General features: G+C 49.3%; 4 protein-coding genes, 1 long non-coding RNA gene, 1 other non-coding gene and 1 pseudogene across 14 annotated transcripts; 3 read left to right on the top strand and 4 right to left on the bottom strand.

Annotated features, from left to right (window-relative positions):
- Nucleotides 1-4,570: 4,570 nt before the first annotated feature.
- Nucleotides 4,571-8,469, top strand: LOC129150801 (uncharacterized). The gene is made up of 3 exons (XR_008557535.1): nucleotides 4,571-4,639; nucleotides 6,348-6,429; nucleotides 8,445-8,469. It is a non-coding gene; the product is annotated as an uncharacterized LOC129150801 (long non-coding RNA).
- Nucleotides 8,470-15,055: 6,586 nt separating this feature from the next.
- Nucleotides 15,056-15,219, bottom strand: LOC114230505 (U1 spliceosomal RNA). Its single transcript, XR_003616431.2, has one exon. It is a non-coding gene; the product is annotated as a U1 spliceosomal RNA (small nuclear RNA).
- A 1,087-nt stretch (nucleotides 15,220-16,306) lies between these two features.
- On the top strand, nucleotides 16,307-27,229 carry BOK (BCL2 family apoptosis regulator BOK). Its single transcript, XM_028140855.2, has 5 exons — nucleotides 16,307-16,573; nucleotides 17,098-17,349; nucleotides 19,852-19,980; nucleotides 25,568-25,731; nucleotides 26,565-27,229. The coding sequence occupies exons 2-5, from the start codon at nucleotides 17,127-17,129 to the stop codon at nucleotides 26,688-26,690; spliced, it is 642 nt and encodes a 213-aa protein (XP_027996656.1). The 5' UTR covers nucleotides 16,307-16,573; nucleotides 17,098-17,126; the 3' UTR covers nucleotides 26,691-27,229.
- Nucleotides 27,230-31,677: 4,448 nt separating this feature from the next.
- LOC114230514 (U4 spliceosomal RNA) lies at nucleotides 31,678-31,850 on the bottom strand (annotated as a pseudogene).
- Nucleotides 31,851-33,159: 1,309 nt separating this feature from the next.
- THAP4 (THAP domain containing 4) lies at nucleotides 33,160-67,162 on the bottom strand. 5 transcript variants are annotated; one of them, XM_054723094.1, is made up of 6 exons: nucleotides 67,043-67,162; nucleotides 63,602-64,707; nucleotides 43,948-44,107; nucleotides 42,338-42,447; nucleotides 41,305-41,408; nucleotides 33,160-33,449 (listed from the first exon to the last, which is right to left on the bottom strand). In XM_054723094.1, exons 2-6 carry the CDS (start codon nucleotides 64,170-64,172, stop codon nucleotides 33,330-33,332), a joined length of 1,065 nt encoding a protein of 354 aa, XP_054579069.1. In that variant the 5' UTR covers nucleotides 64,173-64,707; nucleotides 67,043-67,162; the 3' UTR covers nucleotides 33,160-33,329. The 5 variants fall into 5 exon arrangements, with proteins under 5 accessions (XP_054579069.1, XP_008136705.2, XP_054579068.1 ...); XM_008138483.3 differs by lacking the exon at nucleotides 67,043-67,162 and adding an exon at nucleotides 66,571-66,728; XM_054723093.1 differs by lacking the exon at nucleotides 67,043-67,162 and adding an exon at nucleotides 66,140-66,309.
- Nucleotides 67,163-67,264: 102 nt separating this feature from the next.
- ATG4B (autophagy related 4B cysteine peptidase) lies at nucleotides 67,265-93,877 on the top strand. 3 transcript variants are annotated; one of them, XM_054723110.1, is made up of 13 exons: nucleotides 67,265-67,308; nucleotides 76,526-76,627; nucleotides 76,780-76,851; nucleotides 78,509-78,607; nucleotides 78,945-79,046; nucleotides 79,611-79,683; nucleotides 82,134-82,213; nucleotides 87,479-87,672; nucleotides 88,154-88,232; nucleotides 88,499-88,644; nucleotides 89,083-89,139; nucleotides 89,827-89,920; nucleotides 91,400-93,877. In XM_054723110.1, exons 1-13 carry the CDS (start codon nucleotides 67,299-67,301, stop codon nucleotides 91,471-91,473), a joined length of 1,182 nt encoding a protein of 393 aa, XP_054579085.1. In that variant the 5' UTR covers nucleotides 67,265-67,298; the 3' UTR covers nucleotides 91,474-93,877. The 3 variants fall into 3 exon arrangements, with proteins under 3 accessions (XP_054579085.1, XP_054579084.1, XP_054579087.1); XM_054723109.1 differs by lacking the exon at nucleotides 67,265-67,308 and adding an exon at nucleotides 67,669-69,211; XM_054723112.1 differs by lacking the exons at nucleotides 67,265-67,308; nucleotides 76,526-76,627 and adding an exon at nucleotides 77,381-77,533 and having other exon boundaries at nucleotides 76,789-76,851.
- A 1,544-nt stretch (nucleotides 93,878-95,421) lies between these two features.
- DTYMK (deoxythymidylate kinase) lies at nucleotides 95,422-104,854 on the bottom strand. Of its 3 annotated transcripts, none has more exons than XM_008138735.3 (5): nucleotides 104,649-104,854; nucleotides 103,648-103,756; nucleotides 99,360-99,450; nucleotides 98,217-98,414; nucleotides 95,422-95,869 (listed from the first exon to the last, which is right to left on the bottom strand). In XM_008138735.3, exons 1-5 carry the CDS (start codon nucleotides 104,776-104,778, stop codon nucleotides 95,759-95,761), a joined length of 639 nt encoding a protein of 212 aa, XP_008136957.2. In that variant the 5' UTR covers nucleotides 104,779-104,854; the 3' UTR covers nucleotides 95,422-95,758. The 3 variants fall into 3 exon arrangements, with proteins under 3 accessions (XP_008136957.2, XP_054579235.1, XP_054579236.1); XM_054723260.1 differs by having other exon boundaries at nucleotides 104,709-104,853; XM_054723261.1 differs by lacking the exons at nucleotides 103,648-103,756; nucleotides 104,649-104,854 and adding an exon at nucleotides 100,075-100,265.
- Between the last annotated feature and the right edge of the window lie 7,523 nt (nucleotides 104,855-112,377).

Genomic DNA, 112,377 nt, shown 5'->3' with positions numbered 1-112,377 from the left:
CACTCAGTGCATTAAGCCAGACAGAAGGACAAATGCTGTGTGACTCCACTGATCTGAGGTTCCTGGAGGAGTCAGGTTCACAAAGACAAATGAGTAGACGGTGGGGAACAGGGGTGGGGAGAGGGGGAGAATTAGTGTTTAATGGGGACAGAGTGTCAGTTTTGCAAAATCAAGAGTTATGGGGATGGATAGTAGTGATGGCTGCACAACCATGTGAATGTGCTTAACACAAATGAACACTATTACCATGGTAAATTTAGGGTTATGTGTATTTTACCACAGTTATAAATAAATTAAATGAGATTGAAAAAGGAATTAAGTTCTGCTCTGGAGTGTTGGCTCCTTTGTTTGAATGTCATGTACACCAAAAGGTGGCCAGTTCCATCCACGTCAGGGGACATACCCAGGTTTCAGGTTCAGTCCCTGGTTGGACCTCGTGCAGGAGGCAACCAATGGATGTTTCTCTCTCACATTCCTCTCTTTCTCTCTCTCCCTCTCTTCCTTCCTTGCTCTAAAAATCAATACAATTTTTTTAAAAATTTTTAAGCCCTGTTCAGTGTGCTCAGTTTGCACGCATGCACACACACACACACACACACATACTCCTGCGCAGGGAAGGGTCATGGGTTTCCATTCCCCACCAAGGGTCAAGGGCACGGTCAAAGGCACAGTACTGGGTTGCTGGTTCCATCCTCTGCCCCCTTGGGGCACGAGGAGGAGGCAACCAAAGGAAGTGTCTCTCTTACCTGATCTCTCCCTCCTTCCCTCCTTCCCTCCCTCCCTCTCTCTCAGGAGAAAAAAAATCAATGAGAAAAATATCCTCAGGTGAGGATTAACAAAAAAAATTTTTTTAAGGAATTAAGTTCTGACACATGCTACAACATGGAAGAACCTTGAAAACATTATGCTAAGGGAAATAAGCCAGTCACAACAAGACAAATACTGTATGATTCCACTCATATAAGGTGTCAACAATAGTCCCATTCAAGAGATAGAAAGTAGAATAGAGGTTTCCAGGGGCTTGGGGGTGAGGGAAATGGGGAGCTATTACTTAGTGGGTGCAGAGCTTCTGTTTGGGGTGATAAAAAGCCCTGGATATGGATAATGGTGATGGTTACACAACACTGAATATACTTAATGCCACTGAATTGTACACTTAAAATGTTTCAAATGGTAAATTTTATGTTATATAGATTTTACCACAAATAAAGAAAACCAAAGGTCCGGGTGAGGCCGTGCACCCCTGGATCCGGGTGAGGCCAGGTCCCGGGTCCGGGTGAGGCCGCGCCCCTGGATCTGGGTGAGGCTGGGTCCCGGGTCCGGATGAGGCTGCTCCCCTGGGTCTGGGTGAGGCCACGCGCCCCTGGGTCCGGGTGAGGCCACGTGCCCCTGGGTCTGGGTGAAGCTGGATCCCGGGTCCGGGTGAGGCCGTGCACCCCTGGATCCGGGTGAGGCCACGCGCCCCTGGGTCCGGGCGAGACCAAAGCAGAGGGAGTCGGACCTGCATTACCACCATTTGTCCACCATCCAGAGCTGAAAAGTCAGTGCCGACATGTACACATAAGGAACTGGTGGACATTGAAATTGGGTCTCAAAAGAACTGTTGGTCCAGAAAGAAACTCACTACAGACTGATTCATTTGCCTGTCAGCATAACTATTATTGCTCGTCTCACATTCAGTTCTTATAAGTATATTTCTAGTAACACATGATCTCACTCATCTAGGGGAAATGATGAACAACATAGACTGATGAACAAGAACAGACCCAGAAACAAGGAGGCATCGATCGGACTGTCGGGCCTCAGAGGGAGGGTAGGGGAAGGTGGGGGTAGGGGGAGAGATTAACCAAAGGACTTGTGTGCATGCATACGAGCCTAACCAATGGTTAAGGACAACAGGGGGGTGGGGGCATCCGTGGAGGGGTGTGGGATGGTAATGAAGGGATGAGGACAAATATGTGACACCTTAATCAATAAAGAAATTTTAAAAAAAAGAAAGAAAACCAAAGATAACTGGAGTTTCATCAACATTTTAAAACTTTGCTTTCAAAATGACTGTTACCAGAATGAAAATACAAGCAACAGACTGGGAGACAAAATGTGGAAATCACGTATCCAACTATATATAGAGAGGGGATATATAGAAAGCTCTCAAAACTCAGCAGTTAAAAGACAATTCAACAAGCAAAAGTTGAGACTAGATTTAAAGAGATAGTTCACCGCCGAAACCAGTTTGGCTCAGTGGATAGAGCGTTGGCCTTCGGACTGAAGGATCCCAGGTTCGATTCTGGTCAGGGGCATGTACCTTGGTTGCGGGCACGTCCCCTGTGGGGGGTGTGCTGGAGGCAGCTGATCGATGTTTCTCTCTCATCGATGTTTCTGGCTCTCTATCCCTCTCCCTTCCTTCCTCTCTGTAAAAAATCAATAAAATATATTTAAAAAAAAAAAAAAAAAGAGATAGTTCACCCAAGAGGATACCAGTATATGGATGGCAAACAGTGCATGAACAGATGTTCAACATCATCAACTCTCAGGGAAATGCAAATTAAAATGATGAGATACTAACTACACACATTAGAATAGCTAAAGTAAAAAATAATGCCCAGTAGTGTGGCTCAGTGGTTGAGCATCGACCCATGAACCAGGGCACATACCCAGGTTGTGGGCTCAATCCCCGGGGGCGGGGGGGGGGGTGCATGCGGGAGGCAGCCGATTAGTGCTTCTTTCTCATCAAAGTTTCTCTCCTCCCTTCCTCTCTCTCTCTAAAATCAATAAAAGCACATTTTTTAAAAAAAAACTGACACTATCAAGTGTTGACAAGGATAGGGTGACCAATCATTCTAGTTTTCCCAGGAGTTTCCTATTTTAACACTGCAAGTTCCACATCCCGGGAAGCCCGCTGCCCCACTCAGTCCTGGGCTAAGTAGGTGGTGGGTCACTAGGTCACTCCAGTGAGGAGGCCCAGGACTCTGGTGCATTGTAAATTGTGCAAATGCTACGTAGTGCAGCTCTCTAAACTTCAGGGGATTTATTGTGTTTTTATTTATTTGTTGTTGACAGCGTTGCAGATGTCCCCCATTTTTCCCCCCTTGCCCCCTTCACCCAGTCCCCATCCCACCCCAGGCCTTCACATTATTGTCTGTGTCCATGGGTTATGCATACATGAATATACATTCTTTGGTTAATCTCTTCCCGTCCTCTCCCCTGAGATCTGTCAGTCGGTTCCACGCATCCATGCCCTCTGGACCTATTTTGTTCATCAGTTTATTTTGTTCATTAAGATTCCACATATAACTGAGATCATGTGATATGTGTCTTTCTCTGGCTTATTTCGCTTAGTATAATAATCTCCAGGTCCATCCATGCTATTGAAAGGGGTAAGAGATCCTTTTATACCCAGCCTGGCATTTTTTTTAAAAATCGACTAGATACTTGACACATGAGCCAGTGTTCCCACTCTTGGGTATCCCCAGAGAAGAGAAAACTGGCCTTCACACAAAAGCCTGTGCATAGATGTCCACAGCACGTCTATCCCGGAGCCCCACGCCAGGAGGGACTTCCCGGAGGTCCTTCAGCCACAAGTGGGTAACCTGAGGTTCCGAACCGGAAATCGGCCACTGGTGCAGCCACTTCGGGTAACCTGAGGGACACGTGTGAGAGAAAGAGGCCAGTCCGAAAGGTCACGCAGTATGTGGTTCCATAGAGGAGACATTGTCAAGAGGACAAAAGCTGCGAGGGAACTGACCAGTGGTTCCCAGGGGTTAAGGAGCAGCCTGTAGCGGAGTGGCATGAGGGGCTCTGCCCTGGGTCCCACAAAGTTATCTGTATGTTGAACTCAGAGCTGAACACTAAAAAGGGCAATTTCACTGTACGTATTTTTAAAACAAAAATTAAAATAATTCCTCCATATCACAGATGGAGTCAGCATTCCACGTTCATACATGGGTGCCTGTACATAGACATATGATTTCATGTCTATGACTGCACACATAGACATATGATTTCATGTCTATGACTGCACACATAGACACATGATTTCATGTCTATGACTGCACACATAGACATATGATTTCATGTCTATGACTGCACACATAGACACATGATTTCATGTCTATGACTGCACACATAGACACATGATTTCATGTCTATGACTGCACACATAGACATATGATTTCATGTCTATGACTGCACACATAGACATATGATTTCATGTCTATGACTGCACACATAGACACATGATTTCATGTCTATGACTGCACACATAGACATATGATTTCATGTCTATGATTGTCAAGATCCCAATAAGGTCCGTGTGTCACCATTGGTTGGCTTGTTTCTTTTTTCCCCTTGCTATTTAGGTGCTAAAAAATCCCTCCCCTGTCCTGTGGAGGACCCCAGGCTGAACTTTGTAGATACACCCCCACACCCGCAAACCCTCTCCCCGCTCCCCACACCAGTTCACCTCTCAGACCCCTTCCTGTGACATCACAGTCAGACTTGAGGCTCTATTGTTTCCGCGAGGGGGCCCAGGTGACCTTTGTCAGGCTGCTCACACACCTCCAAGTGGGGGCACAGCAGCATGTCTTCCTGGAAAGTCCTGGAAACCAGGGTGTGCGAGGATGCCCAGCAGGCGCCCAGGGTGAGCCTGGCTCCGTGGCTGAGTGGTGCTGCCCTGAGGTTGTGCAGAAGACAGAGCCCACGATCCTGACCACGACCCCAACTCCCTTAGTCACCATGATTAATGACTTCCTCCCCCTGGAAGTCATGGGGAGCCAAGTCCTTGAGCACGAGCTCCACGGTGATCCGGGCGTGGCACCTTTACTTCCTAGCCCAGTGGTCGGCAAACTCATTAGTCAACAGCCAAATATCAACAGTACAACGATTGAAATTTCTTTTGAGAGCCAAATTTTTTAAACTTAAACTTCTTCTAACGCCACTTCTTCAAAATAGATTCGCCCAGGCCGTGGTATTTTGTGGAAGAGCCACACTCAAGGGGCCAAAGAGCCGCATGTGGCTCGCGAGCCGCAGTTTGCCGACCACGGTCCTAGACCACAGACTCCTGTTCTTGCTTGCTGGGGCTTTGATGTGACAGGGTAACAGACCCCTTTAGTTTGGAACACCTGCAGGGGAGAGAATGGTGAGGAGAAAGTCGGGCAGGGTGGCCCCCAGGGGTTGGGGGACACAGGTCCTCATGAGGGGCTGGCAGCAGGCCCAGGTTGGGGTGGGGGCTGCAGCTTGGAAGAGGCCAGGTGCAGGGTGAGGGGTGGGAAGAGCCAAGGGTACCAGGTTCTCAACACCTGGGTGGGAAAGAAAAGATGCCTGAGGGGGACCTGGGGCGCCTTCTGAACTTCAGAGGCTGGGCACCCCCCAGGCCCATCTCCACCACTGAGCCCAGCTGGAGCCCTGCTTGTGGGGGCGGGGCCAGGAGGTGGAGGCTTACCGCTGACCCCCTTGGAGGGCTTCTCTGCCCCCAGAGTTCAGGTTCTCCAGGGCCTCCCCAGTCCCAATGGCCCCAGGTAAAGCACAGTGTTTTCTCTCCCTGCCGCTCCCTCCAGCTCTGTGGCTTTTAATGATCCCAGTGGCTCAGTGGCCCTGGGGTCAGAACGCTGCTGGGAACCCGGGTTTGGGTCTGCGGTTGGATGAGGCATCCTGGAAGTTTCTGCCCAGAAGAAGGCTCTTCCCACCAACACTGGGGTTGAGCTGTCTCACCTTGGGAGTCAGGAACACAGCCTGTGGGGGGAGGCAGGCTAGGAGAAACCGCCTAGTCCTCGGACTTCCCCTTCCCCCTGGGAGTGGGTCCCCAAGGGTAAGGTGACCAGACATCCCGCTTTTGGCGGGACAGTCCCTATTTTTAACGTCCCGCGGCGTTTTTAAAAAGTCCCGATTTTTGGAAAGAATGCACGACAAGCTAGGGAACGGCGGGAGAACGGGAAGGGAATATACGGTTTTCGGCGGCCATGTGGCCATTTAGCCAGGATATGAGTTTTATATTATTTTTGTTAATTTTATAATGTTAAACTTTAATAATAACAAATAATTGTTGAGAACTGATTATCGAGAACTGCTTATCAAAGTTCGCATTGTTGATCAGTTGTTAGAATTCGACCACCATTGTTTGGACTTAATGAACAATGGCATTTTTTGGGATTGGCAACGACGAAAACATGTTGTAACTGTCTCTTAGATGATACACATCGTACTGTGTGCTAGTAAGCTAGTTAAACAAGTGATGTCATTACAAATCAGCTATTCAGATAATTTAGGTAAGTAATTTATTTATTTATTTCATAAATACATAAATTTTCTTGAATTTAGCAGACAGTACTCGTATTATTTATATTTTATAGTGGCGGCAAAAAGTCTAGCGCCGGCCTTGAAAGTGACACTTACGACTTACGTTACGGCAAATTCAGAGGAAAAATAATACAAGTTAGTATTGTTATTATTTAGAAAGAAATATAGGATTAAAATTAAAATAATTTTTAAAATATAGTTACTTTATAACAATCAAATTAATTTAATTTATAAACTAACAATAAAATATGTTCATGTAATTATGTACCTACTTACTGTGTTTTTAAGCAATATGTATATAATAATTTATAATATAATTTTAAATTATTTTTTTAGATTTTTAACATAATGAGTAAGAAAAGAGGATGCAAATTCAACGATGATCTAAGAAGTGAATTTCCTTTTTTTAAAAAAACCAAAAGCGATTACAATATAGACCAAATTTTTAATCAAGAACCTCCCCCCCGACCCCCCCAGTCAATGGTGTCCCGCTTTACCAATGTTAAAATCTGGTCACCTTACCCAAGGGACATCCCTGAACCAGGACCCTGAGACCCTGAACCAGGCAGGGGTACGTGGGGTGTGTCAGGAGGTCAGGAGCGTCCCTTGCATGTGTGACTGTGGACGAGGATGGGGGTGTGGTCTCATTATGGGACAGATGACCGCACAGCCACTGCGAGTGTCAGGGCGCCAGGGAAACACGCCCAGGACCCAGTGTTAGGTAAAAACCAGGTTTCAGGGCTGCACGGGAATTCTGTATAAATGTGTGCACATTATTTTGAGCTGAGAGGAAATAGGCCAAAATATTCACATTCCTTATCTCTGCACAGCACTCTGACTTTAAAATTTTTCTTCTTATATGCTTTTCTGATTTTGCAAGTATACTTTAGTGACCAGGTTTTACTGTTATAGTCACAAAAATATGTTGTCTTTGGCTGCTGGCCATGACTTTGAAATCTCAGAACAATACAGAGTGTTTCCAAACAACATATTTGTGCAGAAAGGCCTCCAGATCTCAGGAAGGGGGAAAAGGCAACAGAAAAAGAGCTCGTCGGGGGAAAAACAAGCATCCGACAGGAGGAAAAGGGCCCACTGGCCATTGTCCCTGCGGTGTCTGAACAGGGCCTGCTCCGTCCCTCACGCCCACGCAGGCTGCCGGCTGCCGGCCCCCGCGAAGGGGAGCCTTGGTCCCCAGTTCAGCCTCAGGGGGATCGTCAGGCTTCCACTACAGGAACCACGGCTTTGTGGGTTTGGGACACAGAATGTACAGCTGCCCCCCACCTGTGTCTCTCTCTTCGGGTACTTGTGACAGACTGGAGAGAGCTGGGTTAACCGGGGTCTGAGATTGCAGCCACGGGGAAAACCCTGTATGGTTTTTAGGGCCTTGTAAAGGGCAGCCTGAGGTCGCGGGGCCAAGACCAGGGGCCTTGCCACACTGCAGCCAGTGCAGGAGGCAGGTGGGTGCCCAGAGGTCTCCAGCCCTGGAGGGGTCAGTGCTGCCCTCTCTCAGGTCAGGCCCTGCGTTCCCGGCCCACCTGCTGCCCATGCCTCCTCCTCCTGCTCCCCGAACCCCCTCTCCCTGCTTGTCCCCGCCCCCGCCCCCCGGATCCCAGCCTCAGGGTCTCCCTCCAGCACAGTCTCTGCTGCCTCAAGCACAGGTGCTGAGGAGACAGCGCTGCTCTGGAGGGTTTGGTAGCTTTGGGGGATGGTGCCCAGTGCCCCCTCTCGGGTCCTCAGAGCTCACAGCAGCCTCAGGCCCTGCCCTGCACGGGAGAGCCAGGTCCCCAGCAGACCGCAGCCCCTTTCCTAGAGAGCCGTGTAAGCCTGGGAGAAGTGTTTGCCCCGCCCAAGGGCACTGTGCCCCTGCCAGTGTGCCGGCCGCCACGCCTCCAGTGTCCAGTGAGGCCCTGCAGAGTGGGCACCTCATGAACGTTCAGCAAAGAGATGAATGAATGACCCAGGGAAGGGGACAGTGTGGCTGCCTAGGCCTCCCTGGGTGCATGGGGAGGTCACCTACCACGGGGAGGGCCGAGCCAGGGTCCTCACAGCCCAGGTTGGGGTGCATTCTGGCACATTGAGGGCAGCACATGCTGGGTCACACAGCGTTTGCCAAGTGTGTGCTCCAGGATTCGCTCGTGTGTCCTTCGCAGAACCAGGGGAGCACGGGCCCCAGGCAGACCCACCCACATCCAGGTGGTCAAGAGGTAAGCCACGCCATCGTCACACCCTGTCATACATCACACTCCTCGAGGCCTCGGTCACATTCTCCTCTAGCCTCACACACAGCAAATCTTCACCTTCTACGACTGAATATACGTTTTGGAGACATTCAAACCCAGGTTAGTGAAGAGTGGGTGCTTTCAGGTGCCGCCCGGCCCCAGCCCCCCAACAGGCTGCCCGTTATATCTCCCTGGCAGCAGACCAGACACTCACTTTGCCGCATGCCCACCCCACGGAGCTCAAAGTCCTTGCCCTGTTCTGGTGCTCAAACCCTTGCAATGGGGTTCCACAGGGATCACGCTGTCCCCCAAACACTTCCTTAAAAATTTCTTTAGTAATTTGGGAGAGAGAGAGAGAGAGATTTGTTGATCCACCCATTCATGCATTCATTGGTTGCTTCTTGTATGTGCCCTGATTGGAGATTGAACCCACAACCTTGGTGTATCGGGATAATTCTCTAACCCAGCGGTTGCCAACTGGTGATCCGTGAGGTCCGAAAGGTTGGCGACCACTGCATCTAACCAACTGAGCTACCCCACCAGGACCCAAACATGTCATGATGGGGAGTTTTAAAAATGCCCCTTCCCATGCTGGCCGGCATGGCTCAATGGTTGAGTGTCGACCTATGAAACAGGAAGTCATGGTTTGATTCCCAGTCAGGGCACATGCCTGGGTTGTGGGCTTGATCCCTAGTGTGGGACGTGCAGGAGTCAGCTGATCAATGATTCTCTCTCATCATTGATGCTTCTATATCTCTCTCCCTCTCCCTTCTTCTCTGAAATCAATAAATAGATATATATTTTTTTAAACACCCCTTCCCACTGACCTGGAAACCACTTCTGGGCAGCAGTGCTAAGGAAGTGATCAGAGGCACATGATTTAGTTCAATAGCGGAAAAGTACAAACAAGTTGAGCATACCCAGTGGTATAAATAACTGAGGAGCAGAGTGCAGTCATCAGACTACCATTGGTGCAGAATCGTAATGAGCTGGGAAAGTTCTCGCAGGCGACAATACAGTGGGAAAAACAGAAACAGCTACAGCCCAGCCCCCTCCTCCTCTTTACCTTTTCCCTCCTGTGGTGGGATAAAAATATATCAGCCATGTACAAGGGTTGCCTGTGAGCCCAATTATGAATCTTTTGTGCAAATTCTTTATGTTTTTTCTATATTTTCCAGAATTTATCACATGAGTTTGTATTACTTCATGACGAGGTCCCACCGGGGGTGCTCAGAGGACCCGCCCCCGAAGCACCCCAGCACACTGTCCCTGCCTTCCAAGCAGGCTGCGGAACCTGAACCCAGGTGAACTCACACGGAGGGCCACGCCTGTGAGTTCCTGTGGCTGCTGCCACAGACGACAACCACCGAATGGCTGCAGACAACACACACTTATCCCGTGTTCTGGAGGGCAGAAGTCAGTCCGACATGGTTCCTCCGGAGAGAGTCTGTTTCCTGGCCTTTTGCAGCTTCTGGAAGTCGCCTGCACCCCTTGATGTGTGGCCCCTCCTTCGTCTTCACAGCCAGCCTGGTGGATCTCTGACCCTGCTTCTCTCTGCGCTACCCCTCATTCCGTCCTGTTACTTCTGTGGCCTTAGGCCCAGGTTGATCTCTTCATCCTGAGATCCGTGACTGGGCCACACCTGCAAAGTCCCTTTTGCTACCTGAGGTGGCACATCCACAGGGAACAGGACAAGAGCACTTTGGGGTGGTCGTTCAGCGAGCACACCGCCTAAGCAGCAGGAAACGCCCGCCCAGCTGAAGGAGGAACGCACTGCTGCCGCCAGGGAGACACAGGTGAGCGGCCAGCTGGAGGCCTGGAATGTGTGGCTCATGTCTCCCAGAGGCAACGCTGTGTCTCCAGGCAGAGACGTGGGCATTAAAACGTGAACTGAAATAAAATAACATAGTAAATAGCCCAAGTAGCAAAATGACCAAAGATGAGGAGAAAACGCATGAGATGAAGACCGATTCCTCCAGACTGTGGAACAACAGCAATGGGGAGGCCTCCCTGGCAGAAGCCCACCCTTCCAGACCCCTATGGGGTGAGCGGGAGTGGGCCAGGTGCATGGGGTGGGGTCCCCCTGCCTGCTGCACTGCCCTCTGGGTCTGTGGGTTCCCAGCTTGCCAAGCACTCAACCAAGATTATACAAAATCCTTCTGGTCTGAGCTCGGATCTCTCCTGAAGAAGAATGAGCTTCTGGCAAAAAATACACGGGAGGGGCTGGCCCAGGGCACGGTCTGGGCAAATGGGGTTGACAGTCCCCCAGGCCTCAGCCCCAGAAAGCTTCCAGGTGCTGCCATGTCACCCAACCCCACCTGATCACGTCCTGTTACTGCAGGAAGAGCCGGGAGGGGACACCCACCTTCAAGAGCAGAGCCACCCAGTCGTTGAGTGTTGACCTATGGACCAGGAATTCATGGTTGAATTCCCAGTCAGGACATATGCCCGGGTTGAGGGCTCCATTCCCAGTGCGGGGCGTGCAGGAGGCAGCCGATCAATGATTCTCTCTCATCACTGATGTTTCTATCTCTCTATCCCTCTTCCTCTCTGAAGTCATTAAAAATACGTATTTTTTAAAAAGAAAAAAAGAGCAGAGCCACCACTCCAGGGGCCCCTGTCCCTCAGCCTCTGCCCCACTCTGCTCTCATGAGGGGGCAGTGAGGGTTCCCTGTCCCTGCGGTAGCCCCTGTGGGAAATTGGGGTGAAGCTCTGACCTGTGTGGGCTATGCATAGTCCTTGCCCTTTGTCCTCAGAGTGGGTGGGGGTTACCCAAGGGGCAACACCCAGGAGCCAGCTTCCCCGCAGCCTCTGAGGTTCCCTCCTGGGCGGTCTGCCCAGGTAGCGCAATGACCTTATCTGAGGTCAGTGAGCCACAGGGATGCAGATCAATGTCCGCTTGAGCACTTGATTAGCTTCGTTTCTGGGACTCTAATGGTCTCCAGAGAGCAAGGACACCATAAATTTTAGGTCAGAATCCCCATCTCCCTCGCTGTGGAGAGGCTGGTGCTGTGAGGCCACCCTCCCTGTGTTCTCTGCGGGGAAGGCCCTCTGGTAGGGGGGAGGGTGTGGGAGTGGTTTTCCGTCACTTCTGGCCAAGCACCCCATTGCTGCTGTGATCGGTACTGGTGGAGGACCAGGACCTCAAGAGAAAAGGGGCAAGAAGGACGTGGGTTTAGAATAAAGCAGATATCTTTGGGGGGGAGGGGCGGTCAGTGAAAGGGGTGGGGGCCACAGTCACAGCAGCCCCCACTCTGGGCTCAGCCCCCAGGGTGCTCAGCACAGGCTCTGCTCTGGGGCTCAGGGGACCCGAGGTGGACATCTGCCCAGAAGGAAGGGCAAACCGATGTGAACTAAGAGTGTCCAGCAGCAGTGAGGTCTGAACTCCCGAGGGCAGACCTGGGGGCTCCAACTCCTGTCTCTTAGCCCATCCAGTCCTGTGCTCCCCCTGCAGGTACCTGCTTTACCTGGAGATGATGTGTGGGTGGGACACCTTAGCAGGTGGGGCAGCAGTGGTCAGGAAGGGCCTCTCTGAGCAAATGGAGGGAAGAAGGAACAGCAAGTTCGAAGGCCCTGAGGCATCTCTGAGGTACTTGGCTAGAGCCCTGAGAGCAAGGGGCCGGGAGCGGAGAGGAGGCTCCCAAGGTGGGGTGGCTCTAGTGTCACTTGGAAGGTGAAACCAGGTGCAGGGGGGCCAGCACTGAGGTATCTGGTTGGCTTTGAAAGAACACAGGGTGAACTGAAGGGGTGGGGCAGAGGGAGGCCATCCAGAGGAGAGGGGTGGTGGCCTGGACCGGGTGCTAGCAGCTCTTGGAACAGATTTTGAAGGCGAGTGAAGATGCTGTGGTAGAGGCTCACCCAGCGATGGGTCCTCGGAGAGTGGGCATCGTGTCCCCAGCCTGCACACAGCGCTCCATGAAGCATGCGGACTTGCCCTACACAGGCAGGCTGCATAACAGCCTGAAAGGCTGGGACCTGATCCAGAGACCCAGATACTCACCAAGAATATGGCCCGAACCTTCCCCTGCACCCACAGCAAGCCCTGCATTCAGCTTTCTCACGTGAACCCTACATGTCCACACCTATCCGCACCCCTTCACTCTAGTCCACACCTCTACAAACTCTGGCCACTCACTTCCCTCTAGGGCCAGGCCAGGAAGAGGCAGCAGTGGTGTAGACAGGGTGTTTTGGGGGCCCGAGTGTTTGCTCTGGGGTAGGGGACACCATCCTGCGTGTGTCTGTCCTCTTGAATGGCCGTAGGGGACCAGGCAGGGACCCCGACCACATCTGAGGTAGGTATTGCCACTCACTTTACAAATCTGGCATCACTGAGTTATAGACCTTCTGCTCCCCAAATTGGGAGCCATACAATAGCCTTGAGCAGGTCTCTACAGAAAGCCAGGATCCTTGTCCTGTCACCTCCCACGGTAGCCCCACCCTCATCCATGCTGATGGGGGCACTGAAGGGCCCCTGTCCCCGTTCCAGGTCCAGGTTTGTGACCAGGCCTGACAATGGGGCACCTGTCCCGCTTCCAGCCACAGCTGGTTCAGTGATGGGTAAAGGACAGAAGCTGCTGGTCGGTCTCAGGGCACCCCCAGGAGCTACCTGGAAAGAGTGGCTTTTTTCCACTGGGAAGGCTGAAAGCGGGGAGGGCGGGCGTGCAGACAGGGAGCCAGAGGCATTAGTCTGTAATCCCTTGGGGACAAGTTGCCTGAGAGCAAAGCCATCAGGAAGGAGCACAGACAGACCCCCAGATGGAAAGAGAGACTCCTGGATCCAGCCATGCCTGAAACCAGGGCACTTCTCCCTGGACATTTCAGTCACACAATTCCGCAAACCTCCTGACGCACAAGTCAATTGGGGCTGTGAGCGCTTAGAAGGCTCCTCACCAACCAGGGACCAAGTTCTACACGGGGTCAACCCCAGAGCAGACAGAAGGGTCAGATACAAGGTAAGAGCGGAGAGCAAGAATTCTAAGAGGCAGAAAATCAGGGCCAAGGTCATTGGAAGAACGTCCAAGTACCCTAGAGGGACTTGGGGGCTGGGATTGGGCTGGGTGGGTCAGGCCAGCCTCCGCCAGCCTCAAGGGACAGTTAGACCTCAACTGACTCTATCAGGGCCTGAGCTTTTAAAGGTCTGGATAAGGCTGTGGTCCCGGTACTACAGATGGGTTTAACTGCCTGCCTCTTGATTAATACTTGGGGCCTGTTCAGTTCCTTACTGCCGTCAATATTCAGTGTTGCATATACTGGGACGAGGCTTTATCTGATCTGGAATGTCCAGGAGACACCCACTGGTTTCAGGCACGGCTGGTCTCAAGCCCACAGCTCCTGGACTGAAGGGGCCCTGTCACTATGGGTTACTCCCAGTGATTTGTCACTTGCAGGTCAGAGCCCAGGAAGTCTTTCTACACCCATCCACAACCTGGGACAAAGGAAACAGAGAGCCAGATCTCATTTCGTCTGGGAGGAAACTGAGGCTGTGAATGGGGCGGGAAGTTCCCTGAGGCCACACTTCCCACCTATGAGGTGGGGTGGGGGGCGGGGGAGGGTGTTATCAGGGATCCATCCACAGGCATAGATTCTTCTCCTGCCGGAGGTGCCTTCCAGGGGCCCTGGCGTCAGACTCAAGTTCACAGTCTGGCTCTGCCCCGTCCTGCAGCCACTCTTTGGGCAAGTCCCATATTTCCATCTATAAAACACAAGGACCCCCAAGCCTGAGCGCTCTTCAGAAACACCAGCGGCAGACTCTGTCCTGGTGCTCTGCGCTCTAAAGAGAACAGGAGCGTGCACGCTCATATTTTAGAGTTCTGCGGCTGTTCTGCAAAAACAGCTGAAAATTACTGAGCACTTACTATACGACAATTTTTTTTTTACACATATTAACTGATTCAGTCTTCTCAATAACCATAGGAGGCAGATGTTGTTATTTTCTGTTCTGTGGGTGGGGGATACCAAGGCAGATAGAGGTTGGTAGCTTTCCTAATATCTTCTAATGTTCGTGACAGGTTTGGGGATCAATGTTACCTTGGCCTTACAAAATAAGCTGGGAAAGGCTCATCGTTTTCGATTCTTTGGACAGATTGTATACAGTCGGTGATAGTTCTTCAACTGTTTAGAAGAATTTGTCAATGAAACCATCTGAACCTAGAATTTTCTTTGTAAGAAAATTTTAAATTATGGATTAAATTTGTTTAATTGGTAGGGGACTATCCAGACTTTCTGTTTCTTCCAGTATCAGTTTGATAAATTGCACTTCATTTAAATTTCAAATTTACTGTCCAAGTTGCTCATACTATCCTTTTGCTATGTTTATAATGTTTGTAATACCTGTGGTGATGTCCTCTTTTTCATTCCTGATATTAGAATTTGTGTGTGTGTGTTGGGGGGGGGGGGAGTTCTTATCCAACATTTCCAGGGGTTTATCATTTCTATTGATCTCTTCAAATAACAATTTTTAGCTCTGTTATATTTTCTCTAATTTTTGCTTTTATTAATTTCTGATTTTTTTTCACCTTTGTGTTGAATTCATTATATTTTTCTAGCTTCTTTTTTTTTTTCCCCCCCCCACTACTACAAATTATGCAGTCGAGTTTCCCACATTTGGGGAAATCGCAGGGGTCAGCACATCCGGAGTGCAATGGATAAGCCTCGCCCTGGGAAAACCACCTTCGTGATCATGGTATCTCCCCTGCCAGGTAAGTTTTTTTTCTAGCTTCTTGAGTTGGAACTTAGAGCATTAATTTTTAGTCTTCCTTCTAAAGCTATAAATTTTCCTTTAAGCATTACTTTACCTGCATCCCCCATTTTCACTATCGTTCACTTCAAAATATTTTGCAACTTCCCTTGTGATTTACTATTTGACCCATTGATTATTTACAAACGTAATGTTTAATTTCCAAGCACTTTGAAGCTTTCTAGTAGTTTTACAATTATTGAGTTTTAAATTAATGCTGAGAGAACACAATTGTATGATTTCAATCCTTTGAAATTTGTTGCAACTTTATAGCCTAGGATTTGGTTTATTTTGGTTAATATCCTATATGTACAGGGAAAGCACATGTATTCTATTGGCTGTACAGGTGTGAATTGGGCAAGTTGGTCAATCCTGTTCTTTGAACTAGGCTGTGTTGGTTCAAGGATAGAGAAACAAATAGTGGGATCGAAGAGTCCAGAACAGATCTTCACATATACATCACTTGTTTATTATGGGGACTCTTTCCCAATTCAGTGGGGAAAATGGTATTTTCAATAAATGATGCTGGGTTAACTGGATACATACATGGGAAATACATGAGCTCTAACCCCTTTCCACACCATTCACAAGAATTAATGTGGCCCATCACTATGTGAACGTTAAAACAATTACACTTAAAAAAAAACCACATACAATATCATTATGAAAAGGCATTAACCATAAGAGAAAGGACTGATAAATTGGACTTCATTGAGAATAACTCCTGTTCGTTATAATCAATAGCAACCACAGAATAGTACAAAGTATTTGCAGTCTCTTCAATACAATGAAAATCCCCGGGCCCATCTCTAACACAAGCCCATGTGTCGGACCAGGGACGCGTATCCAGAATATATAAAGAACTCTAGGAATCAATAAGAAAACGGAGCCGGGTGTGAACGCAGGTGGCTGAGGCCCCAGCTAGGTCCTAATCACTGGGCCCTGCGGGGGCAGCTCCTGCCCTCCGTGAGCGCGTACCGGGAACTCACTCAGGCCTCCTTAAGCGGGGAGGCTCCCGCGCGGCTCCGCCCCGGGGGTTGCCTTTTCCTTAGAAGGCGAAGCCCTAAGCCTCGCCTTTCGCTGGCGGAGAGTCGCGCGGTGCGCCCCGCGCTCCCCTAGCCCCCGACGCCGCCGCCGGAGCCCTAGGAGCGCGCGAGGCCCCGCGCACTCCGCGCTCCAGCCGGGCTCAGGGGCGGGCGCCGGGGCGGGCCCGCGTCCTCGAAGGTTTGAATGTTAGGATCAAGATCGCTGGCGACGGCGGCGAGCAGACCCTGAAGCCAGAACTCCTCCTGGGCCCCCGCGCCCGCGACATGCGGCGGGAGAGGTGAGCCGGGCGCGCGCGGTGTCCCTCCCCTGGCAGACGCGCCGTGGGAACAGCCGGGCCAAGGGACGAACACCGAGGACGGCGCGGCGGGGCGCGGAGGTTGTGGCGGGGCCGGGCTGGGGTCCTGGCCAGCTCGGAGCAGGCTGGGCTGTGCCTCCCGTCCGCGCCTCCGCCGACCGTGCACTCATCTTTGAGCGCGAGCGCGAGCACGGCGACCCCAGAGCAAATCGCCATTTCCCCTCGGCCTTTTTTTATCCCTGGCGGCCGCGGGGGGTCTTTGTTATTTAATCCGGAATCTAAAAGAATGTGACTCCGTGTTTTTAAAGACTTGGGGCAGAGAAACGCACGGTTACACCCTGCTGGCCGCAGCCCTTCCCTGGAGCTGTACCCGGCCGGTCTTTCCGTGCGCCCCGGCCTGGTGCGCGGACTCGATCGAGGTGCACACCGCGCCCCTTCCCGCCCTCCTCGCGCGGCCGGCCTTCCCCTCTGCCAGGCAGGCCGGGCTGAGCGCTGTCTGCCCGCAGGTGCGGCGCCCCCTTCCCGCATCCCCGCCATGGAGGTGCTGCGGCGCTCTTCGGTTTTTGCCGCCGAGATCATGGACGCCTTTGACCGCTCGCCCACCGACAAGGAGCTGGTGGCCCAAGCTAAGGCGCTCGGCCGGGAGTTCGTGCACGCTCGGCTCCTGCGCGCCGGCCTCTCCTGGAGCGCTCCCGAGCGCGCCGCGCTCGCCCCGGGCGGCCGCCTAGCAGAGGTGTGCACGGTGCTGCTGCGCCTGGGTGAGTGTGGGCCCAGGCGGGATGGGTCCCCAGACTGCCCCTCCTGAGCTGGTCCGCTGCGTTGGGCCCACTGCGCCTTAGGGTACAGCTGTCTCCACAGTGACCCGCCCACGGGGTGACCTGGCCGAACCCTCCGCTTCTGGCCTCAATCTCCCTTTGGGGCAGAGAGGGGGCTGGTCTGAGGAGGGGGTGGGGGGAGGCCCGGAATATCCATGCATAGAGGCAGGCTACCCAAGCGATGCTCCCCATCTCTCTCACAGTCCTGTATTTACCCCTCTCAGGGGCTCCCTGCACACTACAGACCTCCCCCAACTTGTCTGCTCAGCCCAGATTTCAGACAGTCTGGCCATAAAGGATAGAAAGCTGTAGGAAGAATAACGTTTTGATGGCTACATTTCCAGTGACCCTTGTACTCAGCTGGGCACAAATATCCTTGGTCGGACCACATGCCGGTGTTTATTTTGGAAAATAGGTCCTTTTAGTTACTGGCTGAAATCCTGCCATCTGCTGCTCTTCTTTCCTCTTGATTTGGAGGCCACCAAGGCCCCTCCCCTGCCTCCCCCGCCCCGCTCCCCCCCCCCCCTGTCTGCAGAACTGGGTGCCCAGGACAGCTGACACCACTGTGGGGCTGGCCCATATTTGTTTCTGGGATCACACCCAACCCAGTAACTGTCTCCACTTTTTCCAGGGTCTGGGCCCCTCACCGTGGGCCCTGAGGTCCTGACCTCCAGCCATTCTCAGTTCTGGGAGTGGGCACTTGGAGAGCAGGAGGCAGCAGAGATGGACCCTGACCAGTCCTCTCCAAGCCAAGGGTGGGGAGATGCTGACACTTGTGTGGCCCCTGGGAGCAGGGTTGTATGTGTATCTGGCCCCCCAGGAGTGTGTGTGAGAGACACCGATTCAATGGGGGCGTGTGCAGGGCTCCAGAAGGGTGGTGTCCCACCTTGGCTGTGGGTGTGGAGAGCAAGTGGGATCAGTCAGGGGTCTAGAGCGCCTGGACTCCCGTGAGGTCAGCTGCCCACTGCTGCTTCTTCTAGCTGGGCTGTGGGGACGACACTGGGGGGCACCTTCTAGACTCTAGAGGACCCCTGGCACGGCTTGGAGAAGTTCTGTCTGTCCTGGCTTGCTCTGCAGCCCTGCCCTGGCCTCGTGGGGCTGCCCCTACCCTAGGCCTGGTGTCCCCGTTGTTTAAGCTCTTCTGAAAAGCCCTGCTTTGCTCTCTGCAGATCTGATGGGCTCATTTTTGTCCCTTCAGTCCTCTGTTCCACTCTGAGAGCCCCATCCTTTGGGCCTGGCCTGGGTAGTTGCACTGGCCCTCTCAGAAACTCGGCCTTCAAGGCCCTTTCCCAGTGTGCAGCCCGGCCACGTCCAGTCCCTGGGGCACAGCCCCTGCCAGATGGCTGAGGGGGCCTTGGAGGGAGGTGACTTGGGTCCCCAGAGCGAGCGTGTATGTCTCATTCCCCGCATCCTGCCCTGGGCCTGATGCTGCCTCCCTGCCCCCAGCCCCTCCTCAGCAGACGCCCAGCTCCGGGGACAGCACACAGGAAGAAGCTGGGTCACTTCCCATGGTCAGTCTCTTGGGATAATTCTCCAGCAGCCCCCAAGGTCTCTGTGGGAACAGCCAGGCCAGCCCTGGGAATTTCCATGCCCCCTCATCACCCCGCCTCAGTTCTGCTTGGTTCCAGATCTTAATTAATTAGATAGTGTGCAGCTGGCTCCAGGGATGACTCTGGCGTCCTTATCGGCCAGGACTGTCCAGTCGGCGTTTCCCTGTTTGCTTTGGCTGGAGAGGTGGGCTGAGAGACACCCAGTACGCGTCTGTGGAATTCCCGGCACGTCACTGCCAGGGGCGCCGCAGGGAGCGCAGGCGGCAGGCAGGGCTGGTGACAGGGCCTGCCCTCCGCAGTGTGGCCGCCCATGCCCACACCCACTTGGCACAAGCGCAGTTGGAGCTCGGGCAGTGCTGGAGGCCCCAGATGATGGCTCAGTTCCTTGGTTCACCGAGCGGTGCTGGGGCCTGAGTGAGAGTGGCCTCGGAGGCAGTGGCCAGGGCTGCCCACCTGTGTGGGTCGAAGTCCCTGCCCTTGTTGGGTCTGGCAGCTTGCCCTGTCTGCCTGCCGCCCGGGCAGCTCGCTGTGGGCCATGAGTCACCCATCAGGCACGGCCCATGCTCCTCCCGGGATTCCCACCCTACCAGCCCAGCCGGATTGGCCTTAGGTTGGGGGTGGCGGCGGGGGGGAGGGGGGGGGGCGCGGTAGGGGGAGCTGGCTCATCAGAAGGGGTGGGCCACGGAGGCAGGTTCTGAGAGTGCCCACCCCAACTCTCTGGTCTTCCTCTCCCCAGGGGCTGAGTGGGGGGTCAGGTATAGGCCAGTCAGTGCAGGAAGGGTTTCCAAGCCAGCTGTGGCTATGGGGCTGAGGAGTGGGCTGGTCCCAGGCCCATGTGACACGGGGCTGGGGTCAGGCAGGTGTGGAGCCCTCTGACCCACTCGTGTGACTGCAGGGGACGAGCTGGAGCTGATTCGGCCCAGCATCTACCGCAACGTGGCGCGCCAGCTGAACATCTCCCTGCACTCCGAGAGCGTGGTGACTGACGCCTTCCTGGCTGTGGCGGCCCAGATCTTTGCTGCAGGTAAGTCTGTGCATCCAGCCCCGGAAGCCAACAATGCCAGTGTGGCCCTGGGGTCAGGGCCAGGGCTGGGGCCGGGGCTGGGGCTGTGCTGCCCTCTTGGTGAAGACGGGGAGCCCGCCAGGCAGCTGGCACAGAACCTCACATGGTTCTTGTTAGACATTAGCTGGGGCTGCAGTGACCTGAAGGCCTGGGAGTCCTGCACATGTCCTGTGGGGCTTGGGTTTCATTCAGCCAGGCGACCAGGGACAGAGCAGGGCCTGAGTCGTAGGCCTCTCTCAGTGGTGGCAAGTGCGGCAGCGAGACACGGGACACAGGACTGGCCCGGACTGGGGGCTGCCAGCTGCAGAATCCAGCCTCCAGGGCCACCAGTGGGTGGGTCAGTGCTGACCTCCCTGGGCAGAAGTTACCATGGTGAAGACGGCATGAGGGGGTGCCTGCGTGGGCTGGGGATGCATTCCTCCAGAATGTTCTCCCAGTGCTGACCTGGATCCTGGGAAGCCCTGGGGGGTGGAGGGACTGTGACCTGTCAGGCACCTTGTGGAGGGTGAGGTGGGTGGGGCCGTGGAGAAAGCAGGAGGGCGAGGTGGGTGTCCTGGGCTGATGCCTGCCCTTGGCCCTTCCTGGACTCCCACGTCCCTGGCCTGATGCCGGCGCGTGGGTGGCCGCCTGTGTCTGTCTCCAGGCTGTCAGGCAGCTGGTTTACGAGCCCAAGGCTGGCTTTAAAAGGAAGGTTCATCTGTGAGAAGGCAGCTCTGGCCTGCTAGTGGTTGGGACTGAGCAGGGAGGCGGGGGCCTGGTCCCTGATGGTTGTGTGTGTGTGTGAGGGGCCAGAGCATCCTACCCTAGCCTGCCCAGCCTTGCCCATTTCGGGGACAGGCCTCAGCGGTGCCCTCCTGCTTGTTGCTTGTGGGCTCCTTGTCACCTCTTGTCCATCCCAGCCCTCGGGGTCCTTAGGCCCTTTCACCACAGGGTGAGCCCAGCCATCAGGCAGCTGCTGGCCCTTGTCCCTTTCTGCCCGTGGCTCTGACCATGCTGCTGCCAGGCCTTGCACAGGCTGACCCTCGGGCTGGGCTCCCCTTCTTTCTCCACCAGGCCTGGCTTCCTCTGGTTGGGGCTGGGGCGGGGGCTGTGCCGGTGCTGTGGGCAGCCCCTGGGCTGTAGGGCAGATTTCCATGGAGGCCCCTGCAGTGGTCGAGCCCCCTCCTAGGGAGAGGCAACTTTGGGCTTCTCAATTCACTTCAGTGGAAAAACTAATTTTTCCCTCCCAGATTAAAAGTTGGCAAGAGTTTGCATTTTTTCCCTTATCACAAGAGCAAATTATTTTACCACAGAAGAATCAGAAAATAAAAACTCTTAGAAATAATACTAAAAAGACAACCCAGTTTAAAAATGAACAAAGAATCGGAACAGACATTTTTCCAGGGAAGATGTACAGGTGGCCAGTAAGCCCACGAAAAGATCAGTCGTTGTCAGTCATTAGGGAGACGCACACCAAAACCACCAGAGACACCGTTTGGCACGTGGGAGGGCTCAGGCAAGAGCATCCGGTAGCACAGGTATTGGTGAGGATCGGAAGAGCTGGAAGCCCCATAGGCTGCTGGCAGGATTGGGAAGAGGGCCGATGCTTGGACGAGTGCCAGAGTCTGTAAGGCAGTTACCATGAGAGCCAGAGAAATGAGAACACGTCCACACAGAAACTGGCGCACACGTGTTCAGAGCAGCAAGACTCCTAAGAGCCAGGAAGGTACAATGACCCGAGTGTTCATCACCTGAGTGGTAGACAGGGCGTGTGGTCCATCCACGGGATGGGATGGATTTGGCCACGAAAGGATGCCCCTCAACCTGGATGAGCCTGGACAGCCTGCTGAGTGAAAGGAGGCAGACACGCTGGAACACACAGTGACTCCATATGTGACGTGTCCACCACAGGCGAGTCCACAGGACAGGTGCCTGGGCCCGCGGATGGGCGTGACTGCTCATGGGGGCAGGTTGCTTTTTGGGGTGATGAGAATGTTCTGGAATGGTTGCACAACTTTGTGAATGTACTAAAACACGATATCTCACTTTGGAGGGATGAGTTTATGGTAGTGATTATTACATCTCCATAAATGGTAAAACACAAAGGAAACAGAATGTCCCTGGAACTCGGTGTCCTCTCACGGGGCAGCTAGCACCTCTCTGCAGACCGCACCACAGAAGCTGCTGTCACGTTCTCAGACTCCAGGCTGTAGTCCAGGCGGCGGGCTCCGTCCCCACCGCCCACATTAAGCCTTCACCTGCCCTCTCTGTGTTGAGCACCTGTGAGTGCCGAGCCTAGGGGTGCCCAAAGCACAGCTGTGAGCAGAACAGGACCAGGCCCGGTGCCCTGTGGCATCTGGTAAGTGGGGAGCATAGTGTGAGGGCCTGAGTGGTGCTAGGAGGGGGACCTGATTAGAGCCCTGGTGGTGGGGGAACTGTGGCCTGAGAGGGACGAGCCAGCTCTGTCATTTCAGACTTGGGCCTATTTTGACAGAGGGAGGTAACAGTGACAGGAGGTTTTTAAGCAGGGGAGTGACATGATTTGATTCATGACGTTTTTATTGAGGTGAAGTTCATATAATACAGCTAGCCATTTTAAAGGGCATGATTCCGTGGCATGTGGTGGGTTCACACTGTGCACCCACACCCTGGAGTTTTTCACCATCAGGAGGAACACACATGCTCATTAGCTGTCCCTCCCCCCACCCCTGTCCCAGTGACCGCGGACCTGCTTCCTGGACATCGTGTAGATGGGCTCATACAGGTGGCCTTGGTGTCACTGCCCTCGCGGAGTGGACGTCGGAGGTGTGTCCAGGCTGCAGTGAATGTCAATGCCTCACTCCTTATGGCCGAGTCACACACCATTGTCTGGATGACTCTAGTGCATTTGTCATTTCCAGCTTTTGGTGATTGGGAATAAGGCTGCTGTGAACTTCGTGAACAAGTATCTACTCAAGCTGATTTCTGATTCGTATCAATAGTTGTGCTGCTGTGGAGGTAGACGGAAGGGCTTCATCTCTGTCCGCTGTGTCCTGTCTCAGCCTGCAGGTGGCTGTGCGTCCATTGCGAGGCTGCAGCTGCCTGGGGCTCACGTTGCCATCTGAGTTCTGATCTCGTGGACTGCGGTCTGCATCCCATTGTAATGCACCCTTGGGTTATTAGTGAGCATTTTTCATGTCTAACGGATTGTTTCTGTTTTTCCTTTTGTGAATCAGCTGTTCATGTTCTGTGCTCATTTCTTTTGAAAGGTTTCGCTTTTTTCTCATCCTAATATATAAAAAGCCAGGGGCCGTCACGACCTAAATGACCGATGGACGACAGCAGCAGGCTGCACGCGCAGCAGGCTCATGTGGGCAGGGACTTGTGGCAGCAGGGATGGGGCCGGGGGAGGCGAGCCCAGCGGAGGACGGCCTGTACTCCCCACGTGGGGGTGGCGGCGGCTGTGAGCGCTCCTGATGGCCCGCAGGCTCTGCTTGGTGCCGCTCACAGCCGCCGCCACATGCTGTGGTATAAAACACATTGTGTAAGTTAACAGAAGCGCAGGCACCACCTCCATGCCACACCCCCACTTCCATCAGTCCCACTGGCCCTGAGGCGCCCTCCCTGAGCTGTTTCCGGTGAGGCCTGTGGGAAGATCCCACCCTCGGAGCGCGCCTGGCTCAAGGAGGCGGGCGGCACCGCAGGCATCACGGTGGGCAGCCCAGCTCCCTGTGTGCCAAGGGCCTGGGAGGACCCCAGCGACAGAGGAAGCACAGGGACCGGTGACGAGGCGGCTGCGATGGCGGTGGCCCCTGCAACTGACGGTGTGCTGGTCGTCTGTGGAGCCCCCTCAGCCGGCTGCCCTCGCTCTTGCCGTTGCCCTTGCTGCTGGCTGATCCCGGTGCAGCCTCCTGGCCCAGAAGGTGCACGATTGCAGGGACAGCCACCGTGGCGGGCCAGATTGACATCCTCCTGCCCGCACCACGCGTGTTTGCAGATCTGCACAGGCGCAGGCCTCCGGTGCACGCATCCCCCCCCCCCATGTGAATGTCCCCCAGATCGCTGTCACCCATGCACGCCCGCAACAGTCCTGGACCACGGTCCACGCACGTTCCCCCCACGCCTCTGCCGCACTTCCGTCAACCCCGGCATGCCTATGTCCCCCACACGACGTGCGCATGTCCCCTCCAGCACGCTCATGTCCTTTGGAGCGTGTCTGGGTGCTCGGGGTGGGCGCCTGTGAGATGACAGTGAGAGGGCGGAGTGGTGACACCCTGTTCCCACGAAGGCCAGTGCGGTGACGAGATTGCCTCCGTGGGGCTAATGCAGATGCTGAGGTGGGAGCAGGTGCGGACAGACACAGCTGGTGGGCACGGGGTGGCCCTCGCTGAGGTGCCTTTAGTCAGCATTTGAGTTCGGGAACCCAGAGGAGGCGAGGAGGTCCGTCCTCTCAGTGAATAGGCAGGAGAATTGGGGCGACTGCAGAAGAGGAATGTGCACTTTGGGTGCCGGCGCCCATGAGCGAAGGCTGCCCTGACTGAGCCTCGCTCGCTCAGGGCCTACCGCGCTCCTGCCAGGCAGCGGGTGACAGGACGTGCTTTTCTGAGTTAATGAGAGAAAACATTGATTCTCCCGCTGCCCGCGAAGGTGGAAAGTGCAGTGGGGAGACATGCGGGGAGTGAGCGATGTTCCCTGTCTGGGGGTTCCAAACCCACCGTTGGTTCCTTTCACTGCTGACTAGAGATATACAGGGTGTCCCCCCAAAATGTATACACACTTTGAATACCTACTAACTCCAATGGGTTTAAGTATGAAAAGAAAGAAACAACAATGGAGCTGTCATCTGTTAAGGTGCGGGCATAAATCATAAACCAGCAGTCGGACATCCCCTGAGGGGTCCTGGATTGGAGATGGTGCAGGCCAGGCTGAGGGACGCCCCCCTCCCCCTGCCCCCCCCCCCCCGCACTCCCAACCCCCCCCGTGCACGAATTTCATGCACCGGGCCTCTAGTTAATTTATAAAATCTCTTTATATATTAAGGGAGTTCATACCATATATTGTGCAAGCGTTCTTCTCTGGGTGGTTCTTCTCAGCTCTGCGTGCGCCCCCCCCACACACACACACACACAGCTTGGGGGTCTGGGAAGGCCCTTCCTCCCATGGAACACCCTGCTGCCCCACAGAGGGGTGCTCAGGGGGATAGACAGGTGGCAGGTGTGGCTCAGAGCTTCTTACTGTCCACTGTGTCCAGTGCAAGTCAGTTAGCACCCTCCACCCCCTCAGCTTCCTCCTCGCTGAATACTTTGCGGTCCCATTGCCTCCTCCAGGAGATGGGGGCTGCGCAGGGTCGTCCGAGGCTCTGGCACAGGTGCACAGCTATGCAGTGGAGTCCAAAGAAGTTTCTGCCTAAGAACTACCCAAAGGGTGGGCAGGACTGACCTGCGGCAGATGATGGCCAGGCACCTGTTCAGGGGTGCTGTGGGTAGGGGCTGGCCCCCTGAGTTTCACCCCCAGCCATCATGTGACCCCGCGGGCTGGACTGGAGCAGGGTTTTGGCGGCCTTCTGCTGACCAGCATCTTCTCTCTGCAGGCATCACGTGGGGCAAGGTGGTGTCCCTGTACTTGGTGGCTGCGGGGCTGGCTGTGGACTGTGTGCGGCAGGCCCAGCCCGCCATGGTTCATGCTCTCGTCGATTGCCTCGGGGAATTCGTGCGCAAGACCCTGGCAACCTGGCTGCGGAGGCGTGGTGGATGGGTGAGTGGGGTCTGGGGGTGCAGGGGTGCTAGGGAGGGGAGTGATGCTAAGGGTGGGAAGATGGGTGAGGGTTGGGCTGCTGGGTCCAGGATTGGCCTGCTGCCCCACCTCAGTGTTGACCTGTCCCTCCACCCCAACTCCAGCTCTAAAGACCCGCTACCCGGTCCCTGCACTGCAGAAGGCGGCCTGGGGAGGGAATTCAGGCCTGAGAGGGAAGGGCCCAGCACTGCCCTGCCCTCCCCACCAGGCTCCAGGGCTTAGTGAGCGACAGCGTTGGTCATTCCCCAACACTGTCTCCGTGCCCCTAACTGCTCACCTGGCCCAGCCAGACCTTGGGGGCTGCTGGGCTCTGGGCATGGGGCGGGGCACCCTCAACCATAGATCTGTTTTCTCTGTAAAATAGGTGGGATATACTGGCAGGAGTGCTGAGCTCAGCCCTCCATTGAGGTTGCAGCCAAGGGCTGTGGTCTCATCTGAAGGGGGCATTGGGCGGGGAGGTATTGCCTCCAGGTGACTCCCGTGGCTGTGGCACCCCCAGCACAGGGACTCTGAGGCCTCTGTCCTCTCCTCCCCCCTCCCACTGGGGCTGGACATGGTGGCTTCCTGGCGTGGGGCCCACCTGCCTTCTCTCCCACCTGAACTCCTCCCTTTCCTTTTCACCATCTGAATCCTCATGGGGAGGTTTGGTCCCTGCTGGAGCTTTCAGTCCCAACCAGACCACAGATCTTCCCTATGTGGCTCAGTGCTCCCTGTCGACTCGGCTGACACGGGTGGAAGGCTCGGGGGGCCTCCGCTCCCCAGCTCTGTTCTCAACTGTCCCTTTCTCCCTGCAGACCGACGTCCTCAAGTGTGTGGTCAGCAGCAACCCTGGCTTCCACTCCCATTGGCTTGTGACTGCACTCTGCAGCTTCGGCCGCTTCCTGAAGGCCGTCTTCTTTGTGCTGTTGCCAGAAAGATGAACCCGGCCCTGGAACCAGGAGGCTCTGAGCCGAGGCATTGCCCTCCTCCCGCAGAGCCCCTCCTCCCGCCGAGCTCCTTCTCTGCACACCCAGACCCTGGGGAAGTGGGGACGCAGGCTCCCCTGGGCCTGGAGCTGGCCTTCAGTGCCCACCTGTGGCCCTGCTCCGCTGTGCCTCCTCTGGAGCCAGAAGGTCAGGGTGACCTCCCGGGCCCAAACGGAAGGCAGCTGGGAACACCAAACTCTCACTTGACTCCAGGGTCCCATCCACGAAGGGTGACCATGTCAGGACATTTGACCTGAAGGTGACTTGGGCCTGGCCAAGGCTAGAGGAGCCGTGGGATCTTACCGACCCCACAGAGCATAAGGCTCCTGTGCTGTTGCTTAATCCATTCCTGGAGGGAGAGTGTTCCCACCTGTGGCAGGAACCAGGCTTGGGCTCCAGGCCGACACACCTGACCTGTGAATGCACAAACTCCTGACCTGCGAGGACGGGGTGTGTGTTCGATTCCAATAAAGTGTCACAGCAGGGGAAGGCGACCGCCTGCGTCTGTGTGCCTATCCTGCGGCTGCCCGGGACCGGACAGGAGGAAGGTGAATCCTGTGATAGGCTGCTTCCCTAATTGGCTGCCTTCTGCTCCTGTGGCCCACAAGCAGGAGCTCACACACCAGCACACACACAGGTGAACAAGAGCAGGGTGCCCAGTCACCCTACTCTGCACAAACCCCGTCTGTCCCTGCCGTTCCCATCCCTTTCTTGGCTGACACAGCCCTTTCCTCACTGCAGCCTGCCCCATGGCCCTGAGCCTGGCTCCCGTCTGTCCCCAGCAGGACCTGTCCCCTGCAGCCCATCTGACTCCCGCTCGAGCCACAGGTACATGGCACAGGAGGCCTGCAATGTGGCTTCTCAGCCTCAGTTTCCCTTTCTGTACAAGGCAGGTTGAGCCAGACAACTGCTAAGGCCTAGCCCTGCTTCCCGTGCAGCCTCAGGAAGAAGGGTCCCGATGGCGCAACTTTCCTCACTGCCCCCATTGCCCCTCCCAGCCCCCTAGCCCCTGCACTGTCCCCTGGGCCTCTGCTCAGCACCCCTTCCCCAGTGGCCTTGCAGTGGCAGGTGGAGAGAAGGAAGGGAGCAGGCAGGAGAAAGGGATGGGGGTGTGGAGAGGAAGAGGACAGCCTCAGACCAGTGCTGCACAAGGCCACCCTGCCTGCCCCGCTTTCTGTCATTCACTTGGACCAAATGTGCTGGCATTTCCAGCATAAAAAGGTAACGTTTCAGACGCTGAGCGCACTCAGGAGCAGCGGGGTGAAGTGACACATCAGTGGTCTATGCACAGGCAGGCAGAAGGGACACTGGGAGCGGTGCCCCATTTCCAACAGCAGCAAAGGGTCACGTTCTAGGTGTGAGCCAGACGGGCAAGGACAGTGAGGACCCTAAAGACACCCAAGTAGACGAGCAGACAGAAACACCAGCTCCCGGGGAGGAAACCCGCGCGAGGAGGCAGTTCTCCACGTTTATGAAGTTAATGTAATCCTTACCAAAAAATACCAGAACGGTTTTTTCCTAAATTTAAACAAGCTAGTTATAAAGTTCATGTGAGAGAAACCAAAAAGCAAAAATAGCCAGAAAAACCCTTAAAAAGAAGAGGAATGAGGAGGGACTGGGCCATCTCTACCAGGCACCAGACCAGACGCAGACGGCAGAGACGCGGGACATCCAGACTCAGGCCCAGCCCGAGGACAAGCCCGGGAGGGGTGGCAGCGCAGGCAGCGGGGAGGATGGGTTTGTCACTGATTGTCGACTCACAATGAGCCACTTGGAAAAAAAACGAAACCAGACCTTACATCCCACTGCACCAGTCAAACTCCAAATGGACCAAAAAGCTAAATATAAAAAATGAAACAGTACTAGAAAAAATAAGTGAACTTCTTTGGAACTGAGGAGTGGGCGAAACACTCCCAAATAAGATTTAAAATCCAGGAACAATAAAAGACAAAATATATACTGGAAGGAAGTGTTTATAACATTTAACATTTTCAAATATATAACTTGAGACAAACCAATAGTGGATGTCAGGGACAATGACAGTGCCTGTCTAATGGGTGGGCACAGGGTTTTATTGAGGGGTGATAAATTGTTTTGGAAGTAGACAGGTAATTGTTGCACAACTTGCAAATAATACTAAATGACACTGAACTGCATAGTTTTTGGATACTTTAAAATGGATAAAGTGATGAACTTTATAACAGTGCGTTTTCTCAATAAAAATTGTAATTTAAATTAGGAATGTTAGAATTAATTTAACATTAATTAAATTAATTAAATTAATTAAATTAATTCAAAAGAGCTCAGCAGCTCCAAAAATCAAGAAGAAGAAGAAAAAAGGAATGCAAACCAAAACTACCCCAAGATCCATGTCTCATGGATCAGATTGGCCCAAATCCAGAACTGACCACAGGGGGTGGGGACGTGGCAAGCAACCCCACACACCCTGCGGGACGCGAAGTGGCGCCATCCCTGTGGGATAGGGGCAATCCCAATTCCAGAAATCTATCCCACGGTTTCACTGGCAAAAATGCAAACCCAGGCTATTCACTCTGACGTTCTGTTAGCACAGACTGGAAACAAAGTAAATGCCCAGAGTGAGGGGACCTGCTGGATAAACTGGCACACGGCTTCTCAGGGGCACCCTACAGCTGGGCTCTGTGAGGGGCAAAATGTACCTTAGCTTACCATCTTTTTTTGTTGTTGTTTGTTTTTGGTTAATCTTCACCGGAGGATATTTTTCCACTGATTTTTAGAGAGAGTGGCAGAGAAGGGGAAAGACAGAAATATTGATGTGAGAGAGACATCGATTGGTTGCCTCCCACATGTGCCCCAACAGGGGTTGGGGATCAAGCCTGCAACCAAGGTACGTGCCCTTGACCAGAATCGAACCTGGGATCCTTCAGTCCGAGAGCCGATGCTCTATCCACTGAGTCAAACCAGCTAGGGCAAACTTACAGTTTTGATTTTGACAATAAAGTAATATAGGATGTTTTACACAAACAAAGCTAACCTAAGAGAACACTCAATTTGTAGAAGTTAAAATAATCAAATTGATGACATAAACAACCAGAGAAATTGCTTATTCTAATTATATATATGAAAGAGAGAGAGAGAAACATTCATCAGTTGCCTCCTGTATGCACCCCGACCGGGACCAAACCCACAACCTGGGTATGTGCCCTGACTAGGAATTGAACCAGTGACCTTTCCATGCATGGGTTGAGCCTCACTGGCCAGGGCTCCAATTATATTTTAACTATATCTTTAATGAGGAAGGCATAAAAACAGTATCAAAAATATCAAACTTTAATCAGTAATCTTACTGTTAATAAGAATATTATTATACCAAAATAACTGTATCCTGTAGAATAAAGCAAATAATTTCAATGCTTTGAAGAACCAAGATTTTCATCTTAAAAGATGTAAAATGAAACATTTTAAGGAAAAAAAATTTTAAATCTTAAATTTTGAATTGGAAACAGTGTGGACACATACTTTTTTTTTTCTTTCTTAAAAAATGTGTATGCCACATGCCTAAGCACTTGAGGGTGAAGGGTCATGTAGCACCTTCATCTTGCATAGTTCAGTGAAAATAAATCAATTATAAAATGACTAGAGGTCCAGTGCGCGAAATTCGTGCACTTTGGCGGGGGGGGGGGGTGTCCCTCAGCTCGGCCTGAGCCCTCGGGGGATGTCTGACTGATGGCAGTTGGACATCTTTAGCGCTGCCTCGGAGGCAGGAGCTCCTCCTACCACCTGTAGGAGCGCACTGACCACCAGGGGGCAGCTCCTGCGTTGAGCATCTGCCCCCTGGTGGTCAGTGCACGTCATAGCGACTGGTCATTCCATCATCTGGCCAAAACGGGCTCTTTGACATCCTCAGAGGGGTCCGGGATTGTGAGAGGCGTGTGTGTGAGGCAACCAATTGATATGTCTCTCTCACATAAATGTTTCTCTCTCTCTCTCTCTCTCCCTGCCTCCTCCCTTCTGTCCACTCTCTCTGGAAATCAATGGAAAAAATATCCTCAGGTGAGAATTAAAAAAAATTAATAACAAAAATAAGGTGTAAAACTGCCATTCTCTGGAGCATTATCTCAATTAATTGAGATTTTGCTTCCTGGCAATTGATAGAGGTCTATGCTAGGAAAAGTCTACATTGCATGAATGGACTGTTTTGGGTGATTCTATTGACTCAGAGAGAAAAGTGGAGAGTGGAGAGAAAGCTTCCATCTTCGTAGAGAAATCTGAGCCACCATGAGCAGAATGTTGCAGAAATACGGATGGTAAAGGCCATTCTGATGACATCTCATATGGAAATGAGGGTCAAGTTCTTAGAAGCTGGAGGGAGGACGATGATTGCTATAAAATGGCAGAGCTCTCGGCTGAACTGCGTCTGTGGCCGAGATCTGTGGATGGTAGAACGTGTGAGTCATGAAACTGGCTATTTGGCAGGAAATTTCTAAGCTAAGTCAAAGTTTTGAAGGAGTCGCCTAATATCTCCTGAATATGATAGTAAAATGCAGGAAGAGAGAAACGACTTACAAACAGAATTGTTCCTCAAAAAGGAAGCAGACTGCCTGGCCAGCGTGGCTCAGTGGTTGAGTGTTGACCTATGAAACAGGTCATGGTTCCATCCCTAGTGTGGGGAGTGCAGGAGGCAGCCGATCAATGATTCTAACTCATCATTAATGTTTCTATCTCTCTCTCCCTCTCTGAAACCAATAATATATATATAAATAAAAAAGGAAGAAGACCTTAAAAATCTGGAAAATTCTCAGCCTATCCACATTGAAAGTAATGAGTAAGCTTGCTCTGAGGAATCATGACAGGTGCGCCCAGATTTGATAAGGAGATTAGTATTAATTGGCCATCTCAAAGAAGTTAGGGTGATTTTCTACAACCCTGGGGAAATTAGCCAGCCCCCTACACAGAAGCCAGGGCCTATAGTCCAAGTCCAAGAAGAATGACTGAAGGCATTTCAGAGAGCATGGGGTGCCCTCCCCTTACAGGCCCAGAGCGAAAGGGCCTGCTATTCATTTTTTTTTTTTTTCAATTAGCAATAATCGTGCCTCAGATAAATCTCACTGGCTACGATAGCCACTGCACAATGCTCCCCCACGTACTTGAGCCACCCCTTTAGGAGGCACAGGCTGTACACATTGGTGGCATGTGTATGAGCCATGGGGGCTGTTACCTCCCCCTAGAGTTTGGAAGTTGCAGTGGTGCAGGGGCTCATGACCCAGGCAGAGAGCCAGGCCCTACATGGGTGAGGCCGCTGCAGAGAGCTCCCCACTAGGATGACCCAGGTGGATAGAGCCACTGGTGTGTTACTGCAGCACAGGAGGGACCTCTACCCCAGGGGGCCCAGAGGCAGACATGAGGACAGAGGATTATTCTGAGGCCTTAAGGTTTTGGTTTTGCTCAGGACCTGTCACTTCCTGCCCACCCCTTTGGAATGGGAATGTCCACCCCATGCCTGTCCCAACACCTTATTTTGGAGGCACATTCCTTGTCTGGTTTCACAGGTTCACAGCCGGAGGGCTATGCCTCAGGATGAATTGTACCTGAGTTTCTGCCGCACCTGATCTGCTCAAAGTGCCCAGCTTCCCTGTGCTCCTGGCACCTGGGGAACCAGCAGAGTTCCTTAACCGCTGGCCATGCTCCTCCCATATGACAGCTCAGCGCCAGCCCTGGTTCCTCCTCTGAGCTTCCAGGTGTGTCACCTGATAATGCCTTTTGTCCTCAAGCCACCACCTGGTAATGTCTTTTGTCCCCAAGCCCTGGTAGGATGCAGCTGCTCTTGCAGGTGCTAATCTCTCAGCTGGAGCACTTCCTTCCACATGTGTCTGTGCTCCTGGTGTGGATTCTGATACCCTGGTGTGTTAAGAAAATAAACAGCTTTGTTTTTAAATGCATATTGAAGCATTTAGGGATCAATGACATTATGTCTGGAATTTGCTTAAAAATACTCTAGCAAAAAGAAGGTGGAAGAACAGGTGAAATCACTGGGACGGAAAAGCTGGAAGGTGTTAAAACTGGGTGACAGGTACACAGGTCAGTGTATGTCTGCAAACTCATAGTCAACAAAGAAAGAAATCCTAGTAATATTATATTACAGAGTAATAAAATAAGATGTACATAATGACACTAATTTCACAACTACCCTCTTGCCTTGGGAACACCCTTTGTCCTTATGGAAATGGGGTCCTCAGGCTCCTTTAGCTCATTAAAAATCACAGCAACCCTTTCTGTCCCGTCTTTGTCTTTAGCTTATGATTGACCACTCTACTTAAGGTTTATACATATTTTAGAGCTTGTAAAAAATGCAGTCTTTTTTTAGGGAAAAGACTCTGGAAAACAGTCACCATCAGATGAGGAGATGGACAGTCCACACACATGATAATATCAAAATGCTCAGCCATAAAAATAAAGGCCTTTTATTTGGTTTTTCTATGCCATTACAGGAACACGGGGCAATACCCTTGATCCCCCTGGGAGCTGCAGCCACACCCACACTTGCTGCTGCGGCGTCTGTGAGAAGCCTAGTGTCACATCCTGACACACATGGCCAGGATGAAGCTCTGCTCTGGGTCATGGGGTCACCTTCTTGTAGGTGATGTGAAGATGCTGAGTCATGGGTTGGGTAGTGGTTGCCATGGAGACTGTCTGTTCAAGTTTGCCTTCAGAATTCAGCCTGAATTTTCGGGTAATCTGAGCAGAACAAAACAAATACAAAACATCTTAGTTTTATCTTCCAAAGATATAACAAATGCTTGAGGTCTCACCACAGGCCAAGTGTTCCTGCAGGGGCTGCGACAAGTCACCTTAGTTGTGAGTCAGATGACAAACTCTGCCCACAGAGCTACAGCACTTGCCAAGATCTAGGTGTCCTCGCCTTTCTCTGTCCCCAGAAGACCATGACTTGGTCCCTCCCATCTTAGGGTACTTAGAAGCCATCTTCTTTTTCTGTCAGTAAATTATACACTTGATCAGGCAAAAGGTGACCTTCCCACTTCACTCTTCAGCTTGCACTGATGTCACACATGTTCCTGGAAAACTTAGTAGCAGCACTTAGGAACAAACTATGGCGGCTGTTCCCAAAAAGGAAGCCTGTAGCAAGCAACCTGTGAGAAAACCTTTTCTGCCTGGGATGTCTGCAGAGTGAGGAACCGCGACAACTGTTGAGAGATACTTCGGATGGTCACCCTTTCTAGTGTTCCAGAACATCCTGGGGGTTCCAGTAGCACATGAAATAGGAGTGTCGCTTTGAGCTGCAGACAACTGTATTGTAATTGGTCAACCCTCTGGCAGAGAAAAAGCCAGATTTTAAAGAGTCTATTTAAAGGAATCAGAGAGTCACCAAGGCTGCAAGGACCAAGGTCCCAGAGAGAAGGGAGTGCAGAGGGGAGACCCAACGTGGCTCCATTACCTGCCACTTCACAGTTCTCTCTCTGCACTGCTGCAGTGGCTTTTGGACACACCACATGCAATCACACCCAGGGACCCAGCGAGCCTGTCCCTCAGGCTTCAGCTCTGTCTGTTTGTGCCAAAATCTGTGAACACCCCATAGCAGCCACCTTGCTCCAAAGCAACTTGGCAGCAAGAAGCAGGTGAGCAAGAGATGGGGAGACAGCCTGGGAGCAGTCACTGTGGCTGAGACGCTGAGGCCACCTCTCCCTGGGTCCCAGGAAGGAGACAGTCTTGGGAAAAGCAGGTGAGGGGCTGCCCCATGCCCCCAGCCCCAGCTGTGCACACTCGCAGAGCGTGGCCTCCTGAGCACTGTCACCCCATCTCAGGGATGGCAGTCAGCTGTCCAGTGGCTGGCTCAGTGCCAAAGCTGGCAATGTCAGTGCCTTGCACAGGCTTCCCAAAAGCCACTTGTCAGTGTCAGGTCCTTGGGACTTTGTATCCCTTTGAACTTCCTTGTGCTATTTTCCTCTTCAAACTGAAGTTATTTGGAAAGATTTAAACTTGAGGCAGATGTACACTGCATCGCTCAGGCTCAACAGACCTCTTCTGGTGCCCGTGGTTCCATCCATCAATCCAGTGAGGTCACTAACAATAACTGTGGGCATCCTGAGACTGCCAGGGGTCCATCTGAGCCACAGACTGGTCCTTATTTCAATAAGGTGGGGCTGGAAGCAACTGTTGGCCTTGCTGACTACAAAGCAGAGCTTGTGCAGGCTGCTGCGAGCCCACATTCTGGAGAGGCCGCCACAGTGGGAGCTCTACTTCTCAGACAAGCGCCACTCCCAGCCTCTGACACTTCAGGAAGACAGTCCATCTCTTTTTTTGGGGGGTAGATTCACTGGTACATTAACGTGTGAGAACTGGTATGAGTGATGAGCAGTTAATTTGCTTAAAGTGTAGCTATCATCACAATATAAGCAGAAGGGCATTTCTGAAGATTCCTGGGTGGAGTAATGAACACAGTGCTTAAAAAAACGGCACTGGGGAGAGATCAAAGGTTGTGGCCACAGGGACCTGGCAGTGTGGCTGTAGCCTGCTATCACTGAGGAAGAAAGGGCAATTCTCTGTGACTCATGGAATGTGGGAGGTAACAGGGAGGAGGAGGTCAAAAACAATTCAAGGCTATGAGCCCTTGTTCATTCAGCTCTAATTCTGTGTTCAAGACCCCAGGAGGGCTTTGCTATTTAATTCAACAGAGATGGTCCTTATTTTTAAGACATTCTTAGCTGTCCTAGTTGGTTTTCAACAGGTTGTCAAGACCATTCAATGTGGAAAAAGACTTTCTTTTCAACTAACAGTGATGGGAGAACTGGATATTCACACACAAAAGAATGAAGTTGGACCCTTATCTAATAGTATATACAAAAACAATAACTCAGATCAAAGACTGGAATATAAAAGCTAAATTTATAAACCTCTTAAAAGAAAACATGAGCAAAAGCTTCATGACACTGGACTGGGCAACGATATTTTGTAACACCAAACGCAGTCAACAACAGAAAAAACAGACAAACTGGACATCATGAATATTTTAAAAATTTACTCTATCGATAGTGCCTTTTGATATATAAATGCCAGCCCACAGAATGAAAGAAAATATTTGCTGGTCAAATACCTGATTGTAGAGGTAATATCCAGAATACATTAAGAACTCTTCCGACCCAACAACAACAAAAACAAACAATCCTGGCCTGGCCAATGTGGCTCAGTGGTTGAGCATAGACCAAGAGGTCACTGGTCCGATTCCTGGTCAGGGCCTATGTCGAGGTAGCGTGGGCTTGACCCCCAGTAGGGGGCGTGCGGGAGGTGGTCGATAGATGTTTTTCTCTCATCATTGATATTTCTTTTCTTTTTTAAAAAAAATATTTTTATTGATTTTAGAGAGGAAAGGAGAGGGAGAGATAGAAACATCGATGATGAGAGAGAATAATTGATCAGCTGCCTCTTGCACACCCCTATTGGGGATCGAGCCCACAACCCGGGTATGTGCCCTTGACCAGAACTGAACCTGGGATCCTTCAGTTCGCAGGCCGACACTCTATCCACTGAACCAAACTTGCTAGGGCTCATTGATGTTTCTATATCTCTCTCCCTTTCCTTTCCTCTCTTTCTAAAAACATATTAAAAAAAAAAAAAAAAAAAGAGTCCCCAACAATCACCAAGATTGCTGGAATTTCATTGTAAAAAACAAGCAAACAAACAAAAAACCCCAAATAACCCTGTTCAAATATGGACAAAGGACTTGAACAGACATTTCTGCAAAGATACATGAATGGCTAACAATCCCATGAGAAGATGCTCAACAGCACTGATCTTGGGAAACACAAATCAAACCACAGTGATGCCTCCTCACTCATCAGGATGGCTGCTATCAAAACCCCAGAAAATATCAAGTGTTGACGAGGACGTGAAGAAACTGGAGCCCTGTGCACATGAGATGGGAATGGAAAATGGTGCAGCTTCTGTGGAAAACAGTATAATGATTCCTCAAACAATTAAACACAGAGTTACCACATGACCCAGCAATTCCACTCCTGAATACAGACTGAAAGAATTGAAATCAGGGTCTGAGATATTTGCACACCCACGGAAGCGATCCAAGTGTCCATGGACGGAGGAAAGGTTAAACAAAATGTGGTCCATTCACACAAGGGAATATTAGCCTTAAAAAGGAAGGAAATCCTGCCATGTGCGACAACATGGATGAACCTTGAGGACATTATGCTGATAAAATAAGCCAGTCATAAAAAGACAAATATTGTATGATTCCACTTATATGAGGTACTTAAGAGTCGTTAAAATCATAGAGAGAGCCGAAACCGGTTTGGCTCAGTGGATAGAGCGTCAGCCTGTGGACTGAAAGGTCCCAGGTTCGATTCCGGTCAAGGGCATGTACCTTGGTTGCAGGCACATCCCCAGTAGGGGGTGTGCAGGAGGCAGCTGATCGATGTTTCTCTCTCATCGATGTTTCTAACTCTCTATCCCTATCTCTTCCTCTCTGTAAAAAATCAATAAAAATATATTTTAAAAAATTTAAAAAAAATAATAAAAAAAAAAATCACAGAGAGAGAAAGTAGATGGTGGCCGCCAGGGGTTGGGGGAGGGGAGAAAGGTGAGTTATGGTTTCATAGATAGTGTTTACAAGAGCTATGGGGATGGATGGTGGGGATGGCTGCACAACAATGTGAATTATAAAAATCACTGAAGTGGACACTTGAAAATGGTTGAGATGATAAATTTTTTGTTATATGTATTTCAACTCAATATAAAAACATTGAAAAAGAAAAAACAGTTGGGTGTGCAATAAACTCAAAGGCATTGTTGCCAGCAGATTCGTGCTATGAGAAACACTGTTAATGCAGGTCTTCAGGATGAAGGGAAATAGTACCACTGGAAACTCAGATTGACAGGAAGGAGGCAAGGGCAACACAGAGAGAAAATAAATGGATAACTATAAGAGATTACTTCCCCTCATTATAATTTGTTTGGAAGTCAGCTGACTATTTAAAGCAAAAGTAACAATACCATGAAGGTTCCTAGTGTAGTGTGTTTGTATGTCCATCCCCCACATGGACCAGGTGTGGTGACAGCAGCACAGAAGGAGAGTAAATGGAGTTACAGAGCTGTGAGGTTAGGACCTGTGAAATGGAAAGGGGAACAGCTGCAAAGTGAGCCCAGGATTATCCAAAATCAGGTGGGAAGTGGGAATGTAATGGTATAACACTGATTATAAGTTAAGATGCAGATAGCCTGAAAGCAGCCATTAAAAAAAGAGTTAAGAAGCTAACAGAAGAAATAAAACAGAATGCTAATAATATTTAACCCAAGAGAACATAGTAAGGGTCAACCCAAGGGGAAAGATAAACTCACAGGGAAAGGCCAACCCAGCGGGGGAAGGTCAACCAGGCATGTGCGACCAGCCTTTGGTCAGCCAGGTCACTGCAGAATGGAGCCGTCCCCTTGTCCCCGCCTCCCACAGGCCTCACCTCTGCCTACTCCCTCCTTTTGCAGAAGAGCACTTTTTGTTTAATTAATAAAACCCAAAGTTAGTTCTCTAGCGAAAATAACCAAAACCCTGATAAAATAGGAAGCCTCTGGCAAGAAGAAAAAGAGAAGACACAGAAAATCCAAGGGGACATATGTGTCACTTCTCCAAACTCTGAAAATCTTGGTACAAGGAGCCGTGAATTTACAAATGAAGTGAGGTAGGGCCTGGAGACGAACAGCGGAGGCAGAAGCAGCATCCAGGTCTGGGTCCCTTTGCTCCCCAGTGCCTGGCCCAGACATGTTCCCAAGGGGGTCACCACTTAGTCCTGTGGGGGCCACCCTTGCCAGGGGGCAGAAACAGCTAAGGAGCTTTATGAATAACTGATACCAAAATGGACAACATCTGAGAAAATTATTTAATTCATTATAACTAGTAAAAGTGATCTTCAAACATGACTCAACATTTAGAGTTATTAATATAATTCACTGCACTGACAGCTTCAAGTGGAAAAAACACAGAATCTTCCCCAAAGAGGCTGCAAGAACATTTGAAGAAACTCAAAACCCTTTCTTGAAAACAATTCTTAGCACACTAGAAACAGGATCTTCTTGACCCGGCCACGGCCTCCAGCAAGCCTCAAACAGGGCTGTGACACAGCAGTACATCAGGAAGTCAGGCCTGAGGTCAACAGGTTCCCCTGTGACCCTGGCAGTGCCATGCCCAGACCCGGTGGTCAGAAACGGACAGATGTGACTTGGATGGACAGAAACACACAAAAACCATGTGTTCCCTTATAACCACCAACAACCAGTTAGAAGATGAAATGGAGACAACCGTCTACACACATAGCAACAGAAACTATCCGGCACTTAAGGCTTCACCCTACCACAAAATGGCCAAGACCTATATGATTTAAGTGATAAAGAAATACACTTTTGATATCTACTGAACATACCACACTAGACCTGAAATCACTGCAGCACACCATCACGCTGCTGTATAGCACTACCCATGGAAAGACTCCAGTTCTCCCCATTTAATTCGTGTATTCACGCAATCTTGATTTATATTTTATGGACCTAGACAAGCTCATTGAACAGCTTATCTCAATGAGGAACTGCTTAAGAATTAACCAAGAAAAGTTAGCATTTTTAAAAAAATCCTCACCCAAGGATATGTGTATTTTTAAAATATGTTTTGATTAACTTCTGAGAGACGAAGGGAGAGGGAGAGAGAGAGAGAAACACTGATGAGGTAAGAAACACCGATTGGCCCTAACCGGTTTGGCTCAGTGGCTTGCGGACTGAAGGGTCCCAGGTTTGATTCCAGCCAAGGACATGTACCTTGGTTGCGGGCATATCCCCAGTAGGGGGTGTGCAGGAGGCAGCTGATTGATGTCTTTCTCTCATCCGATGTTTCTAACTCTCTATCCCTCCCCCTTCCTCTCTGTAAAAAAATCAATAAAATATATTTTAAAAGAAAAGAAAGAAACACCGATTGGCTGCCTCCTGCATGTCCTGTACTGGGGATTGAGCCCGAAACCCAGGCATGTGCCCTAACTGGGAATTGAACTGGCGACCTCCTGCTGCATGGGTCAACACTCAACCAACTGAGCCACACAGGCCAGGTGATGTGTTGTTTTTTTAAGTTGATTTTTCGAGAGAGAGGAAGATAAAGAGAGAGAGAGAAACATCTATCGGTTCCCTCCTACATGTGCCTGAACCGGGGATCAAACCTGCAACCTAGGTATGTGAATCAAACCCAACACCTTTTGGTTTCATGGGATGTCACTCCAATCAACTGAGCCACACCGGCCAGAGCTAATTAAGAAAATTTAAAAAATCAAGAACTTTCCCTAGACATTAAAATATAACAAAGTGGCTGAAACCGGTTTGGCTCAGTGGATAGAGCGTTGGCCTGCGGACTGAAGGGTCCCAGGTTCGATTCCAGGTCAAGGGCATGTACATTGGTTGCGGGCACGTCCCCGGTGGGGGGTGTGCAGGAGGCAGCTGGTCGATGTTTCTAGCTCTCTATCCCTCTCCCTTCCTCTCTGTAAAAAATCAATAAAAATATATTTAAAAAATATATATATATAACAAAGTGTGGTAACTTTAAATTATTAGATGACTTTAAATTACTATTGGGAAAGTAGACAAAAAGAAACAGACCCCTCCCCCTATTTATGGGGGACGTGGCTTGAGATAGGCATGACATTTCAAATCTGTGGGGTCACCGATCATCCATCTGAGGAAAGTCAGAACTATACGTTGCATTCTGTAAAAACAAATCTGAGAGAAACTAAAGGTCTGAGTGTAAAAAGGAAAGCTACAAGAGTACAAGAAAATGGAAGAATAATTTTATCATTTTGGAGAAAACAACTTTCTGAGCATGAACCCAAATCCACACACCACAAAGGAAAAGACCCCCAGAGGCAACCACAGAAAAGCTTACAACCTGTGGGTAGAACACATCATAAACCAAAGTCACACAAGCCACCAAATGGGGAAATGCAGACAATAGATTAATATCCATAGTATATTAAAAGCCCCCATAAATCAATAAAAAAAATGAAAGCCCACAGAAAAACAGGCAATGACTTTAAACATCAAGTACACAGAACAAGAAATACCAATACGAGTGTGGGGAGTCCTCCCTCTCATTAAGTTAAACTTAAAACACGAATGAGATGCAATCTCTTCTTTATCAGATTAAATTCATAAAGTTTGAAGATACATCATATTGATAAGGGAGTAGGGAACCAGGCACTCATGCAATGCTGGCAGGAATTCATTAATAAAAGAATTTATTTGTATCTATCAAAATTTTAAATGTACTTATCCTTTGATCCAACAATTCAACTGGGAGAAATTTATCCAACAGATGTGGATATATCTGCAAAAGTGGACAACACAAATGGAAAAGGATGCTTTTGACAGAAAAACAAGGAACCTGAGAACCTCCCTGCCCACCAGCCAGGACATGTAAGTGAGGAAGAATGATGTGCCTTGGAGACAGACAGGTCCCCAAGACAAAGTGAGAAGTCAGAACAACGTGCAACCAATCCTGCTTACACCACAAAGCGATGTCTGAGAGGGATGACAGGCTTACCTGCTCCACGTGGGGCTCCTTGGCAAAGGAGATCCTGGCGATGGAGTGGGATGCGATGCACAGCTCCTGCCCGTTCACCTCGCCCTCCTCCACCTCCACAATGCCTGCAAGGGAGGACCATCAGTCCATGACAGCCTGCCATGGGCTCTTGGCTGTCCATTTTGCATTCATAGATTGTACAGACCTGAACTCTGCAGCCATCAAGGCCACAAGGCCCCTTGTCTGCAATGAACCTCCTGATATCAAGAGGGGAAAAACACAACTCCTCTTACTAGTACAGCCAGTGCAGGTGATCTACAGAGGGTCGCCCTCTCCAGGGGTGCCCTGACTCCAACTTCCACCCGCCTTCCCCCCGCCTCAAATAGGTCCCCTAGGATCTGAGAGGAGGGAAAGGTGGCCAGGGATGGACATTCCTCTGGATGCCCACTGACTTGCAGTCCACCAATGTCCTGGGCTCCATTCCAGATTGGGCTGGTCCTAACTGTCCACCTGCTTCCAGGAAATGAGACTCACCTGAGCCAGTGAGCAGGTAAAGGTCAACAGCTGGGTTCTGTGTAATTTCTAATTGATGAATCTGGTAAGCTATTTTAGAATGACCTCGTTTTAGGGGCAAAGCAGACTTCCAGACAAGAGCTTTCAGACGGACAGTGAGCCTCCCTGGTCTAGCTCTCTCCCTAGGGCCGCGTCCCCATAGGAAATACCTGTCTGTAGCAGGATTCTGGGAGCCGGGGAGTGTGCTGTCATTGAAGGAACTCAGGTGAGAAAAAAATCAGCCTATCCTCACAGAAACACTCCCTTACCACCTCCTGTGGACCTCAGAGAATGCAGACAGGACCCCACCTGCTGGCTCCCCACCTGCAGGCCCCACTGCACTTGTCCTGATGCTTCCTGCCCTGAAAGGCACCCACAGGATTAGGTCTGTGTCCCAACTCACCCCCACAAAATGTCTGTGAGCAGGGACACCGGAGCGACTGAAAGAACAGAGGCAGACGCTACCTCACCCAGGGCCATCTGGCTGGCTGGCAAGAGGTACCTGTGTTCTGGGCGCTGACGAAGGCCACCTTGTTGGTGTCGGGTTCTAGCCGGATGAAGCCGCACTCTCTGTGCATGGGCTTCCTTGTGTCCGGGTGGAAAGCGTTGAATCTGCATGGGAACCAGGGGGTGAGGACAGGGCAGAGGTGAGGGTAGGAATGCAGGGCCCTCAATGCAGGCTTTGTGTCCATCCTCCCCACTTTATAAGGCCCCCACTGAGCACAAGGTTAATACACTTCTCGCTCACATGGAAAGACACTTGAGCAACCACATTCGTGGGCTGTGGCCACCAGGTGCATTAGGGGTTCGACCTCTAGCCTGGAAGCACCCCCTGGAACCTCCCCACACGCACACTCCGCTTGCTTGGCACCACCTCAAGGACAGCCAACATGTTCTTTATAATTGTGGTTACCCTTCCCAAGGCTCTTTCAGCCCTGCACCTGACATGCTTCAGGCCTCAGCACCAAATCCCACCCTTGCACCAGGCCTGCCCTCCCCAGAGCTATCATCTTGCCTTGGACACCCACGCATCTACACGGTGGGGAAAAGAACAGGCCCTGAGTCAGGACTCCACTTCTTATCAATCAACCTGCATCATGATGCAAGTTCACGGTGATGGAAGAGACAGCTGCGCTGACAATTCTGCACTTAGACTCTAACAGAACTTTGCCAGCACTGCGAGCTGCCGTTGGAATCAATCCCTGAACAGGGCAGCGCTGGCGGCCACAGCACATGCCCTCTCTCCACAACCCTAATGAGAAATACACTCTAGATCATAGTCTAACACACTCACAATTCTATTCACCAAAACAGATACTTTGTACTGTAGTCACAAAATTATCTTTGGGTTGTAGCCCACTGTTTAACAAGACTGTTTTATACTGCCCGTTATTTTTTGTTGTCCAGAGTTTCCTCTTCGGCATTATGTACAGAATATTACTTTGCCCTCATCCATTCAGTCAATAATACAAAAAGGTAAGAGATACTATTTTTAAAAGCAAGATCTTCTAAATCCTTCTGAAGTTTCTAGGCATGACATAAACAGAATCAAGTTAATTTAATAAGATTCTTAATATATAATTAAATGTACAGCAGATATTGGGGAAGGGCAGACTTTTACTTTTTATATTTTTTCATTGCTTAAACTTTAAAAACTGCGTGTTATCTCTGAAATTAAAAATAAAAATATTCTCAGCCACCTCCCCTGGTTCCCTTCTATTTAGCCACCCGACACTATAACCTGCCTCCTGTGGTTGGGGCTGGGGTGAAACGCACACAGCTGGAAGAATTCTGCTTTGTTGTCTAATAAGAACCTGAGAACCACAATATTAACAGCTCCTTTGAGAACTCAATCAACTAAGGGGTAAGTCTAAAAGAAAGTCAAGCTCTCTCCTTTTTAGTAATATTGGGTGAAGGGTTTAGTTAAGCACGAGCACTTATTTTGTGTTTGGGGTAACACGCCTGACATCTTGCCAGCCCAGCATCATCACATACACATGAGCCAGAACGTCCTGTCTCTGGCCACCACATGTTTCAGCTGCAAGTGCAGGGAGCCTCTCTGGGACATGCCCTTCCCACCTGGCATTGTCCAGGAGACTCGGGCGCACTTACGAGAAGTTGAGCATGGGCTGGCCCACGTGGGAGATGTGCACCTCCTCCAGGTACTGGAAGGGCTGCAGTGTTGGGAAGGTCCCAGCTCCCGGCGGGTCTGACAGCCAGGTGCCCAGCATCCAGGACAGCGGCTCCACCACTGGGTTCATCTTGGGAGACTCTAAGGACAAATGGAAAAGACAGTCAGTGGCTCCGTTTCCACTGGTCTCCTTCTGACCAAACCCTGCTGAGCTTTGTGTGGAAACACACTCTGTCAGTACATGCCTCGTAATTTACAGCAGATCCTGCTGATTCTAAACATGCTACCAGCAACCTGTCAAGAGGGGGAGAAAAAGGCCAAACAATGAGTAAATGTCATCTTGCAGATCAGTGTCGGAATGTGGCATCTCCTACATGAAGGGAGACCAGGAGATCCATTGAAGAGATAGGAGTTCTAGAAGCACCTTGGTCTCTGAAATTATACAACCTTTGGCCATAAATTGGAAGCAGCCTAGGAGAATAATATCCAGGAGGAAGGGAAGTGAAGGGCTCTGGAGCTGGAGAAGTGTCCCACCAAGGATGAGACAACTGGGAACTGAAGAGGAGACTGTGTGGCCAGCTGGTGGCAGCCCCAGCCTGAGATAAGAACATAATGGGCAGAACGGGGAATGGCACATAGACTTCTGGGCCCACAGAGGGCAAAGTGGCAGCCTGAACAGGAATGGGGGTAAAAAGCCATTCCTTTCCAATTTAGCAAGCTCCCTTTCAGTGTTTCCTTTTCAAATTGCCTACAGAAAGTTCGACAGTTGAGGATGGCAACAGTAGAACTTTGGCCAATAATACTTTCATAATCCTATATAATAAAAGCCTAATATGCTAAGTGTCTGGTTCCACCAATCAAAGCATAATATGCCTATGAATGCTAAGGACCCTCAACTGCTCGCTATGACATGCACTGACTATCGGGGGCAGACAGTCGACCAGTTGCTATGACATGCACTGACCACCAGGGGGTAGGCGCTCCGACTGGTAGGTTAGCTTGCTGCTGGGGTCTGGCCTGAGCGAGATGGGCTAGACATGCCCTGGAGCCCTCACGCGACCCCTCCCCAGCTGGCCAACCTCTGGCCTGCACCCTCTTGCAATCCGGGACCCCTCGGGGGGGGTGTCTGAGAGCCAGTTTCAGCCTAACCTGCAGGCCAGGCTGAGGGACCTCACTGGTGCACAAATTCATGCATCGGGCCTCTAGTCAATAATAAAAATATTTATAAAAAATAAAAGATGGAAAATTCTATTTTTGTATATTTCAACACATTTTTTAAAAAAAGTTGTGTAATTGCCAATAATCTCAGACATTAAATAAAAAGGCAACACTACAAAAAACTCTATGCCCATAAATGTGCAATTGTAGATGAAGTGACCAAATTCCATTAACATAAACCACATAAATTTATGTAAGAAACAGTTGTATCTCTGAAAAATAAATCAAATTATTAATAGAAGTCCTTCCAATAAAGAAATAAATATGCTCAAATATTTTAATTGGTGATTTTGAATAAAACCCTAAGCGGCTGTTACAACCCAATGTTCTGGTCGACCAGTTACTATGACGTGCACTGACCACCAGGGGGCAGACACACTCAATGCAGGAGCTGCCCCCTGGTGGTCAGTGCGCTCCCACAGTCAACCTCCCATGCTGGCCAACCTCCCACAGTCCCTCCCCCCAGCCGATCCCTCCCTCCTGGCTAAGGCTCCAAGCACTGGAGAATCTGGGTCCGGGAAGCCTGTAGGAGGAGAGCAACCCTGATTGAGATAGAGTAGCAGCTCGGAGGGGGCAGAAGGCGCAAGGCAGCAGCTTAACTGCAAAGACGTAAAGTGAGCACCACCACCATCTTCCTCTGCCACCGAACCGCGCGTGCGCACCACTTGCCCTTCTGCACCCATCAGCTACTTCTAGCTCAGCCCCATGCCTTTCCGGGCTACCAGCCGCTGATTGGCTAGCGCTCCTACGGCGGTGTGCCATCATTGGCCAAAGTTAGCTACTTAACATGCTTGGGGGCAGAGCCCTGAAAAATGTGTGACTGAGGTAGAGAGATAACCTGTCTGTCTGTCAGCAACTCTGCCCTAGGGAGAGTGAGGCGGCCTGAGTGCGGGCAGCAAAGTAGAGCTGTATTTCCACCTCAGAGCATAGCTGGTGTTCAGGCCATTTTGGGGCGCTCTATGGTCTATGTGTGCCGCTACCTCAGCACATCTACACAACTAGATCGGGGCCTGCTGGCCAACCTCCTACGGTCCCTCCCCCCAAACAGCAGGCCCCGATCGACTCCCCCCCTGCCCTGCACGAATTCGTGCACCAGGCCTCTAGTTAGACAATAAAAATTTAAATCAGAATGTCAGTTACAGTCTTTGATGCAGCTAAGGAATAAAAGCTTCAGAATCAAGAGTTCTAGACTAGAAGCTGCTGCTGATGTTTGTGAGCTGCCTGTTATCTTCCTCTCCACAGGAGGCAAACAGCAGCCAGCTAACAAAAGCTAATAAAAGACAAATGTCCCAGCCCACCATGTGGCCTTACATTCCAGTGAGGGAAGACAATACACAAAGAAATAAGGAAGAGGAAGAATTTACCGTACATTAGGTGACAAGCCGGAAAGGGAAATGAAGATTGGTGAGGGTTGCCCTGACCGGTTTGGCTCAGTGGATAGAGCATCGGCCTGCGAACTCAAGGGTCCTGGGTTCGATTCTGGTCAAGGGCATGTACCTTGGTTGCGGGCACATACCCAGTGGGGAGTGTGCAGGAGGCAGCTGATCTTGTTTCTCTCTCATCGATGTTTCTGACTATTCCTCTCCCTTCCTCTCTAAAATATCAATAAAATATATTAAAAAAAAAAAAAAAGATTGGTGAGGGTTTAGAGATCTTACTTAAGAGGGGCAAGGCTAGTCTCCGAGAAGTGTGCGAGACCATTTTGGGAAACAGTGGACTGGGCAGACATGCCACAGACACAAAGGACCTGGGTTGCCCAGGCTGGCCTTGCTGAGAAGGGCTTTGGCCTTGACTGAGCAGACAGAGCCCTGGAGGTCTCAATGGTGCCAAGATCGCTGGTCGAGCAGAGTAGGTACAGCTGCAACAAGCAACTCGTGGCAAAGGAGGGTGGCCTGGGCAGTTGGCAATGGTGGAGGTGGAGGTGGTGGAAAGGGCCAGATTCTGGATCTGATCTGAAGGCACAGCTGGCTGGACCTGCTGATGGCTCGGACATAGGACATGAGAGGGAGGGAGAGGAGTCGGAGGTTTATAGCCTGAACAACCGAGAAGACAAGTTGCCACTGACTGACATGCAAGACAGGAGCTGGGTGGTTTGAAGCTTGACACTAATGGCAACAGTCAGTCAGCAGGACAGTCCAAGCCCAAACTCTCAGAATAAATAGAAATCAGTATGTTGCAGACAGACAGCTGTGGTCTTAGAGCATCTTCCCATCTGGCAGACTTCTGCCAGGTTCAGTGCAGCCCTGAAAACACATCTTTGTAGACCTCAGGCTTTGTGGAGGTCAGGCCGACTAAGTCAAGTGCAGCACAGAGCGGTCAGAACCCGCAGTCACTGCCTACTCTGCTCCTGACCTCAGGTCCTGCTCAGCACACATGAAGCATGGCCTATCTGACCAGGAAAGCCAGAAGCCAGGTGCAGGGCAGCCTAGGATCCCAACCCTGCGGCTCGGGGGGCTCAGCCAAGGCGGGGCTGGCAAGAGCCTGGCCAACTCAGCACGCTGGGCACAAGGATGTGTGACATGGAGGGGTCCATAGTCAGACCTGCTGCTCCACCTGGAGCTGTGAACTGAAACCCCCTTGACCCCCAACACACCTGAGCCCTTCAGTGAACACATTAAATGTGTCTTCCTCTGAAGGAGAAGTTAGGAAGAATGTCCATGGGCCCCTCTACCCACCCTGGGTACTAGTGTAATAAGGGAGGGGTGTTTTTGATGTTGTTTTAATATATTTTTATTGGTTTCAGAGAGGAAGGAAGAGGGAGAGAGAGATAGAAACATCAATGATGAGAGGTAATCACTAATCAGCTGCCTCCTCCATGCTCCACACTGGGGATCGAGCCTGCAACCCAAGCCCACAACCCAGGAATGTGCCCTGACGGGGAATCAAACCATGACCTCCTGGTTCATAGGTTGATGCTCAACCACTGGGCCACACCGGCCAGGCTGATTTCACATTTCTGGATCTCAAGGTCAATGGACAGTTATTCTGGCCCAGAGGGTCTGAGTGACTTCTTATATAAAAATCGTCCTGGCCTTAGCCCGTTTGGCTCAGTGGATAGCGCGTCGGCACGTGGACTGAAGGGTTCCAGGTTCGATTCCAGTCAAGGGCACATGCCTGGGTTGCAGGCTCGATCCCCCCACTGGGGACGTGCAGGAGGCAGCTGATCAATGGATGAGGTCCTCTCTCATTGATGTTTCTATCTCTCTACTCTCTCCCTTTCTCTTTCTCTAAAAATCAATAAAACATATTTTTTAAAAATCATCTTGTTAATATGATGCCATGTCAAACCAGTGTGCTTCCTTTTCTTAGATTTTCTGAGTATGTTGATCCTTTCACCTGGGCAAGACACCAAGACCTTGGGATGAGCTGGGCCAGCCCCTAGTAGGAACCACGCAGCTGCATTGGCAGACCCCAGACATAAGCGGGGAAAGTGGGAGAAGCTGAAGAATCCCCAAAGAAGAAAAAGTGTTAATCAGAGCACCACCAAATGAAACCAAAGGGGAAGGGCACTGCTGGGAAACATGACACGGGACACTGAGCAGAAATGAGTTCAAGAGGAGGAAAAAGGTAAAAGAAATGAAAATGAAATTATAAGGATTAGAGACCCTCACACTCCACTGTTGGGAAAAGTCTGGTAGTTGGTTCCCCAGGCTGAGCCGGAGCCAGGACTCTGCAGCAAGCCCACCTGAGACCCGAAAAAACACATCCACACACAACACTGTGCACGAGTGTTCACAGCAGCATCACAACAGCCAAAACACAGAAACAGCCCAAAGCCCTTTACTGGACAGATAAACAATGGGGCCAACCACACAACCAAGTGCTACTCAGCCACAGAGAGGCACAGACACTTACTAAGACATAGCAAAGCCTTGAAAACGTTGTGCTAAGGCAGTGGTCGGCAAACTGCGGCTCGCGAGCCACATGCGGCTCTTTGGCCCCTTGAGTTTTTAGCAAAGGCCAGCTTAGGAGTACCCTAATTAAGTTAATAACAATGCACCTACCTATATAGTTTAAGTTTAAAAAATTTGGCTCTTCAAAGAAATTTCAATTGTTGTACTGTTGATATTTGGCTCTGTTGACTAATGAGTTTGCCGACCACTGTGCTAAGGGAAAGAAACCAGGACATTAAAGGCCTCGTATGGCCCAACTCCATTCATATGAAAATCAGAACAGGCGAGGCCACAGAGCAGGAAAGCAGGACAGTGGTTTCTCAATGGCGACTTCAGTGGCAGAAGACATCATCACCACACTTACAAGATGCAGTGATAGAAAGTGAGCCACGGATTCTACAGCCACCACAACTTCCTTTACAGGCAGGCCACAGACCTGTGCTGCCCAACAGGCCTCTGGGGACACATGTGAGCACTGGAAGTGTGGCTGGTCCGCTGAGGTATGCTTTAAGTGCACAGCATGCTGGGTTTCCAAAACACAGTCCAAAGAAAGAACTACAAATACCTTAGTAATTTTAAGTATTGGTGGGTTACCTGTGAAAATGATGTTTTAGATAACATTGGGTTAAACAAAATACATTATGAACATTAATTTCACCTGCTTCTCTCTACCTTTTTAATGTGTCTCTTAGAAAATTTTAAGTTACACAAGGCTCAGGGACTGAAAAGCAGGGTAAGTGGCCACAGCCATGATGGATCGACCTCAGTCACCAACGGTAGGGAGTCGGGTGGCCACGGGCTGATCTGTGGCATTCGGGACCGGGCGAAAAGGTGTTTTATTATCATAATAAAAATAAGAGTGGGGTGGACTAGTGATAAAAAAAATTTAAGTTACATATGAGCTTATGCTATGGACAGTCTCAACATTCAGGGAACACAGTTCCTGTGAATTGTCCCTGAGGATGTTACTAGAAGGCAGACTTCACCAAGAGACAACAAAAATGATGGCAATAGGAATCACAGTAAGTAAGTACTGAATACATTCCACAGAAACACACACGTTGTGTCTCAGTGGTTGAGCGTCAACCTATGAACCAGCAGGTCATGGTTCGATTCCCAGTCAGGGCACATGCCCAGATTGCCAGGTCGATCCCCAATGGGGGCATGCAGGAGGCACCTGATCAATGATTCTCTCTCATCATTGACCTCTCTTTCTTTCTTTCTATTAAAAAAATATATTTTTATTGATTTCAGAGAGGAAGGGAGAGGGAGAGAAAGATAGAAACATCAATGATGAGAGAGAATCATTGATCAGCTGCCTCCTGCACACCAGAGGCTCACTACTGAACTATGATGGCCGGGCTCAACATTGATGTTTCTCTCTCTCTCTTCTCTCTCTCTCTCTCTCTCTCTCTCTCGCTTTCTCTCTGAAATAAAATAAAAATATTTTAAAAAGAAAAAGTACAGGCACAATATAAATAATAAGAGCTAAGCACAACCACACTTGAACTCACATAATAAAGAAAAAGCTTTTCAGATGGATCACAAAGCAAGACACCAACTCCTGTGCTACGAACAAGAGAGGCACTAAATCAAGTGACTCAGAAAGGTGTTTCAGAAAGTGGGCAGACACATCAGGAAGAAAGCAGGGTCAAGCACCTACTGTCAGGTAAAACAAAGTTTAAGCCACACAATGGCTGAAGGGACTGCGATGTGAGTGCTCGTGCACCAGACATAGCAGCAGCATTTAGGTAGCGGAAATTACTGAAGAGATACACATTGACAGAAAGAAGCTAAAGGAAATATCAATTCATGTCGATATCCAAGTGAATAAAATACTAAAATACCTATATAGCATGATAAATAAGGCACTTCTGATGGATACACAAACTTTGTAGCTGAAAACTAGAGGATACTCCTTTTCTTTTTAAAATACATTTTTATTGATTTTAGAGAGGAAGGGAGACGGAGAGAGAGACAGAAACATCAATGATGAGAATCATTGATTGGCTACCTCCTGCACGCCACCTACTGGGGATCGAGCCGGAAACCCAGGCATGTGCCCTAAGGTGTCTGCACCAGGACATCTAATTACTCTGAGAAACACTGCACATTTGGTCCTGGATTGCTGTTACTTGCTTTTTTTTTTCTTTTCAAAAAAATATATTTTATTGATTTTTTTACAGAGAGGAAGGTAGACAGAAAGAGAGAGTTAGAAACATCGATGAGAGATAAACATCGATCAGCTGCCTCTTGCACACCCCCTACTGGGGATGTGCCCGCAACCACAGGTACATGCCCTTGACCGGAATCGAACTTGGGACCCTTCAGTCCGCAGGCCGACGCTCTATCCACTGAGCCAAACCGGTTAGGGCTGTTACTTGCTTTTAACTGGAAGGAATTTTAATCTGAACAGGACACCAGGACTGGCAGTAAGTAATCAACAGGCAGGTGCGTTCCATGACCCTCGCAGCAGTGCCCACAGGTTCCTCCACTGCTCCAACCTGTCTGGCCGCATCTTTCCTTGTTTTCACTGAAGCTTTGAGGGAGGAAAACAACCAACAAAATAATTCTAAAATCCAAATGTCAGGTTACGTGAGCCTGTCCAATTTCATTAAACTATATCCTTAAGACTTGTGTATTTTACCTACATAAATTATACTTCATTATAAAAATAAAATGAATTTTAAAGTCAAACAAATAAAAAGTATAATAATAAAGGACCTAATCTATTTGCCACTTTCAACCTCTTTAAGTAAATTCGACAGGCTTTTCTATGCATTTTTTCTGGATTTCATTTTTCTTTTATTAAAGTCAACCAATATGCAAAAAAATTTAAATTTTCTCCAAGAAACTTAAATTTTCATTTTTTGGCCTGAGGCAGCAAAAGAAGGCTTACCCATCCCTAAATTTTCTAAACTCCGGAACACCGGCAAGGTTCTTCAAGGTTGTTTTCTTCCAATTGACGGGAAATGTTTGCACCTGGCTGTTAAAGAGCTCGGCAGGAAGTGAATGCCAAACCTAAAGAATGCATTCTGGGAACTGTAGTTCCCTATAAAAGATGACTCCTCAAATCTGAGAGGGAAGGTGGGGGGAGGGTAGGTGGGTGGGAAGAGATCAATTGAAGAACTCGTAGAACCTGTACACATATATGCATAACCGACGGACACAAACAATAGGGTGGCGAAGGCCTGGGGTGGGGCAGACTAGAAGGGGTCAATGGGGGAGGGACATATGTACTACTTTCAACAATAAAGATTTAATAATAAATAAATAAAAGAAAAAAGATGACTCCTCAGAAAAAAATGGAAGACAAAGACAGACCTGGAGATGACCGAGTCCTAGAGCTGGGAGGAGAGGTCAAGTTGAATTTTATGAAGGTCAGTCAGGCCAGAGAGGTCACATGTCTTGTGTGGAGGATGAAGGGGGACCTCCACCCTCAGCTACTTCCACTGACGACAAGAGGGAAATGACTTTTTCAACAGGGAAAAGGTCAGGCAGCCAGACACACAGCAAAGCTGCTTCTTTCTGAACAGTCACTCCGGAAACATGTCCCTTTCTGTCTCCCAGAGTGCTAGCTGCCCACTCCTCCTGTCTTTTCAAGTGGACGCTCAGAGACTGCTCTGTCTCTTGGCAAATGTATCAGCGTACGGGCCCTGGACTCAATGACAGGAAATACTTACTGAGACCTAGAGACAGACTTCTTCCTGGCACCTCCCACCCTCACAGCGCTCTGTGACAACAGTGTTTCCCACCCCAGCACACTGGAAATGATACTAACTGCAAAGCATAGCAGGGTAGGGAGAGCCAAGAGTGCCTGCTGCTTGCCTAGCACTGGCCATCCCCAGTGGAGAGGACACTACCTAGCATACTACCATTGGGAAGAGTTTGGGTCCCACTGGCATGGCACAACAGGTAAAGAAATAGCAAGGCCCTCGCCTTATCACCCGTTAAATGGAAAGGCATCACCACAGTTCTTATAGCACAGGAATGTGCAAGTTATTAATTCAAGTTCTGCTGCTTCAATTACCAGCCATGTACATGCCAGACACAATGTGAAGCCCTGGACATGCCATCATACAGTGTTCTGTCTTTAAGGATCAGACAGTGTGGCCATTTGTAGTGTGTTTTTTTTTTAACTGATTTCAGAGAGAGGAAGGGAGAGGCAGAGAGAGACAGAAACATCAATGACTAGAGGCCTGGTGCACGACATTCGTGCACTTGGCAGGGGGGTGAGGGGGGTCCCTCAGCCTGGCCTGCACCTTCTCACAGTACGGGAGCCCTCAGGGGATGTCTGACTGAGGGCTTAGGCCTGCTCCCCGCAAGCCGTCAAGATGGACATCCTTAGTCCTGCCACTGCACTTGCCAGCTGTGAGCCCAGCTTCTGGCTGAGCAGCGCTCCCCCTGTGGGAGCGCACTGACCACCAGGGGGCAGCTCCTGCATTGAGCATCTGCCCCCTGGTGATCAGTGCGCATCATAGTGACTGGTCGTTCCACCAGTCGATTTGCATATTAGTCTTTTATTACATAGGATTATTATATAGGTTGAGAATCATTGATTGGCTATCTCCTGCATGCCCCCCAACAGAGATAGAGCCCACAACTCAGGCATGTGCCCTGACCAGGAATCAAACCGTGACCTCCTAGTTCTTAGGTTGACGCTCAACCCCTGAGCCACACCAGCCGGGCAAATATATATATATATTTTTAAAGAATAATTTATATGCTAAGGAAGGAGAGAAATTAAAATAAAATAAAATGCTCAATTAAAACCAGAGAAGGCAGAAAGTACAGGAAGAAAACAAAACCAAATAGAGAGTAGTTATAAACACAACATATATTAATCCCACTGTAGCAATAATCACTTTAAAGTGAATGGTCTAAGTATACCAGCTCTAAGTATACCAATTAAAAGACGAAGACTGCCCTAGTTGGTTTAGCAAAACCAGCGGTTAGAGCATCCGCCTGGGGACTGAAGGGTCTTGATCCATTCAGGCCAAGGGCACATACCTCAATTGCAGGCTCGATCCCCAGGCCCCAGTTGGGGTGCATATGGGAGGCAACCAATCGATGTGTCTCACATCCATGTTTTCATTGTCTCTCTCCGCTTCTCCCTCTCTTCCACTCTCTTTAAATAATTAATGGGGAAAAATATCCCCGGGTGAGGATTAACCACAACAAAACAAACAAAAAGGAGACTGTCAGAGTAGATTAAAAAGACCTATCACTCTGTTGTCTTATAAGAAACCCACTTTAACTATAAAAACACAGATTAATGTAGATACAGAGAAAGATGTATCATGAGAACATGAATCAAAAGAAAGTTGGAGTAGACAAATTAGTCTCAGGTGAAGCAGACTTCATGACAAGAAAGTTATGGGGTAAAGAGGGGAATTACATAACAACAAAGGTGTCAATTCTCAAAGAAGACACACTGATCCTTGATGTCTATGTACTAACACAGGGCATCAAAACACGTGAGACAAAACTGACAGAATTCAAGGAGCAACAGACAAATCCACTGTCACAGGTGGGACATCAACACACTCTACAAGAATGGACAGGTCCAGCGAGCAGGAAAGCATTAAGGACACAAGTGAACTCAACGGCACCATCAATCAACTGGATAAAACTGACATCTGTAGGTACCATAGTTAATTTTATGTGTCAACCTGACTGGGTGAAGATGCCCAGACAGCTGGTAAAACATTATTTCTGTGTGTGTGTCTGTGAGGATACTTCTAGAGGGATTAGCATCTGACTTGGAGAACTGCATAAAGCAGAGGCCCTCCTATAAGTGCACCGAGGGCCTGAACAAAACTGAGGGAGGGAGAATCTGCTCTCTGTTTGGACATCTATACTCCTGGCACGTGGGCCTTCAGACTCAGACCAGGATTTATTTCCTACACCCTCCAATTCTCAGGCCTTTGGACAGGGACTAAACTGACCCACCAGTTCTCCTGGCTCTCTAGCTTGCCATCCATAATCTCACGAGCCAATTCCTAAGAAACCTCTTCTTCTTATATATGTCTCTCCTTCTCTCTCTCCCCTCCACCAACACACACACACACACACACACACACACACACACACGCCCTATTGGTTGTTTCTCTGGAGACCCTTAAGAGCTACTTCATCCCAACAATAGAAGTCACATTCTTCTTAAGGTCACATGGAATATTCACCCATTTAGACTACATTCTGGGCCCTACAAAACACCTTCACTAATTTAACAGAATAGAAATCACACAAAGTATGCTCTCAGACCACAATAGAATTAAACTAATACCAATCCCTCTCAAACCTTTCCAAAATATAGGAGGAGGAAACACTTCCTAACTCATTCGATGAGACCAGCAAAGACACAAGAAAAGAAAGCTATAGACCAATATCCCCTATGAACACTGATGTGAAAATACTTAACAAAATACTAGCAAACTGAATTCAGCAGTGTATTAAAGGAATTATACACCATGATTAAGTGGAATTTATTCCTGGCATGCAAGGAATGCATATAGATCAATGTAATATGTCACATCAACAAAATAAAGGGAAAAACTACATGGTCATCTCAATTGATGTAGAAAAATCATTTGACAAAATTCAATGCTTTCATGATACAAACACTCAACAAAATGGGAACAGACGGGAACAACCTCAACATAATAAAAGCCATGTATGAAAAACCCACAGTGCACATCAAACTTAATGGTGAAACACTGAAAGCTTTTCCTCTAAGGTCAGAAACAAGACAAGAATGCCCACTCTCACTACTTCCATTCTATATGATCCTGGAAGTTCTAGCCAGAGCCATTAGACAGGATAAAGAAATAAAAGACATCCATTAGAAAGAAGTAAAATTATTTCTGTTTACAGGTGAGATGATCTCATATGTAGAAAATCCTAGAGACTCCACAAAAAAATTTTGTTAGATCTAATAAATAAACTCAGCAAAAATAGCAGGATACAAAGTCAACACACAAAAATCAATTGCCTTTCTGTACACTAACCTGAAAAGGAGATTACAAAAACAATTACATTTATAATAGCATCAAAAAGCATAATTACTTAGGAATTAACCAAGGAAGTGAAAGACTTGTCCAATGAAAACTATAAAACATTTCAGAAAGAAATTAAAGACACAGAATAGAGAGCCCAGAAATAAAGCCTTGCACATGTGGTCAAATTATTATTTTATTTTTTTGTTGGTCAAATTATTAATTTTTTAAATTTTATTTATTGATTTTAGAGAGAGAAAAAGGAGGGGGAAGAGAGAGAGAGGGAGAGAGAGAAAGAAACATCAATTTGTTGTTCCACTTATGCATTCATTGGTTGATCCTTGTATGTGCCCTGACTGGGGATCAAACCCATAATCTTGGCATATGGGGACGATGCTCTAACCACTGAGTACCTGACCAGGACTGGTCAGATGATTTTTGACCAGGGTTCCAAGACCATTCAATGGATAAAGGACAGTCTTTTCAACAAATGGTGCTGGGAAAACAGGAGATTCCTATGCAAAACAATGAAGTGGGACCCTTGCCTAACACTGTATACAAAAATTAACTCAAAAATGGATCTAAGACCTAAAGGTAAGACCTAAAAAAATAAAACTCAGACAAAAACATAGGACACAGGACAAAAGCTTCATAACACTGAACTTGGTAATGATTTCTTGGATAAGACAACAAGGCACAGGTAACAAAAGAAAAAGACAAATTAGACTTCATGAAAAAGTTTTTTGACATCAAAAGGCACTATCCAGCCTGGCTAGTATGACTCTGGATTGAGCATCTTCCATTGCACCAAGAGGTTGCTGGTTGATTCTTGCCCAGTGAGGGCACATGCCTGGGCTGCAGGCTCCATCCCCAGTAGCGGGCATCATCAACTGATGTTTCTCTCTCTCGATGTTTCTCTCTTTCCCTTCCCCTTCCTCTCTCTCCACAAAAAATCAATAAAGACTTTTTTTTTTTTTTAAAAAGGCACTATCCACAGAATAAAAAGGCAACTGACACAATGGAAGAAAATACTTGCAAAATCATATTTCTGATAGGAGATTGATATCCAGAATACATAGAGAACTCCTAAAACTACTAGTAAACAACAAAACAAACAACCTGATTCAAAAATGGGCAAAGAACCTGAAACAGACAATCCCCAAAGAAGATATACGAATGGCCAAAAAGCACATGAAAAGATGCTCAACATCATTAATCATTAGGAAAATGCAAAACAAAATCACAATGAGATACCACCTCACACTCACTAGGATGGCTTATCAAAACAGGAAAGTAAGTGTTGACAAGGATGCAGAAGAACTGGAACTGTGTGCACTAGAGATGGGAATGGAAAATAGTACAGCCACTGAAAAACAGTATGATGGTTCCTCAAAAAATTAAACGTAGAATTCCAATATAATCCAGCAATTCCACTTCTAAGTATATACCCAAAAGAATAAAGCAGGGTCTTAAAGAGATATTTGCACACCCAGGTTCACAGCAGCATCACTCACAATAGCTAAAACATGGGAGCAACCCCAGTGTCCATGGACGGATGAAAGGATAAACAAAACGTGGTCCATTCACACAAGGGAATATTAGCCTTAAAAAGGAAGGAAATCCTGCCATATGTGCCAACATGGATGAACTTTGAGGACATTATGCTGATAAAATAAGCCAGTCATAAAAAGACAAATACTGTATGATTCCACTTATATGAAGTACTTAGTGTCATCAAAATCACAGACAGAAATTAGACAGTGGCTGCCAGGGGCTGGAGGAGAGAAGAAGGACAAGTTATGGTTTCATAGAGTTTCAGATTTACGAGAGCTGTGGGGATGGATGGTGGTGAAGGCTGCACAACAATGTGAATGTAAAAGCCACTGAAGTAGACACTTGAAAATGGTTAAGATAATAAATGTGTTATGTGTATTTTAACTCAATATAAAAAAAGAAAAAAGAAAAAAATGAAATGAGCTATCACACCACAATAAGACAGAGAGGAACTTTGAAGACATATTGCTAAGTGAAAAAAGCCAACCTGAAAAAGCTCTAGATTCTAGTCCATAGTACCCATATAGTTCAGTTATATGACATTTGAGAAAAGGTACAACCATAGAAAGAGTAAAAAAATCTGTGATTGCTGGGGTTGGAAGGAGGGATAAATGGGTGGGGTATAAGGATTTGGGGGCAATCTAACTATACTGTATGATCCAGTACTGGAATGGTGGATGCATGATTACGCATTTGTCACCTGGCAGGCATGGCTCAGTGGTTGAGCATCGACCTATGAACCAGGAGGTTACAGTTCTATTCCTGGTCAGGGCACATGCCTGGGCTGTGGGCTCGATCCCCAGTGTGGGGCCTGCAAGAGACAGCTGATCAATGATTCTCTCTCATCATTGATGTTTCTATCTCTCTGTTCCGCTTCCTTCCTCTCTGAAATCAATAAATATATGTGTGTGTGTGTGTATATATATATATATATAAAAGATTATGCATTTGTCAAAATTCACGTACAAGACAGTGAACCTTAATGTAAACTATGGACTCAGTTAAAAACAATTTATCCATATTGGTTCACCACTTGTAATGAATGTGAACCCGGCCAACACACAAAACAGGTGGTAAGGCAAGATGTGAACAATAGAGGAAACTGGCGGTAAAGGGCATGGGGGTGTTCTCTGCACTGTTTGCTGAATTTTTCTGGAAATATAAAATTTTCCTATGAAAACAATCTATTAATTATAAAATAACTAGAGGCCCGATGCATGAAATTCGTGCAAGAGCAGGCCTTCCTTTCCCTGGCTACCGGTTTCCCTCTGGCACCCAGGACCCTGGCTTCCCTCGCAGCCTTGGCTTTATCAGGTCTAATTAGCATATTACTTTTATTATTATAGATAAGTGGGAAGTAGAGAGTAAGTAGAAATATAGATGAAATAAAAATATACAATATTGATAAATGTTGAAACTTGGGGATAGGTTCATGTGTTTTACTTTTCTGTTTAAGATTTTCCACAATAAAGTTTTAAAAACTCCAGATTAATTAAAAAATTATATAAATAAAACAAGAGAAATAAACAGGCTTTTTTTTTAATCCTCACCCGAGGATATTTTTTCTACTGATTTATAGAGACTGGGAGGGAGGGACGGGGGAGAAGGAGAAAGAGAGAAAGAAAAAAAAACCCACAAACATTGATGTGAGAGACACATTGATTGGTTGCCTCCCATACAAGCCTCGATTGAGGCTGGGGATCGAATCTGCAAGCCAGGTATTTGCCCTTGACCAGGAATTGAACCAGTGACCCTTTGGTGCAAGGGCCAATGCTCTAACCAGTGATCCCACCAGTCAGGGCACGGGTAGGGAAGTGACAAAGAAATACTGGTAGGGAAATATGTTCACCCTCACTGGTTCAGAAATGCCAACGTACCCTGATACAACTGTTTCAGGTTTTAAAACGCTGTAACCTGGAGTTAGAACAGATTTAAGGACAGATCATCACATCCTGTGAGAAGAACAATAAGCACCAGCTTTCCAGGGGTAACTGGGACCAACCCCTAAATCCTAGAACCCATGGCCCACTGGCCTAACTGCTCTGTCCAAAAATAAAGGGTGTGGCTAAAGATAATGGACTGAATAAACACAGGGATAGCCCCTTCAATATGAAACCTATACACAATGATCAAGACTCCCTCACTGATGAACAAATTCTTTTTTTTTTGTTAATCCTCACCGGAGGATATTTTTATATTACTTTTAGATAGAGTGGAAGGAAGGGAGGGAGGGAGATTGATTAGTTGCCTCCTGCATGCTCCCTGGACCAGGCAAGGGAACAAATCTGGAACCCAGGTATGTGCCCTTCACCGGAAATCGAACCTGAGACCCTTCGGTTCGAGGGCTGATGCTCTAACCAGTTAGCAACACCAGCCAGGGTGATGAACAAATTCCTAATAGCACTGGGAAACCTCCGAGAGAGCAGACATTTTGAGGAAGACAAAGAGAGACAGCAGATGGTGACCACAGATCCAGTTGGAGCTGGGGCAGGCCTTGGAGACCAAGCCGGGCACCTTCTCTCCCTCCCACTCTTCCCACTGCCGCTGGAATCCTGCATCCTCCCCTCCGCTCCAGCCAAGGCCCAGCCTCGTACCCTAGGGAACACAGCAGAAGCTCAGACAGGCTCTTATTCTCCGTACAGCCTCTGTCCCCTAGCTCTCCACCCCTCCCCAGGCCCTGGAGCCCAGCCCAGCACTGCCTCAGGGCCCAGCATGCTCCTCCCTGGCCTCTTCATCCGGGCCCACACTCCCCTCAGCAAAGACACCTGCTGGCTTGTCTTCACACATAAAACCCCATTGAAGCCATGCTCCCTTTTGGCAACTATCCACTTTTGCAGCTCCCCTTCATGGCTAAACCTCTTAAAATGCCTTATTGCTGCCCCTCACTCCCATCCAGCTCCATTCTCGCCACTCCGAGGAGACTGTGGTCACCAGTGACCCCATGTGGCTGAGTTCAGCCATCTTCCCTCCATTCTAATCAGAGCTGTATCCAACCCAGCCAAGCACCCCTGCTGTCTGAATGCCCTTATCCTCTCTGGCTAGCATGACTCCGAGCACCCCATGGCCCCATGCTCCTCCCTTCTCATCTCCCTTCCTGGATCCTCTGCAGCTGCACCTCTATAAACATAGCCTGCTCCTGGGCTAGACCTGAGCCCCTTCTCTAGCTACACGGTTTCTCCAGGTAACCTCATTCAATTCCATGGCTTTAAACACCTCTGACCTCATCCGACACAGCAGACACACACATACACTGTGGACTCACATACAAACTGGCACCAGCACCTAATACTTCATACTCAATCATACTCATACTAAGTATCTCATATTCAATTCCTCTCAAAAATTTACTGTCATGAGTTCCAAAAATATCATAAAATATCTCCAAAAAGAACAAAAAAAAAATCCTGGATACAATAAATAGTGGTAAATAAAATAACCAATAAAATGTATACTTACAACTAAATATGGTTGTTTGGAGGGGAAAATAAGAATATAGAACCAAGACCACAGAGAGTCTGGCCCTGGGGAGCAGAAAGTAAGGAGCTAGGAGAGTAGAACACAGGGACTGATCAATTGAAGTAGTTACTGAAAGACAGGCTTCAATGGTTGTTTTTAAAAGCTGAAAGACGTCCACCAGAAGAACAGGGAAGAAAACAAGAAAGCTTACCAAATTAAAAAATAAAACAGAACATCAGGTCCAAATTTCAACTTACCAATAATCACAATTGTAAATGGGTTAAATTCTCCATAAAAAGACAAAAGCTCTCAGACTGAGTTAAATGTAACTAAAATAAAGGGAGCCCTGGCCAGTGTGCTCAGTGGTTGGAGCGTCATCCTGTGCATCAGAAGATATCAAGTTTGATTCCCAGTCAGGACACATGCCCAGGTTGCGGGTTCAGTCTCTGGTTAGGACGCATGCAGGAGGCAATTGATCAATGTTTCTCTCTCTCTCTCTCTCTAAATCACCCTTCCTTTCTCTAAAACATTTTTCTTTAATTAAAAAAAGAGGATATAAAAGGGTTGAAAATAAGGAGATAAAGAAGACTTTAAATGGGACAAAAGGGGGTTTCCTGTAAGAATCAGAGACACATATCTCTAACAACATTATCTCCAAATAAAAAGCAAAATTAGGCAGAGAAGGAAACAGACCTGCTGACTATTACAAATAAGCTAGATCCAGCAGGAGAACAAAGTAACTGACTGGTGGAGAGGATACATTCTTCTCAAACCACAATGAAACACAAAAACCTACTGGATTAAGCCACACTGAAATCTCAAGATTCCAAAAAGGAGATCTCATTAAGCGACTATATAACTGGAACTTAAAGCAATAAAATTTAAGCATAATTACAAATAAATTAGCTCCCCTCCTCCAATCTATCCACTTGAAAAACTGTAAACTTCCTTCTACATAACCTGGGTTAAAAAGGGTATCAAGAATGAAGTTAGAAACGATTTAGAAATGAGTAGCAATGAGAGCAACATGAGGCAAATCCACACTGAGAGGCCAAAGGGACCAAAGAAGGGCTTAGCCTCAGCGGGAGGTATCAGGAAATATACATGTACAAGAATAAGCTCAGTCCTCAGTCCAGGAGCCAGAACCACCACAAAATGAAACTGAAGACAAAATGAAACTGAAGAAAGTAGAAAAAAGTGAGGATTACTGAGGCAGAAACCTCAAGGCAGACTTGATCAATGGAGTTGAGGGCTGGCTGTTTTGGAAAGACCTACTGACAAACTTTGGGACATCTGACCAAGACCAACAGAAAAAGTAACCAAAAAGCAACATCGAGAAACAATAAAAAACAGCTTAAAAATGATAAGAGAATACAGTGTCACTCTGAGCAGGACATCACGGTCCTCACATGAGCTGCTCCTCCCCCAGGTGCATTTGGAAACACAAAGGACAGGTTTTAGTTTTTGCTTCTGTTCTTTGTTTTGATAGTGGTTGATGTCCTAGGGGTCCAGGAAGTTCTGAACAGCCTGTCACACAAGAATCTCCTGAAGACAAACTCTGAAGACAAACTCTGATCCAAATTAAATGAACAATGTGGCAGGATGTTTTCATGTATCTATAACAGGCAAAAGATCCTATCTCCAATATGTAAAAAATAGCTACAAAACAACTTTTACACATACTAAACAGTAAAATAGAGGGGAAAACAGAAACATAGCCAATACACATATAAAAAATATACTCAACCTATTTGTATAGGTACCAAGATATGTAGGATAAAGCAAGAAAGTAATCTAAAAGATCACACAACAAATTTTAACAGCAACAGGATAAAAGCTGGGAGGTGGGGGAGAAGGAATTTTCACCATTTCTTAGCCTGTATTTTTCTGTAGTGTTTTAATTTCTACAGAAGATGTATTCTACTTGAAGAAATGTTTAAAATCTTATTGTTATTATTATTTTTTAAATCTATTTTATTGATTTTTACAGAGAGGGAGAGGGATAGTTAGAAACATCGATGAGAGAGAAACATCGATCAGCTGCCTCCTGCACACGCCCTACTGGGGAAGTGCCCGCAACCAAGGTACATGCCCTAGACCGGAATCGAACCTGGGACCCTTCAGTCTGCGGGCCGACGCTCTATCCACTGAGCCAAACCGGTTAGGGCCTTATTGTTATTATTAATATTCAAAACTATTTAACCTTAAGGATATTCATGGAAACGTGAATGGAAAGAACCTCTCTAATAAGTTTTCTACATCTATTTGATTTTACATTTAGATCCTAACACATTTGCAATTTGTGTGAGGTATGCCGTAGATGTTCACATTACCCCAGGCAAGGGGAAAACCAGGTGTTGGGACCCCATTCACTGAGTAGCTGACCTCACAACTAGAGGCCTCCCGGCTGCTGGAGATAAGCTTTCCCACCTGAGCCCATGTCTACCGGGTCCAACTACTACCAGAGCCTCATCGGAGCAAGACCCATTAAGTGGGAACCTGAGGTGGGTACTGACCACGGCCGGGTGCTGGCAGGCTGCTCAGGCTCAGCATGCTTCCTCTCTGCAGTTTGTCCAGCTTCTCCTGCAGTTTGCGCACCTGGCTGTCGGAGCGGCTGACACGCTGGCGTAGGCTCCTGAGCTCACCGTTCTTCTTTTCCACCTGCTTCCAAAGGCAGCAAGCCCGGCTCCGGTTCTGCCGCGCAGAGAAGCAGTAGGAGTGCAGCGAGTCGATGAGCTTGCAGGCACCCGAAGCTGACAGAATAACCTCGTTGATGGACATGGGGCTGGCGTCGCTGTGCTCGCTCTGCACAGCCTCAGTGGCTGGCTTTGGGGTGACGTCTGTCGGAGGGGCAGAGGGACTTTGGGAGGACTTCTGTGGTGTCGCAGTCAGAGATGAACTTGGGGGGCTCTGCCCCAGGCTGGTCCCACTGCAGCCAGGCTCCGTGTCTCTCTTCGGCCTCTTCCGGTCCACAGGCTCCCGGGGGACATATGGCCTCTCTCGGGTGTGCCTGGAGGAGAAACTGTAAGAGTGAAGTGAGCCAATGAATTTGCAGGCCCCAGATCCTGGGGGGGTAAAGTCATCCATGGAGATGCCACTCTTATCCACCAGGTCCTTGTTCGGGGTGATGCTGCTCTCAACAGCATCACATGCAGGCCCATTTGCTTCAGCCTGGCTGCCTGAGGCTTTCGTGGCCAGAGCATCAGCTGGGGGTCCCTGCGTAGCCTGCTCCTCACTGGTGGCTTCACTCTTCAGGGAAATCCGCTTCAACTTGCAGGACTCTGGCTTAACTATCAGGTTCTCACTTGAGGGCGATGATGAACCTGCATCCCCTTTCCCATCAGCTTCACTTGCACGTCCCCTCAGGCCCCCTGAGGCCTTTTTGGTGTCCTTTCTCCTGCTGCGGCCACGGCCTCCAGACCCCCTCTTCTTCTCAGTCAGGTGGAAGATGGAGGGCACGGCTGTGGGCTTGAGCAGGCGGTGCTGATCCTCCAGCCTTTTGGAGAAGCTGTCTTTGGTGAAATGCTCACTACAGAGGAAAGAGTACTTAGTAGGGGTCCAGTTGTCCCTCTGAACAGCTTTTAACCACTGGATCAGACGCTTTGAATCCTTTAGGGGGAACCTACAGGACAAATGGCAAAGGAATTAGAAAGAAATAATTACATGTCTCCACCTAAAATGATCAACTATAAAACAAGTATTTTTGAAAACACCCAAACCTATACGAACTATACTTAAGGAACACATTCTACTTACACATTACTACTGCAATGGGAAGATGGAAGACCCGTTGTTTACTCTGAAGGAGCAGATAGGAATGAAGGCAGATAACTCCTACCAGAACATTAGGAGAAGCATAGGATAGCATACAGACAACAGGAAAAGCTCCAGGAAGCCCTGGAAATAATTCCTAGAAAGTCATGGCTCAGCAACCCTGCCAGTGTGCCTGGGATGCAGGACTTTGGGTGCTAAAAGTGGGATGGTTGGTCACCCACTTAGAAGCCAGACCAGGTGTGGGCCAGCAGAGATGGGAGCCAGAGACCAGCAGAGCATCCCAGAAGCCCAGTACTGATTCAAGAAGCTGAGGATGGGAGATTAGCTCTCAGAGAACGTCAGACTCAAAGGTGTAGTTCTGTGTTCCTACTACACTCCCATCCCTGGAAGATGCTGAATAAGACACTGAATGACCACTTCTCATCAAGACGAGATCTACTTAGAAAACTCTGGCCAAAATGTGCACGAGGCTATTTGCTCCCTCTGAGGTCATGTAACACACCTGAGGCCACTCTGGACAAGGACAGGGTAGAATCTCAAACTTCAAGAAATTCTCCTCGACACGACCTCCTAAACTTCCCAAAGATCCTCAATTCCCATGCCCTTTGCCCCCACACCACGTTAGACCATCATGAATGCCAAGGGCAGCCTTCTCTGCAAGGACTTTGTCTCATTTTCAAAATGGTAACAAAACGTTTGGGACCAGAGGCTCCGAAGGAAACTGAGGAAAGCATGGTGGCTGCTCTAAATAATCCAGCATTACTTTTGATAAATTGTAACCACTTAACATTTAGTACAGCACAGCAAGCTTTCAGTAAGACTGTAAGTAACAAGTGTCACTCCGGCTTTAAAAATTAAATACTAATGTCCAGCATACAAGTATTCCCCTTCAGCTCACTGTGTGGGGCCTACTGTGCCTACGTGGGCTTCAGAGGCCTCCTGAAGGGAAGAAGGCGAGACCCTCGCCCAGCAGGGCCCACAGCAGGTGCCCAGGGCCGACAGCCCCTTGCAGCCTCCGGGGGAAGCCGGCAGGGAAGTGCCACCCACTCCAGGACAGGAGGCTGTCGGGCGCCTCCTGAGACTCACCTTACCGCTGGGGCACTGCTACCTTTCTGTACCCAGGACTGGGGACCCTTCCAGCAACAGAGCGCCTGGAGCGCGTGTTAATACACGAGGAATAAGACGCATTTGCTTCGCCACATTCCTGATGGCAGAGATCAAGGCAGCCTCCCCCGCGATAAAACAGGGACAAGTCACAGCCAATGGAGAGGACAACTGACCTAAGGAAGAGGTTGCCAGAATACACTGCTTCTGGAAACCAGCGGCGCCAACTCGAATCAATGGAGCGCGGCGGCCGCAGGGGTGGGGGCGAGGGAGGCGAGGCCGCGAGTGGTCGCCAGGTGGTCGTGGGATGGCCTGCGAGTGGCCTTAGGGTGCTCGAGGGATGGGCGCCACTGGCCGCGGGGTGGTTCCCGGAGGGCGCTGGTGGCCGCGGGATGGGCGCCGCTGGCCGCGGTGCCCGGCCCAGAGACGGCGGCCCCGGCCAAGGTCACACAGCGCCCGGCGCTGACTCACTCGCAGGAGCGGCCCCAAGGCCTGGCGCGGAAAGTGCCCCTCGCGCCGGGCCGCACGGCCTCAGTTTCCCCGGTGCCGAGCCGGGCCCGGCGGGGGCGTGGTCAAGCCGAGCGGGCGGTGGGCCGGGCCCGGTTACCTGTGGAAAGAGACGGCGCGCTTCTCCCCTTTGCCCTGCCGGTTGGAGCAGTTCGCGGCCGCGCAGCAGATCACCATCTCGGGCCTCGGGCCGCCGCGCCGCCACCAGGCTCCGGCCCTCGCCTCGTCGCGCCGAGCCCGGAGCGGGACCGCCCCGAGGGGAGGCGCGCGGCGACACGGCTGCGGGACGTGGGAGCCAGCCCCCGCGGCGCCGTACGGCAAGATGGCGGCGCCCACCTCCCCGCCGCCGGTCGCCGGCCGTCGGCACGCCCAGGGTCTCAGGCACCCAGAGTCTCAAGCACCCAGAGTGGCTCTGCCCGCGTTTCGAGGCTTTGGGGGTGAGCAGGGGCACCCGGGCCGGCGGTCCGTACAGCGACATGGCGCGCCGAGCCGTCCGTACGGCAAGATGGCCGCGCCTGCGGGTGCGGGCGCACGGCGGGCTGACAAGCTCGCCCCGAGGCCTCTCTGCCCACCTGCGCCTGCTTCCACCGCCCCGGTGGGTCGTTGCTGGGCTCCTCGGAGAGCACGCCGAAGGCCGTCGGGGTGCGGAGCGCACGAGTAGGACGCTCCGTGCCGGACTCCTCCGTACGTCAAGATGGCAACTGGCGCACATCCGCGTGCACTTCCGGCCCCGCCCGCGCCCCGGATTGGCCCTGGCGGCGGCCCGTCGCGTCGCGCTGCGGACCCGTAGGACCGACGCGGTGTTCAGTCGGCGGCCGGAGAAGGAAGATGGACGCAGGTAAGAACCTGCTGGGGCGTTGGGGACCCGCGGACGGCGCTCTCCTGGCCCCTCGGCTGCTGGGGAGTCTCCCGGCGCGGCCTGGGCGCGCGGAGGCGGGTGGGCGGGGTGCGGCCCCGGGAGGAGCGGGCGGGGCGTCGTCTGTGGGAAGGCCGGCTCGGATCTGACAGTCCCGTGTTTGCGGGTCTCGGCGCTTCTCCAGTCTGCCTGCAGCACCCGGCTGACCGGCCTGGCAGGCCCTGGGCCGGCTCGGACCAGGAGGGGCAGTGCGGCGCCCGGGGCGGGAGGGAGGGGTCGGGCATCGCTAGGGGCTCGGGCGGTGTTAGGTCCTGAAGCGGCGCTCGTGGCAAGCTATTGCCTCTGCCCCGCTAGGAGTTACGAAGTGGAAACTGTTTAACTTCTGTAAAGTTATGTTGGTGGGCTGGAGGCAAGAAACATGCTCAACACTCACAGCACGGGCACCTTGTTTGGGTTTTTAATTTTTAAAGTAACCAATAGATTACTTTTTCTGTGACTTAAAATAGAAACTGAAGCCATCTTTTATATCATAACTTCTTGGGGTCCTGATGCAAAGTGGGGTGTAAGGGTGTATGTACACACGCCTAGCCCACTGTGCTTCTGCAGCTTAAATTTTGCTGGCAAGGCATTTTGTATCATTGTCCAGTAGCCTTGAAAGCATTTTTACCTGGACGCTCTTTTTCATTCCACAGTTTTAATTCTTTCACTTCTGTATGGAGTGCCACCCCTCACCCCCAATAAAGGAAGACTTTCATCTGGGTTAATTCCTCCTATCCCATTGTCTCTGCTTCGTTTTTCTTTTCCTGGCAGCTATAACATATATTTACTGAAATCTCCGTTTGGAAACTGTAAAATAGACGTGTATTGCCAGTATTTCAATGATTTGTGGCATTTCCTCACTTAAATGGTAGGTGGCTGGAGGAAACAGTAGCCCTGACTCCCAAAGGAGACTGTTAGCCACACGTTTTTTGTCAAGTTCATTACAAACAAAAAGGTACCGGACACTGTTGTACTATTAGCTGGGGCAAGGGGTAGAGAAGGAATAGAATTACTTGTCTACTTTAAGTTATTACTGCTCGATACGTAAAGTCAGTCATATGAGAGAGTTGGTTTAGGTGGAAAACAGTTAATGGTCATGTTACCTGAAATGTGAAAATCATCATGTTAAAGTTGGGAGTAGCCATCCTGGCTGGGTGTATCAATTGCTTGGAGCATTGTCCCATATACCAAAAAAAAAAAAAAAAAAAAGGTTTTGATGCCCCATTAGGGCAAGTGCAGGGGAGGGAGGGCAAGTGGTCAGTGTTTCTCACATCAATGTTTCTCTCTCTCCCTCCCTCCCTTCCTGTCTCTCTGAACTCAATAAGCATATCCTCTAGTGAGGATTTTTTTTTTTAATTATAAAGTTAGGAGTAGGCACGTGATAATACTCTAATGAGATACTCAAGGCTGCTTCAAAGCAGGCAAAGTGTTTGCCTTTGAAGGCCTGTGTTGATGCTGATAAAAACGTATGTGACGGTTGTAGGGTGTGGTGGGGAGTTTCCTTCTGACCTGACGCTTACATCCTTTTAGGGGTGATTAATGACCCACCTTCCCCTGATCCCTCTGTCCTTACAGAGTCTGCCTTCCTTGATCAAGTGTTCTGAGATTCCTCCTTGTTTTCACAGTCATACATTCAGTAAACCACATTTATTATTGTGCAGAAGGTTTGTGTTGGGCATTGTTCTAGACCCTGGGATTAGAGAAGTGAATAAAATAGATGATAACCATGCTCTCCTCACATTCCAGACGTGACACCAGTGGCATGGGTCATGTGGAAGAGTGATGTGGGCCAAGCAGGGGGGTTGGAGTTGGAGCCAGGATGGCCAGGGAAGGTCTCACTGCAGAGGTAAGTTTGACCAAGACCCAGAAGCAGTGGAGAAGGAAGGGCAGGTGGCATGCAAGGAGCAGCACGTAGGCCAGTGTGTCCAGGGTACAGTGAGTGGGCTAAGAGAAGCAGAAGTTGGAGGCAGGGAGGTGACTTGGGCTCAAGCATGGGGCCTCGCTGGGTCATGGTGAGGACTTGGGCATATACTTATCCTGAAGGATATGGTGATGCTCTGGAAGGTTTGAGAGGAGTAACCAGACTGGAGCAGACTCACTCTGGCTGCTCTGCTGAGACTATGCCGCAGAGGGACAGAGCAGCAACAGGAGACCAGTTAGGAGGCTCTCTCAGTAAGCCAGGCGAGAGGCCTGGGCGTCTGGGTCAGGGTCGGAGAGGAGGCTGAATTTTGGTATATTGAAGGTTGAAATGATAGGGCTGTGTACAGATAGGCAGTAGTGAGGGGTGGAGATGGAGATGAAGGAGTTAAGATGGTGACGCAGTGTGTGTATGGCCTGAGCTCAGAAACTAGATGGGGAACACTTGGGGATATCCTGCCTGGTAGGGAACTCTTGCGAGTCAGTTTTGTACATGTTGACATGTACATGGGATACCATCAGACATTTATATTGTGATGTCCGGGGAACATTGGATCCATGGGACTGAAGCTGAGGGAGTAGACCTGGTCTAGAGGCACACGTGTGTGGAAGGCCCCTCTGAGTGAGGACACTGAGGGTTTGAGTGTGGGAGAAAAGAGGAGGAGCCAGGGAGGGGACGGCCCAGGGCTGCGGGTGCTTAGAGGTCCAGAAGGTACCAGGCTGACTGTCTTCTTCACTGAGCCTCCAGCACTGACCATCAAAACACACTCCTGGTTCAGGGAACTGCCAGGCCCAGCATTTAAATGGCCACACTGGCCTGGCTGGTGTGGCTCAGTGGTTGAGTGTCAACCCATGAGTTAGGAGGTCACAGTTCGATTCCTGGTCAGGGCACATGCCAGGGTTGCGGGCTCCATCCCCAAAAGGGGGTATGCAGGAGGAAGCTGATCATTGATTCTTATCATTGATGTTTCCGTCTCTCTCTCTCTCTCTTACTCTCTCTGAAATCAGTTTTAAAAAAAACAAAAACATAAATGGCTGCACTGTCCATTCTATGAAGACAGAGCAGTGTCTTATACTTGCATCTCCAGGGCTTTATATTGTGTCTGGCATGTACACGACTGGTAATTGAAGAAGAACAACTTGAATTAATAACTTGCACATTCCTGTGCTTTAAGAATTTCAGTTGTAGAGCCTGTGTATAGTACAGATCCAGTCTGTTGGTGTAAGGTGTCTGTGAGTGAGCGGGCTGCTCACGGCAGGGCACTGTGGTTAATGTGGACATTCTGTCCCCTGTGTTCACTGAAGCAGTGCTTTCCAGTTTCCTGGTGGTGATAAGTTCCCAGTTCTGTCCCATCCCTTCCCTTCCATTTCTTCTCCACCCTCCCTCCTTCCTTCCTCCCTCCCTCCCTTCATCATTTCATTCAGAACTGAACCATCAGCATCTTCATATAAAGTATTTGGGATTAAAAAAAAAAACTACTTGCAAACATATTTTCTTAAATTTTTTAAAGGAAGGGGAGACCCCTACACTTGGTTTTATTTATAAAGGAGAATCTTTCAGAATACAGCAGTATTTTGGGGAAATATTGAAACATGATAAGCTGTCAAAGAAATCTAATGGTGAAATGTTTTGTGGTTTTCCCTGATTGAATCTGAATATGATTGGTGCTAAGTGCAGAGAAGTTAGTTATATTCCTTGAGCACAATTTCCTATTTTTCGATCAGATTAATAATGTTAAATTGAAACTTTTTTCTCATGGAATTACCATGCTATTAAAGGGCTTTCTGCATCCTGTTCCGGGTGTGCTCAGGGATATCCCAGGGAAGATGTGGAAAATCAGGCGTCTGGGACCCAGGTGACCACCTGGGGAAAGTACTTCTCAAAGGGCCTCTTTCATAAGGTGGACGATGCCTCTCCACCCGGCTTCTCCTGTGTGCCATCTTATTTCACCTTAAAGTCAAAACGGCGAAGTCTGGAGACTGGCTTTTCTTTTCGAGGTGGGAGTCCTTTTAACTTGGGAGGTATGGGACTGCTTCATTAATAATACGACATTGTGTAGAAAGACAGGTGACATTATAATGCCGCTGAGAACTGAGATGAGGGGGCCATCTCAGGGAGGCAGGTGGCTGCTGGCCTGTCTGAAAGCAGAGTCATCATGATCCTGAAATAATACAATAGAAATGGAGGTGCTCAAAACCATTGCTGGGTGCTGTGCACCCGTCTGTGTTGTCCCCACTGAGTTGACGGCTTTGTCCCATTTCATGGCCAAGGAGACTGAGACTTAGAGAAGTTATGTGTCCCGTAGCTAGCAAGTGGTCTGGTCTCTCTTAAAAAACAAATCTTTAGCCCTAGCGGGTTTGACTCAGTGGATAGAGTGTCACCCTGTGGACTGAAGAGTCCCGAGTTGGATTCTGGTCAAGGGCACATGCCTGGGTTGCAGGCTCAAACCCCAGTAGGGGGCGTGCAGGAGGCAGCCAATCAATTATTCTCTTTCATCATTGATGTTTCTATCTCTCCCTTCCTCTCTGAAATCAATAAAAATGTATTATAAAACTAAAGCAAAACAAATGTTCATATAAATTAGGAAGTTGAGCATTAGAAGTAAATGTTACTTAGAAAATTTCTCCTTTCTCCATTAGAAAGTCTGATTCAGAAGGTCCAGGAGCTTGGGGGACTAGGTGCCTCTTTTTTGCAGAGTGCCCGACCTGTGGCATTTCAGGTGTCAGGCAGAACAGGCTAGTCCTATCTTCCAGTGCAAGTGAGACAGTCAGAGCCACCATCAACACCAGTTAAGACTTTCTGGTGGCTGCTCAAGGATGAGAAGTGCTTCACTTGCTTTTCTGGGTGAAATTGCTGCTGGTCCTGGGGCTCTTCACACTCATTTTCCAGGGTGAAAGCTTGCAGATATTGGAACGAGCTTGTGCAGTGGCACAGACAGCTGGCTTCTGCTCCTGTCCTTCTGTGTGAGGATAGTGTATTATCTGGATTCGGTGGTAATGAAGTAATTCACATGTTTGGTGGGTTTCCTGTTTACATTGTATGAGGTGTTGCAGCTCAATTTGGTCACAGGCTGTCATCTTTGTCTCATCCATTTCAAGGGAGTCCCAGAGGGCCCACGTGGAGATGTGCTTACTGTTGCCCAGCACAGGTTACAGCTTTTCACTCTTACTAACTTGTTTTTCCTCACACGAGCCTTAAGGAAAACTCAGCTGTTCCCATTTTACCAGGGAGAAAACCAACCGAGGCACAGGAAGGTCACTGACTTGTGGGGGTGACGAGACTGGTTAAGGTGTCCATGCTTCTGTCTGCACTGGGGGACCATGTTCCACAGGTTTTGTCCTGATGGTCCCCGTCGTGAGGAAGGTACATGCAGCGAGACACATGAATGTCTAACTCTAGAGGCAGACGTGACACACATGTTCAATTGGGGGTGGAGGCAGAGGCCTGGGTGTTTGCATAGACAGGAAGAGCAGTGAAGTGCAAGGGGACGGGGATGGGACCCTCTTTAGGGACCCCACAGATATGGGTGCTGTTGCTGAGTGGCTCCTGCTTAGCTGGCGGGAGCTGGGGTTGCCTCCTGGTAGTTTATTTCCTGCAAGGTCTTGGCTCTTCACTGGCATTTGGCAATAAAGAATGTGAGGCTACACAACCCATAATTTTCTTAGCTATGGTAGGAAACTTGGTGGATGTGTTTTAATAAAACACCTCTCAGTACCCTCCCTCTGAAGTTGGCTTCGTTGCCTATAAAGTTGCTCATAAACCTAAGAAATGTGCCTGCTTTGCATTTTGCTACTACAGTGATGAAACCCCTCAACTTTCGAGCTGCCCCAGGCCTTGTCACCCCCTTTCAGAATGAGCCTTTCCCTTCCTTATCATCACTTTCTTCATAGGGGAAGCTAGGTATCTGAGGAGTGTCTCAGTGTCTAGAGTGATACTACAGACTCAGCGATAGTTATCATGGTTCTTGCACATGTGCCACCATCACAGTAGAGCTACTTGCCTGAAGTTTAGAGCTCTCCAGCATTTTAGGAGATGCAAGCATCTTTAGTTCACAGCTGCTGCCCTGGGAGGCCTCAAACATCAGTAGAATGTTCCAGCTCCCATAAGATGAGAATTACAGTCTATGGAAATCAGACAGGTGTCTTGGCATCCTTTTTCCTTGAGAGTAAACTGGCTTTGAGTGTACATACCGGTAAAGGCCTGGAGGTCACAGAAGACAGTGATTGCTAAAGATACAGAGGTGGGTTAGAGAGCAGAGACATGATGTTTCCAGCTCCTTGAAAAGATAGACTTTTCATTAATCCCAACTCAGTTTTTATAATTACATACAGAAACAAGTAATTTTATGCAAAAAAAGGAGAAATAAACTTGACATTACATTATGCATTCCCATTACTAAGCAGCCTGGTTGACACTGACTGGGCGCATGGACACAGGAGATATGTGAGCAGAGGAATGAGGCCCCAGCACCTACCTTCGCACTGTGGCCCTCTGGGCAGCAGGGTTGGCTCTGAAAGCACAGGATTCCTGGGACTCTGAAAAGACAGAACTGGGTCTGGGTTTGTGACAGCCTGAGAACTCTTTTTTTTTTTTTTTAATCCTCACCCACAGATATTTTTTCATTGATTTTTAGGGAGAGTGGAAGAGAGAGGGAAAGACAGAGAGAAATGTCCATGTGAGAGAAACACATCAATTGGTTGCCTCCTGCACAAGCCCCAACCAGGGCCAGGGCCAGGGCCAGGGAGGAGCCTGCAACCTAAGTACCTGCCCTTGACTGGAATCGAACCCAGGACCCTTTGGTCTGCAGGCCAACGCTCTATCCACTGAGCCAAACTGGCTAGGGCCAGAGAACTCTTTATGTCATGCACACTAGCCTTCTGTGGCTATGGATCTGATAGCTCAGTGTGCTGCTTTCCTGGCCCTGTGATGAGGACTTAGCTGCTCATCGGTTTAGGTTCTGGTATGGCAAAGTGCTTGCCTTTGAGCCTGCAGTTCTTTTATTATTATTATTATTGATTTCAGAGAGAGGAAGGGAGAGAAACATCAATGATGAGAGAGAATCATCCCACTTGCCCCCTAATGGGGATCGAGCCCGTAACCCGGGCATGTGCCCTGACTGGGAATCGAACTGTGACCTCCTGGTTCATAGGTCAGTGCTCAACCACTGAGCCACACCGGCTGGGCAAGCTTGCAGTTCTTGTTTCTTTTGACACTGCCGACCTTGGAGCCTCCTGAGCACCTCCTGGGAAGGGTCCCTTCCGCATTTTATGGTGAGGAAATTTCCACCCTGAGAGGTCACATAAGTGCCCTCGGAACCTGCAGCCTGTGGTTGTCTGGCCACTAGGCACCAGAGCCAGCACTGGTGGGTGTACAATAGAGAAAGATGGCCGGGGTGATGGCTTTAAAAGGCGTATTCATAGGGGGCATGAGTCCATTATGGCATGCCTCAGAACGGTGAGACACAAGATGCTGGTGGAGTTGTGACTCGGGACTGACTGTCTTGTTGAGAAGAATAAGATGAGGAAGCCACAGGTGTGCTGTGGCCTCATTCAAGGGTCTGTGCAGAAAGACTTCTGGAAGGACAGTCATTTCTGGGTGTGAGGCTGCAGATTATTTCTTTTTTTTAACATTTAAAAAATTGATTTTAGAGAGAAAAACATCGATCTGTTGCCTCCCACACACACACCCAACCTGGGATCGAACCTGCAACCTAGGACTAGGAATTAAACCTGTCACTTTCTGGTGTATGGAATGACCCTCCAACCAACTGAGTCACACTGGCTGTGGCTGCAGATGATTTTGTAGTCTTTTTTTTTTTTTTTTTTTAATAGCATATGTCATTTTTACCAAAAGGTGGAGCTATTGTCAAAAAATAAAGATATAGGAGAAACTCACATAACATTGATTTCCCAAAGACTTCTGTGAAGTTGCAGGTGAAGGGTGTGATGACTGAGCCCTGTGAGAGCTTGAGAGGCAGCAGGTGAGAGTTGTGTGTTCAGGGTTCTCTGAAAAGCAGCTGCAAAGATGGGACACACGGAGCACACTGTGCACACCTGGCATTGCAGGTATGGAGACCTGTGCGGAGGCAGGGTTTCCTCAGCCATGGTTCTGTGGACAGGAGGGACCCTGGGCCTGTCTTGTTTCTTATGAAAGCAACACAGAATAAGAAGGGGTCAGGTCTTGTTAGCTCAGTGGGTAGAACCGTGCTCTGCACATAGTGACCTCCTTAGGAAGTGGGGCATTGCCAGTGGAAGCTGGTGGTTGTGCCCATCTGGTATCATCGTCAAAGTGAAAGTAGGCTCTAGGCCAGTGGTTCTCAACCTTTCCAATGCCTCGGTCTTAGGCGACCCTGCTAGTGGTTCTCAACCTGTGGGTCGCGACCCACAGGTTGATAACCGCTGCTGTAGAGCCTACAGGTTGCGACCCACAGGTTGAGAACCGCTGCTGTAGAGCCTAAGACCGTTGGAAAACACAGATATTTACATTACGATTCATTAACAGTAGCAAAATTACAGTTATGAAGTAGCAATGAAAATAATTTTATGGTTGGGGGTCACCACAACATGAGGGACTGTATTAAAGGGTCACGGCATTAGGAAGGTTGAGAACCACTGCTCTAGGCCTTGATCTCCAGGCCTCGTGGCACCTGGGGCTTTAGGGGACTTTTCTCTCCACTTCTCTGGAGCCTAGCATCCCACCCAGGAGTTTGCAGCCTGCTCCTCTAGAGCTAACTGCTCCTCACCAAGAAATCTGCGGTGGACTGGAACTTCCAGTCATCTGGGAGGGCTCTGGTTTCTTGCCCCTGACGCATCTGCCTTCAGCATGGCTCCTAGGCACGTGCTCCCAGGTGACGTCTGCTGAGCCTGGGATGGCTGTGAAAGCTTACTCTACCGTCTGTCAGTCTGGCCTCCCTTGCACACAAAGATAAATGTGTGGTTTCATTTTACTTTTGTCCTTTAGGTTTTAAACATTTTAAGTCTAAAACAAGTGTTTAACACGTTAAGCGCCCAGCCTGTTTTGTCTTCTGGCACTTAACGTGTTAAACCAGGAGGCTTTGTTTTTGTTTTGTTTTTACTTTCTCTCCCCTGGGCCTGGCCCCCAGTTGATCTCTCACCCTCGTTTCTGCAGGCACTGACTCTGGCTTTGAATCTGAAAGGCTCAGGAAGTGGGGTGGCAGGTCCCACCGCCTCATCCCTACATGTCCCCACACAGCTGATTATTGTGTACCTTTGGTTTCAATAGCTACTCTGACCTATGACACTCTTCGATTTGCTGAGTTTGAAGATTTCCCGGAGACCTCGGAGCCTGTTTGGATATTGGGTAGAAAATACAGCGTCTTCACAGGTATGTGCTGTGTTGGAGCCCACTGTGCTTTTAATGCTCAGTCTCCAAATCCTTTTTGTGGTAATAATAGTTATCTGCTAACTCTCTAACCTGTGACTTAGTACTTACACCTCTGTGTGTGCGTGTGTTTTCTTCTTTTAAACATTCTTTAGAAAAGGACGAGATCTTATCTGATGTGGCGTCCAGACTCTGGTTTACATACAGGAAGAATTTCCCAGCCATTGGTAAGTACTGCCTGTCACAGTGTGTGGTGATGCAATGTGCACGTTTTAGAAGGAGGAAAACAGATTGATAAGTAGGTTGACTTGAATATGCCTAGTACTTGTCACTTTGTGTTAATCTGCATGGCAACCCCAGGATAGTGAGCTGGTGAGTCTTGCCCCGAGTTGTGGCAGAGCTAGATTCCAAATCTAGGGCTTCTGACAGTGGTTTCCAACCGTAAGTCACCGTTTGTTACTGGGGCTTAAAGTCAGGATAAGGAGTCCCGATCAGCAATGAAAACGGATAAGACAGTGCACTGTGAAGGAGGGAATTCTGCAGAGGCTGTGGTTAGATTATATATTTGAGTCTTGTTCTGGGTCAGGGCTGTAGGTCCAGGGTGGCTGGAGGCCGTTGTTCTGTACCCATTATCTTCTCTAGTAGGTTCCACACATAGATGTGGGAGAGCTGAAGAGCAGGGTGGATGGGACATGTTTTCCCATGACACTAAAGTATGTTTCATTAAAAATGATTCTTCATCATTGTGCCCTGGAGGCGGACAAAAGTTGGGGACCAGCTTGGCCTGGCCTTTGCCAGTCAGAAGACCTGAGACCAGAGGTTCGGGGCCAGGAGGCTACACCTCCTCAATGCCTAGTCTTGATACGGTTCCTCTCCAATATGTGGTTTCTTCTGTTCTTCAGAAGTGAGGTGGGTGTAAAATAGCCACAATGCTTGACATTGGGACACTGAAATGTGGGGAAATGAGACCATTGTCCCCACAGGTTAATACTTAATGATGTGATTTGTCAGGTGCACTCTGTTCTGGTTGCACACCTGCTCTGAGGCTGTTTTGCTCAGCCCTGGTTGCAGGAGGCGCAGTTGCCCACTTGCCAATTGAGGCATGCTGTGTGGACAGTGCTGTTCTGCAGATGAGATGTCTGAACACAGGGAAGGAGGACAGGCTAGAGAGGAGCCTTGTGCTGTTTGACACAGTCGTTGAGGAGGAGGTGGGCTGTCCAGGTTCTGAAGGCCAGTGTGGTGTTTCCTCCCTTTGCCCCTTGACATAGCTTGTTGATATAGGAGGTGGAGTGGGGAGTGACAGGTACCATGCTGAGTACCTTCTCTGATCTCACCCAAGAGGTAGGCTTTGTCCCTGTGTGCCTGGGCAGGGTTCATGAGGCTCAGAGGTGAGACTGCAGCCCACATGGTCTGGCTCCAGAGTCTGCTTGTTTAGTGCCAGCCATCCCAGGCCTTGCTAATGGTTAGGACATCAGGACATTTCCTGTATGTCTGGGCCTGTCTCACTGTATGCGATACCACATGCCCAATGTCAGAATCTGCGCACCTGTGAATAGACGGGACGTGGATCGGCCCATGGCACATGTGTCTTCAGGGCTGACTCTGAAACCTGTCCCCTCCCAGCACCGACCACCTTCCTATTCCACTGTCTACTGTCTGGGCTCTGATGACTCATGGGCACAGTGTCTCCTCTTGTTTTCCAGACATTTGTCCTCTGACTTTTTCTCATATTTTGCCCATTTGAGAGGGTTGTTAGGACATTTCACTCCCAGCAGTGGGTCCTCGGCATGACCACGTTCTAGGTTGTGTGTGTTGCCGAGATGGTGCTGACACCTGCAGTGTAGAGTGACCTGACTGGAGTCTCCTCTCTCTGCGCCACCACAGGGGGGACTGGCCCCACCTCGGACACTGGCTGGGGCTGCATGCTCCGCTGTGGACAGATGATCTTCGCCCAGGCCCTGCTTTGCCGGCACTTAGGCCGAGGTGAGTCACCTGGGGAAGCAAGGACTATGGGTGCAATTGTGTAAACACAGATGAGGATTCAGGGGCTTCTTCAGTAATGACCCACTGATTTTCAAAAAGTGACTTTAAAGAATGCTGATAAATGTTTGTCTTCAGAATTCTCTTTAAACCCCTGAAACCATTGTTTTCTGTATGGATTTGTGTTGATGGGTTGGCATTTTTGGAATCTTAGAAAGGGCTTTTAACTAGATCACGGTTCAAAGCGGTTTGGATACCATCTGTGTCTTCCGTATTGCATAACATAAAGGCTTCTTTCTCACATTTGGTAAAACTGCACTTCTGCACCTGTCTCCATTAGATTGGAGGTGGACACAGCGGAAGAGGCAGCCGGACAGCTACTTCCACGTCCTCAACGCATTCATCGACAGGAAGGACAGTTACTACTCTATCCACCAGATAGGTGGGTGGGAGCAGGGTGCCCATGTCTTGGCTGTTTAGCTAAGCAGCGAGTCTTGGGGTTCTCAAGAGCTTTGTTGTATTGTGGTGTGTACGGCGTGAGGCTTGTCACCACCGTAGGCTGCTGGGCTAGGCTGCTCGTCACAGCATCTGTGACAATTAGATTCAGTGAGGGAGTCTGAATGCTCCTGTGTTTTAAGCAAGTCCAACTTCTAAGCATCATGTTATTGTAGAAGGAAGTAAAAATACAACTCTAAATTCAGGGGGTCATTTTACTTCTTAATCCCGCTCCTCATTGAAGGACTGGAATCCTGGCTCATAGAGAAGGACAAACCTTGAGACAGCGTTTATCCGTTTTGGATAAAGCGCCCTGGTGTCCATCAGCTCATGCTGGAGGCAGGTTTGGGCGTGCTTGTCCAGGCTTCCTGTAAAGTGTTCCTCAGCCATATGCCTCCAAAACCAGACTTTTCTAAGAGAGGGGTGGGGGGAGGGATGTTGGTGGTTGCGGGGGAGGGATGTTGGGGGGGAGGGATGTTGGTGTGTCACTAATCAGATCTGTTTCCTGCAGCGCAAATGGGAGTTGGCGAGGGCAAGTCTATTGGCCAGTGGTACGGGCCCAACACAGTCGCCCAGGTTCTCAAGTATGTACCAAGCTCCATCCCTCCCATATCATATCTTTGGGGAACATGGCAAGCATAGATGTACCTGGGATGTTCATACTTTCCTGAGGCCTGTTACTAAAGGACATAAGGGGTCTCTTACTCTTCAAAGCCTTGAGGAGAGTCCTCAGAGGTGACCATGCATGTGGTGTTGAATCGGAATTTTGTTTTCTAATGGAATGAATACCTTCATTCAGGTTGCACCCATTAGTGTGGGCCTTAGTTCTGTGTCTAGTGGTGGATCCATCCATCACAGTGGTCTGATGGTCAGGGAAGTTGGAACTGATCAGGAATGACAGCACTGTGGTGAGAAGGTGACCCTCCATACAGGCTCTGTAGGGCTCTGCCTCTGTTCTGACTGTCTCCCCCCTTCCTTGAAACCTGTCTTCAGCCTTGGCCTCCCCTGTACCTCCTGCCTCGCTGTCTGCCCCCCTGCTCCCTGCCCCCAGGGGAGGCTCCCACAGGCATCCCCATGTGACTTCCTGGAATTGCCCTTTTCTTCCCTCCACGTGGTGGATGACTGCCATCTCTATCCAACTGTCCTCGGCAGGTTCCTTGGGATCCTCCAGGACACTTTCTTTTCTTACATGTCCAACTTCCTGCTGGTCCCCCAAGCATGACATTGTCTCTCCTTATCCTAGCCCCTGGATTACTTAGCCCTCCCACATGTCCTTTAAAGTCCTGGGCCCAGTGCTGCATGCCTTGAAAGTGTAGTTTGTTTGCGTGGTTGGCCTGCATGGTCTTGAGTTCTTCCTGTCTTGTACTACTCACTGACACCTTCCTCCCCACTGCTGCCTTGAAACACCCCAATCGAGGTCACCATCAACCTGTCATGTCTGAAGGCTGAGTTTCTGCTCCTACTCAGCCATCAGCAAGCAGCCCTTGGCTCAGGCACTTGCTGTCTTTTGAAATCCAGGCCACAGAGCCATGCTCTCTGGTCCTTCTGTCCCTCTGGCCGCCTCAGAATCTGTTGCTAGCCCTCCCCACCTGTAAGCACTGCAGGCCTTGTCTCAGGACTATGGCTGCTTCTCTGCACTGCCCATGCCCAGCTTTAGCTGTTTGCTCATACTCAACTCCCAGAGTCACATCCCCCAGTGCTAATCTGTCCTATCAAGATGTTCACTCAGCATCTTAGATGTCCAAGGGCATGTTGACCTAACAGCCAGAACCCTAAGCTGAACCTTCCCCTACCCTGCCTGCTTCTCCTTCACTGAGGGCAGCCCCTCCTTCCTGGCACTAAGGCCAGATACTGGGATTATACTTGGCTCTTCTCTCTCAAGACACCCATCCAGTGTGTCCTAACTGACCAGTGTGTCTTGCTTCACTGTCCTCACTCTGGTCTAAGCCCTGGTTCTTGCCTTCTTGTTGGTCTTTCTTCTCTCTGCCATTCTGGAGTCTCTTTTCAAATAACAGCAGAAGTCATCTTCACATTTATAAGTCAGCCACCCATCCCTCCTCTGCTCAGCACACCCCGGGCTTCCCATTGAATGCAGGAAAGCTGCAGGTGCAGGCCGGCTGCCCTGTGCTCCTCCCTGGCACATGGCACCTTTTGCTTCTCAGAGGACACACCACCTCAGGCTCTTTGCACGTGCTGTACCCTTTGCATCAGAGCCTTCCTGCACTGTACTGGTTGTGCCCCTCCTGCCCCTGCTTTGTTTTTTAGGGCACTTACTACCTCATAGGATTACGTCTTTCTTGCTGTCCCCTTCCCCCCTGTGTCAGCCTCTCTAGGGGCTTTGCCTCTCACGTGTCATTGCTTCCTCAGCACAGCTCCTGGCCCTCAGCACAGGAACAAGGTGGCTGGTGCAGCACTGCAGGTCTCTCTTGGAATCTTATCTGGCCTTTCCCCCAAGAGGGACTCTGTGTGGACAGCCCAATACCACAACCCTCCACCTGTGTCCCTAGACCCATTAGGTCCTCTCACATGGGAGCCCACCTCCACTGTACTTGAGAGTAAGTCAGATGCCTCCCACACCCCCATTATACTTCTGGTGGCAGTCTGCTTAATTCCAGAGCCAGAATCCTGTGGCCACCACTCCTCAGTCATTTACAGTCGGGAACCTCAGCTCAGCACATCTGGGGTGGAATTGAAGGGAGCAGAGTGAAGTGGGGCTGGCAAAGCCTGTGGTATCCGACTCCTGGCTCATGATCTAGTTCCCACCTCCACATGCCAACTAGGTCAGGACATGACATCACCAAGAAGCTCCTGTGCAGGAACTTCCTCTCTGCAAAGGGCAGATGGGGGTCATGGAAGGAGCACTGGACCCTGGGAGGAAGAAACAGGTTCCAGCTTCAGCTTTATGCCTGTGGCACTGACATCTCTGAGCCTTGGCTTTTCTCCTGTGAGAAACACTGTTCCCTTGGTATCCTGCAGAGCTGAACCATCTTTGAATTGTGAAAGCTTATTGGCGTGTCCTCCCCCTTTCTGATAGGAAACTTGCTATCTTCGACACATGGAGCGCCCTGGCTGTCCACATAGCAATGGACAACACGGTGGTGATGGAGGACATCAGTAAGTGACAACAAAGCAGGGTTGGGACTGACGGGACTTGGGGAGCAGCAGCTGAGCACTTATTCCTCCCAGGCTCACCGGGGCCTCGCCTGAGGGTGGTGACTATGAGTCCTGCACAGCAGCTGGACCCCCTAAACAGAGGCCAGGGGACCCCAAGTTTCCTTACAGAGAAGACCAGGCTAAGTAGTAGGATCTGGATTCTCTCTAGAGCTGGGTTACTTAGGACCCCCGTGGTTTTTGTGCCATTAAGGCGTGCTGGGTTAAGCTGCATTTGTGCATGTGTTCATGTGCATAATGCACGCCAAGGAAGGCAGGAACAACTGATTTTCTAACCCCACCCTCTCAGGCCTAGATGTAACACAAAGCAGGGACATAGCTCCACCCCTTTCTGGGAGGATCCTCCGGAATCAGAATCCGGCACACACGTTTGGTCTAGAGCAGAACGAGGTCTCAGTTTGGCAAATAGCCTGTCATGAGCGAGTTTTGACTTCACGGTTTACATTTTATTATGCACCCAAGCTGATAGAGCTCTGTTTTATTTAAGGCCTACTTAAGTTTTCACTCAGCAGCACTGATGACCAATGAATTTCCCAAAGCAGCCTCAACCCCAATTTTATTGAAGTTCCACATGTAGATTGTTGCCTTGTATCCAATTTTATGGAAGAGAGAGCACTTTGAGCTACATCCTTGCAAGTATGTTTAGAAGCAGGACTTGCACACATGCCTGCCGGTCTAGAGCATGGCCACAAGTGTTCCTGTCGGCTCACAGGGGTATTGCTTCCCCGCCAGGCAGTGGGCCCATTCCGGGACACTGTCAACATAAGATTGGGGAGCCGGGGATGTGACTTATTAATAAAAAGCAACACTGGTTTCTGCAGCTCTGAACACTGGCAAATACCTCATCCCTTAACAGTTCTGTTCCCCTGAGAGGTGATGAACTTGGAACCATAGCAGAAGGGTGTATAGTTCTTCCTCCTCCCTTTTCTCCATATTTCATTTCCTAAAACATTGAAAACTTAGGAAATGTGCAAAGAAGGGGGGAAATCACTTGATTTTACCTTTCAAAAATAGCTTATATTGACATGTAAACATAGTTGGTTCTGGTGGTGTGTGTGTGTGTGTGTGTGTGTGTGTGTGGGTGTGTGTGTGTTTTAAATACATAGGATCATAAGCATTTTCTCCTGTCAGTGAAAATGGGGAAGGAGGCTTGGGTTCAGCAAAGCAGAAAGTGGAGAAACAGTGCCCAGTTATAACTCTTATTGTCTGGCTGCTCAGTGCTCCATTACACCTTAATTTCTTTTGGGGGGATTGTTCTTTATGCTCCTCAGGGTCTAACCCAGTCACTGGTTCAATCCCTGGCTTCAGACTACAGACTGGTTGCTCCAGGGCAGTGGCCAGGAAGAGACAGGGGACAGGTGGCTTTCCAGAACCTCCATCTGTCTTTGGGAGAGGGGGTGATGCTAGTGAGGGCCCTCTCCAGTCTCTTCTTGGAGTCTTGGTCATTCAGAGCAGCCAAGCTGAAACTGTGATGAGATGTGAACCCGGGCTTATCCCAGGGCTTGTGGACCTGGTTCTGGGCAGAGTCTGATCTGCATTTTTAACAGGCTCTCAAGTGTTATGTGTGTGGACACCTGGCCAAAATCAGGGCCTAGTCTCACTGCATCGTCCTCCCCTTCCTCGGGTCAGGAGTTAGGGATGCACAGCACAGGAACAAGTGGAAGATGTGTACCCAAATTTAGGAAGAAGAGCATCAGAACACAACCAACAAGAACACTGGGACTGAACACACATGTAGTGAGGTGTGGGGTGAGGGAAGGTGATTCTAAATGGCTCATCCTGATTCCTTTGGGCTTTGAGAGCTCAGGCTTCATAGAGACAGGTCAGCTGCTTTCCTGGTGCGCTGCTGAGTCACCCAGGGCGGCAGCCTGGAGAGGGAGGCAGCCTGGGGAGGGAGGCTTGGGTTCAGCAAAGCAGAAAGTGGAGAAACAGTGCCCAGTTTCTAAGAAAAGCCCATTGATGTCAGAAATCTCATAAGCCCCTCTCCAGTGATAGAGGTTGCTTACAACATTCCTGCTCAGATTTTATGGGAAACGTGCCAGGTTAGAGGACACTTTGTTCCTGAGGTTTCCCTGACCACCCACCCCCTGAGGGCCCGCTGGGACGTCCAGAACAGGCCCTGACCGTGTTAAAGTTGATAAGAGTCACACCTTTGTAAGCACAGTGGACTGTGGAAGTCATGGAACTGAGGGAGAAATAGATTTGAAAATCTGGCAGTGATTACAGGTGTCATGGATGATAACCGATTAATATGAGAATAATCAGAAAAGCTATGGGGCAAATAATCCGATGGCAGAATTAGAAATAGAGCAAAATAGAAATAATCGTGTGGGTTGGAATGGCAGGAGAGAAGGACAGGGTGAGAGTAAAGGAATTGGAGCTGGAAGAAGAGTTGAGCCTTTAGCCTGGCTGGTGTGGCTCAGCAGTTGAGTGTCGATCCAGGAACCAAGAAGTTGCTGGTTCGATTCCTGGTCATGGCACATGCCCAAGTTGCAGGCTTGATCCCCTATAAGGGGTGTGCAGGAGGCAGCTGATCGATGATGTTCCTCTCTCATCGATGTTTCTATTTCTCTATCCCTCTCCCTTCTCTCTCTAAAAATCAATACATATTTAAAAAAAAAGAGTTGAGTCTTTAGAGTTAACCTCAAATTTTTAAAATCAAGAATATGCAAAATAGGCATGTGTCTGGTGACATTTCCAAATTGCAAAAATGAAGAGAAACTTTTATAAGCGTCCAAATAATAATAATCCTGAGAAGAACGGCTGTTCACTGGTACTACAGCCTCATCTTTCTGCCACCAAACACCAGAAAATGTTCAGAATTCTGAAAGACCTGGGTTCAGGAGGTCAGGAAGGCAAATATATATTGTTTAGTTGTTGTCATTGATCAAAAGACAAAAAAACAGGACTTAAAAAGGTTAAAAAATGTTAGGAGAGCACTAGAAAATTACAAATGGGTTGCTGGGACAAAGGAAAACCCATTTATTAACACGACACTTGTGACGTAACAGGCCACAGGGAGGCTCTCAAGGTGCAGCTGTGACAGGCCCTGCCCCATCCTGAGCCAATTCATGTGTCTGGTGTTCTGGTAATAGAAATCAAGTCAACAAGAGAATGTTCTCATCACAAAGCATAGTCTCAAACGCAGGGAAGCAAAACTTACGTTAACACAGAGACCATGACAGGTCAAATAAGTAAAAACTAAGTTACAGAAAACCAGCATAACACAGTAAGAGTATAACAGATGTGTGTCAAAGACTAGGTTCTGGTAGCAGAGTGTACCTCTTTTAAACGTTTATATAAACTAATGCAGAATAAATAGGGAAAAAGACAAAACTCTACTACCTTGAAGTTTAAACCTCTATCTTAGCTTTTGGGTCAAAGGAAGCCAAGTTAACAAACTACATAGCAGAATTCGACATATACTGAATTCTGCACCTTCATACTGGTGATCAGAGGAGATGGCTCTTAAGGTGCACACAGATGCTCTTAAGGTGCACACAGATAGTCTTAAAGTGCACACTGAAACTAGATGAGCTGCTGCTTCCCAACTGCTGGCTTCACTGTCACCCTCTGGAACCTCCTGTGATCCTGGAGACAGGCTGTTTCAGTCTCTTTTAATCCAGAAAGGACTCTTTCCTCTCCCTCCAGCCCCCCTTGGTTCTTCACAGCATTGATGTTTTTGAAGAACCCAGGTCAGCTCAGTAGAACGTCCCACACTCCATCTATTGTTTTCTCACTGTTATATTCGGACTAAACATCTTGACCAAGAGCACTACCTGGTGGCTGTGTCCCCAGCATCACAGCAGGAGGCTGCTCCTGGTCAGTGATGCTTCATGGGTCACCTGATGAGGGCAGTCTTTCCCTGTGACTAATGGGTGGCCTAGGAATAATACATGGTGTCTTGCATGGGGATCTCTCTAAGGCAGTCCTTCCTCCCAGGTTGGTTGGCATTCTGGGGAAGAGCGCTCTTTTCTTCCCTCCACCACGTCCTTATTTACCTTTGAAAAACTTTTTTAGGGTCAGTACATTCATGGATTGTTTTTTAATTCAATGTGTTGTCCATTTTGGATATTAGTCATTGTCCCAGATTTGACTGGTGGGCATCCCTGCAGGTGGTTCTTGTCTTCTGTTGGTTCCTGTCATTTTCATTGTTCAGTATCCCCTTTCTGGCATTAACTAGATCAGTGATGGCGAACCTATGACACGCGTGTCAGCACTGACACGTGTAGCCATTTCTGATGACACGCAGCCGCTGAGGCAGCCGTATGCCGAGGATGAAACATTTGCGAAATAATGTTTTTTCCTCAAAGTGACACACTACCGAGTTATGCTCAGTTTTTTGGCCAAGTTTGACACACCAAGCTCAAAAAGTTGCCCATCACTGAACTAGATCCTGGTTCCGTTCAGCAGGAAAGGTGTTTAGAAACTAGACTGAGTGCTGGGTGTGCTCAAGGCCACTGGAGTGTCTGTTTCTTTTTGTTGTTGTTAATACTCGATATATTTTCATTGACTTTTTAGAGAGAGTGGAAGGGAGCGGGAGAGACAGAGAGAGAAACATCTATGTGAGAGAGACAGGTCAAATTGGTTGCCTCCCGCAGGGTGAAAAAGCGTGTTGGGGATTGAGCCTGCAACTGAGGTACATGTCTTTGACCAGGAATCAAACCCAGGACCCTTCAGTCTGCGGGCCAATGCTCTATCTGCTGAGCCAAACTGGCTTGGAAATTCCAAAAATTGGAGCTCTGTGCCTGCAGGCTAGAGCTTCTGTCTCTTCTTGCCACCAAACCCCCTCGTTCATGTATTTGTTGAAAGTTGCCCAGTGCACTTAGAAGTTGCCTGAACGTTTAAAAGGAGAGCAGTTGTTCCTTGGTGTTCTTGCTGGGGGTGGTGTCACAGAAGTTTGGGGACCTGGTCAGTGCTCTATTGGTTGAGTGCTCTATTGGTGGCTATATGGTGCCTGTTTAGGGGTGGCTCTTAAGGTGCACACAGATGTGTTCTTGCACTATTTTCTGTGCATGCTTTATTTCACAATAAAATGTTTAATTGAACACAGAAAATGTTTGGTTCTTTTTTCTCTGTGTGCAGGAGGGTTAGTCTCACACTTTATTTCTCAAGTTTGAGTTGTGTTTTATATCCTGTATACTTACCTGTTTTTTTTGGGTGAACTTGTGCCTACTTAGCCCATAAGAGCACGTCTCCATTTTTCAGGAAGGTTATGCAGGAGCAGCCTTCCATGTGCGGAGGCCACTGCGTTTCCTGCAGATTCTGAAGGGCACTGTAATGGACTCCCTGTGGGAGCCGAGGTCACCAACAGGTCACCACTGTGGAGACCCCTGGTGCTTCTCATCCCCCTGCGCCTGGGGCTCACGGACATCAATGAGGCCTACGTGGAGACACTGAAGGTGAGTCTATGCTGGATCTGTCCTCTCACGGACCAGTGGTGGGATTGAAATACTGTTTTGCATTAAAACCCTTCCGTGTCACCATGTTGGCCCCATCCTCCAGCCTTCTGGCCTTCCTGTGACCAGCCCGGCTGCCCTTCCCACTGGCCCCTGCGCTCTTCCCTAGCCTTGCTCCTCCTGCTTACTTGGTGGTCCCAGTGGCCTCCTGTCTCCACCCAGCCTTGGTGTGCAGGCCTCCTCTGCGTGCCTGTGTGCCCTTTTTGACACCCGCTGACTCATGCCTGCCCTCCTCCCAGGGCCCGCACGTCCACCTTCCTCAGGCCCGTCCCCTGCACAGAGCTCCTGAGCCACAGCACGTGTTTCTTGAACTCCTTCCTGACTAAGCTCTTGGGGGTTCATTCTCCTCCTTGGGCCTCCTGTTCAGGGGTGCAGGCCTCCTGCTTGCACCTGCACAGCAGCCCACCTTTCCTCCCTCCTGCAGGGCTGTTTCATGATGCCTCAGTCTCTGGGAGTGATTGGAGGGAAGCCCAACAGTGCCCACTACTTCATCGGCTATGTGGGTGAGTGGGGGGGTCCAGCGTGATGCCCCAGTTGGCCGGATGATGAGGGGGAGTGAACTTTAGGGCAGTCCCGTGGAACAGTGCTGGCCCCCCACACCTAGAGGTGGCTTGACCCAGGGCCACCAGTAGAAAAGCAGCATGACCCCACCCCATCTACCTGCTGTCTTTCCCAACTTGGCTCATCCAGTCGATGGTTGTGGTGTGGCAGGTCTGAAATAGGACCCCCAGTGGCTCCCTCTCTGCTGACTTTCATGTTGTCTTGCCAGGTGAGGAGCTCATCTACCTGGACCCCCACACGACACAGCCAGCGGTGGAATTTACTGACAGCTTCTTGATCCCAGATGAAAGTTTCCACTGCCAGCACCCCCCGAGCAGGATGAGCATCGGGGAGCTAGACCCGTCCATTGCTGTGGTACGTTCCCCACTCCATCCCATTGTCCCCTGTGAATGTGGGAGCTTATGGGCACTTGGGTCCTGCGTGGCCTTTGCTGCTGAGCCACTTGGGAGATGCAGGTTGAGGCCAAGTCTCAAACCCACCAGTCTAGCCCCTATTCAGGGGCACAGGAGAAGAGACCTATGTGCTCTGTCATGTAATTATACCTGCTTCATTCTAAGGTCTTAAAAAACGCACACAACCTCCATGATCTGGGACAGTCAGGGCAGAGGGCAAAGGGTCGAGCCGTGGATGGAGACCATGGAGAGGGGCAGAGGCTGGAGAAGTGAGGATGGTGGGAGGTGCCCCAAGGTCCCTGAAGTGGCCCTGGGAATGGAAATCTGGCCTCTTATGTGGCCAAGTTCAACCTGGTGCCCACTTATGCTGCTTTCTGCTTACCACTGTTTTTCCTTTTAGGGTTTTTTCTGTAAGACTGAGGATGACTTTAATGACTGGTGCCAGCAAGTAAAAAAGGTTGGTAGCGCACGGCAGGTGTGGCTCCGTGGTTAAGCATCAATCTGTGAATCAGGAGGTCACAGTTTAATTCCTGATCAGGACACATGCCTGGGTTTCAGGCTTGGTCCCCAATGGGGGCCGTGCAGGAGGCAGCCGATCAATGATTTTCTCTCATCACTGATATTTCTCTCTCCCTCTCCCTTCCTCTCAGAAATAAACAAGTGTGTGTGTGTGTGTGTGTGTGTGTGTGTGTGTGTGTACATTTTTAAAAGGGGTTGGTAGCAACTCCGCTGTCTGCCTGTCTGGCTCATCACCCACTTCCCCAGTCATTCCTCATTCCTCCACCAGCGCACCACTGTGAAGCGTCCTGTGGCCTTTGTATGGTTGCTGCTTCTGGCATCGTCTCATCGTGATTAGAGGATGTGGGGACTGACATTGTTCGGGAACTTTAGAATGGGGTTTCTAAAGCCTCGTGTTCATCAGCCTCGTGTTGACAGGGTGGTGGGAGATAGAGTTTTTGCCTCCAGGGCTGTTTCTATAGGATGGGTAGATTGTTAGATTCCCATCTCAGCCAAGGGTTAAGAGTCTCAGTCTGCTGTTGTCAGTGTTTCCCTGATCACAGTGGTGATTGGGGAGGGAGGGAGCGGGGGGGGGAGATACTGTGCCCCTGTACGCTTGCCTCTAATGGCTGTGTCTTGCTAACAGCTGTCACTGCTTGGAGGTGCCCTGCCCATGTTTGAGCTGGTGGAGCAGCAGCCTTCCCACCTGGCCTGCCCTGACGTCCTGAACCTGTCCTTAGGTGAGTCCGAGACCGCAGGGCCACATCTCAGGTGGAGGTGGGTGCTGCCTTTTTGTTGCTCGGATATGTTCTGTGTGATGTTTCTGTCCTCCCCTCCTAGCTTTTCCCCAGGTCCCATTACTTTTGACCTTCAAGATTTGTGTGGGCCCTGGCCAGGTAGTTCAGTTGGTTAGAGCATCGTCCCAATATACCAAATTTGCAAGTTTGATCCTCCCCAGTCAGGGCACATATTAGAATCAACCAATGAATGCATAAATAAGTGGAACAACTAATCAATCTACCTTTTAAAAAATCAATAAAAAGATTTGTATGAACCCCAGATGCAGTCACTTGGTGATTTATATGTGCAACAAGGGACCAGAGACACTGCTGAGTAGCCCCCTCCTCTCGCCGAGTGTAGCAGCAGCAGTCTGACCCTCGTCTTTACCCCACATGCGGTCATCTGGCCCTGTGCACATGGATCTGGGAGTGTTCCTCACAGGTTCTGGGTTCTGTATGATACAGAATATGCTGGGCTTTTTGTAATGACATGAGCTCTCCATGCAATCCACTGTGTGAGCCAGTCCTGCTTTGTTTGACCATGGCTGCAGGCAGGCTTTGCATCCCACTACTCCATGATTCTGTGCCCAGGGGCCTTCTCCCTCGAACAGACCCTCAACTCCCTCCAAGTGTACTGAGCATGTGGCACACAGAAAACGGAGACTTGGCATTGAGGCTGTGAGCACATCCAGTTCACACCTCCATCTGTTCCCGGGAAGACCAATGTGAGGACCGCGATGAGCCTATGGAACTATGTATTGAAGGTCACTGAGGACAAAGATGATGGAGCCCGCTGTCCCGTTTCTGTGAAGATCATTGAGGAGGAGGATGGAGCCAGCTGTCCCATTTCCATGAAGATCACTGAGGAGGAGGATGGAGCCAGCTAACCCCTGTCTCTGTGAAGATCATTGAGGATAGTGATGGAGCCACCTGTCCCCTGTCTCTGTGAAGATCACTGAGGAGGAGGATGGAGCCATGACGATGGAGCCTGCTGCCTGACAGAAACCACATGAGGGTCAGGGTGCTGGCATTGAGACTCAGGACAGGTGCCCCGTCTGTCCCAGATGGTACAGGGTTGGCACTCCTCTTGGGACTGGTGGCCCTTGCCCTCAGCCCCGTCATGTACCCCTGGGCTCTGGTGAGCGATGTGTCTGCTCCTCCTGGTAAGTTTCTGGCATCCCTTTCCTGCTCCCATCCCTGCCAGTGAGACCCCTGGCCAATTCAGATCTGAAGGCCACAACCTCTGCTGGCTAGAGTCCTGATGTCCTCTTGCCGCTTGCCACCCTGAGCAAGCACCCTTGCTTGTTGGGCGCAGGGCCAGGGCTAGCTCCAGCACAAGCAGGCCAGCAGGTGTTGGTGCACACATAGCTGCTTGTCTCACCCTCACATTCAGAGTAACTCAAGCAGGTGTCTGATGGGGTTTTGTCTTATTTCTTTTAGATTCTTCTGATGTAGAGCGACTGGAAAGATTCTTTGACTCAGAAGATGAGGACTTTGAAATCTTGTCCCTTTGAAAATCCTAAAGTTGGGGGACATCTCGACTGGCCCTTGCTGGGGGTGCCTTTGAGAGCCCAGTCTGGCCTCAGGGCGCTTGGTGCCACCGCATTTCATCCATTCTGCCCGCCTGCCCACCGCCCATGTCCCGGCTGCCTCTGACCTCGATGGGGACTGCACTATGCTCAAGGCCTCACTACAGGAGTGGGACTGCTCGGCCCAGACACTCTGGGCTGCTGGAGAGAGCCAGGAATTGCAGGGAGCAGAGCAGCGGCAGGGCTTGAGTTTTCACGGCACCTTCGTCCTACTTCCTTCAGGCTCTCAGTTCTAGGTTTTCTTTGGAATTAAAGTCCCGTTTGAAGTTACTCGACACAGACATGCATTTCTGTTGGGCCTGTTCTGAGTCCAAGAAGACTGGAGACCAAGGAGTGACCACCTGGCATCTCTTGGCTTTGGAGAAAGAAATAGCAGAGAGGTGGGGCATGGTGCAAACCAGAGACCACCGTACATGTGACTTGCCAGGAAAGAGCTATAGGTGGAGCCCAAGTGGGTTCACTTTCCTCACCTTTTGGTTCCAGCATTTTGAGACGCCCACGGGCTGCTGCTTGTTGCACTGGCTTTTCCTGGGTGGGCAGTGGGTGGTGGGTGAGTGTGGATCTGCCCTGGTCTGTGATCCTTGGGCTCATGCGGGACATGGGGGCACGGCAAGCCTGGCGGGCAGAGGCTAAGGGCACCACAGAACTGCCCTCCCGGTACCGGTACCGAGGCTTCAAATGGTTTGGGGCCAAAAGATGAAACCCTGCTTATGGTGCAAGACAGGTCCCCATCGCTTATCACGTCACTTGGAGACATTTCCAGATCCTTCTCAGCACTGACTGACAGCAGCACCTCAGCAGCACCTGCAGCCCTGAACCCTGGTTGGGCCCAGAGAGCATGGCTCCCATGCAGGCTTCGAGTCCTGAAGAGTAGCCTCCGTGGGATCTGCGAACAGACACCTGGGGAGTTCAGGGAAGTGGCGCCTTCTTCCTCGGGGGCCTTCCTTGCAGACCCCTCCCTCCCTCGGCATCTGCAGTTTGGACAGCGGGTGGGGGCCCACCTGATAGCAGAGAACATCCAGCCCCTGAGAGTCGCCGACCTAAGTTAATTTGCTCTTGTCTCTCCTTCCTTCCCCAGGGAAGGAGGAAGGCTGGGCGGTCTCCATTCCTTCTGCTGCATCTTGGAAATGTGCCACCCTGCCTGCTGGGCCAGGGTTCTTGCTGCAGCCCCCACTGTGGTGCATACGGTGGAAGTGGGTGACAACCTGACCAAAGGGGAGCTTTGTATTAGTGATTTGAAAAGGCTTACTGAAGAGAGTGTTGTCCATTCTTAGTATAGTTTGCAGTTCTTCATGGCAAATAACAGTTTCAGTAGAAAACAAAGTCTATTGTCTCTGTCTTGACCTTTCCTCAAACTAGAGTTGTAGTGATGGGACAAGGATGAACTCATGTCCATGGGTCTCAGTGAGGATTTGTGGACTCATGGCAAGCTCATCTCCCCCACACTAGGCAGACGGACCTCACCTGACAAGGCTCTGCTAGCTGTGACACGCCTATGGTCCTAAAGCAAAGAGCACGAGGAAATTTGGTTTAGGAAAACACACAATAACCCATTCTTCAGCAAGAGGGATTATCCTAGTTTGATGTCCCTCTGGTGAGCTGAGACTACTGGCCTAGGGCAGGCGCTGGCGCCTCAGCCAGTTCCCTCACTGTGCCCAAGATGTCCTAGCTGGACAATGCAGGGGGTGACTGGCCTACTTGGCTCCCTGCCACCCATCTTCTGTTTAGGTGCAAGGGAACCAATGCCAGACAAGAAAGCAGGAAGCGCTGTGCTGGTCCCCATGTGAGGTGGCCCAGGAACCCGAGTCATGGCCTCTGCTAGCATCTGTTGTAACAAATCTTGCCCAGTGGCTTCAAACAACAGACATTCAGGATCCTGAGGGCAGAGGTCAAACAGTATGTCAGCAGGGCACGTTGCTCCTGCAGCTCCTGGGACGTTTTCTTCGCCTTGTCCAGCTTCTGGAAGCTGCCCTCCACTCTCAGTGAAGATGCCTTTGCACACCTCCCTCTGGCTTGGCCTATCCTGCTTCCCTCTGTTGGAGACCCTTCCTGGCCAGTCTAGGATGCCTCCTGTCTCAAGGTCCCTCTCCCTTTAGGGACCTTGAGACAGAGGTGCTCTTCACAGGTTGTAGGGCTGAGAATGCAGATGTCTTTGGAGGCCTTTATTCTGTCAATGCCCCAAAGGCTGCTTTAGGGTGCTGGGAGGCAAACAGCCCCTCAGCTAAACCTGCTGCCACAACCCTGGCCAGGATGTTTGACAATGAGTGCTGTATTTATTGAATAAAGTTTAAGTGCCCTTGATTTGTAGGTCAGCCCATTTCTACCTTCACCCAGCTCCACTGCCTACCTACCACCTGTGGGACTCTGTTCAGCTCTGGCCTCTCAGCCTGCTCATCTCTGACCCCACAGCTCTGAGAGGATGGTCTCTACTGAAACTTCCACTTCACCCCAACATCCTGACCCTGGGCAGAGAAAGTTCTAGTCCAGTTTCCAGCCCTTCCCAGCCTGTGCTGGGTGCTTAGGGCACAGCCTGAACTCACCCACCTCTGTCTTAATCTCACCCATGCCCTCTGCCAACACCAACCCTCCCTGACAGCCATGACCTCTCTGTGCCAGCCTGATCCTGATGTGTCCACAAAGTCAGGGGAGCTACTGGTTCAGGTCTCAAGAAATCAACCCAGTTTCCTTATCATTCTAGATGGGACCTGGTTATGTAAGAACCAGGCAGGTGAGTGAGAGGAGTGTCCCAGTAGGGAACCCAGGGACCCTGTCTTAACATGTTAAGCGCCCAGCCTGTTTTGTCTTCCAGACGGATAGTGTCTGTCACCGGTGACTAACTTGGCGCTTAACACGTTAATGAAAATTGACTCTCTGTGACTCCTAGAATTCTGACCTCACACGTGTACAGTGTGGTCTGGTGGATGTGCTGATGCCCAAGGGCAACCTGCTCCCATCAGCAGGGCTACAGTGAGCAACTCGAACCCCCTGTGAGCAGATACCAGAACCACGCCCCAGGACTGAGTGTGCAGACACCAGCCGTCCATCTGCTGTGCCTTGTGTCCTCAAAGGGATATGGAGGGACCAGGACAGAGGATCAGGCAGCCTGGGTACATCCTGCCCAAGTCCACATGGGCATTAAGGGCAGCCTTATCTGTGAAGCCCAAAAAAGCATGGACCTTGCCTAGTTTGGGGGAGCTGGGGTCTGGCTGCCACCGCTGTGCAGGACCTCCTGGCCATCTGTAGGTTCTGCCTCAGTCTGGTCTGAACGTCTGGTGACCACTTACAACTCGGGTTAAGCAAGTACCACATTGTTTTGTTTTGCCTAGAATCCAGTGTCCTGGCTTCAGAAGGGCACTGAACCCCACAGTGCTGTCTGTACAGAGGGGGTCCCTGTGCAGCACCTGGCAGATTCTCCTAGGAAGAGTCAAGGAACCATTATACATTAGAGCAGTTCAAGATGGAACGGAATGAAGTCGTATTCCTGGCACTTAGGACCACAGCAGAAAGAACAACAAAAGTACCAGCTGGCCCTAGCTGGTTTTTCTCAGTGGACAGACATCGGCCTATGGACCGAAAGGTCTCAGGTTCGAGTCCAGTCAAGGGCACATGCCCAGATTGTAGGTTCAATCCCCAGTAGGGGGCATGTAGGAGGTAGCCACTCAATGATTCCCTCTCCCTTCTCTGAAATAAAAAAAAAATTTTTTTTAAAAAGTACCAGCTGTATTCAGATGAAATGGGACATCACACCTCAAGACACAGCCAGCGAGACCATGCGAGGCCAGACCAGTGGGGGTGGTCCAGAGAAGCCCTACTGGGCCAGCATAGGGCCCGTCCACTCAGAAGGACTCTAAGGAGAGGAGGCCTTTGACAACATACTTTCAAAGTAATTTTTATTCGTGCCTGTAAGAAATTCAGGTTTCAAACTGATTGCCATATCAATTATCTTGAACCTGCTTGGATATGGTTATCGTTAAGTTTCAGTAAAAAGTGCAATAATTTATCAAATCCTCAGGGTGAGAGAGGGCAGAGGAAGGCCGAGCGACATACCATGAAGTTCCTGTGCCCAGGCCTTTCGAGGCCCATCGTAGCTCCGCTTGTCGTCGGCTTGTACACAGCCCCCCATGTTGTGCAATGTGAACACTCCACACATCAAGCCTTTCACAAGGCTCCCGCCTGACAGGACCCAGGGAAGGGGATAATCCCTCCACGTTTACATCCACAGCTTCCCCAGCGGCCTCGGCGCGGCGGTCTGGATGATATCCTCAGAGAGTGCACAGATCTCCTTGTGGACGTCTTCAATGCTTTTGGAAGCATCAATCATCTATTGCCATGGGGTGTCAGGAGAAAAAGGATGGTTAATGCTCTTCACCGTTCTTGGTGAGCATGTGGATTTCAGACAGGGCTGGGTCGGCTTTGCTTGTGTCCTTGGGACGAAGCTGACGCACATACCTGCTGCATCCCAGATGCAGAAGAAACACCCCATCCCCCTGATCGTCTTCCTCCTCCCTGTTACTCCCCCAGGCATGTGTCCATGAGGTAACTACACATCAGCTCTCCTCAGGTCTGGCTGAGGAGGCAGAGAGAGGGCAATGCCTGTGCTAGGCTACATTCCCACATCATCGGCCACAAAATTCACTCATTAAATGCTGTGTCCTCACATGGAAAGCATGAGGACCTTTGGAGCCAAGGGAGCCAGCCCACGAGAAACTGGTCTCCACCGGGATGGGGGAGACGGGGAACTCAAGTCCCTCTCCTACCATCGATCTAAGTCTAGGCCAAGAACAGCCAATTCTGGAAAAGCTCCTGGGGGGTGCAGACACACTCAGAAAAATCCAATCATGAGGTCAGACTAGGCAGAAATGAGAATGACTCCCTCCAGATCCCTGAGACCCCACACAAGTACACCCTGAAGGTCACCTCGCCAGCCACTGCTCCAGCCGTACAGCTCTTATACAGAACCTTCCCAGACAGCAATACTGGATGGTGTGAGGGGTGTTAGCCACCAATTTATTTTCAAATGGTCCTGGGGAAGTTTTTGTACTAGCAACTTTTCTGGAAGTATCTTATTGCTTAAAAACTTTGAAAAAGAATGCTAAAAAAAAAAAAAAAAGACAAAAAACTTTCAGATAAACAAAAGCTGAGTAGTCTATGCTAGGAGACCTGCCCTACAAGAAAAGGAAGTTCTTAAGGCTGAGGGAAACAAAACACAAAAACGTGGAAGGAGAGATGAACCTAAGTGTGGGCCAGTAGGAAATACAAGTTTGCTGTTTGTTTCCTGATTCATATTCCTAGCACTCTACATTCTTGGCTCGATCCTTGCAGATGTTGAAATGTGTTATAAATTAGAATCATTGAAATCATGTGGAACTGACTCCAGGGTTCAGTGTGAGACACTCTACCAGTACAAGTGAAAGCCATGTGAGGCTCTATGTTGCTACTCCCTCATAGGGAGGAAGGGCTCGTGGTCACCCCAGACAGGCCATGTGGCTCCGCATTGACCTGAGCACACCCCAGCAGCAGGCTCAGCTCCTAGGAGGGAGGTGGGGAAGCACACACCAAGTGACAGGGTCAACAGCTTAACCTTTCGGAGCTCATGGACGCAGCGTGTGACCGGCAGAGGACCTGGTCAACAGAGGATAAAAGCGGCTCGCTCAAGCCTGGGGTGGCACCTGCAGAACCGCCTGACCCCTAGAGCCCAGGCATTCAGATGTGCCTGAGAGACGGCAGTGGTGGGATCTGCTTTGGCAGGACAGTAGCTCATCTACAGGGAAGGAGGAGTGAGACTGATGCCTGGGACTGAGGCCAGGGCACCGATGACGGCGCAGAGATGAAGGAGAACCCCAGCACAGGGAGATGGCTGAGCGGGCCAGGGGGGTGGTGTCGGAGATCAAGCACCCCAGGCCAGGCCAGCAGAGCCAGGAGCCGTCTCCTGCCCAGGAGCTAGTGAGGAGACAGGTACGCCCCCCACAAGTGGTGCAGGAACACCCAGGAGCTGGAACTGTGCAGGACAAGGGGCGTGAGGGAGGCAGTCTCTGACCCTAGCAGCTAAAACGGGGTGTGGACTGAGGGCTGACCCCAAAATGAACAAAATCTGACTTCTGATGCAAGGACCTAAGCACAAACTGCAAGCTAAAGTATTACTCTTCCAGCCCTGACCGGTGTGGCTCAGTGGATAGAGCATTGGCCTGCGGACTGAAGGGTCCCAGGTTCGATTCCGGTCAAGGGCATGTACCTTGGTTGTGGGCACATCCCCAGTAGGGGGCGTGGAGGCAGCTGATTGATGTTTCTCTCTCGTGGATGTTTCTAACTCTCTAACCCTCTCCCTTCTTCTCTGTAAAAAAAAAAAAAAATCAATAAAGTATATTAAAAAAAAACAAAGTATTACTCTTCCAATAAGCAGGAAGGTGACCTGAGGAGTAACTCAGGGATTTTATGTTCTGGATGACAAGGTCACATGGCTAATGCTCAGCAGAGGACAGGAACCTGCTGAGCAATCAGCTCTGGAAAGGACCCACCAAGGAGGATTGCTGCTGTGGGGCTGGTGCCTGTCAAACTGTCCACCAACCCACCTACAAGACACCCAACTTCCACACTTTGAGAAGCTGGCACTGGGACCCTGAGGATGCCCACACTCCTGGGTGCAGCTCTGGCACCAGGGTGACTCTCACCTTCCAGTTTAAGGTCCTGTCCTCCATGAGCTGGTAGTAGCATTGCAGTGCCCGCTCCTGGAAGGCCCCATCCTCGTAGCGTTCTCGGCCGAACCCGCCCCGCTGCACAGCCTCTGCCAACTTCAGATGAAGAAACACGACCAGGTCTGGTTTGGGAAGGCCCACGTCTGGTTGCTTGCACCAATGCAGGGAGAAGTTCTGCAGCAAAGAAACCAATGATCAGATAAAGAAGCTGAATGGGGTCTAATGTGTTGTTTTAAAATCCATAAAAAATAAAAAAATAAATGATAAATAAATAAATAAATAAATAAATAAATAAAATCCATAAAAAAGGAAGGGAAATGAGCTACCATTTCTTGAGACAGCAAGAAGTGAGGATCCCAGTAGTAACTTGATTTTTTAGATCGTGAATGTTTTACTGTTTCCCATGGCACCTCCTTCTGGTTTAATTTTGTGAGCACATTCAAAGTGGACAGAGCTCTGGCCAGTGTGGCCCAGTTGGTTGGGCATGGCCCCTTGCACAGAAATGTTGTAGGTTCAATTCCCAGTCAGGTCACATACCTGGGTGGTTGGCTCAATACCAGGTAGTGGGTGTGTAGGAGGCAGCCAGCCAATGGTCTGCTCTCACATCAATGTTTCACTTTCTCTTCCCTCTTCCTTCCTCTAAAAATCAATAAAATATCCTCTGGTGAAGATATTTTTAAAAAGCTATTTGGGGGATGCACACTGAAACATTTATGAAGCAAATGATGATGTGTCTGGTGGGTCACAGTACTGGGTGATCTATCATTTTCTCTGCTGGTACATATTTGAAACTTTCTAAATAAAAAGCAGGAAAAAAGGGGCAGTACAGTCACTGCCATTCTTCCTGGGACAGGAGGTCAGGAAAATATAAACAAAGCACCAGATGCTCTCACCTTCTGGTCTGGACACAAGGCTGGGATGGAAAGCCCTGCTGACGGACCACCTCTGGATATGTGTGATATGAAAACAAGCTGCAGCTACCCCAGTGTTTGCCCTTCCCTTAGATAAGACCAGATTCCAGCGGATGGACATAAGGACCACAGAACTTGCTGTGTGATGTCATGGCCTTGCTCCGGACAGTCACACTAGTGGTGTCCCACCGGGCTGGGCAGCACTCACCTCCTTGGCATTGGTAAAGGCAACACCAGAAAACGCGTATCTGTCCACGATGAGGGTGATGCCCTGGCTCAACTTCTCCTTAATCAATGGCCTAAAAAAATAGAAAATGCTTCTGAGCCATGGACCCAGCTCCACATCCCCAGAACCGTCATGTTACAATCATCCTGATGACAATTCAGTAATTCAGTAACCTGGCAGGGATTGCAGGCCAGTGATTTGTGACCTTATTCTTATTTTAAAATTAAAAAAAAAAAAAAAAAGAGCTCTGGATCTCCTCCTAGATGCCACACAGGCACTCCCAGCAAAGCCCAATGTGAAACACAAGTCCCCTAATGAACCACAGACATCACTGACAAAGACAGTAGGGAAGCCTGTGGGCAAGAGAGTGGAGCAGTGGACTCAGCCAGGAGATGATGCTGAGAACATTCTCACAGGTGACAGTAGCTTAGGAACATGTGCAAAGACAAAGGTCTGACATCAGCAAGAAGCGTCGCTTGCACTTGGGGGAACAAAAGGATTTTTGCCACCTGTGACCCAGAGAAGCCCACAGAAGAGTAGGGATGGGGGATCACACTTGCAACAGCGAGATGCAGTTCTCATCACAGCTTCATCTGTGACCGCAAGCCATTAAAAAACTACGTAACCTGCAAACAGGAAGTATGGCACATGCACAACAGAGAAGATGCAACTGTATAAAGAATGAGAAAGTCCTAACCGGTTTGGCTCAGTGGATGGAGGGTCGCCTGTGGCCTGAAGGGTCCCTGGTTTGATTCCAGTCAAGAGCACATGCCGGGTTGCGGGCTTGATCCCCCAGTAGGGGGCGTGCAGGAGGCAGCCTATCAATGATTCTCTCATCATTGATGTTTCTCTCTCCCTCTCCTTTCCTCTCTGAAATCAATAAAAATATTAAAAAAAAAAAAATGAGAAAGACGTCCATAAGAAGATATAAACCAGTCTCCTAATGTGTCACTAATAAAGCAAAGTACAAACAAGTACATATGGCTGACTCTTTTCAATAGGGTATATCACACACACACACACACACACACACACACACACACACACAAAAAAAAGGTTATCAGGACGATACATACCTATTTGCTTATTTTATAAATAAATACATAAGGAGGGGACACTATTCCCCACAGTGGAGGACAGGTGTTGGACAGATGGGAAATGGGTAGGGCAGTGACATATTTTGTATGGTTTTAACATTTAGAACCATATATTTTTTAATTCAAAAATGAAAATTAAATCAACAAAGATGAAAGAAATCCTAAAATTGTATAGTTGAATGAACCTAACTATATCCCACATGAATACACAGGGAAAACCTGCCCCAGAGACTTAACACAGCACACTGTGCCCATGTGCTAAGGACAGAGCTGCCCACCACCTTGACCACTACAAGGCTCTTACAGAGGTGTGGACTGCAGGCGGGCAGCTCCCCTAATGAACCACTCTCAGTGATGTCTGTGGTTCAGTAGGGAACTTGTTTTACTATGAACTTAAGTTCATCAAAGATATAAACAAGAAAACTGTGGGGGAGCCCTGTGATTCTGGACCGCAACAGGTGTTAGCATGAACTGAGTTTCAGTGTAGATATGTACAGTCAGAGATACATTCTAGGACCCCAGGGGATGCCTGAAACCACAGATAGTACCAAACCCTATATATACACTGTTTTTTCACACACACACACACACACACAATAAAGTTGAATTTATAAATTGGGCAATTTCATAAGTAGACTTGTTCCTACTGTAGCTTTACCTCAGCATGTTTTCTTTCCTTGAGTGAAAAACTTTCACCTTTCACTTAAAGAGCCCTTATTTCTTTGGCAAATGCAAATTGCCAGCATAACTACTCCCCTCCCCCCCCCCCCCCCCCCCCCCCCCCCCCGCAGCATAACTACTTTTGAGCTTTGGGGCCATCAGTAAGTAAAATAAGCCGAAACCGGTTTAGCTCGGTGGATAGAGCGTCGGTCTGCGGACTGAAGGGTCCCAGGTTTGATTCCGGTCAAGGGCATGTACATTGGTTGCGGGCACATCCCCGGTAGGGGGTGTGCAGGAGGCGGCTGGTCGATGTTTCTCTCTCATCGATGTTTCTAGCTCTCTGTTTCTACCTCTCTCTCCCTTCCTCTCTGTAAAAAATCAATGGAATATATTTAAAAAAAAAAATCATAGGTGACGGTTGGTGAAAGGCTTATGGGAATTCTTGGTACTAGTCTTACAACCTTTCCAGCTGACTGAACTTATTTCATAATAAGTTTAAAAACAGGCAGAGTAGTAAATTACTATGAGAAGTAAGAGAAATCACTTATTTCTAGGGATACTTTCCTACATGGAGATATTTAAGTCGTAGAGGATAGGAAGGTTTTGGTAAAAGGAAATAGGGCGGGATCTGAAGGGTGTTACCCCCATTGTTTTGAAGTATTTTTTTTAATATTTTATTGATTTTTTTACAGAGAGGAAGGGAGAGATAGTCAGAAACATTGATGTGAGAGAAACATCGATCAGCTGCCTCCTGCACAGATGTGCCCGCAACCAAGGTACATGCCCTTGACCGGAATCGAACCCGGGACCCTTCAGTCCGCAGGCCGACGCTCTAGCCACTGAGCCAAACCGGCTTCGGCTGTTTTGAAGTATTTGCAGGGACCACCATCTACCCAGTTCAGATGAAGCAAAACTAAGGGTGAAAGATTAAATGGCTGGAGGAAATAATTTTCCGCACAAAGTGCTTCAAGTACAAGGATGAATTCAAAACAGCTGAGGCTTACCGAGCACTTGCTCCCACCCTGCCTGGCCGACTTCAGGTGACTGTCACACCAGACCTACAAGGGGCACTGTTGTGCCAATGATGCAGCCGTGGTTTTGGGCTGAGCAAGACCAAAGTCACACAGATGGTGGGCAATGGTACCATTTGTGAACTCAGCACCTGACCTATCACCCAAGGCCTTCCAAGTCTTAGGAAAGCTAATCTAACAGTAGTGGCTGGAATGATCTGTAAAGGGAACTGTGTGTTGTGGCAGAACAGAGGGACAACCGACAGGAGGTCTTTTCCACAACAGGGACAAGACTACCATTTAGGAAATAGCATTATTTCTCACTTTGAATTGGGCCTACATTACTTTTCTACAAAGCCACAAAAATAAAACAAAATATAATCAGAACAAATATATCCATAAATTGCAGATGTGAGATTATAAAAATGGTGTTGGTGTCTTAAGAGTGGTATTACAGTGGGGAAGGCCTTTGGTGATAGGAAAGAGTGAGAAGAGAGGCCTCCTTCAGATATCAAAGGTCTGTAAGGCAGTTAGAAAGCAGCCTCATAGTAGGTTCCCATTTATTTATAATGAAACAACTCCAATGTGTTATCTACATACGTGTAAATGGAAACAAGAGCCTCTGAAAGCACACACCATATAGTTAAATGTTGAGAGGACTGAGATGTAAAACAAAAAGGGGTTGGGAGAGGATGAGATACCAACCTAAACTGTGAACCTCAGTTAAACAAAGATATAATCAAGAAAACTGCCAAAACCGGTTTGGCTCAGTGGATAGAGCGTTGGGTCTGCGGACTGAAAGGTCCCAGGTTCGATTCCAGTCAAGGGCATGTACATTGGTTGCGGGCACATCCCCGGTGGGGGGTGTGCAGGAGGCAGCTGGTCGATGTTTCTAGCTCTCTATCCCTCTCCCTTCCTCTCTGTAAAAAATCAATAAAATATATTTGGAAAAAAAAAAAGAAAGAAAACTGTGGGGGACCCTAACTGGTTTGGCTCAGTGGATAGAGGGTTGGCCTGCGGACTGAAGGGTCCCAGGTTCAATTCCAGTCAAGGGCATGAACCTTGGTTTCGGGCACATCTCCAGTAGGGGGTGTGCAGGAGGCAGCTGATTGATGTTTCTCTCTCATTGATGTTTCTAACTCTCTATCCCTTTCCCTTCTTCTCTGTAAAAAATCAATAAAAATAGATTTTAAAAAATAAAACTGTGGGGGAGCAGGAAGGGACAGGAGTATTGGACAATTTAGTATTTTCTGATAACCCTTTCTGTAAACCTAAAGCTACCTAAAGGAAATTAGTTAATTAACTACAAAGAGGTGGTGGGCAGGAGGCAGGAAAAGCATTAATCAGTGCTCTTTGGGAGTACACAGCGATTAAATCTGGTCACAGGACTGGTGACTAAAAGAACCTTGTAAAGGTACAGCCTCCAGCATCACTGTCCACCGCCATCCTGAATCTCAAGAGGGAGAAAAGCACTGAGGGAGAGATGGAGGGCAATGGTATTACACTTGTTCCCAGCGGTTTGCAGAGAAAAGTAGGTGCACCGAGTGATCCTCCACCTCACTCTTCTTTTCCAAGTAAGAACTCAGAAGTCTGCCAATTTCAGTTGATCTTTCTAAAAAGAGAGAGAGAAACACACAAAAGTGAGGCTTTCCATCTACATTAGGATAGTTTGAACTAAACTTCTGGTCCTAAACCGGCAGTCGGACATCCCCCGGGGGGGTCCCAGATTGGAGAGGGTGCAAGCTGGGCTGAGGGACACCCCTCCACCCCCAGTGCACAAATTTTGTACACGGAGCCTCTAGTGATAGTATATTTTTTAAAAAATAAACAGAAATCTGAGACATGGATTATAAAACAGCACCAGCAAGGGGGGAGGGGTTCGGAGGTGGGGGTAGGGGAGTAACGGGGGAAAATGGGAGATATCTGTAATACTATCAACAATAAAAAATAAAACAAGCAAAAACAAAACACCCCTAGCAAACTTTTGGGGATGACAGAAACAGTTTTGATTGTGAAGACAGTTTCACGGGTGTATAATTATGTCGAAGCTCATCAACCACACACTTCCCACATATGCACGTTACTGTACATCAATTACAGATCAATACAGCTGTGCAAAAAAAAAAAAAAAGGCACGGATGCATCAATACTGACGGACAGGACACAGAGACCACAGGAATAACAAGTGAGAAAGCCAATAATGGCCACAGACGGCAACCACAGAGCTCCAGGTAAACCATCTCTGCACAGGTCAATTAAAGTAAGGTCGGCATGAGGCTCGGTTTCTTCATTCCCAGACACCTTTGGATGAGACCACAGCCAACCCGCCCTCAGTAACAACTCGGCAGATTCGGGGGAGATCCGGGCGGGGCGAGCACATTCGGTCCCCGGTTCTGCGTTCCCCCTGCTCCCAGCAGTGCTCCTGCCCCCGGGCTCCCGCCGCCCGACTTTTCCCGCCCGCAGCCCCCCACCGCCTGCCAGGCCCGCCCGAGCGCTCGACCCACCCGGGAAGCGTAGCAGCTCGGCGCGATGGCCGGCGGCGCATAGCGCGGCCACCAGCTTACGGCTCTGCGTGCTCTTCCCGGCGCGGTCCACGCCTTCCAGCACGATGAGCGCCCCGCGCAGTCCCGCCATAGCTGCGTCCCCGCCGCCCTCCCGGGCTCCAAAATACCGCGCCGTCGCGCGGAGCTCCCATTGGCTGGCGTCAGCGGCGCGTGCTAGGATTGGCTGCTATTTTCCATCGTTGGTCGGATTGGCTAGAGCTGACAAGGGGGGCGGAGCGAGAACGGCTGTTCGCACCGCTTCTTCCGGCGGAGTCCCCGCCTATAGGCCGGAAGCGGGACTTAGTGCTCGGTGGCGCCAGGAAACTAGGCTGCGGCGCGTGGGCTGGAGGCTCGGGCCCGGGCGGGCTAGAGGCGAGTCCGCGTCGAGCTGCGGCCGAAGGGCGGCGCGGGCCGCAGGCAGGTCTCGCGAGCAGGCCGTGTATTGTAACGCCCGCCGGTCACGCCCGCTCCGTCGGTGTCCAGCAGCGCTGGGAGTCGCTGTCTGCACAGAGCCCACGCGACAGCCTAGTGAAACACGGGCCTGCCAAGCTCCGAGACTTCCACTTGCAAAGACTACGTGTGCACACTCACAGGAGAAAGGAAAGAAGGGCGGTCGTTTCGTCTGTGACCTGTGGCCACCGACCAGGAGCGGTGACTGTCGTTGGGAGGCGACACGTCTGGTCTGAGCATCTAGGGAGCGGCATCTAGAGAGCGTTCAGTAATGTTTGCTGCTCTTGTCTCAGGGACCTCGGGCTGCGGCGGCATCTTCCAGGTGACACTGCGCACTTGGGGGTGCCGCCTTCCTCTCCTAACAAGCGCACTTGGCACTGGCCCTCTGACCTGTCTAAACCTTATCACCCCGAAAGCCGGTCCCCGATACCATCACATTGTGGGGACCCGAGTACTCAGACCGGAGCAAGCCAGGAATTAGGTTTTCTAGAATGTCTGTGTCGTGCTGGCTTAGGTTGCCCTTAGAGGCCCTGGTACAAACTTTGGAGGCCACTGTTTTGGGGAGGTGGATGCAGCAGAACTGTAGATGTGAAATTCTAGTGAGCTGTTGAGAACCACCTGCCTCGCTGCTGCAGACCAAGAAGAGGTCCGTGAGTCACCGCCTTTAGGGTTGAGAATGGCCGTGGCTTCCAGTCCGCCGGTTCAGCGCCTGGGCTGAAGACCTTGGGGCCATTTCCAACCTTTCCTCCCCTCCACCCTACCCCCCACCCCCTTCTTCTGGTGGTTGCGGAAGCCCAATGATAGTATTACCCAAGATACGTACAGTGAGTTTTGGAAGGGTGATAGATTATATTGTTTCCAATTATTTGCTTCCTTCCTTGATGTTGAGCTTGGCCACGTGACTTCCAAACACTGCTGTACAGTAATCACAGCTGACAGCACACGTTCAGGCAGAAGCTTTGAAAGCAGTTTGGTTCACCCATCCCCCAAGTGAGAGCAGCTTGGGTGCAATTAGGGCGGCTGCTTTTTCACTCTGAATTCTGGAGTAAGACATATGGCCACAGCCAAGCTACAGCCACTGCAGCTGATAGGTAGCTCCAGTAAGAAAAACTGAGTTAAGTCACTGAGACTTTGGGGTTCTTTGTTACTGTAGCAGGACCCAATGAAAGCTCATGACAGAATGACTGTTGCTTAATACCGCTTTACATAGGTAAGCAATATCCTGTTGTCTCATTGATGTCTTCTAAAATGTCCATCTCCTGCCCTAGCAGGTTTGGCTCAGTGGATAGAGCTTCGGCCTGTGGACCAAAGGGTCCCAGGTTAGATTCAGGTCAAGGGCACGCACCTCGATTACAGGCTCCTCCCCCACCCAGGCCCTGAGGCAACCAATCCATGTGTTTCTCTCACATCGATATTTCTGTCTTTCTCTTTCCCTCTCTCCCACTCTCTCTCTCTAAAAATAAAAAAAATAAAAATAAATAAATGGAAAAATATCCTCGGGTGAGGATTAACAAAAAATAAATAAAATACCCCTTAAAAAAAATAAAATGTCCATCTCCTTGCCTTCAAAAGGAGGAAGGGATTCGAGTAGTGTAGTACAGAAGAGGACCCTCCCGGCATTGGATAAGTCTCAGTGCTGGAGGCAGTTAGACATGACAGAACAAGGAAGATGGGCCAGGTGTAGGCATCAGGGGGGAAAGCCCCAGGTGCCTAACAATGGACAATCAATTGTAGAGTGGGACCTTGCCCTCAGGGTGACTTTTCCTCCCCTAGCACATCACTGGTCAAGAGGTTTGGACCCCCTGACCTTTCCTCCCTAGAGATAACATCTAGGCCTCAAATTGTATTTCAGCTCCAGGCCCAGATAAGCAATAAAACCAGCCACACATGGAATAAAGACCCCCTGCCCTGGTGCCAACCTATCAGTGGAGACCACAACCCTGAAAGGATGCACCTGGAAAACTGAATATTAAGATCCTTCCCTGGGACCTCCCCTAAAATCTCCACCCTTAAAACCCCAGGTATGCCGAAACCGGTTTGGCTCAGTGGATAGAGCGTCGGTCTGCGGACTGAAGGGTCCCGGGTTCGATTCCGGTTAAGGGCATGTACATTGGTTGCGGGCACATCCCCGGTGGGGGGTTGTGCAGGAGGCAGCTGGTCGATGTATCTCTCTCATCGATGTTTCTAGCTCTCTATCCCTCTCCCTTTCTCTCTGTGAAAAATCAATAAAATATATTAAAAACAAAAACCCAGGTACATTATCATTCCTCACTTCCAAGCTCCATGGGCCCTTCCTTCACCTCCATAACTTGTTTCCTAAGCCCCTTTCTTCTAGGACTTACTTTGTCCACCTCTGTAATTTACCCAATAAAGGTTCTCTTACAGTTTGGGTCTTGCTCTGAATCCTTTCCTAGCCAGAACCCAAGTACCAAGGTTGCTGAACCCAGGTTTGGTCTGATCCCACTGGTCAGACACCTGGTGCTATTCCCACTGCATACAACACCAGGACAGCCTTGTACCACATCTGTAGGACCAGCTCACCAGGCAGATGGGAACCTTTGTGAATACACAGCTGTCCTGGTCACCCATGAAAATAGAGGGGACCTGGCTGATGGGGCCTTGCATACTGAGTAAGGATGGGGTGCCCTTTTTATTGCAGAAATGGCTAAGCCAGCACAAGTAGTTTGTTAATAAGCTACAACAAGTGAAGGAGCACAACATGAGAAGTGGCATGTGCTCATTCAACTTTGCTTCCACTTCTTCCAACATGTCATGCCTTTTTAAAAAAAATTGTGTGTGTGTGTGTGTGTGTGTGTCATGCCTTTAAAAAAAATATATATATATATATTTGTTGATTTCAGAAAGGGAGAGGGCGAGATAGAAACACCAATGATGAGAGAGAATCTCCCAGCACACCCCCCACTGGGGATTAAGCCTGAAACCCTGGCATGTGCCCTGACCAGGAATTGAACCAGGACCTCCTGGTTCATAGGTGAACACTCAACCACTGAACCACACCGGCCGGGCTATCATGCCTCTCTTTTATCAGGATGCCTTTAACTGCGCAGACCAGAATATTAGCCTGACTGTGGTATTCAATTATCTCAAATAACACAAAACCTAGATGAGACAGCCAAGAACTCCTGCTGCTCAGTGATGTCAAATGTTGTCAAAAGATGTCAGCACCTTAGCAGTTCTCTTAGCTTTTCCTTCCTGGTCACTGTGACTGCTGTACCTCCAGGCCTCAGGTCCTCACCTCGTAGCCCTGACAGGGGCATACACAAGCCTTTGCACCTGGACATGCACTCTTCTTCGTGCCCTGCTGCCCTGACCTGATGTAGCACAGTCTGCCTGGAGCAGTGCAAGTAGGAAGGACCTCTTCACCCTACCTTCTGATAGGCAGGTGGGCACAAGGGTGTCCACTCTGTGGAGGACATGATGGGATGCTGTGTGTTTTTTTATTTTATTTTATTGATTTTTTACAGAGAGGAAGGGAGGAGGATAGAGAGTGGGAAACATCGATGAGAGGGAAATGATGAGAGAGAAACATCAATCAGCCGCCTCCTGCACACCCCCGGCCAGGAATGTGCCCACAACCAAGGTCCATGCCCTTGACCGGAACCGAACCTGGGATCCTTCAGTCCGCAGGCCGATGCTCTATCCACTGAGCCAAACCGGTTAGGGCAGGGATGCTGTGTTTGAATGTTTTTGGAGACAGGTGAAACAAAATTGGTCCTAAGTTGCTGAAACTGGCAGGTGCCTGGGATTCATTAGGTTTTCTCTACTTTTGTATTTGAGATTTTCCATTAAAAAAAATAAATAAAAGGACTCAAACCCTTGTACTGTTCTGTTGCTCAGTGTGCTAACCTTCCATCTCACAGGAGCTATCAGACATCCACCAAAGTCTCTCTCTTAGCTAGGCTCATAACAAACACCACAGATGGGCAGCTTAGACAGCAGATCTATTTTCTCACAGTTCTGGAGGCTGGAAGTCCAAGATCAAGGCAGCAGGAGGGTTGATGTTGGTCAGAGTTCTCCCTTTGGGTTGCAAATGACTGTGTCCTCACCTGACTTTCTACTGTAAGGTGTTGGGGAGAGAGAGCTCTGGTGTCTTCCTTTTAATTCTCCAACTACAGTCACATTAAGGGTTTAGGATTCAGCCTAAGAATAATTTGGGGGGAGTGGGGATATTCAGTCCATAGCACTCACCTACTTCCAGAAGAATAGATTGTGCTGGGCACACCACTGCCCTACCAGAATCCATTTCCCAGCCTTCATTGCAGTTAGATGTGTCTAGGTGTCTAAGTTACCACCAATGAAATGTGAGAAGTGGCATGTGCTCCTTCAAATAGCAAACTAAACACTGTCCCTATTCCCTGCCCTGCCCTCCTTGCAACCCAGCCTTGACCATGAAGACAATGACGAGGCCCTTTAGGAGCAGACACCACTTGGAAGGAATCTGGGTTTCTGTGACCCCATAGGCATGGCCATCTGCCCCTGGACAATTACATAAGAAATAAAACTTTTTTCTAAGCCACTGGATTTGGTTGGGTTTCTTGGTTAGAGTAGCTTAGCCTTCCCCTAAAACTCTGGTTCTCAACTGGGGACCTTTTTATTTTCTTATTAATGCTCACCTGAGGTTATTTTTTCCATTGATTTTTAGAGAGAGTGTAAGGTGGGTAGAGGATGCTGCTAAATAGCCTATAAGACGCAGGACAGCCCCACAGCAGAGTATCAGATTCCAAATGTCATAGTCTTAAGATTGAGCAACTCTGCTCCAGAGTATAGAGCAATGAGAAGAAAGTAAGGTAGCTTCTAAAACAAGGTCCCTGTAAAAGAATTCATCAGTTTTTTTAAAAAATATATTTCTTTATTGATTTCAGACAGGAAGGGAGGAGAAGAGAGCTAGAAACATCAATGATGAGAGATAATTATTGATTGGCTGCCTCTTGCACGCCCCCTACTGGGTATCAAGCCAGCAACCCAGGCATGTGCCCTTGGCTGGAATCGAACCCGGGACCCTTCAGTCTGAAGGCTGACGCTCTATCCACTGAGCCAAGCTGGCTAGGGCTTCATCTGTTTTCTTATATGAGTGAATGACAAACTGCCATCTGGGAAATGTTATTTTCAGTATATGATATATGAAGGGCACAATATGTGATTTATTTTCTATAATAATAATAATTATATTTTTAGACGAGAACAACAAATAGCCAACAAATATGTAAAAATATGTTTAGCCTCACTTAAAAGAAAAGAAATACAAATTAAACACCGACGTGGATTTTTGGTTATTTCTTTTCTTTTTTTAAAAATATATTTTATTGATTTTTTTACAGAGACGAAGGGAGAGGGATAGAGTGTCAGAAACATCGATCAGCTGCCTCCTGCACACCTCCCACTGGGGATGTGCCTGCAACCAAGGTACATGCCCTTGACCGGAATCGAACCCGGGACCTTTCAGTCTGCAGACCTATGCTCTATCCACTGAGCCAAACCAGTTAGGGTTGGTTATTTCTTTTTCTATCATGTTAGCAAAGATAAAGCCTGATGAAATCTAAGGTTAACAAAAGTGTGGAAACATCCTTAGTAGAGAGTTAGTTCATTTAAAATTATCAGCACTTAGAAAATACAATACTCTGAGTCCTGGCCACTGTTGCTCAGTTGGTTGAGCATCATCCCATGCACTGGGTTTCGGGCTTGATCCCCAGTAGGGTGTGTGCAGGAGGCAGCTGATGGATGTTTCTCTCACACAATGTTTCTCTCTCTCTCTAAAAACCAATAAAAATATTAAAAAAAAAAAAAACCCTGTGCTTGGCCTGGCAGTGTGGCTCAATGGTTGGGAGTTAACCTATGAATCAAGAGGTCAAGGTTGGATTCCTGGTCAAGGTACATGCCCAGGGTGTGGGCTCAATCCCCAGTAGGGAGTGTACAGGAGGCAGCCCATTAATGATTCTCTCTCATCATTGATGTTTCTAACTATCCCTCTCCCTTCCTCTCTGAAATCAATAAAAATCTATTTAAAAAAACAAACAGAAACCCTGCACATGAGTAAGTAAAGCAGCTTTATTATTTTTTTTTTAAATATATTTTATTGATTTTTTTACAGAGAGGAAGGGAGAGGGATAGAGAGTTAGAAACATTGATGAGAGAGAAGCATCATCGATCAGCTGCCTCCTGCACACCCCCTACTGGAGATGTGCCCGCAACCAAGGTACATGCCCTTGACTGGAATCGAACCTGGGACCCTTCAGTCTGCAGGCTGATGCTCTATCCACTGAGCCAAACCGGTTAGGGCAAAAGCAGCTTTATTCTTGACAAAACTTGGAAGCAACCTAGTTTTCTTCAATAGGTGAATGGAAAAACTGTGGTACATACAGAAAATGAAATATCTGGCTATTAAGAAGAAAGAATCTATAAAGCCAGGAAAGGGCATAGAGGAAACTTAAACGCATACAGTATTACTAAGTGAAAGAAGCTAACCTGAAAGGTTACATACTGTATAATTCCAACTATATGATACTCTGGAAAAGGCAAAACTATAGAGATAGTAGACAGATCAGAGTTTGCCAGGGGTTGTGGGGGGAGGAGAGATGAACAGGCAGAGCACAGGGAATTTTTAGGGCAGAGAAACTTCTGTATGATACTGTAATGGTGGGTACTTAACAAAATTGTACAACAAAGTGAACCTTAATGTGAACTAAGGACTTTAGTTAAAAATAATGTATCAATGTTGTTTCATCAATCCTAATAATGAACCACACCAATACAAAATGTTTATATTGGGGAAAACCCAGTTCATGTTTCTGTGGAAGGGTTATACAAGAACTCTATTTTCTTCTAAATTTTTCTGTGAGCCCCAAACTACTCTAAAAAATAAAGCCTATTAATTAAAAAACAAAAACAAAAAACCTTAGCCACTTAAAACAATAAAAAAATAAAGGTAGGCTGAAACCGGTTTGGCTCAGTGGATAGAGCGTCGGCCTGCAGACTGAAAGGTCCCGGGTTCGATTCCGGTCAAGGGCATGTACCTTGGTTGCAGGCACATTCCCAGTAGGGGTTGTGCAGGAGGTGGCTGATTGATGTTTCTCTCTCATCGGTGTTTCTAACTCTCTATCCCTCTCCCTTCCTCTCTGTAAAAAATCAATAAAATATATTTTTTTAAAAAAGGGTAGTATTTAGTTATGTATGCATGCGTGTGGGCATCTTCTCATCAAGCATTAAATGGGGCCAGAAAGAA

Source organism: Eptesicus fuscus, chromosome 11 (assembly GCF_027574615.1).
Source record: "Eptesicus fuscus isolate TK198812 chromosome 11, DD_ASM_mEF_20220401, whole genome shotgun sequence".
NCBI classification, from domain to species: domain Eukaryota; kingdom Metazoa; phylum Chordata; class Mammalia; order Chiroptera; family Vespertilionidae; genus Eptesicus; species Eptesicus fuscus.
This window is presented reverse-complemented; position numbering and strand designations above follow the sequence as displayed.

Excerpts from the sequence above, each read along its gene's own strand:
- BOK (XM_028140855.2), top strand. The coding sequence starts at position 17,127 with ATGGAGGTGCTGCGGCGCTCTTCGGTTTTTGCCGCCGAGATCATGGAC. Across the intron at positions 17,350-19,851 it reads CACGGTGCTGCTGCGCCTGG|GGGACGAGCTGGAGCTGATT; the intron begins GTGAGTGTGGGC and ends GTGTGACTGCAG. Across the intron at positions 25,732-26,564 it reads TGCGGAGGCGTGGTGGATGG|ACCGACGTCCTCAAGTGTGT; the intron begins GTGAGTGGGGTC and ends TTCTCCCTGCAG.
- THAP4 (XM_008138483.3), bottom strand. The coding sequence starts at position 66,647 with ATGGTGATCTGCTGCGCGGCCGCGAACTGCTCCAACCGGCAGGGCAAA. Across the intron at positions 64,708-66,570 it reads CGCGCCGTCTCTTTCCACAG|GTTCCCCCTAAAGGATTCAA; the intron begins GTAACCGGGCCC and ends TTTGTCCTGTAG. Across the intron at positions 33,450-41,304 it reads AGGAGCCCCACGTGGAGCAG|ATTACCCGAAAATTCAGGCT; the intron begins GTAAGCCTGTCA and ends TGTTCTGCTCAG.
- ATG4B (XM_054723109.1), top strand. The coding sequence starts at position 69,148 with ATGTGGGCCAAGCAGGGGGGTTGGAGTTGGAGCCAGGATGGCCAGGGA. Across the intron at positions 79,684-82,133 it reads ACAGTCGCCCAGGTTCTCAA|GAAACTTGCTATCTTCGACA; the intron begins GTATGTACCAAG and ends CCTTTCTGATAG. Across the intron at positions 89,921-91,399 it reads CGTCCTGAACCTGTCCTTAG|ATTCTTCTGATGTAGAGCGA; the intron begins GTGAGTCCGAGA and ends TATTTCTTTTAG.
- DTYMK (XM_008138735.3), bottom strand. The coding sequence starts at position 104,778 with ATGGCGGGACTGCGCGGGGCGCTCATCGTGCTGGAAGGCGTGGACCGC. Across the intron at positions 103,757-104,648 it reads CGAGCTGCTACGCTTCCCGG|AAAGATCAACTGAAATTGGC; the intron begins GTGGGTCGAGCG and ends CTCTCTTTTTAG. Across the intron at positions 98,415-99,359 it reads CCTTTACCAATGCCAAGGAG|AACTTCTCCCTGCATTGGTG; the intron begins GTGAGTGCTGCC and ends TCTTTGCTGCAG.